The sequence below is a fragment of the Adiantum capillus-veneris genome, chromosome 29 (assembly GCF_014529385.1).
Source record: "Adiantum capillus-veneris isolate H3 chromosome 29, ASM1452938v2, whole genome shotgun sequence".
NCBI lineage: Eukaryota > Viridiplantae > Streptophyta > Polypodiopsida > Polypodiales > Pteridaceae > Adiantum > Adiantum capillus-veneris.
Window position 1 is genome coordinate 5607925 of NC_140959.1, and position 144179 is coordinate 5752103.

General features: G+C 41.1%; 1 protein-coding gene across 1 annotated transcript; it reads left to right on the forward strand.

The window, feature by feature from the left end:
* The first annotated feature begins 34629 nt into the window (after nucleotides 1–34629).
* Nucleotides 34630–82595, forward strand: LOC147418680 (protein ROLLING AND ERECT LEAF 2-like). The gene is made up of 4 exons (XM_086505396.1): nucleotides 34630–35579; nucleotides 63036–63208; nucleotides 63289–63512; nucleotides 81569–82595. The coding sequence occupies exons 1-4, from the start codon at nucleotides 34742–34744 to the stop codon at nucleotides 82338–82340; spliced, it is 2007 nt and encodes a 668-aa protein (XP_086361522.1). The 5' UTR covers nucleotides 34630–34741; the 3' UTR covers nucleotides 82341–82595.
* The last annotated feature ends 61584 nt before the right edge of the window (nucleotides 82596–144179 follow it).

Genomic DNA, 144179 nt, shown 5'->3' on the forward strand with positions numbered 1-144179 from the left:
TCTAACCATCTTAAGGACCTCCTCCAAACTCGAGCTTGTGAATGGAGAGGTGGTTGCAACATGTATAATTTGTGTGGGCAAAGCCACTTATGTCTGTTCACTTTCTATGTTGGATTCCTCCTCTTCCTCTCATAATAGAACTCACAATTGTCTCCCAAATCGATGCATCACGTATGCAAGCTTCTAATGTCCCATGTTTCATATTGTACAAGCTAGCATGCAAGTTCTTGTTGAGCAAACGCTCCAAAAACAATGATATTGGTCTTTTGTGTCCTAGTAGCTCTCTTTAAGGACATCTTCTAATGTCCCATGTTTCATATTGTACAAGCTAGCAAGGAAGTTCTTTAGCTAGCAAGGAAGTTCTTGTTTAGTAGACCCTCCAAAAATAATGACACTCCAAAAATAATGACAATAGTCTTTCCTGTCCTAGTAGCTCTCTCATAGGACACCATGCCACATATTATTCAAATCAATTGATACAATCTCATGCTGTTTCCCTTGGTTTTTGTTTGAAATAGTAAATCTGAGCCACAAAGTTATGCTTAATTCCCATTATTGAAAAATGTTGCTATAAACCTACTAGCTAAAGTTGGTAGATCAATGATTGTTCCATTTTCTAGATTTTGAAACAAAGTCAAGGCCTTATCCTCAACCGTCAATACAAAATCCTTATACTACATGTGGAAATCATAGACTTTCTTAGCCTTGAGAAATTAATTGAAGGTTGCCAAGTGATCATGGGGATCTCCATTCCCACCGTATTTTCTCATCCATTTTGGAAATCTGTTGATCCCACTTGACAATGTGGTGTTGGTCTTGTTGTCCTTGTTATTCTTATTATTGGTCCCAGATCATCGAGAACAAAGTTTTTGGATGGTGTGACTCAATGAACCCACGTTTAGTCTTGGTGTCACCGTTATGTTCATGTCAAGAGTTGTATTGGTTCCTCTATTGACCCAAGTTAGTGGTATCAAGTCATCAAATTTCTTGGGTTTTGTTTGGCTTATTGTGAAACCTCTCTCATTTTACATGTTGTCTATTTAAGCGTGTGGAACATCCACTTTTCCCTATTTAGGATATAACGTTTCACAAAGTAACCCTGATACAAAGTTGTCATTATGTCCTTCTAGGTCATGGATGTAAACCCATTGTTGTGACCTAAAGACATGCACAACTCCTTTGTCCTTCCTAAAGATGTATACTATTTGGCTATCTTGAAGGGTTACAGGTCTTGCATTTTTTACCCGTAGAATTTCATTTGAATCTTTATTTTCTCAATAGTAGACTCTCAAACTCTCCTTGTCTATTTTCAAGTGTCTCATGACCTCAGGCCTGAGTTGATTAACTTATAATCTAATAGTCTTATGGAAGTTGGCCCTTCAATGATGTCGTCTTTTGGAACTGATTTTTAGCCTTGTTTCCCCACTTGTCGACAATGTTTGGGTTTTCTATTATGGCGTACATATTCCCCTTAGAGTCCATGTAGGATCCTCCTTGTTTATTGCTTCAAACTTTATTTTATGGTCATCAATTTGCACATAAGGGTGATCTTTTGGATCTAGGTAGATATATGCACCATGGTTATTTTATTTCAAAAAGATCAAGATGTACTAATATCTTAGAGGTGTAGTAGAACCACCAATCTTTGAAGCTATCCTCATTGACATCAAAGAAATTTAAGGTGTTAAATGAGTATATATTTGGTAGTTCTTCTCATTTAAACGAATTTTGCAAGAAACCATACCTATCTTAGGTATAAAGTTGAGTAGAAAAATACTATTTTAATTAACCACAATCTAGATACAATGTGTTAATTAGGACGGTTAAATCCAAGCAGGGGTCGAGAAAAATTGGTTGGGTAGGGGTGTGCCACCACCTGCTAGAGGAGGTGCTAGAAGTTTGGATTTGATGAATGCTATTTTATGGTGGGTTGGGTGCCATGCGATCTATGGCATGCAGTGGAAGGGATTTAGAGGCTTATGGTAAAATTTTGAGTGTAGGATTCCTTGAGCTTCATTGCTAGAAATGGAGGGGCTATTTTTGATGTGGTCAAGTAAGGGCTCATCATAGGTGTTGAGAGTGAGTGCTAAGGACTCAAATGGGCTTATCCATACTCCAAAGGCATCATCAATGAAACTTTTGAAATATGCCAAGTTGGAGTCTTTGAGGAGTGGGGATTGGGATTATGAGTGGAAAAATTAGATCGCATAGTTGTACCCTTGAATTACTTGAATATTGTTTCCTTGAATTTAATGTAGTGTTGTGTAAAGATGAGAGTAGTAAGAGAGATATGAATTTTGTTTTTGGGGTGTCCAAGTGGTCCAAATGGTTGGCTTAAGAGCGTGGAATCCTTGGTTCATGGGGATACTATAGTAGAGGGAGTTTATGTCAAAGGTAAAAAGGAGGGGACTAGGTGGAAAATGAGTATTATGAAGGTCCTTGATGAGAGAGAGAGAGAGAGAGAGAGAGAGAGAGAGAGAGAGAGAGAGAGAGAGAGATTCTTTGAGATGTTGATTATGAGCTGTAAGAAGAGGGTATAGCTCCATGTTTGGTCGTCAATGTTAAGTCTTCTCATGATTCCAGAATTGGTCAATACATAATCCTCAAGCTCTAAGTATGATGTTTTCTTAAGTAGTTTGTTCAAAAGAGTTTCGCGTACCAAACTATGATGGTTTCTTAAGTAGTTCATTGAAAAGAGTTTCCTTTACCCCCACAACTATCATGGTTTTGTAAGCGGCTCGTTCTAAAGTGTTTTGTTTAACACAACTTATCCTCACTCCTCATAACATCATGATTCTCCATCTTAAAGTATTTAGTCCCTTGCGATCCATGTTAAAGTCATCTTGTCAATTTGAATGGACTTTGTCATCAAATAGTATGTCATAGCCATTAATTTTAACACAATATTCTTCCAATGAGTTCATGTCAATTTAAGCGCCATGCACATATTGCATATAGTGGGTGAGTCCACACTTAAACCCATACTAGTGCTTCCACCATGCTAAGATTGAGAACATCTTGAAGGCATTTTTGAACTAGGGTTAGAGTAAGTACATGGACATCTTTTGGAATAATGGAGTTTCTAACTACTTGGTTGACATTCTCTTTTGTGGATGCCCCTCGACTCTTTATATCCTTACTTGAAGCTCAATGACCCAATTGTTTACCAGATTTAAAGTTCGTTACTATACATACAAAAACATAATTGATAAAGACTTAAAATGGCCCTCTCTTGGTGGAGGAAGTATTTTTGATTGGACAAAATGTGTTTTGTAATGGTTTATGTTTCTTCTAAACAAATTTCAAGTATGTTTTCAAATTGGTTCTTTGGATACCCTCGTTAACACAAGTTATTTGTGAGTCTCAAAGCTCAACAAGGACAAGTCTTCTGGGTATTTTGATTGTGTCCTCTCATGAATTTTGTGTACCAAAACATCAAAACCAAACAAAAGGAGAGATGCATGACTTTGTGTTTCTTTGAAGGGTGTGTGTGTGTGTGTGTGTGTTTTTTAGAAAAAAAATCAGAGTACAATGTTGTTAAAAACTTTGGTGTTATCATCATTAATACTAACACATCTATACTTTTTTCTTAGACTAATGTAGTGCACCATATGAATGATGTTTTTGGGTGACCTATTTTTGGGTTCGTAGGAGAGGGGAGAATATTTAGTGTGTTAAAAGGAAAAAAAAAATGTTAAGTTGTTGAAGAGTGTGAAGCAAGGAGGTTGATAGAGAGAGGGGATACAAAGATATACTTCGTTTAAACAAATTTTGCAAGGAATCATACTTGAATGAGGTATTAAGTTGAGTTAAAAAGAACCTATTTTAGATAGACACAATCTAGATACGACGTATTAATCTCGGGGGGTTCACCGTTTAGTACCCCCCTATATAACGTGTGTTCGTCGGGTATTAAAAAAACCCCTCTTTTAACATGTCTGAGTGAATAAAATGACCCCTTATTTTAGGAAAATTTTCCAAGATTGAGTGTAAAAACCGCTTATTTGAATGTATCTCTGTTAAATTGCCTAAAGTTTTTGCATTCCAGTATCCCTCCTTTCGAACTCACGTTATACATTAACATGATTACATAGTGCACCCCCCGATGTATTAATTAGGAAACCAAGTAGGGAAAGATGTCGAGCAAAACTAGCTGGGTGGTAGAAGATCGAGTTAAAAACTGCTTGGCCATTGAAAAGTGGCTGGTCCACCAAAAAATGGGGTAGAAAATGGGCAAAAATGTGGGAGTCGAGTATCCTAGGTTGTAGAGGGTGAGGTAGGTGGTGAAATCATAGAAGTCCAAAATCATCTTGTTAAATGAGCAAAGGAAAACACGTAAATTCATTCTAGTGGTCCATAAAGTGATAGGTTTTTCCATGTAGGAGAGGGTAGGTAACTTGTTACAAGCTTGATGTATAGGTTTGCCAACTTGTAAGCAGTGATTGAGGATATCTTGAAGATGATTAGGGGAGTTGGGTGCAAAAATCGTATGCATGAATGAGAGAAGCTAACAATTGAAAATGCTTTTGAATGACACAAATAACACACACTTTTCCCCAACACCCCTTTACCCTAACTAAAGTGCTTTTTTGAGACTTAGCTACACTAGAGATAGAACCATTGCACGAGCGGCTTGCAAATATGAAGAAACACTTTAAAGTCTAAACTTTGATTTATTTAAACATCAGATTGTAAAAAGAGCTCGTCAATGGTGTTGTCATGTGGAAATGGTAAAAACGTTTCAAAAGGGAGGAGAAAGGTTTCTAAATAGGGGAGGTTGATTGAGAGTTCTTGGAGGGAAGATTTTTCAAAATTGATTGAAACCAAGTTTTAAAGTTGAAATTTAAATGATGGCAAGTTATAGACTTTTAATGTGTGAAAGGGAAGGGGTGACTCATTTATGGGTTTGTAGGAGAGAGGATAATATTTAGTGTGTTAAAAGGAAATAGTTTGTGTTAGGTCGTTGGAAAATGTGAAGCAAGGAGAGACATAGATATACTTCATCTAAACAAATTTTGCAAGAACCCATACATAAATTAGGTATTAAATTGACTTTAAAAAATTGGTGTTGATAAGATACAATCTATATTTAAGGTGTAAATTATGACCATTAAATCCAAGCCAGGGAAGATGTTGAGAAAACTCGTTGGGTGGGGTGTGTGCCACCACCCACCAGAGGAGGGGCTAGAAGATCAAGCGAAAAGTGCTTGGCCATCAAAAGTGGGTGGTCCACCAAAAAGTGTACAAAGTGGGCAAAAATGTGGGAGTCGAGTACCCGAGCTGATAGAGGGCAAGGTAGGTCATAAAATCTGATAGAACCTCAAAATCATCCTATCAAATGACAAAAGAAAACATTTACTAAAAAAATAAAAAAAAGTCTTGTCCGTCAGAGTGTGTCCTCGCCACCCTCTAGTTCTCTAGGATTTTCGGGTTTGCTCTCATCGGTTGCGAGCTTAACCTTGACCAAATTGTATGGCCGTAGATATCAGGTTCTCTCTCGTTGTGGAGCGTCCTCCTTGGTCATGTCTCGTGACCTACAAACACCTCCACGTCGCTTGCACCGTGCGGGCCCGTAGAGGTCACCAATCTTGATGACGCTCCTCTAAGAGATGAGCCATACTTTATAGAGATTGACGTCGCCGAGGGGGATGATGAGGACCTCTTTGATGAAGATGATGAGGACTGTGACCTAGTAGACCCTGCTGACATCTTCACATAGATGAGACTCTCTAGCGTGATGTTAAAATATGTTAACGCAAAATTGACCACCGTAGAGAAAGTACTTGTTGATGTAGTCACTATGTTATAGAGCATCTTCACATACCTATATGTTATAGAGCATCTTCACATATCTCTTTGTCATAGTAAGACTCCCACGATGCGAGTGATCATAGACTCACCTGTAGTCATGGGACTCTAGGTCAATGTGCCTACAGGGCCGTCCATAGAGACAGCCTCGTCCCTACTCAAGGATTATAAATTGCCTAGATTTGGAGGCGAGGAAAGAGAGAAGAACAAAGATTCATCAATGAATATGTTTATAGCAAAGTGGTCCGATATTCATGCACTATGAAAGCAACGTAGCAATTTGTATCCCTTAGAGTCTAGCTTCTTGTTGATCAACAAGGCATACAAGTTGTTAGCAGCGGCTAACACAAGCTACACCGAATATGCATAAAACGGGAGATATGCTATGGTTGTGCATAATATTTCCAACTCACTTTGTATAAGTCTTGGGCTCACTTGGAGTTCCAAAGTTGTATATGGTAGCTAGAGGGCTCAAGCTTAAACCCATAGTAGAAGGGATTGTGGTGAAAGCCTTTAAAAGGAAGCCTTTATGCAAGGAGGCTTCATTCTTGAGTATCCACTCTTGAGAATCCACTTTTGAGAGCTCTCTCTCTCTAGAGTGTTCATTCTATGGATGGACTAGTCTTGAGCTTAATACCGATGCTTAAGAGGTTAGGACTAATCCATTGTAATTAGAGAAGCTTGATTACCTAATTCCTATTTTACTCATTAGTCTTATCTTCTCTACATTTCATCATGTCATGGAGTAGTATTACATTCTCATTATTCTAGATTTGAGAGGGGTATGTACTTCTTGCTATTAACCACTCTTATCCTTCTATGAGCATTCGATTTACGATATTTAGCATCACTAATTAGGTCGATTAAGTTGGGTATTAATCTTGTAATTAGTGTGTGTGCCCTATTGTTTGCTTGTGTATGGATCGGTTTTATGAAACTCTAGCACCATTCACCTCGTGTGTGTAGCTATTGATGAAGTTCCGTGATTGGCATGTGGTGAATGGAGAGGCCAACACCAATGCAATTAGTGCGTGCTTATCATTAGTGTGCTTGGGGTTTCTAGTCTATGGTAAGTCGGACTTCGGTGGACTTGATGTGTGTAGAGTTGATTGATTAGTGATTAGAGTATGTTTAGAGTTAGTCTTGCCATGGCTAATCTCTACTTGCATTGGTGAGGTATTCTCTTGAATCCTCTATTTCTATTCATCCGATGCTCGTGCTTCCATGTCCTAGCCGGGTTGACGATCCACGGATTGATAATTTTGTGTGGTTTGCGATTAGGTCGTGCTACAACACCTCCCAACATTTGGCACCGTTGTCGAGGATCGATAACTTAAGTTATTGAGTATAGGATGTTTAGAATAGAGTAATTTCACTACTAATTTCTTGGTTTTTGAGTGTGTGTAACTCAATTTTGGTTTGATTTGATGATGTTGTGCAAGAAATTGAAGCTAATTTTTGAGTTATGAGTATCCCAAACCCCAGATTCCACTAATTTCATACTAACGCTTACTAATTTTGCTTCATTTCCATGCTAATTGTACTAATTCCATGCTAAATTTTTCTAATTTTGACTAACATTGCTAACCTAACCACTAACATTTGAGTGTAATGTATGTTCAATCCCCTTGCAAGAGGTAGAATCAACACTTTTATCAAGTTAATTGTGCTAATCCATGCCTAATTTGATGATTTGAGTGTTTGATTTGTGGCCTACAATGATCAATTTTTTGGCCGATTTGATGGTGCACACACTTGTGTGTGCAATGATGCGTCTTTGCGTGGAGCAAAGGAATAGCTTGGAGTGTGATTACGATGTAAAGTACACTCACTTGCTCATGTCAATTCTTGATTGATTAATGTGGTTCAATGTGTGTTAATTATTTGCTAAAATTAGGTGTGTAACTCAATTGACCTACACTTTGCACCTAATTTGATTCATTTGGAATGAAATTGATAGTCAGATTTTAAGTAATGGACCGAAGAGGAAAAAAACCACCAAAAAATCAAGATATCAAGATAATGCTTAATTCTCATCAAGAAATCATGTGTGTGCATAAAAATCATTGTGTGTATAATGCACCAAAGAGAGAAAAAACTGCTAAAAAATTCAAGCGTGTGTGCACCTAATCTTGAGTGTGTGCATGCATATAAAGTGATGGAATTGATGGTATATGAGTATGCCATTATGTAATTGACGTGTACGCTAAGCTAATTCAATCAATGGATAAGCCTAATTGCCAAAAAAATTGGGCACAAATTGAGTGTGTGTGCCTATCCAAGACCACTTGATTTTCAATGATTAATGGTCAATTGGGGCATCCAAATGGTTTTTTATTATGGAATTTTCATAAAAAGTGTGTGCAATCATTAGGTATAAGCTTATATGCATTGACAATTGAGCCAAATTTGAACTTTTGTGCTTAATTTTTTAGTGTGTGCATTGCATGATTGTGACAGAATAGTGATAATTTTTCAGAAATTTAGCATGCATGCATTCAATTATGCTTGATCGAGCTTGCAATTTGAGCATTGCAATATGAAATTGATGGATTATGTGCATAAATTTTTGGCCTAAATTTGGGTGTGTGTGCCAATTAATGGTATGTGCAATCCGATGGATGAATGAATAATTCATATTTTTTACCAATTATGATGATTAATTGGCCAAATAATTGATGTGTGTGTCACAATTGGCTTTGAAAATTGAGATGGATTACTCAAGTGGTACTCACTTGTGTAGATTTTTAGTGCATTGCCATGCTAATGATGAATCAATTTGATGAACGTGGAAAAAATGCATTAATGTGTGTGCCTAGCCAATGGCATGATCTATCCAATGAGAAAATGAATGATTGGTGCCACCACTAATCATGATTATTGAAAGACCTAAAAGGTTGATGTGTATGATTTACTTGGGATGATTCAACTGATACTCAATTGAAAATGATTGTATAAGAATGACCATTGTCGTGTATGTCTATTTGATTGGATATGGTAAAAATTTCATTGATCTTTGACTTTGTGAATGCCATAATCAATCGTGTGTATCCTTGCAAACCAAAATGATAAACCTAAAAGGATTTGGACGATTAGAGAAATGGAATATGAGCAATTCAATATTGCAATGATTGATGATTGACTATGGAATGCAATTGCAGTTGGGATGAATTTATGCTCTACATTTTTTGTATGTCATGCTTGATCGATAGTTATCTTAAATTTTGTGAGCTTGCAATATGATTCAATTGGGGAAAGTGTGTCCCAATTGCTTTTGTTCATGCACTATGAATCGGACTAGAGTTGAGTGGATCATTAGTGTCCGCCATTGTGTGTTCAACCAAGCATACTAGTAAGCAAGAGGAATGACAAGTCAAGCACTTTTTTGCATGATTGCTTGTCCATTTTTTTCTTGAGTGCCTAATTAGATAATGCAAGCATTAAAAAATGTCACAATGGCTTGATTGATGATGTTGCACTTGAGAACAAATCGTTGTGTTTGAGTGTTGAGCATTAAAATTATAGAGCTAGTTTGCATCATGCCTAATCCATAGAGAGGATCGAGATGGAAATTTTAGTAAAATTTCAAGGTAACACGTTTTGTCAATTGATTTGTTACAAAATCGTGGGCTCAATTGGCTCATTAGTGCTTCATGGAAGGAGTTATGCGCATGCAAACAAACTCGCTCACACACTCCCAATACCCATGGAAAACTCCCCTTATAAGAGGATACATTAAAAACAAAAAAACATAAAACAAAACACACAGCATCACTTTTCGCTATCCTCCTTGACCCCACAACACTTGGCTCATTTTGGGCTTCTACTCGTTGGTGGATGACCTCATTTGTGCTAGTGAACACAAGGTTAAAAGTTTCATGCAGTGAACATTTGATTGGCCCACAAAAAACATCATGCCAAATCCGACGTGAGAACCTGATGCGGGCACACAAGCTGCCAAGGAACTTGACCAACCCCACTAGCTTCTTCCGCTTTCAGCTGGCTCGCCATAACACATTCACACCAAGAATCGCGAGTCAAAAGGTAAAACTGTCCTTGCATGTTGCCGATTTTGACGCCCTAGTCCCACACAGTTGCAGCCATTCCTCCCGTGATTTCGTAAATGCTCAATGAACCCAACCACACGATGTCGTGCACACACAAACAAATACCCATTTGTGTTATCTGCAGCTCGCATGGCCGTTTTTTGCGCTGGTTCACAACACACAGACACACACTAGCCACAGCCCTGTGGCTTGCCCTCTTTACTTGCAATCCACAAATCCCGGAGGCCATTCGATACAGGCCATTTGATGTTTCAATTTCCAAGGTTCTTGCGGCGAGTCTCTGACCACACACGCTCGCCTGCAGGTGTTGCAACCCTTGGTGACCTCATTCCACCTGCACCATCTGATCTTTATGTGTAATCTCCTTGCCGTGCTACCCGCGAGCTCACACACCTCCTATACTTTGGAAACTAGAGTATTGTGGCACCCTTTGACCCGGATCTCTGCCGCCTTCAAAGTTGGACACTCTCTCTCTCTCTCTCTCTCTCTCTCTCTCTCTCTCTCTCTCTCTCTCTCTCTCTCTCTCTCTCTCTCTCTCTCTCTCTCTAGCTCGCTTAATCTCACTGCCCTTGGTCCCGCCATGGCAAGCAAAGGCCCACACACGTCTCAATTTCCCTGAATCCCGGCTGCTTTCCTTCCCCAGGCCCTGCAATTTTTGCAGCCCCCAAGTCGGGCCGAGTGTCAAGTGCTCTCTAAATAAAAATTAAAAAAAATCATAAGATGGCGTTCCCAGCCTTATCCTCTTTCAAAAGTGGAAAAAAAGAAAGGGAGGCTCCCACCTTCAAACAAAGATGGAACTCTTTTGAAGATCTCATAAGCGAGAGTCTCGTCAAGCAAGAAATATAACGTTGAGCTTGATAAATTTTTGGGGATGCTCATTGTTTATGAGGAAGAGTAAAAATGAAAAAATGTTGCATTTTGGTTCAAAGATGACTATTTTTAACGACTAACCATCATGAGAGAACATCGCACACATGATAGCACTTGGAAAGCAATAAAATGTTGAGATTTGTGATTGAGAATGAATTTTTAATGTATATCTTGATTGAATTTTTGCACTAAAAGGAAAAATTCGTTTTTGGCATGCATGTGGGATTCATCCTAAGCTACCTTGACAATCAATTGATGCTTAGTGAAGAATGTGCATTCAAATTTGGATTTGACATTGCTTGTACATTTTAGTGCTTGAATTGAATGAAAAATCATTCAAAAGCACTAAGACTAAGCCTATTTAATAGCCAAAAGAGAGCATTAAACTTTCGGGGTTATAGTTGATCATTTGTGCTTGTTTCAATATGCTAAAGATTACTAATGATTGACTTTGTTTTTGAAAGGATGGCAAGGTTGGGATTTCATTGATCCAAAGTAGAAGACGACCCTACAATTTAATGCAATATGTGGCTATTTAGAGCCATTTGATTTCATTTGACCCAAGTTGTATAAATTCTAGCTCTAAGTTTGGTCTAAAGTGAAAATGTTTTCATTTTAGCTAGTGTTTACACAACTTTGTTGAGAGCTTTCAAGTACAAAATTTGGCTATTGAGAACCATTCATTTTCATTTTATCAAGTTGCAGTCATCTCTAGCTCATAGATTGCTCTTAAATTGAAATTTCATGTGAGCTAGTTGTTAGCCAACTTTTTGGAAAGCTTTAAATTGTAAAATTTGGCTTTTGAGAGCCACTTCGTTTTATCAAAGTTGCATTAGCTCATGGCTTGTTTTTAATTCCATATTTCATTGAGCAGAAACTAATCAACTTTGAATCATGCATGAGAGGTTGTAAAAATTGATAATTTGCTTATGTAGAAGCATTTTCTTTTCTCTCATTGTTGATGTGCATGCATAAATTTGCTACAAAGAGCATCATGTGCATAACCAAAGGCGCTTTTTCCCTTTGGCAAATTCGGGTATGCTACACCCTAGCTTTAGGTTTTTATTAATGTTTTTTTTGTGTGTTTTTGGCTTTCAATAAAAGGCCTTTGGAGCTTGTGTTTACACTTAGCTTCAAATCAGCTTCTTTTGCAGATAAAAAGATCAAGAGACTTCTCTACAAAGGGGATGCTTGCTCAAGGATGCACAAAGAGAATGAATAGGTGTAATCTTTCCATGATTTTGCTCTTTTGTTTATCTCTCTATTCTCTATGCTTGGCTAGAGTAACTTTTTGCTTCTAAGCTATGGTTCTTTCATGTTCAAAAGCTAAGCATAGTAAAGTTTCAATACTTTGCTTTGTGAATATTAACTCATTAAAAAAATAGGTTTTGTGTGTGCTAATCATAGGTAATTGGCCTTGACCTAAGGTTAATGTAGGTTCATTTCTCATTAGTCCTATACTCTTAGTGATAGTCTTAATACTCCATTCATTTTTAACATGACCTAGGGCTATGATTAGGCTTTAGTCTCTTTTGTCCAATTGCCATAAACATCTCATGTTGGAAGCAACAAAAAAGTGCTAAAAAATGAATCAATGAAACAAAAAAGTGTCCAAAAAAGTAGCAAAAATGCTATTAGACACATGAAAAGAAAATTTCTATGCTATGTTGTGTCTATGTGAGGCCTAGCGCCTTGTTGGCACTTGGCACGCAACGGGAATCACCTTGGCTCGCTTGGTTAAGGCCCTAAACCAATGCCCTGGGCTGATAGGGGTTAGCCATCACCTTGGTAGGCTAGTAGGCTTTTTGAACACCTTCTTGAGGGTTCAAGGAGCCGAGATTCGTACTTAGACTTGCCTTGGGGTGGTAGTCTTGTGATGTGTTTTACTTTTTCCTGTGAATGACAAAAACAAAACTTCCATCAGCTTCAAAAAAGTTGTGACAATGTACTAATAGATTAGGAGTTTTTTATAGCCCATAGACATGATAGACTTGAATGATTTATTAAGATTAGTCACATGGTTTTTAGGTTAGTAGGTTTATGAACTGCATTAGCCTAGGGTCTTAATTGATTGCTTGTGTTTCATGCATAAAATTGAAATTTCAAGTGGTTTAATCTTCATGATAGTTTAGGTGTCTTTTATGCTTTATGTTGTTTAGTTTTTGACTATGATTCATCCATCTTTTAGAAGTAAAAGGTTCACTTTGCATGGTTATTCATTGTACTTCATGTTTTTTTATTCTTCTTGGCCCTTGATGCTCATTACTTGTTCTTATGATGCTACAGAGTGTAGAGACCAAACAAATTCTCTATCTCTCGGAGGTACTAATCTCGTAAAGAGATAGCCCACTGTAGGTCTGGATCTACGACCGGTGGAGGAACCTAAGAAGGGTAGCTTTAGGATGGCCATGCTTGCAAATAACAAAATTAAACCTATGACACCTATGGTTTAGGGTTATCTAGCGAGAAACATTCTTTATTTCTTTGCTTGTTCTCACCGACTCAAGACTCGGGTCCACTGGAGGGGATGTACACCCCGAGTGGGAGCCCACCTGGGATATGAACCAACCAAAAGAAGAGCCAGCTGGCTGCTCCCCACCAAGTGGTCTCTTGTCTGATATCTACATTACAAAGAGCAATGTAAGATTAAGCTTTCCCCCCTACTCACTCATCTATAAATACGCAGCTCAACATTCTTCCATGGACTTGCTTTCTACCATGTCACCGTGTTTTGCTTCATCGGCAGACGAGGACGTGTGTCAAATTAGGAAGGGGGGAATGTTAGCAATAGCTAACACAGGCTACACCGAATATGCATCAAGCGGGAGATATGCTATGGTTGTGCATAATATTTCCAACTCACTTTGTATAAGTTTTGGGTTCACTTGGAGTTCCAAAGTTGTATATGGTAGCTAGAGGGCTCAAGCTTAAACCCATAGTAGAAGGGATTGTGGCGAAAGCCTTTATGCAAGGAGGCTTCATTCTTGAGTATCCACTCTTGAGGATCCACTTTTGAGAGCTCTCTCTTTCTCTAGAGTGATTATTCTATGAATGGACTAGCCTTCAGCTTAATGCCCATGCTTAAGAGGCTAGGACTAATCCGTTGTAATTATAGAAGCTTGATTAATCTAATTCCTATTTTACTCATTAGTCTTATTTTCTCTACATTTCATTATGTCATGGAGTAGTATTACACTCTCAATATTCTAGATTTAAGAGAGATATATACTTCTTGCTATTAACCACTCTTATCCTTCTATGAGTATTTGATTTGCGATATTTAGCATCACTAATGTGCCCTATTGTTTGCTTGTGTGTGGATAGGTTTTATGAAAATCTAGCACCATTCACATCGTGTGTGTAGCTATTGATGAAGTGCCATGATTGGCATGTGGCAACTGGAGAGGCCAACACCAATGCAATTAGTGCGTGCTTATCATTAGTGTGCTTGGGGTTTCTAGTCTATGGTAAGTCGAACTTTGGTGGACTTGATGTGTGTAGGAGTTGATTGATTAGTGATTAGAGTATGTTTAGAGTTATTCTTGCCATGGCTAATTTCTACTTGGATTGGTGAGGTATACTCTTGAATCCTCTATTTCTATTCATTCGATGCTCGTGCTTCCATGCCCTACCCGGGTCGCCGATCCACGGATTTGATAATTTTGTGTGGGTTGCGCTTAGGTCGTGCTACAACGCCTCCCAACACAAGTGGTGGATGAGTTTGACTACTCATTGTACCTCTTGGGCATAGTTCACAATAATGTTTCAAAAATAATTCTTGCCAGGCAATAAAGAAGAGAGAAATTGGGTGTTATGGGACAAGTTCTTGATGGAGAACAAGTCCCTGACTCGGTACATTTTGTACTATAGAGAAATAGTACTCAAGTTAAATGGGATGGATGCATTCTAGACACCGCAAGGGCTTTAAGAGAGGCCTCACAAATGATTACCTTGAGTACGTTGAGCCTCTTCAATCGAAAGACTTATCCGAGGCAATCAAATATGCACAAACTTATGATGACATCAAGCACCATGGTGCACGAGATGGGGCAAGTAGGGTTGGGGATAAAGAGAAAAAGGGGCCGGGGTTTAAAAGAAAAGGTTTTCATAGTGAGAGGCAAGGGAAAAGGATGGATCAGGGAGGCCTGGATGGTCGCTGGATTAAAAAGATGAGACCATTTAAAAAGAAAAGAGAATCTGAAATCCAAAAAAAAAAAGAGAACTATGTTAAAATGCAGAAGGAAAATTGTTGCTTTAACTGCAATGAGGTAGGGCTTCCAGAAAAAGGAGAACTATGTTAAAGTGCAAAAGGAAAACCGTTAATCTAGCTGCAATGAGGTAGGGCACACCAAGGCTAAGTGTATAAAGCTTAAAGCTAGTACTAGTGGCAATGAGCTTGATAGAGCTAATAAATCCTCTAGGCAATTGCATACATCATAGAGAATTCCTTTTAGTTGAGAGTTCAGAGAGGTGACCGTGTGCCAATGTGATGAGCATCATGCTTATTCGATGACACCAACTATGTGGTAGCATAGCGTAGGTCGTCCTCATGACATGGTGTGCATGCATGGAACCATAGGTGGCCATAGAGTCATTGTTTCATAGACGATGGAGCCAACCATAACTTCTTTAACTACTCCTTAGTTAAGAAGTTGAGGTTGATCGAGATCGCAAGCGATCATGAGTATACTATTGGGTTGGCCAACAGTTATGAAGATATGATTTAAAGTCTAAACTTTAAATGTATTTAAACTTTACCCTCTCCCACTTGGAAGTGTAAGGATTGATTAAGGCGGAAAAAGATTAGTTGCATTCATGGTAGTGAGAGTTTCATAATAATTAGGAGCAAACAAATTAGAGAAAGAGCGCTCAATGAAAATAGACTCGCTTGATTGATTATGATGAAAAGATCCAAATACAAGCTAAGCAATATGGGCTTATGTAGGTTTAGAGTGAAAAGGTGGCATTTAATGCTAGAAAGTGATTTCCATCACAAGTTGGAGAAGGGTCAAATATCATGTGGCTATAGCGAATAGCATGTGACTATAAAGAAGCATATAATTAGAGAATTCTATGTAGTGGGATGCATACATGCACATAATGGTGCATGGTTGATATGTTTGGCTTTAGGGGTTGGTCACGCGTCGAGTGTAAGCTAAACAACTTAGCCCAACAGACGCCCCCATAAGCTGAAGTTTACACGAAGTGCATGGATTCTAACCAAGGCTAATATGGGTTACTTAGGGTAACTGCATATGGCTCATAAGGTGGAATCTGATGCAAGAGAGGGTAGGTCTTACTTCCAAACTTTGGGTTTGAGGCAGTGTCTAAAACCCATTACAACGCATCCCCATAATAGATATTGTTGACTTCCCCTTTTCTTATTCTTCTTCTTCTTCTTCCACAATGTGTAATTTACCTTCGAAATCTCTAGGATTCTTTTGGTTCCTAGCATTCAAGGTTCATGTCAAGGCTTCCCCCGAACCAGATGGCAGTTTTACGATACTCCAAAGATTTTTCTTCATGAGCACTCCATTGATCTTTGTTTGCAAGGTGTGAAATCCGATGCCGTTAAACTTATCCATGTTTCTAGTGGACATCGCACGGGCCTCTTTTAGGCCATGTGCCTCAAAAGAGGAGGGTCCCATGCGGCCTCCTTGACTTCAACACCCATTTCAAAAGGGTACACACACACACACACACACACACACACACACACACACTCATGCCTTCAAATAGCACACACACTTCAAATGCCATGCACACTTGATTAATCGGCAAAAATCATGCAAGATTAATCAAGGCGCCATTGGTTGGTGCTTGCCTTAAACGAAGCATGAGTACATTCATCCAAAACCTCTTGATGAGGGCTTCACATGCACGTGTGTGTGTGTGTGTGTGTGTGTGTGTGTGTGTGTGTGTGTGTATAAGCACCAATTGTTATCAAGAAAGTCAAACAACAAGTAAAGAAAGAGATAAACGCACAACTAGCACTTAATTCAATTATTGGTAATCATCAATGAGGGTAGTGGCCGTGTAGACATACCCAAAACCAATGATGGAGATGACTACAATTGAGTTATAGTAATCTAATCCTAAAAGAAGTGTGAATCAGTTTAGTGCTTAGGGGGAGAGAGCACTAAATCTAGCTTAGGGATCTAATTAACGTGATTAGGAGATACTAATTTACTTACAATCTCTAATACCACTCGTAAAGATTGATTACGACAAAAAAAGATTAGTTGCATTCATGGTAGTGAGAGTTTCATGATAATTAGGAGCAAACAAATTAAAGAGAGAGCACTCAGTGAAAATAGACTCGCTTGATTGATTATGATGAAAAGAGCCAAATACAAGCTAAGCAATATGACCTTATATAGGCTTATAGTGAAAAGATGGCATTTACATGGCAAAGTGCCATCTGCTGGGGTTTATTGGGTGAGGACGCTCATGCCGGAGTGCACGGGCGACCGAGAAGTGCGAAGGCTGGCCAATGATTATCAAGAGAATACAGTATGGACTGTCGTAGTCTTGAGAGTTCCATTAGCCATGCATGAGTACTAAGCTTTGCTTGACTTTTGGGTCATACACTTGGCTAGAGCATGTCAATTCGACGATGCGGAAGTGTGGAGACCAAGGGGGGGGAGAGAGAGAGAGAGAGAGAGAGAGGGTCTCCTAAACCAATCAACCTTGGCAATGAATAACTGAATGTGTAATACAATGGAGGTAAGGGGTTGCATATATACCAACCTTAGTAAATTGCCCTAGCTAGACTTTGACAAATAAGTAAAATAAATACCTAAAATACAAAATAAATAATGGGCTCACATTGGGCAAGTAAACTTGAGATGCTAAATCTCTAACACCCTCTCTGCAGCTCATAATGGACATAAATAGTGAAACCAAGTCGATGAAGAAGCTACCATGGACACCCCATAAGTAGCCATCAACTGGGTACACCTTGGTTTTGCTACCCTCAACTTTATACTTGACCATCTTAAGCATCGGTTGCCTTTTTAGAAAATTTGAAAGTAGATCACCACTACGTCCAAGAATTCTTATTCTTGAATTGTGAACACATCACATCCAAAATACTTCTAAAATAATGAACTGTGGAACACATTGTGTCCATGATTTGACAATGGATTGGTGCACTCATCCATAATGTTTTAGATATGTCTGATTGGTTCCCTGCCAAATGCATGTGCATTGAACTTCGACCCACAAGTTCAAACACCGGTAGCTTGATTTCCAACACAAGGGTCCAAATTAATTATATGGAGCACTGTTTGCCCCTCTCTGCCACTCACAAGCCTCTCTTTGGTTGAAGCTGGTGGCGGCACCAATGTCCAGGTGACTAGAAGACGGGAGTCTGTGCCAATGTAGACTCCACTACACTAGCAACCTCTTTGTTGTCCTTCGCTGAGTCACTATCATGACTTTCCTCATGATGTTTGCTTTTACCTTTGCCCTTTGTAGAATCTATGTCTTTGCCTTTGGATCTGCAATCCTTAGCCAAACGACCACGCGTTCCACAATTGTAGGAGCGGTTCTTGGTCTTCTTTCTGGAATTCGAAGCAGCAAGTGCTTCCACATTGATCTAAAAAAATTGAATTTTGCCTTGAGTTATCAACACAGCTTCCTCCTCAATGAGAATAGAGCTGAGATCATCAAATTCAAGCTTTTCCTTTGTGATTTGGGAGTCAAAGTGTCCTAGACACCATTTCATAGGCCTCAAGCAACTTCGTGAGAACCAAAGCAACTAACTGAGTACTAATCAATGCACTTTTCATAGCCGTTAGTTGATCATGAATAACTTTAGCCTTCATAAGAAATGATTGCATGAACTTCCTTGTGGAAATTGGATGGCAGATAAGTGTCCAAGAAGGGTGACTGCTCGCATCTTAAAATCCCGATCAAACATTCCAACGAGCTTGAACCACATATCATTGGCAGTCTTCAAAGTCCAAATAGCTGGAGAACTGTCCTTTGTAAGAGACTTTGCAATGGCCAACATTGCCTTTGCTTTAGCCGCATCCCAATCGACACACGATTTGAGATATTTGTCATCTTGAATGTGGGTGTACTTGTTGTTGGGATTCCTCATGGGACGACGCTTTGAGCTATTGACAATATCCCATAACCCTTTTCGTGAGAACCAAAGTCGCAAAATCAAATTCCAATGAGTGTAGTTATTGCTATTCAATTTGTCGCTGGCGCTCAAGCAAGGGGGGGGCATGTCAAAGTTGTAAAATCTAGAATTTTGGGAATCCTTCTCGTACTCCAAGATGTGATCGCACTAACCAAGCCGTAAAATCTCCAAACCATACCAAAAGATGGCCGCACAATACTCCACTAAATTGCTTCGCACTAAGCCAACGCACTAAGCCGATCCTCTTTCACGCCTGTCCTTCAAGATAGTACAATACGTCGCCTTTGGAAGGCCGATCCAAGGTTTATACCCTTCACAAGCCTCTACCATGCCTCCCAAAGCCGTTGAAAAAAAAGTCCCTCCAATGTCCTCTCTCAACTACACCTTAAAAGCAATCAATGGTGCCTTATGTAAGCAAGCGAGTGTAAGTGGGGGGTAGCTGTCGGTAATGCAGGGGGGGGGGGGGGGGAACTACATGTAGCAGCATTTTAAAATGCTCCTGGTGCATTACAGGAGAAGGGGCCATCGCCACAATGGGAAGTAGAAGGGCGCTTGGCGAAACATTGTCGATCGGTGTCATCGTCAAGTAGGGGAAGAACACAATATTTCGGAATGTTGTCTGCCCAAGTAGTCGGGTGTCATCTCTAATGGGCTATCATAGCCACTAGCATTTTGAAATGCAAGCCTAACCGGCATCATTCTCCACAAGCGACGAAGGTAGTGCAATGTTTTAAAACGTCGGAAAGGGGGGAGACAATGGTGCCGCCCAAGGGGCTACCGGGGGTAGCGTTCCAAAACACTAGAGGCTGAGGATGGGGAAGTTGTGCCGGCAAAAAGGGGGGGGGGGGGGGGGGGGGTCTCCGACGCTTCTGGTCAACAATGTTTTGAAAGGCCGAAAGGGGAGTTTCTCAATGACAAAGTGAGTCTTCTTCTTCTCTTCTATGCAGCTCCTCCTCTACCAAGTCTCTTCAATGACATGGCTCTGATACCATGTCAAAGTCAATGATGCAAAATTGTAGAGGCCAAGGGGGGGGGACGAGAGAGAGAGAGAGAGAGAGAGAGAGAGAGAGAGAGAGAGAGAGAGAGAGAGAGAGAGAGAGAGAGAGAGAGAGAGAGATAGAGAGAGAGAGTCTCTTGAACCATTCAACCTTGGTAATGAATAACTGAATGTGTAATACAATGGAGACAAGGGGTTGCATATATACCAACCTCGGTAAATCGCCCTACGCAGACTTTGGCAAATAAGTAAAATAAATACCTAAAATCCAAAATAAATAATGGTTCACATTAGGCAATTCACTTGAGATGCCAAAACTCTAACAGAGAAAACATATACTTAGGTAGGGAGTGGTTGTATAGCCTGGGCCCTAGTCTCATTCATAGTTATTTCCATAACATGCTACAAGTTGAGCATGATGGTAGGGTCATTACCCTACATGGTGACCATCTACCGATCTCATTTCTTCCATGGAGCTACACAAAGTAGTCCATAGAGTTTGTTACCCTGTTTTAAGTTCTGTTGTTGTAAAGAAAAGTAATAATCATATTATCACAGTTGAAATTGTAAGTAATATTTGTGTAAATAAGCACAATAAAAAAGACGACCTTGGACGAGACCCGCTACTTGAGAACCCTATTTGGCATACATGCAATTCTAAAACAAAAAATTCAAAGGCAAAAGAGACCCTTAAGAAAGAGTACATGGATATTTTAATGAATTTATTAGAGGAGTTAAATAGAGTGTGAATACCGCCTATTTGGTAGCTTTCAAGCGCACATTCTTAAAAAAAGTCACAATAATCCAAGTGCGGGTCATCTTGGGATTTCGAAGACCTATAAACTAGTCAGGTCAATAAACATGAGCGTCTCAAGGTTTGGGGACTACTTCATCCTTTAGAAATTCCTCAAGAGAAATGGGAAAGCATTTCCATTTTTGGTTTACCCAAGACTAGTCAAGGTTATGATTGAGTGTGGGTAGTTTAACTAAAATGGCAGAGTTTATTGCTACAAAGAAAACAGTTAAAATGCCAAAGCTGACAAAACTCTTTATGGACATCTCTATAAGCCTGCCCATAGATATAGTATCAGATAGAGACATAAAATTCAATAGTCATTTATGGAGGGAAGTCTTTAAAAAGTTGAATACTACTCTGAGTATGAGTACAAAGGATCATCTACAGTCTGATGGTCAAACCAAAATAGTTAACCAAATCCTAGACGACATGTTGCGTTCTTATGTGAGGAAGAAGCAATCTAATTGGGAAGAGTAATTACCCATTTTGGAATTTGTTTACAACAGTTCCAAACATTGAGCAGCTGGATTTACACCATTCATGTTGATGTATGGTTTGCAGTTGAGATCTCCTATCGTTGTAGGCTTAGAGAAGGAGAAGATTCACTCTATTAAGGATTTCTTTGAAGATATAAATGATTGTTGAAATTAGGGTTGCAGGAAAACACACACAGCTTGGAGAAGATGAAGGAAGCTCAAGGCACACAATAGAGAGTGTATTACTTAGTGTGCAATGGAATGATAAATAGCCTTAGAGTGATGGGCATATATACAATGCACGGGGGAAAAAACCTCCTAAAGAGGGAAAAAATGCCCCAACGGTCCTAGTGTGTTCACACACATCGTTACCACATGTATATGGTAACAAATCCCCCCGGGAGTGATGCAGTGAATGAGGGCTGGCACGAAGAGTAAAGGGAAGTGCCATGCCTTGAGAACAGGATCAATCCACAAAGGGGAGCAAGCCCAAAGCTTTGCGAAAAGCTTCAAACTTCTCATGAGACAATGCCTTTGTGAAAAGATCTGCAAGGTTGTCATGCGTTGGCACATAAGCCAAGCTGATCTCTCCAGCTTAGAGCCTCTCCCTGACATAATGGTAATGCACCTCAATGTGCTTTTTGCGAGCATGAAAAACTGGGTTCCTTGCAACTGCCAATGCACTCTGATTGTCAGTGTAGATGATGTTGGCAATGTCTTGTCCAACACCCAAATCAGTCATAAGGTGTCTGAGCCATACACGCTCAACCAGAGCTGTGAAGACAGCCCTGTACTCAGCCTCACAACTGGAAGTGGCCACAGTAGGTTGCTTCTTGCTCAACCATGAAATACATAAACTAAAAGCATGAAACAAAAACTACACCCACGTCATAATTACTAGTCCAATTAGAGTCCAAAAATGCATGTAAATCTGGAAGCAATGATCCCTTCCTTGGGATAAAACAAGCCAAGATGCAAAGTGCCACTCAAGTAGCGAAAAATCTTCTTGAGACTGCCTGCGGATGCTTAGACCTTGCTGACCTGTGAGACTACAAACTGAATATTCGGCCTCGTGTTGCATAAATAAATGAGGCAGCCAATAGCAGTTTGGTAAAGAGTGACATCAGCAGGATCACCATCATCATGTAGACTCAACTTCAAACCTGTTCCCATGGGAGTGGGAATACATTTGCAATCCTCAAGTCTAAACTTACATAGCAATGTCTCTATGTAACTTTTTTGACAAAAGGCAATACCACCATCACACTGCTTAAACTATATGTCCAAGTAATGATGCAATAGCCCCAAATCTTTCATCTTGAAAGTAGCATTCAAATCAGCCTTAAATTCAGCAGTATGTCTCTCATTCGGTCCAGTGATGAGCGAATCATCTACATAAAGAACCATGATGAGAAGTACATCGCCCTCACTCTTGACATACAATGTGCTTTTTGTTGGACTGTCACGAAAGCCTCGTTTGACCAAATGAGCGTCGGCTTTCTCATACCAAGCATGAGGAAATTGCTTCAACCCATACAAAGCCTTCTTACATCTGCACACCTTATCCTCTTGTCCTTTCTTGACAAAACTGCGAGGCTGCGTTATATAAACTTCCTCAAATATGTCACCAATTAAGAAAGCAGTAACAATGTCTGATTGATGTACATACCAACCAAAATGAGTTGCCAATGCACATAGAAAATGAACGGTATTCATATGACAAGTGGGAGCAAAATTTTCTTCATAATCTATGCCTTTTTGTTGTGCATAGCCTTTTGCAACAAGTCGAGCCTTATGGCGATCAACCTCACCATTTGTCTTGTGTTTCAACTTGTAAACCCACTTTGAACCAATGGGCTTTTTACCAGGAGGCAAATCACATAAAGTCCATGTGTTGTTTTCTATAAATGCATCATATTCTGATTGCATGGCAACCATCCAATTTTTTGAATTATGTGCTTCATCAAAAGATAGAGGTTCCTCTATATCACATAAGGTTGACACAGCCAAAGAATAACAATTTGTTGCATAAGAGGCATGGTGAGAATTTGAACGAGTACGACTAGACAAAGGTGCATCCAATTTACTATCGTGCAAAGTGTGAACCATCCATTTTGGCATACCTCTAGCCTGCTCATTTTCAGCCCTTTCCTCATCAAGTACATCATGTACATCTACATCAGTAATAGGCTGATCTGTAACATTTTTAGAACCCCCATAGGCTATACATTTGCCTCATTTGAATTTACATTTGAACTTCCACCACTGAAACATTTGAACTTCCACCACTAAAAAGAGGTGATAAACTGTCATAAATGTCATGTGAGCTTACATTACTATCTTTAGTACATGATAGCAAAGGCTAAATAGAATCTTCCACAAACACAACATCACGTGAGACCAAAATACGCTTTGTTGTGGATGGTACAACATGTAACCTTTGCTTTCAGCACTATAACCAACAAAAATACATTTACAGCCTTATCATCCAATTTTTTGCGCTGCGCTTGTGGCACTAAACCATAAGCCAAACAACCACAAACACGCATATGCTCAATAGATGGCTTTCTATCATGCCAAGCTTCATATGGAGTCATAGACTGCAACGCTTTTGTAGGACACTTGTTGAGTACATAAGTGGCACACATGACAGCCTCGAGCCAAAACGAATGTGGTAAAGCTTGACTCTTAACCATACATCGTGCCATTTTCATAAGAGACCTTTTTTTCTTCTCAGGAACTCCATTTTGTTGAGGCGTATACGTCACTGTACAATGGCGTTTTAGCCGACGAGTAGCCAGAAATGCATTAAATTCATGAGACGTATACTCCCCCCCTCGATCAAAACGGATATAGTACATTTCAAGACATTTTCAGCCATCGCAAGAAATTGCTTGAAGCACATAAACACTTCGAACTTAGCTTTCAACGGATATACCCATGCATGCCTAGAGTAGTCATCAATGAAAGTCACAAAATACAAGTAATTTCCCAAGGACGGAGTTTGCATAGGCCCACAAACATCACTATGCACAAGTTGCAATCTGCATGTAGCATGAACTGACCCATCCTTTGGAAACTTAGTACGCTGCATTTTACCCAAAATATAGCCTTCATAAACATGTTTGACAGGTGCTTCAAGAGGCGTCAAAGAAGCAACCATATCAGATTTCTGCAAACGCAGCAAAATGGAAAATTCAGATGCCCAAAATGTGCATGCCACAATTTTGCATCTGAAACAATCCTTGAATCTGCAACTACACTTGTCATACAAAGTGAGCTTATACAACCCATGACACAAAAGGCCAGATGCAACAATTTCATCACCAAAACTGAGATCATAAACTGTACATCTCTCATCCACAAATTTGACTACGAGACAAAGTCTAGCAAGTGCAGACACAGACAAAAGGTTCTTCTTGATCCCAGGTACATACAATGCATCAAAAAGTGTGAAAGAACTGCCATTTGCAGCAATAAGCACAATATTTCCAACTCCTTGAACAGGATAAGAGGCATTGTTGGCACAAATCACCGTATTCCCATGAGCGATAGACTCAATAGAGGTAAACAAATCACGATGTGAGGTAATGTGTTCTGTATGTAGCACCACTGTCAAAATACCATACATGTGAATTTGGAACAACTGACATACATGTATCATGGACAATAGAATCATAAGTGCATTTTACACTCAACATCAACCTCATCATCACAATCTCCTTTGATAGAAGACTCTACAATCTCTGAACTTGTATTGGTCCCTATAGTGGATCCAACCCCTTTTTTCTTAGCTTCTTTTGCCTTCAATTTTGGACACTGCTTGATCAAGTGATTATTAATTTTACAATAATGGAAATACATCTTCTTTTTGCCCTTATCACCAGAATTGCCAGACAAAATGCTGCGAACATAAGTTTTGCCATTTGTAGCAAAACCATAAGAAGTGGTTACATTGTTGTTCCCACCTTTTCTTTGAGCTGCAATAAAAGCTTGTTCAACTGCACGCTGCCTAGTCCTAGTTTTTATGGAAAGTGACTCTTGCAACAGCAATGTACACAATGCATTAAACTTGACAACTTCAGGATTTCCTTGGGTCATAAGTCTCCACATACTAGCAAAAGTTTGGTAAGAATCTGGCAAAGCATCAAGAACAGTTTGCACAAGTGAATTGTCAGAAATGACTTCTCTTGCAAAAATTAGTAGCTCACTAACATCCTTGACACCAGAAGGAAAGTGTCCATTTCATCTTCCTCGTGCATAATCTTCAATTCAGCTCTTTACACATCAAAGCAACATTGCGGCTTGCATAGAGACTTGCTAAAATATCCCAAGCCTGTTTTGTAGATTTTGCTGAATGGATGTGAGGAGTGATAGTGCGCTTCATAGACAATGCAATTAATGCCTGCACATACGCATCTCTTACATCCCAACGAGCCTGCGCAGCCGTAGGCAAAACAACTCTGACAGCAGCATTCCTGGTAGCAAAACCTGGAGCATCCTCAACATCCCCTGCATCCACAGTACCAGGACGTACATCAATGCCCTGCACAATGTTCCAAACTCCCTTTGATACAAGCACATCCTGCATCATGTAAGCCCACACAGGGTAATTGTCCCCACCCAATTTGTCCTCGTCGGACATCAAAAATCTTGAACACATATGTGTTGTTGTTAGCCATGGTAAATGTTGCACCTCGTGTGAAAACTGCCCAAAAAGAGGAGAAACGAAGCGGGAACAACACGTGCTATATAGCACAAACTGTAGAAGACTGTAAGGGACCTATTCTACAGAAAACAACACTGAAAAAAATTCTGCACAAAATGACAAAATAGCATGTGCAATTTTGCTTGTAGTGGAAACAGAGGCCGAAATGAGCCCAAATCAGAAATCTGAGCAGACTAAGCTCTACGAGATCTCTCGAAAAATTTGTTGACCTACGAACACTTGCCCAAAGCTCATTGAAATCGGGGAAAGTGAGTATGCGTGTGATGGAGCTGCTGGCGACTAAGCGCGAGAGGATGCAACTCGCTCTGATACGAATTGTTGGAATTAGGGTTGCAAGAAAACATACACATCTTGGAGAAGACGAAGGAAGCTCAAGGCACACAACAAAGAGTGTATTACTTAGTGTGCTAGATAGCCCCAGAGTGATGGGCGTATATACAATGCAACCTCCTAAAGAGAGGAAAAATGCCCCAACACTCTTAGTGTGTTCACACACATCACTACCACATGTATATGGTAACAATGATATGTTGAAGGCAACAAAAGAAAGCATTTGTAGTGCATAGGATTGAGCTAAGATGTATGCTCATAAAGATGAAGAAAAGTTACCTTTGTAGAAGGTGACTTTATATTCCTAAAGGTTCTCCGAAGTTAGAAACCATGAAAACGAGAAAGTATGACAAAATTTTTCCTAGGTACTGTGGTGTTATTGGAGAGTTCTCAAGCTCACCATGTAACGGAATTGGAGAACATTGAGAGGAGAGGAATTAAGATGATTGTAGTGAGCATTTCTTTAAGAGAATTCATCATGAGCATAAGAAGAGTACTTGATGGTAAATAGAAAAATAACTATTATACCTAGTTAGCTTGGATGAACAATACTTGTAAAAGAGAGAGAATTAGAGAAATTGACAACAATTGAGGACTAGATTTACTTGGAGCCGGTCCCCCCTCCAAAAGGCTTTTGTATTATAGATTCTCCCTTGAAGAGAGACTTGGTACAATACATGCTTTGTGTTCCTTGAGACTTTGTTGGTGCAGCGAAGATGGTAAGCTTCATGCACCAAGATTATGCCCATAACTACCTTGCAAAAACAGTAGCTTGTCCTTGGACTCAATCCCAAGACCTCAAACACCTTCAAAGGTGGAGAGAGCTAGCAGGGAGTGAGGGAAGGGAAGAGGAAGAAGTAGCAGCACACGAGAAAGAAGTAGTTTCCTCTCATATCATTACTCATATAGCAAAGCATAGCATAGTAATGAAGATGACAAAGATGGCAAGCATTGATTTGAAGCATGACTCTTGGTTGGATTTGCATTCCATAGCCAAGAGGTGTTGGTGTAGGCTCTCTACTTCTCAAGCTTGGAGAAGGAGATCAAGTTCTTGCTCATCACACAATGAGAGAATGTGTGTGAGTGGTAGAATGAGTCAAAATGAGAGCCCTAGCCTTGCCTTGGTCGACCCCTCTCTCTTTCTTGACTCTAGCTTGATCCCTATTGGCCCTTGCCAAGCTTGGCCAATCACATATCATGGTCATTTCAAGCAATAGGGGTAGCATTTGGACAAGTGTCCTTCTTTCCACCTTTGAGAGAGAGAGCTTAATTAATTAGTTACATGCATCTAAATTCTCATTGGACATCCCTAAATCCATCCAATAGGATTCAGACACACCATGAGGGCAACATGAGTAGGTGCTTGACATGTCATTATTGCCTCTTGAGTCTTGGGCTTGCCTTGTGTGTGTGTGTGTGTGTGTGTGTGTGTGTTCTCTCTCATGCTCCTAGCTTGAGGGCTCGCCCCCTCCTTTGTAGAACACAAGTTTGACTTGAACACCTCAAAAGCACCTTGGGCATCAAGCATGACAAGCACCTCAAGCACCTTGGTCATCAAGCATGACAAGCACCTCAAGCACCTTAGTCAGCTCAAGCACGAGAAGCACCTTAGTCAACTTAATAAGCACAACAAGCACATGCCTAGCTTGCCTAAGGTCTAAAGTACCTAAAGGTCCTAGGTCTAAGAACTTTTAACACCAACCTTTGGAGGTCTTTAATGAAGCTAACCCTAAGGTCCTTTAAGCTCCAATATATGCTCATTGCTATTTGATAGACCATCTCCCTTTTGGACCCTTAATAAGAGGTATCATTCTTTCCCTTTGGTGCCGTGCTGAGATAGGTCTAAAAGCACATATCTATATTCTAACTCTTGTTCCCTTTCATTTTTCCACATTAAATGATTAGTTCAATATGAGATTTTTTTTTGGGATAGGTAGATATTAGATTTTATGACACACCATGTCTTTCATGTAGTAGACTAAAGAAGTTAGTTCACGGGTCGGAGAATGTAGTTTTTCTAGAGATTTTGATTCACTTGATAGAGCCACCAAAGTACCGCATGAACCAAAAAGGATTTAGGGTATTGAGATAGGAAAAGCTGTCCATAAATTGTATTAGGGGAGGTACTAGTTGAGCGGACAGACTTAAATGAAGAAGCAGCAACTTTGGAACACCGTAATGTGATTGCGAAGAGATATCCCCATGTAGTTTTTGAGGACAAAAATTCTTTATAAGAGGAGGGGGAGGGTAATGTCATGTAGATGACCAGGCATGAGTGACGTGGCATGCACAACACACACTATAAGACCAGGAATGGGGAAGGCTTTCCCATTCTCCTCTACGTTTGGGTAGTGAGCCAGGGTTGTTGCCTTCCTCGTACACACTCAGAGTAGTGCGCAGTTATGGGCATGTAACATAATTGGTTGCAAAAGTTTTGTTTGAGAGGGAATCCTTTCCAAGTAAGAAATTGAGTTGAACACTCTGCGCTCTAGTATGTCCTCTTTTTCTAACTGTCTAGGTAATTCTCAAAGGAGCTTCCTCTCACAATGTATTCCTTAAGTTCCGATATGATGAATGCTATTTTTTGGTGGGTTTGGTGCCGTGAGATCCATGGCATACAACAGTGAAAGGAATTTAGAGCTTTCTCGTAATATTTTGAGTCTAGGATACCTTGAGCTATAAATTTGAGTCCCTCGTAGAAGTATATCTTTAGGACAGTAGCTGCATTGCTAGAAATGGAGGGGTGTTGAGAGCGAGTGCTAAGGACTCAAGTGGGGCTCATGGATATAAATCAAGTATTGTAGCCCATTTGCAATGCACCAACGAAGGTCATTTTTATCGCTTGTTTTTGGTTTTCAAAGTGTGCACATCAGGGTTCTCGCACTACCACCAACCGATTGGGCTTGATGTCACATTATTGACAAATAACTATCTTGGAGCATCGTTGACAACTATTGGAATAGATGCAATGGGTCCTCTTTTTCCAATTGCATTTGATCTTGTTGATGCAAAAAATGAAGACAGTAGGGTGTGGTTTATGCAAAATCTCCACAATTGTATTTATCTTTTGGATGGTCTTACTTTTGTGTCAGACAAGCAGAAAGGTCTTCCCCCTGCTAACGGAACTTGTTTTGCCATGGTGTGGGCATGCATATTGCATGCGGCATTTGGATGCAAATATGAAGAAGAAGTGCAACAATGGAGAGTTCATTGAATTGTTTTGGGAAACAACTTATGCTACCACTATTGTAGATTATGAGGAAGCCATCAGAGGGATGAGAGCCATAAATGAAGAGGCAACTAGCTACTTGTTGATCACTTCACCCCCATCGCATTGGGCAGAAAATCACTTCAAAGGAAATCGTTATGGTCATCTCACATCAAACATTGCAGAATCTTTGAATGCATGGTAGGGATAAACCTATCATTGCTATGCTTGATATTATGCATCGCCAATTGACATATTGGTTCTATGCACGCGTGATGGAGCATGGGAGACAGCATAGAACACGTGATGGAGCATGGGAGATAGAGCCCAATTTTCATTGGTTGCAAATGTAGAGAAGAATCTTCGAGAAGTTGGGAATCATGCACGACAATAAAATATAATACTAACTTTACCAAATGATTTTCTCATATTAAACTGATCAACTGTTTTGTGTCCGCAGACTCTGATTTCAAGAATCTAGCTTAAGTCTCACTTTTGTGATCCAGATTTCACCAAAATTGATTTGTGTGGTCTACTTGATATACTTGACCTTGTGGTATACTCAAATATGCAAAATTCTCAAGTTTTGAAGCAGATGTAAATAATCCGATTATTTACTCCAGCTATATTTTTGCAAGTTTTTGTCCCAACCTTGACACAGATTTGTTAAGCACCTCAAGACAAGGTCCCTAGCCAAGTTTCATAAAGTTTGGACAAGTTTTGGTCAAATGGTCATCAATTTTTTGTCCGCATACTAACTTTGCAAATTTGGTCACAATTTTCAATCCAATGATCCAAATATTACCAAATTTAGTTTGTGGGCTTATTACAACATGGTAAAGCAAGTGATATGCTTACTTGGTCAAAAAAGTTAAAAATTGGGGCAAACGTAAATAATCGTGATTATTTACTACTAGCAACTTTTTGCATCTTTTTGGTCAAGTGATCATGTACTCATGTTTATCACATCAATATAAGCCTATGAATCAAATTTCATCAAGTTTGGACAAATTTTTCCCCAATTTACACTCAAGTTCCAAAAAGTCAATACAAACTTTAGTCTTTACCCAGTTTTTTGCCAGTTTGGTGATCCAAATCTTATCTGCCTTTACAAAAGTTGTTTGTACACACATGCAATGAGTCACTGGTATCAACCTTGGTCAAATTTGAGCTGAAAGTAAATAATCACAATTATTTACTTTATGCCCAAAATGAACACTTTTTTGCAATTTTTGAATGGATAGTCTTTTCAGGAGCTATTTTAAGCTTATGAATCAAGTCAAAACTTAATTTGGCCTAAAATGTCAAGAAAAAGTAAATAATCTGAGTTTTTGCAAACTCTTGAAATTTTTACCTCAATGTGTCCTTGAACTTACCCACTGGTTCCGACAACTTTTAAGTATACTCTCCAGTCGGATTGAGTGGTTTGGAGTCTTTTCGTGCTATTTCTAGCCATAGACCTAAAATTCTGCAACTTCCAATAACAACTCACACTTGATTCTTTCAGAAAGAGCAATGTTCTAAAATCCATCTCGGTTCCTACTTACCCTACTCCTAGATTCTTATGCAATGGGGTTGTGAAAAGTGTCCACAAACACTCGTTTTCTTGTTTTTTATGGTTTTCTGCGTATTGATCTTAAGACTTGTCTCATCTATCAATCATCCTTAAAATCCTAATCTAGTTCTACAGTCCTACAATCCTAAAGGCACTTAGCAAGTACGATTACCTCCAAGCTACCTCTACATAGCAAAAGACGACAATCTTAAACTATGCGATTTCTAGAGAAAAGTTTTGACTCTAGGCGATCATAGAGGAAGTTAAAGAATAACTTCACAAGATGCTTGTGTTTTTCCCTAGTTTAGGTTTCTTTGATCCCTGGCGGCGGCGCCAAATGTGGGATGGGTGTCTAACCTCACTCCTATCATATTGCAGATTTAGCGAGAACCACAATTAAATTGTCATCCATGGGACGGAGCTGACTCGACTAGTGCATAGAGGCTACAAGAAGTTGTCAATCTCTCGGAAAACAACTAACAACTCGCATCTAACTCAAGCTACACTCAAGTGACTGAAATCACCAAAAGCCAATCGCTCATCGGCAAACAAATCACATCCGTTACAGCATCAAATGACATCCAAACGTAACGAAACTTCTAGGACATGTTTATAAGACCTAATCACACATGCTTATGGTCTCAAATCTCACTTTAGGTAAAGTGTCAAAATTGCGATTATTAACAACAGTGGATTCTTGACCTAGTCGTTTTCGACCCAGAATGCACCTAAATGCTTAGCAATGATGCCCCAATATCCGCCTATGCTTAGTTTTTGATTTTGAAGTGTAAATTCCTACTTATGATGAAATTAGGCCGCGAGTCGGCGACGCCAAAAGCTACGAAATACCGTGAAGTGTTTACGTCAATGTATAGAGCTCTTACCTGCGATTGCAACAATGCAACAAACGCGACTGCAATGTGACAATCGAAGAGGGAGTAGGAAACGGGAGAAGGAGAGAAGTGAGCGCCGTTAGCTCACGCTGAGTGTTTCATTATCCAAAACTTAATAATAACTTACAAAAATTGGCTTTTATACCTTAGCCAAGGTTTTTGGTGGTCAAAACTAATAATTTGGGAGCTCTAACTAAAGATGGGTAATGACAAGTTGATACAAAGTTTATCCAAAAAATAAGAGTTACAATATTTCCGATTTATCAAAATAATAAGTGTTTTTACAATGAGAACTCTAAAAAATGGTATCCAGGTTAGCCTGCTGCTACACCCATAGTATGCCTCAGATGAGCATTGAGAAACTTCAGCAAGACCCAATCAATTTCCTTAAAAGCTAAGGCTCTTCTGTGCTTATTAGCAGCAGCCCTTTTTGCCTTTGCTTTGAGATGGATATAACCTCTTTAATCTTTGGAAAAGATTCTTGTGAGTCTCGGCTATATTTAGCAGTAGTAGCGAAGATCTTCCCATGTACTTTAAGTAGTAAGGGAATTTTGGATCTTCCCTCTTTAACTTCGAAAGGTGCTTTTCCCATAGAAGTATGTACAATGTCATTGTATGCATACTCTATAAGAGGTAGGTTTTTCTCTCAGGACACGTCCAAATGATATAATTAAATAATACGAGAGAGAGAGAGAGAGAGAGAGAGAGAGAGAGAGAGAGAGAGACCAAACTTGAGGGGGGGGTATACTCCCCCCCCCCCCAACACACACACACACACACTCTCTCTCTCTCTCATTGTGTGGAGTGCAAAGTGTAAGAGCTCCATCTCCTTCTCCAAGCTTGTTGAGAAGTGGAGAGCCTACACCAACACTCTTGGCTATGGAATGCAAATCCAACCAAGAGCCATGCTTCAATTCTTAAGCTTGCCATCTTCTTCATCTTCATTACTATGTTATTATGCTATGCTAAGCAAGAAGAGTGATGATAAATGAGGAACTATTTCTTTCTCCTATGGATGATTCTTCTTCCTCTTCCGTGCCCTCATTCCCCGCTAGCTCTCTCCACCTTTGAAGGTGTTTGAGGCCTTGAGACTGAGGCTTGGGATAGTTAATTCTTTTTGCAAAGTTCATGTCATGCGTGTGATGCATGAAGCTTTCCATCTTCATAGCATCACCAAGGTCACAAGGAACACACAGATTGTATCGCACCAAGTCTCTCTTGATGGAAGAATTTATTATACAAACGCCTTTTGGAGGGGGGACCGGCTCCAAGTAAATCCGGTCCTCAACTATTGTCATGTTCTCTAATACTCTCTCTCTTGCAAAAGTATTGTTCATGCCAAGTTAATTAAGTACTATGTTTATGTTGCTACCATCAATTAAGTTCACCCTCTATGTTCTCAAAGTGATCTCACAAAAAATGCTCACTTTAATTTTGTTCATTCCACTATTCTCAAAATTCATAGGCCATTTCCATTACAGATTTTGCCTTTTAGTAGTGATATGGTCGTTAACATTTTGACAGCTAATACTAGTCAAGTGGTTGATGTAGGTTCAAGGTGATGCTTATGTAAGAAATGGCAGGCAATTGGAATTGCCCGTGCTCATGCTGTTACAGCTATCCTTTTCTGAAGAGAGTGTGTCCAATTGTATGCACGCAAGGCATATAGTCTACATGCATATCGTGATACTTATGGCGGTGTCATAAATCCCATCTGGATGCATGTGAAGAGGCACCTAATGGAGGGATGCCACCCGCAACATGCCGTCCTCCTAGATGTCCAACATTTTTATGTATTAGAGCTAAGGATCGTTTCAAGGAAAAGCATATCTTTACATGCTCTTGTTGTGCTTGTCTTGGCCACAATTTTCATACTTTCAAAGCTCCAATTGTTGATTAAATGTGGACTAGAAATTTGGGACTCTGTGTTGAGCTATGTCTCTCTTATTGATTAAATATGCACAAAAAATGTGTACTTGCAAATCTCATCTATTTGTATGTGAGTCTCTCTTTTGCCATCTCTCATTCATATGTACGTGTGTCTCTCTCTTTTGCGGGATAAGGGTAACAAAATAGACGCCATGCGGATCATATGCATTAACAATCTTTCTATGTTGAAGAGGGTATGATATCTTTGCAAAGAGAAGTCCTTCTGCTTCCTTGTAATTTTGCTCACTGTCATGAACCATGCTTCGGCTCCAATAAGCGAGCTGGATGCGACAAAAATATCTTGCTTCTGACCAAAACTTTGAAGACCCTCATCAAAGTGAAGAGCAACAGATAATAGCCTCGTTTTGGAGTACGCTAGCTAAACAATTGGGAGAAAGCTGCACTAACAACTCCCTTTTCCTTGAAAGCCTGAATCCATCCTCTTTGATTGAAGATTTTGTAGCTGTGGGAGGGCATTTTACCATCAAACGATTTGGAGGGATTGGTTTTCCGCATGATGATGATTTGTCGCTATTGAGATGTAACAAATACAAGCGAGAGTGCAGCTTTGAAAAAGTATTCCGCATTGCAATGTTTGAAGAGGGCTACAGTGCGAGTACATACAGGAGGGGTAGGTTGGGAATTTTGAAAATAGGAGAGTATATTGGGAATTTTGTCAAATTATAGGGGTTTTTGGTAATTATCCCTTAAATTTAAACAGGGAATTCCTTTTAAAAGAACAATAAAAAAGACTTGGGGCCTTTGACTTTTATGGTGCAGCATACACGTGTACTTCGTAAATGTGAATGGAAGCATTCCAGAGACGGCGCCGATCGCCATATACTTACGTAACAACCCCTCCCGCTCCTCCTCCTTACTGTCGACCTTGCGTTGTCGATCGGCTCATGCTTCCCTGGAGAGAGCGCACGTCATGGGATGCGCTAGCTCCAAAATTGAGACAGAGGTAGCAGTGAAGCGCTGCAAGGCTCGCAAACATTACATGAAGCAGACAGTGACACATAGACACGCATTTGCAGCAGCCAATGCCTTGTATGCCAAATCTTTAAAGAGCACGGGAGCAGCCATCAGACAGTTTGCGGACGTGGAGGTCCCCAAGGAAGTTGCATCCACAGGGACCAGCTCTGCTTCTCACCACCAAGTACTGCACACTGTTCCCAACCTGTTTCCTCCACCTCAGCCTCCAGAGGACCCTTTTTCAGGGCGTCGAGCACCTTTGCCACGTGCTGCCAGTATGCCCCCTATTCCCATCATGACTGCTTCTTCTAAAGGTTCTCTTGCCACTCACCCTCAGGCTCTCAGTGAAGACGAGGAGGAAGACTCTGATGAAGACCCAGGGTACTCACAGCATAAGCCCACACATTCTGAACCCTATTTTGTTCTTTTTGATAACATCTCAATTCCTGGAGCAAGCACATTTGATACTGAAGATTTTGAACCGAAGAGCTCTGGTATGGAGACAAGAAGTGATCTGGATTATGATGTTGAACAAGAGCAGTCCAAGACGCAAATGCCTGCATCACAAGTCAAGGCAGGTCTTGAGGATACGTCAGGAATTGACAGAGAGGTAAGAAAGCAGACTAAAATGCCTGTATATCGGAGGTCAGGAAAATCTGACAAGGATTTTGGAACAATATTGCGCCTCCTAGATGATTTTTTCTTGGAAAGCTATGAAGCAGGGAGGGAGGTCTGTCAGATGTTAGAGGCTCAAAGGGATTATCATCATATACCTTTTGTTGATGAAAGATCTGGTAAGCACAGACGATCCCAGCTGCACCCAGAGGATAATTGTACTACTAGTTTCTACTCTGCTCGTGATAATTGAAATTATCCTGCTTCATGCCGAAACTACACATAACTAAATGTATAGGCATGTTAAAAAATAGGCATCTCATGCTAAATTATTTTGTAGGGCTTACCTACGGGCATTTTGTACAAATCTCACATTTTGTACAAATCTCTCAGTTTCGTTCTTTCGTCTAACTTGATGGTCCCACTACTTTCAAGCAGACAACGAATGTTTTGTTTGGATATCATCTTGGATCTTTTCTGGTATTTATTTTTTTGATGCCTTTCGCATCAATTCCTTATTCTTTTGAGCATACTCAACAACTACTTGCAATAAAGCTCAACTTATTTCTTTTTTGGCAGATGGTGTGCTCAATTAGCCCTTTTAGCCATTTTATGTGATAACGCTGAGGTACAATAGGTAGCTCTGCATGGGAAAAATTACCCTTGGGATGTTTTGTATACAACCTCTTTTTCCCTTACATGAGACAGGGGTGTTGTATCATTTTCTAAAAAGACGCGGGAGTGTCTGTTAACTCAAAAGTCAGGAAGTAATGTCCATCTTTGATATGAAATGTGTCTTTGGGACATCCTTGGACCAATTTGCCTATTGATGATATTTGGACCTAAGATTGATTTGTGGGGTAAGCCCACCTTGTAACAAGGCTTGTATAAATTGGCTAGACCGGAGGACCAAGGTCTCTAATACCTTAAGGTTTTGCGGTGTGGATGGCTAAGCTAGTTTTAGCATTAACCGTTGGGTGCATTTGTGCAACTGCTCAAATCCGCCATGATCTTCCATCATCATTCCTGGCGTCATCTTCCAGTTGGCTACACTTTCGGCCTCCCTCATTGTACTACAATGGGCAGATTAACATCACTAACAACAACCCCCCCCCCCACCCCCCCCCCACCCCCTCCCTCCTTTCCCTTCCCGTGTTAGTCCCCAACTGGGTTCCATCTTGGGTAGAGCTGCCAAGGGCCTTGAGTCCAAGTGTGGTGATCACACAAGTGTCTCACAATTGAGACCCAAGTCCTATTTATAGGACTCACTTAAAAGATGGCCATGTTCACTCTTGGCCGGACATAGCTCAGGCGCCCATCTTGATGTTTGGGGATGACACTTCGCCCTTTATTTTTAATTGCTGTCCTCAGCAATAGCCTCGGTAATGAAACTGGGGAAACGACTCTTCAATGATCTTACCGACTCCCATGTAGTACTCGTCTCAAGTCAATGCTTTGACTTGATCGAATTTCGGGGTAAGAAGTCTTTCGAGACCGCTTGAACCTTTGATCAAGAACCAATTCGGGTTCAAGTGGAATATAACGAGTGGTATTCTCCAAACTCGGGATTTCCTCCAGAGGAATCATTTGTTCATTCTGTCCCAAGCGCAAGCGGCTAATGTGGAACACAAGATGGATCATAAAGATCCAGTTTGTAGGATATACCTCTAATCCTCTTGATAAACTGGAATGGTCCACGGTATCGCGAAGATAACTTAGAACATGGTCCGATACATATTATTTTAGAGTCCTTCGGTACCTTTAGGTACACCCACATCCCCTCCTAGAGCTCTCGAGGTTGCTGATGCTGGTTAGCATAAAAGGTAGCTCGATCTTGAGCTGTGCTTATGCTCTCCCGAGCGATCAGTAGCATTTCTTGCATGTCGTGCAAGAAATTGGCTACGGGATGCATCTTAACACTCTTGATTCTAGTAGCGATCGGTGGTTTCGGCTCATAACCGTACATAAGCATAAAGGGATTATAGCCCCTTGCCGAATGCTCAGTACTGTTATAAGCAAATTCAGTATGTGGGAGATAGCATTGCCAATCAGATTGACGATGGAAGACATATGCTCGTAGCATATCCTCCGTTGTTTGATTCGTGCGCTCAATCTTTCCATCAGACTCAGGATGATGTGAGGAGGATATGCACCAGTGGGATTCCAATTCTTGGAAAACCGTTTGCTAGCAATTAGTAGTGAACTTAGAATCACGATGATTGACAATTTCTTTGGGCCAACCATAGAATAGAAGTGTTCCACAAAGAGTTGAGCTAACCCATGACTCCTTATGTCACGTGACACATCCCAACCCTATGTGTCCGTGGACAAGCTACACCACAGCAGGGTTCAATCAGTCCAGTCAAGTCTAGATTAGCAGTGATCTGGCACTTTTGTGAGTCTATTCGTAGACCGTGCATGCCCAGTCACTTAGCATAGATGAATATCCTCCGGTTGCACACAGCATGATCATCGGAATTCCCATCAGAATCCATTAGTATCAGTTAGGGGAATTTTCCAGTGCATTTAGCCTATTTTCCTATTTATTGGTTATTTTCACTTATTATTTTTAAGTGACTTTCCAAGAGAAGTAGATAGGGCAATTTTGCTAAGTTTTTATATAAGCAAACCCAAGTTAGCACTTTCTGGCAGAAGAGGAAGCAGGAGCTTCCCGCTCAACAGGCAATTTCTTATTAGTTCCCCCCCCCCCCCCCCCCCCCCCCCCAGCAGTAGACCCTCGCCATACCTCTCACCATCCCCTTGGCGTTTCCTTCGCTAGGAGCAGATCCATTGCCTTGAAGCTTCCACCTTCTGGCGCTTGTCCCCCCTTGCAGACATCGCCATCTTCCTTCCCTTGCTGGCGTTTTTGTCACAGCCTTGCAGCGTTTTACTAACGCTAGGACTCCTCAGCAGACCAGCGTTTTTGAGTGCTTGCTGCCCAGCGTTTTTCAGCAGTTATACCTCAGCCTATACAGCGTTTTCAGCAGGTGCAAACCTCTCTAAAAACGCAGCCAAAGAAGCCTTTCAGTTCAGCATTTTCACCTTCAGCAGGAACCCCGATCAAAACAGTCATTTTCAGCCTCGAAACAGCCACCGAATTCAGCCCATAGAAGATCACAGTTTCAGCCATGAAGTGGCCGTCGTCATCACCGTTGTCGTCATCGGCATAGTCCCATTGCATCAGTCCATTGCATATGCATTGTACACCTTTGTGCAATCAAAGTAGACCACTCTCGCCGACGAGAGTGGGGCCTTCGGAGGAGGGTTTTACAACCTCTTGGTGTCGTATCTCTTCTCTCTCCTTCTCTCAGTCTCATTCACTTGCACGCACAATACCCACTCACTTTGTTTGTGATCATAGCACTCCACAAGACGGAAAGCTCTCTCTTTCCCTAAAGAACTAAAAGGAACCTTGAGCAATAAAGATCACTAATCTTGAGAAAATACAACATTCATTCCACTGCACCTAACACCTTTCGGTGGTGCGAATAGGAATAAAATGTGCCATTTTCGTGAGTCGATCAATGACGACCCAAATGGCATCATGGACATGATTGGTCCGGGGCAGCCCAACTACAAATTCCATAGATGTTAGGTGCAGCGGAATGAATGTTGTATTTTCTCAAGATTAGTGATCTTTATTGCTCAAGGTTCCTTTAGTTCTTAGGGAAAGAGAGAGCTTTCCGTCTTGTAGAGTGCTGTGGTCACGAACAAAGTGAGTGGATATTGTGCGTGCAAGTGAATGAGACTGAGAGAAGGAGAGAGAAGAGATACGACATCGAGAGGTTTGTAAAACACTCCTCCGAAGGCCCCACTCTCGTCGGCGAGAGTGGTCTACTTTGATTGCACAAAAGCGTACAATGCGAATGCAATGGGACTATGCCGATGACGACGACGATGATGACGATGGCGACTTGATGGCTGAATCTGGGATCTTCTAACTGCTGAATTTCGGGACTGTTTTGGCTGTGTTTTCGAGGCTGAAAATGGCTATCTTCTGCAAATGATCTATCTGCTGAATTCTGACTCTATGTCGATGACGACGTGCTGAAAACGCAGGTGCTGAAATCTGCGTTTTCCGGGCTGAAACTGTAAACCTTGCGGAAACTGACCGTGCGGCGAGGAACTGCTGCGGGAAGGTGAGATCTGCGAGGTTCGGGACTTGATCTGTGGGTACTAAGGGCTGAAAACTGAAAACGCTGATGTTCTTTGACCTTTCGTTGTGGATAATCTGCAAAACGCTAGGGTTTGTAGCAGATGCAAAAACGCTAGGGCTGAAAATCTGTAAATTTGATGCCGATTGTTTGCAAAGGCAAAGCGCTAGGCTGATCTGTTGTTTGTTGTAGTCTCCGGGCTGATCTGCTGTGCAAAACGCCAGGGCTGGTTCTTCGTGCAAAAAACGCTAGGTTGATGGATCTGCTCCAAAAACGCTAGGCCTCTTGGGGGGGTTCTGCTGAGAAGTTGCCTGTTGAGCATGTGCTCTTACTGCCTCTTCTGCCAGAAAGTGCTAACTTGGGTTTGCTTATATTAACTTAGCAAAATTGCCCTACCTACTTTTGTTGGAAAGTCACTTAAAAATAATAAGTGAAAATCCCAATAAATAGGAAAATAGGCTAAAGGTACTGGAAAATTCCCCTAACTGATGCTAATGGATTCTGATGGGAATTCCGATGATCATGCTGTGTGCAACCGGAGGATATGCATCTATGCTAAGTGACTGGGCATGCACGGTCTACGAATAGACTCACAAAAGTGCCAGATCACTGCTAATCTAGACTCGACTGAACTGACTGAACCCTGCTGTGGTGTAGCTTGTCCACGGACACATAGGGTTGGGATGTGTCACGTGACATCCCCTCCTTTTCAAAGTGAGGTATTGGTACCGAACTGTATGGCGTCGAGGGAGATCGCCAATAGCATCCGGAATCCTGGAAGGGACTCTTCGCCGGCCCACTCTGATGTGTGGGTCGTGCGGTACTTGAACTTCATAAAGGTCTGCAACGCTTGCTTCTTTGGGCCGCGCCGAAAGCGACACAAAGTCTTCTGTGGCTCCTTTGATGCTTCAACTTCGTCTAGAGTCCTGCTTCTTTCGTCTTCAAGAATCTCCATGGCTGAAAATTCTTGAAACCATCTCCAACACAAACCATGAACATACCCATTCCATGTAGAGTGAAGGAAAAAAATCGTGTCTTCTCTAAAGACTGTGTATGCAATGTAGATGAACATAGAGACGGAGTGACAACCCGTTCATCAAACACATGCAAACAATGCGGTCGAATCTTTTCTGTTTGATCAAAATCAATCAACTTTGGCAAATCACAATGGAAATGCCCATGCTTGGTGCTCATACTATCATGTGATCTGTTAGAAACTGTGTCATGCCAAGGAAAAGGGATCACATAACGATGCTGACTAAAATACAGGAAACCTTCGCGAGTGAAACACTCGAACAATGCGTGCGTATCAATCATGCTAACACATAATACTTCCTGTGATGGTTCTTTGGACCAAGGCTCGAGAGCCAAGATCGCTTCTTCGGGATCTATCGAATCTTCTTGTGGGGGATCTGTGGACCTCGACTCGAAAGCCAAGATCGATTCTTGGTGATTGATCGATTCTACAACGAGGTTAGCTTCGCTAGAAAAAGCATCAACTAACACATCATCAATCACATCATCTTCGTGCAAGTCATCATGCTTGTCTTTGTCATCGAAATCATCATGCAAATCCTTATCATTCAAATCATCATGCTTCGCATAATCATGCAAATCCTTTGTGTCATGTTGTGGAGAAAAAGAGACTGAGAGAGTCTCCTTATCTCGAATTCTTTCAATCTTGTCCTGCATATTAGCAATGAGAGATGGAGAAGGAGAAGTATCCATTCCATGAAAGACAGTAGGAGAATCACTTTTGGCATTGAGAGTTAAAGTGCTAGCCTCCCAATCAACGAGAGGGTTGATTTCACGAAACCATTTCATGCCTAAAATCATATCACATCCTGAGAGAGGAGAAACAACAAATCTTCTAGTGAAGGCAGTCTGTTGAATTGTAAACAACACATCAAGGCACTCCTTCGTGATGAGAGCGTCCATACCAGGAGGAAAGCCAGAGACCTTGATAGGAGATCTCGGACTAACTTCGAGGCGGCGGACTCTCTCAACAAGAGAGGGGCTGATCACATCATGCATACTACCTGGGTCAAACAATATGACAAAACGGTGCCCCGACGGACGACCATAACATTTAATGAGAGAATCATCAATGGGAGGGTCCTGAGAAACTTTGGGCACAATCGTGTTATCATTCATTGCATTGACAGATGTAGTGGGTGCTGTGGGTTCTTTAGATTCATTCGGTTCAAGCTTAGGACATGTTCTTTTCTTGTTACCCTTAATGTGACAATGAAAACAACGACCTTCTTTAGAATACGTGCTTTGTTCTTCCGAAGTGATGTAACCTCCTACAATTCCTTGTGCTACCTTTTCATTTGGAGTAAGCTTAGGTTTAGCAATTGTGTTAGCCTTACCCTTAGATTCATTGGAAGAATTCTTTGTTGAGATACTGTTGGAAGATTGGTTAGAAGAGTTATCATTCTTACCATTCTTACCGTTCTTACCGTTCTGAGGAGTCTGCGAGGTACTTGTGGAAGTCTTGTTCTCCTTAGGCTTTTCCTTGTTGTGCTTCATCTCCTGTGCGAGAGTAATCGCTACCGCCTTGTTGAGATTGATTGGATCGAATACCTCGACATCGTACTTGATATACTCGTCCAATCCAAAGAGAAAAGCCTCTTTGCGTTCATCATCCGACGTGCGTAATTGGGTACCTAGCTGCAAAACACGATTAGAAAAAGACATAACTGGCATACCATTTTGCTTGAGAGCGTGCCAATCGTCTTTCAATCGTGCGAGGTACTGAGGTGGCATAAACCGTGCCTTGAGCTTGTCTTGGAAATCAGCCCAACTAAAAGAAAGGGACGTGAAATCGTCGGCTGCCTCTAGGTGCGCGGCTAGCTGTGCCTCTTGCCATGCGTGGTACCAATTGATGGCATCACCGGCAAGATACATAGCTGCCGTCAATACTTTGCTATTCCCTGTCTTCTTAGTTGTCGCAAAATAAGCATTAAATTGATGCAACCAAGAATGAATCACTGTAGCATCCATCTTACCGTCATACTTACTGAAAGTAAACTTTTCTGTAACTGGATGGTTGGAATCCGCGTCGTGGCTTGCGCCACTGAACGAACTTCCACGATCTTCGGGTGGTTCGGTCTTCGAGGCTAGGATGTGGGAAATAAACTCTTGATGACGAATCTCCCTTTGAGCCTCGCGTTCATCGCGCTCGCGTTCGAAAGCAAGTCGATTTTCTTCTTGTTTTGCGGCAAGAGCAATGCGCTCACGCTCTTGAGCAAAGCGCTTGTCGTCCTGTCGATCCATCATGGCCATCATTTGCTTCATCATTGCCTCCATAAGGTCTGGCGTAGATGGCGAAGGGGGAGGGTTGGAAAAACCTCCTGGTGGGGAGAATCCTTCGTCGCCTCTCTCATGCTCATCACCTGAAGGCAAAGTATCCATGCCGCTTCGGGTGACGACCATGCACTATGATCTTGGGGTCTTAAGCTCGCGAGGAATTGGGGGTCTTGGGTTCTTGAGGTCCTTGATTCGTGAGAATCTAGGTTTCTTGAGGTTCTTGAGCTCTTGGGGTCCTTGATTCGTGAGAATCTAGGGTTCTTGAGGTTCTTGAGTTCTTGGTTCTTGAGGGTCTTGGGTTCTTGGGGTTCTTGAGGTTTTCTTTCGCTTGCAAATCGCGTTGGAGAAGGATCTTCTCTTCACCCGAGTTCTACCCTTTTTTGCGGGCGCACCCCTTGGCGGCCTTGCGCTCACACCAAGGTTGCTGTTCCCCACCTCACGTCGATTGGCCGGCCGCTAAGTGCACGGTCCGCTCTCAATGAGTGAAAAGAGACACAAGGGGAGGCTGGACAAGCCCTTCTTTCTTGGGATTCCTGTCACTCTTCAACAAAACACGATTAGGAATCGCCACGCCCAAGTAAACTTGGGTTCGTGCGATTGCAACAAGCAAAAAAAAATTCTTGTGGTTCTTCCCTTGAGTAATGCAGAACACTTCTAAAGCTCTGATACCAATGTTAGGTGCAGCGGAATGAATGTTGTATTTTCTCAAGATTAGTGATCTTTATTGCTCAAGGTTCTTTTTAGTTCTTAGGGAAAGAGAGAGCTTTCCGTCTTGTAGAGTGGTGTGGTCACGAACAAAGTGAGTGGATATTGTGCATGCAAGTGAATGAGACTGAGAGAAGGAGAGAGAAGAGATACGACACCGAGAGGTTTGTAAAACCCTCCTCCGAAGGCCCCACTCTCGTTGGCGAGAGTGGTCTACTTTGATTGCACAAAAGCGTACAATGCGAATGCAATGGACTGATGCAATGGGACTATGCCGATGACGACGACGATGATGACGACGGCGACTTGATGGCTGAATCGGGGATCTTCTAACTGCTGAATTTCGAGACTATTTCGGTGGCTGAAAATGACTGTTTTGGCTGCGTTTTCGAGGCTGAAAATGGCTATCTTCTGCAAATGATCTATCTGCTGAATTCTGACTCTATGTTTATGACGACGATGCGACGATGACGCGCTGAAAACGCAGGTGCTGAAATCTGCGTTTTCCGGGCTGAAACTGTAAACCTTGCGGAAACTGACCGTGCGGCGAGGAACTGCCGCGGGAAGGTGAGATCTGCGAGGTTAGGGACTTGATCTGCGGGTACTAAGGTCTGAAAACTGAAAACGCTGATGTTCTTTGACCTTCCGTCGCGGATAATCTGCAAAACGCTAGGGTTTGTAGCAGATGCAAAAACGCTAGGGCTGAAAATCTGTAAATTTGACACCGATTGTTTGCAAAGGCAAAACGCTAGGCTGATCTGCTGTTTGCTGTAGTCGCCGGGCTGATCTGCTGTACAAAACGCCAGGGCTGGTTCTTCATGCAAAAAACGCTAGGTTGATGGATTTGCTCCAAAAACGCTAGGCAGAACCCCCCCAAGCAGAACCATCAACCTAGCAACTTCTCAGCAGAACCCCCCCAAGAGCATGTGAGCATGTGCTCCTGCTGAGCATGTGCTCCTGCTGCCTCTTCTGCCAGAAAGTGCTGACTTGGGTTTGCTTATATATTAACTTAGCAAAATTGCCCTATCTACTTTTGTTGGAAAGTCACTTAAAAATAATAAGTGAAATCCCAATAAATAGGAAAATAGGCTAAATGCATTGGAAAATTCCCCTAACTGATGCTAATGGATTCTGATGGGAATTCCGATGATCATGCTGTGTGCAACCGGAGGATATGCATCTATGCTAAGTGACTGGGCATGCACGGTCTACGAATAGACTCACAAAAGTGCCAGATCACTGCTAATCTAGACTCGACTGATCTGACTGAACCCTACTGTGGTGTAGCTTGTCCACGGACACATAGGGTTGGGATGTGTCACGTGACAATAGAAATGCTAGACCATTTCTTATCGGGAATTTGCAGTGGATGTAAAAGCCCAGCAAGCCTTTGACGTTCAGCTTTATTAAGTTGATATTGCACGAATTGCCGCACATACCTCACGACGAAGGTTTTCATGTGCGGCCAATAAATTACCGGCTGACCAAGGGTGTCCGACAATAATATTTTCTTGTGGATATCCTTGTCAATGGGCACACACACTTTGCCTTGCCTGAAAAGTATCCACCTTAGATGGAATACTTCTCCACTACCTTTCTCTTTGTAGCCAGCCTACGGGCGTCCGGATCGCCATTGCCTTCCGGGCTATACAATTCCTCTTGGACTTGTTGCCAAATCTCATGAAAGTGAGCATCTGTCTGGAAACGCCCTTTGAGAGAAAGAAATGATTTGAAATGTCAATAAGCGAACGAGCATTCACCTTTGAGATCCTAGTAAGGGCATCCTCCATAGTATTGGTGGCACCCTTACGGTAGTGTATCTCCAAATCGAACTCCTGCATGGGTTCAACTCTCTTGGCCTTTTGTCCTCGAAGGTCAGGTTGATCGCTTAGATATTTCAGTGAATGATGGTCAATGCATACAACGAAATGGGCATCATGAAGATAATGACACCAAATTTTCAAAGCATAAATGACCACCAACAATTCCTTCACCTGTGTGGAGTAGCGTGTCTAAACATCCGTAACCTTGGGACTCTCAAGCAGTAGGTTGGCTATCATGATAGAGGACAACACCTATGGCGTAATCACTGGCATCCGTCACCACCATAAAGGGCTTATTCGGATCCACGGTTTGCAACATTGGCGTAGATGTAACGAGTCGCTTCAATGTTTGGAAACATCGATCGAGCTCATTGGTCCACCTAATAGATGAACTCACGCTATGATGCATATGTTGCTCGAGTGTCCGATTATAAATAAGGATATCGTCAAGGAATACGTCACTGCACTTTCCCAGATATGGACGAAATAAATCATTCATCATGTGCTGGAAAGTTGCTAGAGCGTTGGTCAATCCAAAAGGTAAGAGACCAAAAATTGATAATGTCCATATTGTGTACGAAATGCGGTTTTCGGGGCATCACATGGATGTATCTGTATCTGCTGGTATCCGGGTCGTAGATCGATCTTGGTGAAATATCGTGCAACCGAGAGTTGATCCATGAGGTCATCCATCCTCGGTGACGGATACTTGTTCTTGACAGTGACTTAATTGAGATCCTTGTAATCCACGCAGAAGCTCATTTCTCGTCCTTTTTGGCGGGAACAGGAGCACCCCACGGACAGTTACTAGGCTCAATAAACCTAGGGCTGCAATTGCCTAGCTATCTTGTCCTCCTCTTTCGGGCTAAACCAATAAGGTTACCGGGGGACGAAATGGCTACTAGGCAAAAGCTCTATCTTGTGATCAAGACCTGGCCCACGAGACGGTGGAAGCCCATCATGTAAATCTTACGGAAACACATCAACAAATTCCATCAAAACAGAATCCAAATAAGGTTTATATCAAAATCGGTGGTTTTGGAGGATAAAAAACCCTCGATTACATGATACACACCATCAAGGACATCATGATACAAAAGTCGGAAGACTTCACGATAGTGCTGAATGCGGAGGTCAATCTGCGGTATGACCTCATGTGCTGATCTAAGCTTTGACTTTCCGCGTGTCGGACCAAACATGGATGGTTTGCGGAAATGGTTTGGAGCTTAAGATCTTATACCACACAAGAAGAAATAAACTTTTGAGTAGAGCCATTGTCGAACAAAATCGTAACGTTTCGGCCATTGATCTCCCTTGTGACATAGAGAAGACCGTGCGGGCCAAAAAATGGCCTTATGTACGCAACAACTGCGGCATCTACGAGCACCTACATGAGAAAAAAATCTCTGGACGAAAACAAGACAAAAGTACACGGTTCGTCGATAGCGTCTACCGAAGTCTTTGTTGTTGCGGAGGTAGTTGGCTTCTTCTTTCGCTTCGGGCAATCCTTGTCTCCACGGAATTGGCTGGTCTGATGACAATCGTGGCAGCGAATCTTCTTCTCATCCTCGATCCTAGACAACTTGTTCTGGCCGTTGTCTTTAAATTTCTTCCGTGCCTTTAGTACATTGATTGACGGTTGCATTCATGGCGAAGCGTTCGAACTTTGATGAGGAGGCACCACGATAAGAGGTCTCTCCCGTCACCGGGCCACTCCAGATATGGCCTAAGTTTGTCGTAGTTTCTGCGCGTACTTGATGATGTCCTCTAGTGATGTGATTGGATGCCGCAATACCTCATTCCGGTAAGCCGGTGGCAATCCGAAGAGATAGAGCATCTGTAAGATGAGCTGCTGGTCTTCCAAGGCTTTCGTCTTGTGGACGAAATCCTTGAATTCCTGTGAGTAAGCATCAACGTCCAGGGTCTTCTTGCCTATCTCCAACTTGAACAACTTCTTGAAACACTCGATCTTATCCATTCGCACGAAGCGAGTGTGAAAGACTGTCTGGAAGTCTGCCCAAGTTATTGAATCAGGTAAAAAACAAGCCCACCACGCGTAAGCCTTGCCCTAAGGCATGATTTTTATCTGATTGATGCATTGGGCATCAATGAAGTGATATAGATCAAAGTAGGCTGTCTATTTGGTCGGCCATGAATCAACAATGGTCTCTTCACATTCTTCTTTCTCCCCTTTGAAGAGGTCGGGATGGAACTGAAGAGACAAAGTGCTCATGGCCACGGGCGAAACTTCTTTTGAATCGCCCCTAAGCACAATCTCTTTCGGATTAACTAAAGCATCATGTATTGTCTCTTGAAGACCCGTTATTGTGGAATACTCGTGCACGACTCCGCAAAATCTTGCACGTGTTATGCTTGTCCCTTCAATCTCTTGTGACAAAGCTCTACGCATGGCAATTCCTACAATACTGGCTAACAGAACTTGCGTGGTACGCAACTCAACGTGTTGTCATTGCGTCTCTTGGAGTTGGTGTTGTAGCACCGCTATCATGGATGCTTCCATAACGGGGGATGAAGGAGTACCCTCGGGACGAAGCCCGTGTGTGTGGTGAACCGGCCCGTAGGGCGATAGACTTTGGCTTTCACCCGTTTACTTTAGACTCTAGGACACAGAGAAACTTTGCAAATAAACATGTGATTGGAATTCAACACTTCAAGACATTTCACAACTTGGTAGCTAGAGCGTTACCAAGCAGACAGCGACACCCTGTAGGCCCCAAAGGCTGGTGCCCCTTATGGTATTTCTTTATTCTTATTAAACTTGATAAAAACTTGTAAACTTCTACAAGCTGTCCCACTTTTATCGGGCTGAAATTCCTCTACTGTAATCCGATTTCGGCAACATAAACACATTAGGAGTCTCCATGGACAAAATCCCAAGCACACAGTGACACTTTAGAGCATTTACAAAACCTGGCGAGAAATTATAGCACGCTGAATTCTCTGTTTTGCGCTCCGATTCGCGTGCCGATCACTTCTGTGGATAGCCCTGGAGCTCTCGCACCTGTAGGGTCACTTGCCCCTTGAATTAGACGAGATTCCTCGCGGGAAATCTCTCTAAATTATCTTGTACAAGCACCCAATGCTTTCCCGAGGCTCCCCTGGCAAATAAACAATCCAAACGCTTCCACCTAATCCTCACCAAGCTGTCCAAAACTGTCCATGGCTGTAATTGCAGGTTTTTGACCCAATTTCGCCAGCATAACGGGGCAAAAATCCCTGTGGGTCAAAAGTACACGTCAAGGACACTTTTCCTTGCGGTATGGAGGCTTTCTTGTGAGCTGTAGATCAATTTCAGCATGCTGTAATTCCGTGTGTTGTCACTGTCAGGTGCCCAAAGCCCTATTTAAGCATCCCACGGCTTTCCCGAGGCTCCCCTGGCAATGTCTTGCAGTTTAGGTGCAAAACCCTAAACCTGCAGAAAAACATAGCAGGCTGTAATTTTGTCACGTGCTCATCCAACCCATCCAACCCTATGTGCATGTGGACCCATCATGAGCATTTTACAGTGCACAGAACCCATTTTCCCTATTTTATCCATTTTTCACTTGTTATTAATAAGTGACTTTGTTGGGAAATTGGGTAGGGCAACTTTGCTAAGTTAATATATAAGAAAACTAGCGCTAGCACTTTCTGGCAGAAGAGGCAACAGAAGTTCCTACAACTTGCAGTGCACCTTCTCAACAAGACCGGCAGATTACCCTAGCTTTTTCAGCAGACCCTCTGGCATTTTTCATCAGCTGTACCAGAACAGCCCTAGCATTTTGCAGATCCCAGATCAGCTCTCGCGTTTTGCAGATCCCAGATCAGGCCTAGCGTTTTTGATTGCAGATAGCATCAACGTTTTGCAGATTCCCGGCAATAGATCAGCTGTAGCGTCAGCATTTTCAGTTTTCAGCACTTGACACCGCAAGATCAGCCCCTAGCCTCACAGATCTCACCTACCCGGAGCAGATCCTCGCCGCACCGTCAGACCAGCCAGCGTTTTCAGAATCAGCCCGCTGTACGCAGATTTTAGCATCTGTGTTTTCAGTGCACATCGTCGCGTCGTCGCCATTGCTGTCCTCGCCGACACAGTGTGGATGCTAATGTTATTCATTCTTGGTTGCATCAATTTAATGCTTATTTTGCGACAATTAAGAAGACAAGAAATAGCAAAGTTTTGACGGCAACCATGTATCTTGCCAGTGATGCCATTAATTGGTATCAAGCGTGGCAAGAGGCACAGTTGGCCACGCACCTAGAGGAAGCCGATGAAGGCGTGCCCCTTTCTTTCAATTTGGCAGACTTCCAAGACAAGCTCAAGGCGCGCTTGCCACCTCAGTACCTAGCGCGGTAAAATGAAGATTGGCGCAATCTCAAGGAAAATGGTACCCCAGTCATGTCTTTTTATAACCGGGTTTTGCAACTTGGTATCCAATTACGCAAATCGGATGCAAAGCGCAAAGAGGCTTTTATTTTCAGGTTGGACGACTATATTAGGGTTGATGTCAAAGTCTTCGACCCCGTCGATTTCAACAAGACGGTAGCGATTGCTCTCGCACAGGAGATGAAGCACAACAAGGGAAAGCCTAAGGAGAACAAGTCTTCTCACAGTACCTCGCAGACTCCTCAGAATCCACATAACGGTAAGAATGGTAACTCTTCTAGCCAATCTTCCTCTAATCCTTAGGAAAAAATCCTCAAAATGAATCTAAGGATAAAGCTCAAGCACCTGCTAAACTTAAGCTAACTCCGGTTGAAAAAGCTGCACAAGGAATTTTAGGAGGATACATAACGGCAGAAGAACAAGTCATTTATTCTAAGGAAGGTCGTTGTTATCAATGTCACGTCAAGGGTCATATAAAGAGCAGATATCCTAAGAACCCATCCAACGAACCTAAAGAACCCACAGAACCCACATCCTCTGTTAATGCCATAAATGAGAACACTAGTGTGTCCCAAGTTTCTCACGGTCATCCAATTGATGAGTCTCTCATGAAGTGTTATGGTCATGTGAATGGTTAACACATGGTGGTCTTGTTTGATTCAGGTAGTATGCATGATGTGATTGGTGCCTCTTGTAGAAGGAGCCCACTTAGAGGTTCGCAAGACATCTCCTCTTGAGGTATCGGGCTTCGCTCCCGGTATGGACCCTCTCATTACACGAGAGTGCCTTGATGTGTTATTCACTGTTCAACAAGCGTCCTTCCCCAGAAAATTTGTAGTGTTTACTCTCTCAGGATACGATTTGATTTTTGGCATTAAGTGGTTTAAAAGTTATAATCCACAAGTTTGTTGGAAAGAAAACACTCTTAGTCTCGCAGTTGAAGAGCACCTCTCGTGTTCCTCAATGTGACACTAAGATTCCAGCTATATCACTAATCTCTCACTCATGTTTTGGACGAGGATAAAACACGTATTCTCATTCTAGAGAAGCATGATTTATTGCGCGACAAAGAACAAGAAAAGACACATGAAACAGGACTCGAAAAAGAACAAGAGAAGGAGATTCTCTCAGTGCTTTCTTCTCCAAAGCACGACAGACATTTTTGGCATAATAAAGATGTGATTGTTCGTCAGGATGATAGTTTAGATGATGAAGCTAACCTCATTGCAGATACGATCAATCACGCAGAACCGATCTTGGCTCTCGAGTCGAGGTCTAAGGAACCCACTCAGGAAGTATTGTGTGTTCGCATGATTAGTCAGCACGCATTGTTTAAGTGTTTCATTTGTGACGGTTTCTTGTATTTTCATCACCGTCTTTACGTGTTCTCTTTTAGGCATGCCGTATTGTACAATGCACATGACTCACTCACGGATGAGCACAGATGTATGCGGATCTCTCTCAAAAAGAAGAAAAGTTTGCATTCAAGGAATTCACATTGGCATGACACAATCTCAGAAAGAGCACGAGAAAGATTGTCCATTAAGCATCGGCATTTTCATTGTGATTTGCCACAATTGATAGGTTTAGGTCGAAAAGTCAAGATTCAATCTCACTTTTTGCGTGTGTTTGGTGAACGGTTTGGCACTCCGTCACTTGGTTAATCTCAATTGCATGCATAGTCATTTAGGAAGCATAGCATTTTTCCAGTCACTCTACATGCAATGAATATGTTCATTATTTTGTGTTGGAAGTGGTTTCAGGAATTTTCCTCCTCGGAGATTCTTGAAGAAGGTGGACCTATGTCCATAGCCGAAGTTGGAGCATTGAAGCAGCCACAGATCACTTTGTGTCGCTTTTGGCGCGGCCCAAAGAAGCAAGCATTGTAGATCTTCATGAAGTTCAAGTTTCGCACGACCCACGCATCAGAGTGGGCCAGCGAAGAGTCCTTCCCAGGATTCCAGCCGTTGTTGGTGCTCTCCCTCGACGCCATACAGCTCGATACCAGTACCTCACTTTAAAAAGGAGGGGATGTCACGTGCACATCTAACCCTATGTGCATGTGGACCCATCATGACCATTTTATAGTGCACAGAACCCATTTTCCCTATTTTATCCATTTTTCACTTATTATTAATAAGTGACTTTGTTGAGAAACTGGGTAGGGCAACTTTGCTAAGTTAATATATAAGAAAACTAGCGCTAGCACTTTTTGGCAAAAGAGGCAACAAAAGTTGCTACAACTTATAGTGCACCTTCTCAGCAAGACCGGTAGATTACCCTAGCGTTTTCAGCCAACAGACCCTCTGGTATTTTTCATCAGTAGTACCAGAACAGCCCTGGCGTTTTGCACATCCCAGATCAGCTTTGGCATTTTGCAGATCCCAGATCAGGCTTAGCGTTTTTGCAGATTGCAGATAGTGTCAGCGTTTTGTAGATTCCCGGCAATAGATCAGCCCTAGCATCAGCGTTTTCAGTTTTCAACACTCAGACACCGCAAGATCAGTCCCTAGCCTCGCATATCTCACCTATCCGCAACAGATTCTTGTCGCACTGTCAGATCAGCCAGTGTTTTCAGAATCAGCCCGCTGTCCGCAGATTTCAGCATCTGCGTTTTCAGCGCATCGTCGTCGCCATTGCTGTCCTCGCCGACACAGTGTCAGAATTCAGCAGTTAGCAGATTTGCAGGCTTCAGCCCTAGCGTTTTCATATTCCAGCCCTTCCTCGTTGTCGTCATCATTGTCGTCGACATCGTCAGCAAGTCCATTGCATCTAGACTATTGTACCAGATTTGTGCAATCAATAGCATAGACCTCTCTCGCCATAGAGAGGGGGGTCCTTGGAGGAGGTTTTGACAATCGTCTGGTGTCGTATTCTTCTCTCTCTCTCTCTCTCTCTCTCTCTCTCTCTCTCTGTGTGTGTGTCTCAGCACCTTCATTCACAGTGTCATTCATTTTGTTTGTGATCATTTGCACTCTCTCACTAAAGGAACAGAAGGCTCTAACTAAGTAAGTAAAAGGAACCCTTGAGCACAGTTCGGAGCACTCATCTTAAGCAAAGTTCAACATTCACTTCCGTTGCACCTTACAAATTTTTTGTTTTGGATCGTTTTGGGCGGAGCGAACACGTCTACACGTGTGTCAGACGCTCTTGCAGGCATTGGGATAGTTCCTAGTACCCACCAACTTATAAGTGTAGCGAGGGGCCTAAATGACTTTGAATTGAGTCTAGACACCCTCTTACTGCTCGGATTCCAGTGCCGACTGGCCCGACTATCTTGTGGCGACCTGCCCTTTCCGACTGCGTGAAAGCTCTCGGCTGTCGGCCCTTTCACACTGGCCACACAATGTCCGGCCATTTATGACCTCAAAAAGAGGGTCCCAAAAATTTAAATTAAATCATCGAAAAGAAACCAACAACTAAGGTTAGCAGTTGCCACGTCCTTGTGACATGTGGAGTTGGGAGGAGAAAGAGGTATCTCCTCCATAGGTTGAAGCGTGCTAGCGGCGCCATTCTCTTGCGGAGAAGCATCGTGTGATTTCATGGCGCGTAGATGTATAAAGGAGAACATGTGTGCGATGACGACGAGCTTGGAAAATACATCCAAGGCATGTATACGATGAGAGAGAGAGAGCGTAGGAGAGAGGGAGCTGTGCGCACGAGTGAGTGCTTACAGTGACAAGAATCACTCGCTTGTCGACATCGTTAAATAAGGGTAACGTGGATGGTGAAGTGCTCGTGAGGGCTAACTACAGCAAGCGAGGGAATTTTCGGGGTAATCCCTCTTTCAATTAAAGATGATAAAATGGTACCGCACATCAATGTGATTGGTACGCACATGAAACGTGGCATTTTTAGCCAAACAAACTGCACTCTGGCTATCACATCCAAGCATAGGCGTGTCATCCAAGCAATCCAAGCTCACTGACCAGGCGGGCTAACTATATGGCTTCTTTGGAAGCCTCAGTGATTGAAATATATTCAGCCTTAGTAGTAGAGAGTGCAACTATCCTCTGAAGTCTAGAGCACCATGAAATAGCGCCACGTGCAAGGGTGTAAACGTAGCCACTAGTTGACTTGAGGGTATCAACATCACCTGCCATGTCGGAATCACAATATTCGTGCAGTAGTAGAGAGTGCAACTATCCTCTGGAGTCTAGAGCACCATTAAATAGCACCACCTGCAAGGGTGTAAATGTACCCACTAGTTGACTTGAGGGTATTAACATCACCTGCCATGTCGGAATCACAATATTCCTGCAGTTTTGATGGACCCTTTCCATAACACAGGCATTTGCTTTTGGTCCCTTTCAAGTACCTCATTATGGACTTTACAACATCCCAATGTGCTCTGCCAAGATTAGACATAAACCTGCTCACTACTCCCACTGAATAAGCAATGTCAGGTCTATTGGCAACCATAGCATACATGAGAGAGCCGCAAGCTGAAGCATAAGGTACTCTCCTCATAGCATTGTTTGCATCATTTGTTTTCGGGCAATCACTTGCACTTAACTTGTGACAAGCTGATGATGTGGCAAACCGTACGGAACCCCCGTGATTTGCGCTGATTTGTTGGCGTGACATACCGCCCAATAATCCCGCCCTTTGCGTTGCTTCCGATGTGGCACATTGTATAGATTTTCTGCTTTTTCTGCTGGGTGCTTTTGGAGATTTGAGCGCTAGCTCTAGGAGCACATGCTTTTGAGTTTAGATGCTTTTGGATATGATTTTTTTGGGGCTCTGCTTTTAGCATCCCTTGTACTCTTTATAAGTGCCCTACGGGCCACTAAAGAAATATCGAAAAAGGCGTCAATCTTTGGGGCCACTAGTCTTGGCTTGGAATTCCGCCGGGTCGTGTCTTCTCTCTCTCAGTTTTTGAAGTGTTAAAAGTATTGTAAAGTGTGAAATTTGCAGTTTTCTCTGTGTTTCCATTCGATCACTCGTCAAAAGTGATTAGAGTGGTATCAGAGCTTGAGGCGTGTGCCTTTCTGAAAACATTCTGGTCCTACCAAAGAGCAGACAGAGCAAGACCACTTCTACGGATTTTTTTTATGTGAGAATCTTTGTCCCCCTCCCCCGGACTTAGTAGCCACTCCCACCCTTAGTCCATCGCGCATCGGGCGCGCCCCTGTCTTCATCGCTTTGTCTTAAAGGGCAGAAGCCATAAAGAATCCAAGATCTTTTCGACATGGACAGAGAACAGGTTGACCACAGTGCTCAGCAAGAGAATCCTCCCGGCCCTTTACAGAGGCAACGAGACGAGACCCATGCACAATATGTGGTTAGACAATCGGTGTACTTGGCAGGACAACAAAAGAAGAACCTGACAAATGATCGAATTGATTTAGAAGCCCTGCACAATTACTTGGGCTTTTTAAATCCTCCAGTGGCCTCAATTGTCCCTCAACAGGCTTCTCAAATGTATTCTTTTGTACCACAAAATCCTCTGAGGGCCTTGTCTCAACAGAATTCTGGGGATGTCTCTCAATTTTTAGGAGGCATTTTTAAGCATATGGCTCTAGGAGAACCTTCTTGTGCTGTTAGGGAGATTTTACCTCCTATGCCCCTTGGACCTCCACCTTATACTACTACTTCCCCCCCCACCACCTGTGGCCCGTGTCCTACCTACATATGCGATAGATGGACAACATCACCACTATTACTACTATTTGGCACCTCTGACAACGGATGCCGGTCCAAATACTTTTAAAGATGGGGGTGCTACAGTAAAGTTTTTCGCATTCTCCGGCGTCTAGGATGCTCACAACGCTCTCAAATTTCTACAGCAATTTGATGTCCTGTTGAGTAATGGAAACTTTACCGAAGAATCAAAGTTGCTTAGAGTTACATCTTTTCTCAAGGATAGTGCATTGACATGGTGGGCTACTTTGGCAAAGAAACCGGACCGGCTCAAAACTTGGATTGATTTCAAGTTGGCATTCTACCCAAGCATTCTTGATGAGACATTCGAAGTAGATATAATTGCAACATGGTTGGGTCTGAGGATGTACCCTTCGAACACTCTTCCAATTCACAACCAAAGATTTTGGGACGCTTATCTGGCAATTTCCACCTTTCGAGACATTACTTTTGCAAAACAGATTGAGAAGTACATTGTAGGCCTACCTTTTCCATTGCGAGACTACTGTATAGGATAAGTAGTCTCAAATATGCGATAGCTTATGTCACATGCAAGAGTGGGTTATCACATTATGAAGAAAGAATTGGTATTCTTCGACCCTTTCCTGAAAAGAAATCCAAATCCTCCCTCCTCTAACCAAGATACGCCACAACCAAGAGCAAGTACAATTTCCAACATTCCTACTCGAAGGGTCACTTTTGAAGAGATGGCACAATACCGATCAAAAGGTAGGTGTTATAAATATGGCCTTCACGGTCACACTGCTTGGGATTGCCCAGGAAACCCCAATAACAAAGGACCCTCTATATATAAAAGCATAGGAAACAAGAAGTTATGACCTTTAGTTGGATTGATTGTGACCTTTAGTTGGTTTGATTTCCAACTTGATAGGTGCTCCCACCGTCGATGCATCCAATGAACCATGCAGAGCTATGGGAAAAGTCAAAGTTCAAGATGCCCTTATCCTCTTCGGGCTCTATGCAAAATTTCATCTCCCTAGAGTTAGCTGCAAGATTAGGTACTGAAGGATATGCCAAAGGGACACAAATTGAAGCACAAATGGCTAATGGAACCTACACATCATCGACACTGCTGATTGCATATCACTTCGACTACAAGGTAAGGCAAAAAAGGAAGTTAGAAAATGTTGTCATAATCGTAGTTGCAAGAAACAAGAAGGTTGTTGCTGGCTTCTTCCTCCTCTTCTTCTTCGTCTTCTTCTTCATCTTTCGAGCTTTGAATTGCTACTGGTACAGCCTTTGTCCTTAAAGCACTTGGAAGGAGGGTGGCCCTTCTTTCCACAAATGCCACAAGCTTTGGACACAAAGCAATCTTTGGCTATATGTCCCTCTTTGCCACACTTGAAGCAAGTCTTATCGCTAGAATTTATTGAAATTTGTCACAAGTTGGTGACATGGCTAGTCGGTAATGGGCGTTAGGACATTACAAAAATCCTAAATTTGGTCAAGAATCTGAAAACCCTAAAACCTGCAAAATTAATAATGTGGCAAAAAATGCTGATTTTGCACTGACATGACACGTGGCACCCCGCCCGCGTTTTGCGTTGACAGCTGCTGATTGACAAATTTGTCACAAGTTGGTGACATGGCTAGTCAGTAACGAGCGTTAGGACATTACAAAAATCCTAAATTTGGCCAAGAATTTGAAAACCCTAAAACCTGCAAAACTAATAATGTGGCAAAAAATGCGGATTTTGCATTGACATGACATGTGGCACCCTGCCCGAGTTTTGCGATGACAGCTGCTGCTGATTGACAAATTTCCATGCAGCAGCTTTTGGGCAGGCTTTGTGGAAGTATTTTTCAGTGACAGCTTTTAGAAGCATATCTTTTCGGGGCGCCTTGTTTATAGGGCCCATGTACTCTAAAAACAGGTCCAAGCCCTCCAACTCTAGCATAGCGATTGGGGAAGCTTGCAGAGGGGAGAGGCCGTGGCTATTGTACCTTGTGAAGCATCAAATAAAGAAAGAAATACCAAAAGAGGTGGTGTCTTTGGGGCCAGTGCATTTGGAATCGGATCTGTGCCGCTTCGTTTCGATTCTCCTATTCTGTGTGTGTGTGTGTATGTGTTCAATTTGTTACAGTTCCCGTTCGTGTCTTGCTATTGATACTGCTATTAGAGCGTAATCCAGGGTGAGTACTCTTCTCTGAAGAAGGGGGAAATGCACAAGTTGGTGGCGTGGCTTGTTGGTAACGAGGGTGAGGACATCACAAACCATAAACTATGCAAAACTTATGATGCGGTAAAAAATCTGGACTTTGTGTTGATATAACACGTGGCACCCAACCCACGTTTTGCGTTGACAACTGTTGACGTGGCAGATTTCCATACGGTAGCTTTTGGGCAAGCTTTGCGCAAGGATTTTTGAGTGACAGGTTTTAGAAGCATAGCTTTTCAGGGGCGCCTTGTTTTTAGGGCCGATGTACTTTTTAAATATGGCCAGCAATCGGGGAAGCTTGCAGAGGGGAGAGGCAGCGGTTACTGTACCTTGTGAAGCATCAATAAAGAAAGAAATACCGAAAGGGTTGCCAGTCTTCGGGGCCAGTGCATGTAGAAGTAGAACTCTGCCGCTTCTCTCTCTCTCTCTCCCCCCCCCACTCAAGTTGAATTTGTTGCAATTTGTGTCTATGTGTTGCTATTGATTTCTCGCTTGGGTGTCCAAGCCTATTACAAAATGCTCTTCCCTTAAAGCTGAGTTCCTCCGTTGCTTCTTTCTTCTCTTCAGACTGCAGAGGATTGACATAGGTGAGTTGTGTGATCATACTCTTGAGGCGGTTGACAAGACTCGCTATATTTTCATCAGGCTCCATCTTTAACTTGTAGAGGTCCTTTTTACGGCTTACCCTACTCTTCTTCCTCCTAGATTCAAGTTCTTTTCTAAAACCTCCCATGCAAATGATGAAGTCTCACAGTCATTGATGTGATTGTAATTCCTAGAGCTTGCTCATCCATTGCTTGATTCTGTGCATTGATGGCCCATGTTTGTACTTGTGCACCATCACTTGAAGAGGGATCGCTAATGGTTGACTTGCGCCTCTTCATTAGGTAACCTTTAAGCTTAGTTTTCCATGTGTGAAACCCGTCTCCATTAAATTTCTCAATGCCTTGCTCTCCATTGTGTTATAGAGGGTTCTTAATCAAGGAGACTTTCCTTTGATTAGTGTCTGTCCTCTTAACAAGAGCATGACCAAGATCAAATCATCCCCATATATGCATATGATGACATACATTGTGCTTAGTTGCAAAATATGAACATAATTGTAGGATGAGAGAGAGAGAGAGAGAGAGAGAGAGAGAGAGAGAGATGTTATATTAACGTCTTTGAAAAGCCAAAATGACCTATGAGACCAAAAAGTTACAATTGGTGAATCTGATACCCTGTCTGAGTACGGAAAATACAAAGAACTAACTAACTAACATTAAAACACTAAGGGGATGAATCTGAAGCTGATTTGGATTTGAAACGGGACGGGGGGAGGTTTGGTGGGTTCAAATGAAATCTCTCATCGGTTGTTGTCGAATCTCATCAACATCCTTCATGGTCAGTATTGTGGTTGGGCGTCTTGCATGTCGGGCTAGAGTGATCTGTATCTTCTGTTGCATCCTTCGTCGATGGTGGGAGACCTCTCGAGGTCGTGGGCGTCTGGATCTGCCTAGCTCAATGGCTCGGTCAGTCAACGTACCTCTAGTGTAGGTGGGCTTTGAGATCTGCTGTGATGACTGCTCCTTTGGCTCTCCTCTGGCTGGTGTAAAGAAATCTGTGATTCGTCTTTGAGACTCTCTCTCCCCTGATGTCCTCAGCAGGCTTCCCTAAGTCTGGCAGCTCTACCAGGAACAATCCGAGACATCTCTGATCCTCGTATCTCATGACTCTAGAAAATGGTCCGAAACCCTCGCGTATCTCAGAGTACGCTGGGCAATGACGTGTAGTGCATCTCTGTCTCTGGCTCTAAGTGACATAGGTGACATATCTTGGCCCCTGCTGGTACCCCTCGAAATCGGCCAGTCTCGATCTGGAGCTGATGTGAGGATGTGCATATCTGCCCAATAGAGCATCGTTTCCCATGGGATAAGTGCGTATCCGTGTATGCAGGCCTAGTCACAAAATTGTCCTCCGTGAGTTGGAGAAGATGCTCTCTGTAGAAGGCCATCTTCGTGCCCAACTCCTGTGTCGGCTGTATCCATGTGCTCCTGGTATCTAGCTGAGTCAGATCCTGGCGTATGAGTCTAGTGATCTCTGTCCGTGTGAGAGACAAGGAGGGTGCATCCAGGAAGTATTGAAACGGAGGCAATCTATCCATGCTGAAACCATGGTATCATCTGTTCATAGCAACATGCAGTATCGCCTTGTAGCGCTAGTTGTCGAGATGACTCCAAGGCAAGTTGAGCATATGTCCCTGGGGAGGTCCCATAAACTGTGTATAAAGGATACTGATCTAGTCAGTGCCTCAACCACGAGGGGGTGGGGGATAAAACCGGCCCGCGGGGCGGTAGGCTTTGGCTTTCACCCGAAATTCTTTACTTTAGACACACACACAGAGCACTTTGCAAAGAGAACCTATGACGGGAAGTAACACTTAATCACACACACGGCTCGGAAGCTAGAATGCTCCGAGCAGACGCCGACAACCTGTAGGCCCCAAAATTGGCGCCCCTTTCGGTATTTCTTTATACTTTGAGAGGGTAAATTACAAAGAAGAGTCCCGGGAATCCTTTATCTGTATCCAACTAGATACCACTTGATTTGGCCAAATTTCGGCAGCATAACAGCCCCAAAACTTGCACGAAACCAATTTCCTTGCTGGAACTCACTTCCACTAGCATAAACCCTCTGATTCCTGCCCAAAAACAGTAAATTCAACACGCTGTATTTACTGGTTTTTGCCCTGTTTTCAGCCCCAAACAGTCCCCTAATTGTCCTCTGCCAGTGGGGCACTATTCCCAATGGTTCTGGCGTCCGTATGGCTGAAAAACAGTCATTTACAGCACATACACAACGCTGAAAACGCACTTGTATGGTGAGGTTATGACCCTCACCGATGCTTGCTTTGGAGTAGCAGTTAGCTACCCCTGTTCCTGCTCAAGGAGGCTCTTGCCTCAGCACAAAAGCATGAAACCACACAGCTGTACATCAGTCAATGAAGAGCCTCTTGTGGGGCATCACATAACTGCACGTAGGGGAGAGAGAGAGCAGTGTGTAGCGTGCAGGGCATCACTCCTGGCACCACACTATACATGAGAGGGAAAGAAAGCACTCCATAGCTCTTAACCTGTGAGACAGGTTCTCAATGAAGCATCCCCCCAGCATAAATTGAGCGCCCCCTCTGTTGCCCTTGACCTGTAATGCATCTGTGAACAAATAGATGCTAAAAGGGGAAGATTTCCATGGCTGCCAAAACCTGCGTATCGCTGAAAACGCAGCAAAACAGCCCTGTAAACACGCATTTGATGCCTTCCAATGCTGAAAATGAGCTTCTTGGACCTAGTCAAAGTCATGGGAAGCTCAAAAATGGAGAGAAATGGCTGAAAATCAGAGTTAACAGCCTCCAAAACTGCTCCAAGAAGTTAGTTACGAGTTCTCTTCTCGCAGACTTGGTAAATTGACCAAAAAGTGTCACTTGGCACTCATACATGCAATTTCCCCGCATTGGGCTTCTTGCTTAAAAATCTCTCAACTGGTGCATCAGTTGACTTGCAGCAGAGTAATAAAATGTTCCCTTGGTCATACCGAAGGTAATGACGCGAACACATTTCACGGCCCAAAATAGCAATTCCCTAATTTTTAGGAGATGCTTCTGTTGGGCTCCCACTGGTCATCTGACCATCTATCCTCATTGGGACCGCATCCAAAAGTGCAATGTGGCCCAAGTGTCGGATACTTTCTGTTGGTGATCCCACTTTGACTTTATGCCTTTATTGAGTTCACTTCCTAGTATCCACCAACTTGCTAAGTGCGAAAAGGGGACCTACACTCTTACTACGAATTCCAATGCCTACCACTTCCCATCTGCGGGTGAAACTACCGTTCACACTGGCCATACAATGTCCGACCGTTTGCTACTTCAAAAAGAGGGTCTCAAAAATAAAACAGAACTCATTGGAAAGAAACCAACAACTAAGGTTAGCAGTTGCCACGTCCTCCTGACATAGTTAACAGCTGCCACGTCCTCGTGACAGGGGAAGGGGGGGGGGGGGGGGGGGGGGGGGGGGGGGGGGGGGGGGGGGGGGGGGGGGGGGGGGCCGCTCGGCTAGGATAATCTCAAGCGGCATTGAGGCCTTAGCCTGAATCATCCGAGCGATCATAGAGACCAAAGGCCTCTCCATATATCTCCATCCATCTGTGTTGCTAGATCTCCCATGATGATCTACTGAAGGTCCCCATACTTGAACACTTTAGAGCATAGCTGAAGTCACTAGAGTGTCAAAAAGCCACAATTTTGTTCGCGGTTCCCGGAACTGAACCTGCGAACACATCCTTTTCAGTCCTCCCAAGGCTGCATATGCTCTCGTCAGTCTAGTTGCTGACGCTCTCCTCATTGAAAACACCGGTCCACCAAAAACTACCCCAAGATAAGTATATGCATGTGTATACTCCACATTCTCTTGGAAATGTCATACTAATGTCTCTTAAAGGCCAATTGACCTATGAGACCAGAGAGTTACATCATGATGAATCTGATACAAGGTCTGGATAAAAAGAAAGAAAGAAACTAACTAAACAGAAACACCACTAGAGCCATAACAGGTGGGTAGAGAGAGAGAGAGAGAGAGAGAGAGAGAGAGAGAGAGAGAGAGAGAGAGAGAGAGAGTTGCAACTAGAGAGCCCTTGTCGAACCCTAACCCTAAGTGTGCACCCCCCCTTGCCGTACCCCCGCCACCTCTGGTGCCCAAGTTGCATTATTTACGTTTTTTTCGCATCGTACAGCTGCCCGCCATCCACTTCCGCCTCGACCTGCCCCCGCCTTGCCCAGTTGCCCCCGCCCCACCCAACAGCCCGCTGCCTCTGCCCACGCCGTGCCTTCCAGCCTTCGCCCCGTTCGCGTTTACCCTCCCGCCCCTCCTACCCGCGCTCTGCCCGCTTACTCGCGCTCTGGCAGCTTGCCCGAGCGTGCCCTTCCCTCCCCTATCTTGCCTAGCCATCCAAAGGGTAGTCACACCCATGCCCTCCCCTTCACCTGCTCTCTTCACGTCCTTTCCACTATTCATCTATCACGGCCATCCTCTCTTTGGGATCGAAAAGGGGTTTCACTTTCATTGGCAGCTCTCTCTCAAGTACTATGGCACCTTCCATGGTTATTCCAGTAGATCTACAGCGCAAGATTGGTGATCGTATTGAAGTTCTCTCTCAAAGAGGGGCTGTTGGTTGCTTAGTCGTGTGTTCCTAGGCTCGTGTCAACATCCGGGAGTGGCTCTCGTGCACTCTACTTGTTCGGATGAAGGCAAAGTAGAGGATATCATCGCCTGGCAGAAGTACTTTCATTGCTATATATATATATATATATTGAGAGAGAGAGAGAGAGAGAGAGAGAGAGAGAGAGAGAGAGAGAGAGAGAGAGAGAGAGAGAGAGAGAGAGTTTGGGTGATTGTAGGAATCAAGGAGCACAATAAAAAAGTTTCTCATATCCTTACATGGACAAGATCGTCTTCTGGGTCCCTTTTGGCAAGTGAGGAGATTGATGTGCTTTCTTCAGATAGCATTAATCTTGCTTCTACTCTTGATAGATTACATGCTTGGGAGAAGAAGCTGTATGATGAGGTCAAGGTAAAAAAACTAAGAAAATTGTACATGATGTAGAAACTGCATGTAATGATATATCTGTGGCTTTCTCTTTTTTGATTCAGGCTGCTGAGGCCACAAGGCTTGAGTTAGATAGAAGATCAGCCCAGTTGAAAAGTCAGAAAGAAAGGGGAGAAGGTGCAACATCCATTGAAAGGACAAAGGCTCGTGTGAAGAGTTTACAAACTAGATACCTTGTAGAGTTTGAGGCAGTGGATGCAGCAATTTCAGAAGTGAAAAAGCTTAGAGATGATTGTCTATATCGGCAACTAATGGATCTACTAGAAGCGTAAGCAATAAAAGTATTGGCGGCATGTCTTACAAGCTTCTCTTTGGTATCTCATTTTAAGAGTGTCTATTGGTGGTAGATGTATCGAAATTAATATGCTACACTAGTTTCACCTCATTTGATACTTTTGTAGCGTTCTTCATAGGGGTTGGTACTGGTGGTGCCATGTAAATGTCCATTGTTCATACCCCTTTCTTTTTGGAAGTCAGTCTAGGCTTTGCCTTCCTAGTTTGGAGAACATCAAGTGCTCTGTGTTTGATATTAGGTCCCTATAGATAGATTTTCGTAGTGCACAGCTATTCTGACCTCTCTCCTGCGATAGCCAGTGGTCTTCGCTATGTCAGGATCATATTAGCAGGCCGCCAATCTTGGCAGAGGAGTCTGATTGGCAGCATTGGATATTGTCACCTTGGGATAGAGATGAGCGGGGCTGCCAGAGTGATAGACTAAGACTTCTCTTGGAGAGCATGAGGATAGACATGTTTCTGGACATCAGCTATGGGTTTGGGGAGTGGTTATGCCATTTCCCCAAGCTTCCAGCCCCACGGTCTCCTTTGAGTACAACTCAGATTGGCAGACAGCTCTTGCTCAGATAATAGTGCAGACAGCTCTTGCTCAGATAATAGTGCAGACAGCCCGGACACAAATCCCCCAGCTCATTTATAGTAAGACCAAGAAAGAGCATTTGAAGCACTTATGGTGAATATTTCAATTGTTAAGAGAGTCTGTCACGTGCACATCGCGTATACATGGCTTTGAGCACCTGAGAGTGACAAAACAGAGAATTACAGCACGCTGAAATTGACCTGCAGCTCACTGGAACGCTTCCAAATCGCAAGGGAAAGCGTCCTTGACGTGTACTATTGACCTACAGGGGTTTCGCGCCGTTATGTTTGAGAAATTGGGTCAAAAACCTGCAATTACAGCCATGGACAGGTTTGGGCAGCTTGGTGAGAGCTAGGTGAAAGTGTTCGGATCGGTTTTTGCAATACGAATAAAGAAATACCAAAAGGGGCACCAGTTTTTGGGGCCAATAGGTTGTTGGTGTCTGCTTGGTAGCACTCTAGCTTCCATGCCAGGTTCATTTGAAGTGTTAATTCCCGTTATAGGTTTTATTTGCTAGTTTCTCTGTGTCCTAAAGTCTAAATTAAAGTTTCGGGTAAAAGCCAAAGTTTACCGCCCTATGGGCCGGTTTCATGGTTCCGTTGCCGGGACAGAATCACGTTTTCCTCAAGAAGTGAGCCTTGGTTGGTTTTTGGTGAAGACACAAAGTACAGGAACGCGGGATTATACTATGGCCGACAAAGGGAAAAGCATTATGGAAGAGGGTTCCTCTTCACAGGACCGGCAGTCAATTCCTACAGTGTTTGAAGTTGGCGAGAGTTCACAGCCACGTCTGTCTGTACCTCTTGTTGATGTGAATGCTCCACCAGTGCACGGCTTTATGACTGGGCAACTTGAAGATGATGCGTTCAAGACTCAGTTGGTTGCCTCTGTGAATGTGTTTTCTCGACTGGTGTAGAAGCCAAGGTTTATTGAGTTTTTGAAAGCGCCACCAGTGCCACAATAGACAAGGCTACTCACACAGTCAGTAGAGCCCGATGAGGCTCAAGCCCAAGTACTTCATGCGTCAGGGGCTCCGAGACAGGTTCCTTCCGTCCATGAACAGGTGGTTAGGAGCCAATTCCACAGGTTTTTCCAGTTCAGCCTACCACCTTTCAGAGTCCACATGTTGCATTAAAATGGACAGGGAACCAGTTTCCAGGCAATGCATCAAGTATTTTCACCATCCACGGTAGATCCTGGGTATTTTGGGGGTGGATCTGTGTTCCAAAGTTTGGCTGGTTATGCGCCTGAAAACCAACAGTATATGCCAGGAATAGTGTTTGGGGGTATGCAAGGCATGATGCCAAACCCCATGGATGGTAATATCCGCATGCAGCAAGGCTTTCAGAGCAATCAAGGCCAATTTGAGGTGCCACAAGGCAATTTTGGCATGGCTGGTTTTTCTGGACAACAGCTAGATATGGCACTTACGACGCAAAATGTCAATGGCCAAGGAATGACGATGACCCCTACTAGAGTGTCCATGTTGCAAACAATTTTCTATGACAATTTGGGGCATTGGAAAAGCCAAAAGCTTACAAAGAAGGTGGTGCAGCTGTAAAGTTTAGCACTTTCAGCGGCTTTGAGGATAAGGCAAAGGCTCTTACTTACCTCCAATAGTTTGATACAGCTTATGCAGGAGGGAATTTTACAGAGGCCTCTAAGGTTAGGAAAGCTGCTACTTTCTTGAAAGACAATGCGCTTACATGGTGGACGACATTGTTGATGCAAGGACATGCACCCACCACATGGGTATACTTCAAGAAAATGTTTGCATCTGCGTGGCTGTCAAATGAATTTGAAGCCGATGTCATGACGGATTCGCACCAACTCACTGCAGCTACTTGCAAGAGCCTACAGGAGTACAATCGGAGGTTTTGTAAAGCGTCGCTCTCAGTAACCTCCTACAGGTCTTTGTGCCACTGACAGAGCAGATTGAGAAGTATTGTTGTGGGCTGCCTAAAGGGCTTCAAGATTACTGTACAAAGAACAGAGTGGCTACTCTCACTCAACTTATGGGTCTTGCCTTGTTGAAGGGAGAGGACAGTGGGTTTCCGGGCAATGTGAAAGGGGGGCAACAAAAGAAAAATTCAGCAAAAGAAGAATTCAGCAAAGAAGCCCTTTGTGAAAATGGCTCCTGAAGCATCACAAGGGTTAGAAAAGGTTAACAAGGATAAGGACTCAGCCGGGACTTTTGGAGTGCAGGCAAAGAAACAGAAAAAGAAGCCTTTTGTGAGTAAGTCACTCGAGGAAAAGAAGGTCTTGATGACTGAGACTAAATGCTTTATATGCGAGCAGCCTGGTCACTTTGCTGCAGATTGTCCACAAAGGAAAAGACCAGTTGACTCTGATGATAGAGAGGACAAGAAAGGAAAGAAGCCCAAAGTCCACGGCAGGTTTACTGCTAGACATGGTGGGTGACAGGCCAAGCACGGATGCCAGCAAGTTATGCAGAGCATGGGGTAAAGTCAGAGACCACACGACACTCATCTTTTTTGATCCAGGTGCCAAAGCGAACTTTATCTCACCAGAGCTAGCTATGAAGTTGAGCATCAGAGCTGAAGAGATGGGGTACATGGTAGAGGCAGGGTTGGCATGTCCTGGCTACTCAGAGTGTGTTACTCCGATCATTGGAAAGCTGCGTTTGCATATTCAGTCGTATGTGGACACATAAGAGTTTTATATTATGCCATTGGAAGGGTGTGATGCGCTACTAGGAATCCTCTGAATGTTCAGGATACATGGCGTGGTGGATGTCTTTGGCAAAAAGATCACCCTTAAGCATAGGGGCAAAACTCATGTTTTGGATGTAAAGCTCAAAGGGGAGTCTATCCCTATTGTATCTGCTTCGGCTATCACTTCTGTAATTAAACATCATCTTTCTGCGTACTTGGTTTTTGCATGTGATGTTTCAGATAGTTGTAAGTCAAATTTGTCTGTGTTAGATAAAGAAAGGTCAACGTTTTTGTGAGAGTTTAATGATTGTTTTTCTGATTCATTACCGTCACAATTGCCGACGAAGAGGCTTGAGGCATAGTTAGAGGGAATGGCCATTTTCAGGTTCCCGTTCCCCGTTCCCATTCCAACTTTCTGTTCCGAATCCCCGTTCCATGTTTGAAACGTGAGTGTCAGTAACAGTGAATGGCATTTCATGCCCGTTGCCGTTCCCCGTTCCCCGTTCTGAAATCCTGTTCCGAGTAACTATGGCCTGAGGACCATGCGATAGATTTGGTGCCAGGGTGTAGCCCACCAAACAGACCTCCCTATAGGGTTAGTGCGGCTCCACAGAAAGAGATTATGGGCGAGCTTGAGGAGCTTTTAGAGAAGGGGCTGATTCAGCCTAGTTCTTTACCTTTTTGCTTCCCAGTGTTCCTAGTGTAGAAGAAGGATGGCTCTTTGCGCATGTGTATGGACTATTGTGCGTTGAATAAGAATACCATCAAGAACAGGTTTTCTATCCCAAGGATTTAAGAGAGAGAGCACTGGCCGTCATTCGTTTGCTCTCTAGCTGGAAGCACTACCTGTTAGGTGCTGATTTTGTTGTCCAGACAGATCATTAGACCTTGCGATACTTCTTGACACAGTCAAAGTTATACGAAAAGCATATGCGATGGGCAAACATTCTTTCTATGTTCCACTTCCAGATTATGCATGTGGAAGGCAAGAAGAATGTTGTGGCTGATGCGTTATCAAAGAAGCCACAAATTTCAGCTATGTCAATTCCTTATCATTATGAGCTTGATGACATGAAGGAACATTATGCTACTGATGAAGATTTTGCAAGGATCTTTGAATAGTTGCAAGATGGGCAACGTCATGAGCACTACCTCCTCAAAGATGGTTTTATGATGATGCATGGCAGACTATGTGTCACTAGGCTATTGCGACATAAGGTCATGGTAGACTATGTGTCACTAGGCCATTGCGACATAAGGTCATGGTAGAAAGTCATGTCCCACCGTATGCAGGGCATCGTGGAATTGATAAGACAATTAAAGCGGTAGAGACATTCTTTTATTGGCCTACTTTGAGGAGAGATGTGGATGTCTTTGTGCCTGCATACGTGATTTGCCGAAAGGTCAAACTTGACAGGCAAAAGGCACTGGGGTTATTACAGCCATTGCCGATTCCGGATAAGCCATAGAAAAGCATTGCTATGGATTTTATCTTTGATCTTCCAAGAACGCCGACAGGGAATGATGGTATATGGACCATGATTTGCATGTTCAACAAGCAGACCCATTTTATTCCTGTCAAGAAGAAGATAAAATCTGACTTGATGGCACGGTTGTTCATGTACCATGGTATGCCACAATCGATTGTCGCCATAAATTTCAGCTGTGTCAATTCCTTATCATCATGAGCTTGATGACATGAAGGAAGAGTATGCTATTAATCAAGATTTTGCATGAATAGTTATAAGATTCATATTTAAAGATTACAAGGGGATGCTAAAAGCAGAGCCCAAAAGCTGAAAATCAAAAGCCCTGTAAAAATAAAGCAAGAGCTTTCTATCTCTCACAAGCTCTCTCTCTCTCTCTCTCTCTCTCTCTCATAAGAGGAAAATAAAACAAAGAGTTCTCTCTCTCTCTCTCTCTCTCTCTCTCTCTTTCCAATTTGCGTGGAGCAAATAAAGCAAAAGAGAGAGAGAGAGAACTCTTTGCTTTATTTTCCTCTTATGAGAGAGAGAGAGAGCTTGTGAGAGACAGAAAGCTCTTGCTTTATTTTTATAGGGCTTTTGATTTTCAGCTTTTGGGCTATGCTTTTAGCATCCCCTTGTAATCTTTAAATATGTAGGCAGACGCTCACACTCAAACTCTGCGTGAAACCGGCCTGTTTAAACCTTATTTGCTTTCACCCATTTAATTTGTCGCCCACTTTACCTGTACTTTCAAGACACAACAAAGGGGAAAGGGATACATGTTGCTAGATTGAACCTGTATGAGAAGAATGACACCAGATTGGCCCCTAAGTAGGCGCCCCTTTCGGTATTTCTTTATTCTTTAAAAGAGGGAATAAACGCTGTGGTTCCCTACAAGCTGCCTTGCACAATCTTGGCTGAATTTCAACTGTTCTAACTTGATTTCGGCAGCATAACTGTACTAGGACCCTTCACAGTCAGTATTCCCACGCATTGGATGACTTTCCCGACGCATACGGACACTTCGCAAAAGCTGGCGAGAATCTGCAGCACGCTGAATTCTCTGTTTTCTGCCCCGAAAATGCGCCAGATCACCTGTACAGCGGTCCCCTCGTGTCCCCGAACTTCCTGGGGGTATTAGGGTCCGTTTAGGGCCAAAACCCTAATCCTGCAAAAATACACAGCAGGCTGTAATTCACTGTTTCGGGCTCCGTTTTGCGTGCCGGTCGCATCCGTAGCAAGTCCTCGAGCTCCCGCACGTGTAGGGCTACTTGCCCTTTGAATCGGACGAGATTTCGCATGTGAAACCTCTCCGAATCACCTGTACCTGCGGGGGATTAGCCGCTAGCTAATCCAGTACCTGTGCAAGAGGCTCTTGCCTCGGCAATCGCGCATGAACCCACACAACTGTACATTGGTCAACTGAACAGCCCACTAGAGGGGCATAACATACTGCCATAGGGGAGAGAGAGGCCAATGAGTAGCGTGCAGGGCATCACTCCTGGCATCGCACTGTACATAAGGGGGAAAGGAAGCACTCCATAGCTCTCAACCTGTGACAGATGCAAAAGAGGCCCTCTCCCAGCTTAAAAATCAGCGCCCATTTTTCCTTGAGGAGGCAAGTGCACTGAAATGTGCCACTTGGCTCATTTACAAGCATTTTCTCGTTTCGGGTTCGTCGCTTAAAAATATCCCGACCGGTTGCCTAGTTGACTTCGCGGCAGAGTTGTAAAATGTTCCCCTTGTCATTCCGGAGGTAATGACACGAACACATTTTCAGGTCCCAAAATAGCAGTTCCCTAAATTTTAGGAGATGCCGCAATTGTATCTTTCTAGGTCATCTGACCCTCTTTGTACACTGCAGCCACACCAAGAACTGAAATGTAGCCTCTGTAGCAAAGGATTCCACTTGGCTAGTCAATGACCCCACTTTGGCTAACCATAGTCCTTGTCCAACCCTAGTGCTCTCTTGCCCTCATGCCTGGACTCCCTCTGAACAGTTCCACACTAGCTATGCAATGCAAGGCAGTTAGATTTCCCGAGGGGTGTTTCCAAAAAGTGAAATGAATAAATAACAAGAAAGAAATCAACAAAAAGGATAGATAGTAGTCACACGCTTGTGACACTGCGACGTCATGAGCACCACCTCCTCAGGGATGGTTTTATGATGATGCATGGCAGACTTTGTGTCACTAGGCCATTGCGACATAAGGTCATGGTAGAAAGTCATGTCCCGCCGTATGCAGGGCATCATGGAATTGATGCGACAATGAAAGCGGTAGAGACGTTTTGTTATTGACCTACTTTGAGGAGAGATGTGGATGCCTTTGTGCGAGCATGCGTGATTTGCCGAAAGGTCAAGTTTGATAGGCAAAAGGCACTAGGGTTATTACGGCCATTGCCGATCCCGGATAAGCCATGGGAAAGCATGCCTATGGATTTTACCTTTGATCTTCCAAGAACGCCGACAGGGAATGATGGTATATGGACCATTATTTGCAGGTTCAGCAAGCAGGGCCATTTCACTCCTGTCAGGAAGAAGATAAAATTTGATCAGATGGCACGATTGTTCATGTACAATGTGCTTAAGTACCGTGGTATGCCACAGTTGATTGTCAGTGATCGAGATCCTCGTATGACAAGCCTGTTTTGGAGAGGCTTGTTTGAAAACATGGGCATTACGCTCAAGTTTTCATCCTCATTTCATCCACAAACTGACGGACAATCAGAAGAGGCTAATTCTATTGATTTGAATCTGTTGAAATGTTGTGTGTCAGATAATAAGGGCAAGTGGGAACAATATTTGCCTATGCTTGAGTATGCGTACAACAATACGGTGCATTCGTCCACAGGCAATGCACCTTCGAGATTGTTGAAGGTGGCAAAAAGGTTCCTCCCATTTTGCATACAAAGGACAAGATTTCTGAGGCAGATTGATATGTTGAGAACATGGATGAAATGTATAAGAAGATTAAGCTTGCCTTGGAGAAGACTCAGACAAAGCAGAAAAGGGTTGCTGATCGTCACTGTTGTGAATTACTGTTTTCACCTGGTGATTGGGTACTTTTACGGTTTGAAAAGGCAAGGTTAAAGAAGATAAAGGGCAAGGAAAGGTTGTTTTGAAGCTCAATGTGCGTTACTATGGGCCTTTTCAAGTGCTTGATAAGATCAATGTTGTTGCTTATAAGCTGAAATTTCCTGACACTTGGAAGATTCATAATGCGTTTCACGTGAGTCTTCTAAGACTCTTTGTGGGTGATGTGCCAGAAGATACTACACGAAGATCAGCCAAAAGTCAATGAACTTGATGAGATCTTGGTACCTGAGCAGATTTTGGCACATAAAGAAAGAAAAGTAAAGAGACAAGCTGCAAGACGCTATTTGGTGAAGTTCAAAAACTATTCACCTATGGATACAAAGTTCAAGAACTATCCACCTATGGATGCAAAGTATGAAGGTTATGACCTTCATAACCTTCTTGCGGGTACATGCGATGATTAAAGCGTGCTAACAACGCAAGATCATCAATGGCACGTATATATGGCACGCAATCGAGGGCGTTTGCGATTTCAAGAGGGGGGTAAGTCACGAGGACGTGGCAACTGCCAATTACTGTCATGAGGACGTGGCAACTGCTAACCTTAGTTGTTGGTTTCTTTTCGATGATTTTTATTTAATTTTTGGGACCCTCTTTTTGAAGTCACAAATGGCCGGACATTGCGTGGCCAGTGTGAAACGACCGACGGCCGAGAGTTTCACCCGCAATTGGGAAAGGCAGGTCGCCACGAGATGATCGGGCCAATCCGCACTAGAATCCGAGCAATAAAAGGGTGTCTAGGCTCAATTCAAAGTCATTTAGCCCCCCTCGCTACACTTATAAGTCGGTGGGTACTAGGAGTTCACTCTAAAGAGGCAAACTGGACACATGGCGGCTCCAAAGCGATTTTCTTGAAGCATCAGCTGGAGGGGACGCCCATTTTTGAGAGGGGCTGATTTTGCACTTCATGGTGCTACAATGTGTGTGTGAGTAGTTGGTGCAGGTGATGAAGCTTTAATGGAAAGCTTGCCTTCTCCCTTGCTCTATGTAGCACGATGATTTGCTCTCGTGCATCTCTCTCCCCACTTTGCACATATGGTAATGCCCCACTAGTTGGGCTCCTTAGATGACCATGTACAGTTTTCTGGGGGTTTTATGCGCGTTTGCCAAGGCAAGAGCCTTCTGAACAATAACCGCATTAGCTAATAGCTAGTCCCCCACAAGTACGCACAGTTCCATCGTGAAGGATTGCGAAAACGGAGAGTTCTCGCGCATGAAAACTCGTCCGTTTCAAAGGGGAACTGTTCCATTGCCTGCGGGAGCGCATGAGACACGCGTGGGCGTGCTCGCTCCGTCCAAAATGATCCAAACCAGAGAATTACAGCCTGCTGTGTTTTTCTGCAGGTTTAGGGTTTCGCACCAAAACTACAGGACAATCCTAGGGGAGCCTCGGGTAAGCCATGGGATGTGTGAACAGGGCTTTGGGCACCTGACAGTGACAAGACAGGGAATTACAGCACTCTGAAATTGACCTGCAGCTCACTGGAAAGCTTCCAAACCGCAATGGAAAGCGTCCTTGACGTGTACTTTTGACCTACAGGGGTTTTGCGTCGTTATATTGGCGAAATTCGGTAAAAAACCTGCAATTACAATGGGCAGGTTTGGGTAGCTTGTGAGAGTTAGGTGAAAGCGTTCGGATCGGTTTTTGCAATAAGAATAAAGAAATACCGAAAGGGGCGCCACTTTTAGGGGCCAATAGGTTGTCGACGTCTGCTTGGTAGTGCTCTAGCTTCTATGCCGGGTTCATTTGAAGTGTTAATTCCCGTTACAGGTTTTATTTGCAAAGTTTCTCTGTGTCCTAAAGTCTAAAGTAAAGTTTCCGGTGAAAGCCAAAGTCTACCACCCTATGGGCCTGTTTCACTATCTTTGTTTACAAACGAGTAGTGAGACAAAGGTTCGAGGCAGAGCAGCTCCCCAGACAGACTTTCTGAATTAGCAGATCAGGATTGATAGGAGGTCTCGGACAGAGGGATAGAGCATGAGGACCAACAGTTGGTGGCAGCTTAGGAGTAGCTAGAGTTTCCGCAAGATAGGCCAGTTCAGCAGGCTTTGGATCCCTTGGAGATTCAATTACAGGTGCCTCTTACAGTAGGCACTATTGAGGGAGAGCAAGAGAGCGAGTCTCCTCAATTAGTAGAGGAGTTTGACTATTCAGATTGTAGGTTTTACATGAGGGTTCCTTTTGGACAAGGGAGGTTGTTTATGATACCATACGGGTGCAGATAGGCCAGTTCAGCAGGCTTTGGATCCCTTGGAGATTCAATTATAGGTGCCTCTTACAGTAGGCACTATTGAGGGAGAGCAAGAGAGCGAGTCTCCTCAATTAGTAGAGGAGTTTGACTATTCAGATTGTAGGTTTTACATGAGGGTTCCTTTTGGACAAGGGAGGCTGTTTATGATACCATACGGGTTAAGGCCAACTACTTCATGGATATTAGACAATTTGCAGATTTGTTTGAGAGTTAGTTTAGTAGGGCCTTGGGGAAGTTGGTTTGGTCAAAGAGGCATCTTGGTACCTTTCCTTGGCTTTTGTGGTGGACGATGATTAGGTCTGCCTGCCTCTCTTACAGTATGGTTGTGCTATAGATCTGCATTCTTTTTTGGGTTGCACCATTAGGAAATGCTAAGAGTGGATGCGGATGATTTTGGAGGCATAGTCTAGGGGTTTCATAGTCCTTGGCTTTTGTGAGCTGCTACAGGAGGCTTTTATAACAGATGCTTTATATCAATCAGATACACAACATTGGACATTTGGTGTTCGGTACATTGCCTGAGGTGGACAGAGCTTTGGGCATATTCGTGTAGGCTTATCTAGGGATAAAGATACTCTAATCACTACCTGATTAGAGTATCTTTATCTCTAGATGTATCTTGTGGTTTGTTTTGGGATTTTCCCCATGATGTCATTGTATATCCTTCAAGGTTTTCCCTATATCTCTTGAATATAGACCTGTGTCGATTTGTTTGAATGCAAAGGGTTAAAAACCCCACTTTTAGAGAGAGAGAGAGAGAGAGAGAGAGAGAGAGAGAGAGAGAGAGAGCACCACTTTACGGAAAGATGGGTAGACCAACATGCCTTTGAGCAGATCAATGTGGGTGAGAACAACCCAAGTTAACAAGCATAAGAATTCATTCACTCGGATTGAGAATGGAATAGTCCTTTTTTCTATTTATCAACCCCACTTTTAACACGGTGCCCCATTAGCATTCTTTCTAAAACAGTTTTTATGAGCTCAATAATGGGTATAAGCATGAAAGTTAATGTCTTCCCATGTTAGGATTTGAAAGCTCGGGCTTTTGTACTATTGTTTAGTCTTTTGGTTTGGAGTCCGTGATTCACCTTTCTCCAATACAATCATTCAACTTTTAATACTAGTGAAGAGGTTCGATATTTGCTTGCTGCTGTGCCTGCTTCACCATTGCTCCCCTCCCCCCCCCCCCCCCCCCCCCCCCCCCGCACTTGCCCCTTCCCGCCTATACAACGTCTTGCCCTTTCCTCCCTTCATAGCTCTGGCCTTATCCCCAAAGGTTTCATGTTTATGGAGGTTGCTTCATGGCTTGATTTTCTCTCGGACCCTCGACACCATCTACTGCCTTCGCCCTCGACTTCCCTTCTCTCCTAGACACATTAGACATAGATGGAGGCTCGTGCTCCGCCCTAAAGGGATTCTGATGAAGCCCCCTCGCGTGACCCGCAGAGTCTACCATCCGACTTTCTCTATAGCCGATAGAGCAAGCAAGCCTTGCAGCAGAGGTGTAGCGCCTCCGGGCCACATGTCATCTATAAGATTATTAGCACCCGGCCTAGCAGAAGAGAGGTGCGGGACCTCCTCCCGGCCTTCTATTGGAGGTGGGAAAGATCATCGACGTTTAGCTTCTCGGGCGCGGCTACTACCAGATCGAGTTTGGAACTTCCTAGATGGCGTCCAAGGTCCTTGCGATGAACCCCCTGGCCATCTGAGTAGTCAAAGCTTATTTTCGAAAGTGGTGCCATGGCTTCGACCTAGCTACCGATGTTCTTGTTGAGGAGGCAGATTTGCCCATTTTGGTCTGCTTTCTTGGCCGGAGGAGAGAGTACCTTCCGTTCCGAGATTGGGACTGTGTTGGAGACACAACGCACGGTAGCTTCTATTGCTGCCAAGGCAGCAGGCATACCTACGGTATGTGTTCTATCTCGAGACACTAACACCCTTCGAAGATAGTTCTACTACCTCGGGTGAGTGTTGGTTGGCTCTGTGAGAGCGTGGAGTATTCGGGGCTCCCAAATCAGTGCTTCATTTGCAGAGAGATGGGTCATCTTGCAAAGGCTTGTCCATAGAGGAGTCCTTGACCCTCGACACAGACCCAACCTACTGAGGCTGGCCAGGCTCAGCAGGCAGAGACGCCTGCAGGGAGCACAGGCGAGTATCTCTTCCGAGATAGGTGCCCAGGCCTCTAGAGGAGGGTTGGCAGGAGGTTCGTGGCGGTCGTCGCCAGGGATAGACACCCCAATTTGGTGCCCTTGGTGGTGAGCAGCACTAGGTTTCCACAGGGAACTGTTTCGACCCTCTACAGCAGGATGAGCCGACGGATACCCCCTCCTCAGCTTCGCCATTGACTCCCCCTCCCCCTCCCCCTCCCCCTCCGCCTAACGTCCACGTTTCTCTGCCCCACCATCACTTCCTCTACCCACCCCCTGTGCCTCTCCCTCCCGCTAGTCCCCCTGCCCCATCGCATGTCCCCTCTCATACCGTGCCACTGGCTCAGGGCACTGGTCACTCTTCGGCAGCCCGAAGGTCTCATGACAGTGCATTTTCCACGAGCCGCTTGGCACGAGAGGAGTAGCCCTACCTGCGGACACGCGTCGTCTTTTGCGGCAATCCCTCGTGGGCTGACCAGTTTTGACATCCGTTGCCGCTAGGACTTCTTCGACTACGACTTTACACATTTTCTCGGTGACTCTTCTTCTGACCTTGAGGTGGCTTGCTTTAGAGTCCGTGTTTTGTTTCTAGCAGCGAGAGGGGCAGAGGCCCTCGACACCGGTTGGTTTCTTCTTCCCATTGTGTGGCAAGGATTGTATTGAGTGGACTATGCATACAATGGTAGACTAGCTCCATGTTCAGGCTCTCGAGTTCTATCACCACATGGGAGACTTGGAGGTGACAGACCTGATACGGACTCTGTGGCCGTTGGCCAAGTTCTCTGTGACACCACCAGATACAGTAGGATGTAGACACATTGTGGTACACTATTTTGCAGATACTCCCTGCTATGTATATGTTCATGAAGACTCTTGGACATAGGATGTAGCTGTATGGACTACAGGCCTTGCTTGGGTATGGGTCCGGGTCCGATAGACACTCCAGACACGGTTCTCTTGAGGTCGCTTAGATGCCGATTACTCCCCATCCAAGCCTACCTCGAAGATTGCGAGATCAGCGTTGATGGCAGCATCAGCTTCCTCTCACTGACCCCATGAGGAGAGTCGCATGGAATGTGCAGGGGCTAGGTGGACCCCAGTTTCTATGTCAAAGAGGTTGACTAAGACGGGAGCTCTCCAGAGATGCCTTGTGAATGGAGCGATTGATATGCTTATGCTCCAGAAGCATTGAGATCCGTATCAAGTGTTGGGGAAAGATCTTGCGTGGTTGCTATGAGACCTTTTGGTCAGTTGTGTTTGGGCCTCGTGGCATTCAGGGAGGTGTATGTATGACTATTGCAGGACTCATGGCAGCAGGCCATTGTGGGAAGAGGCATCAATGTGTCAGGCAAAGCCTAGTGGGTCACTATGCAGGTCAATGGCTGCCTGGTGGCTTTTTTGAACATTTATGCACCCAACCATGTGAGTGCAAGGGCTGAGTTTTGGTCACATTTGGTGGAGTCCCTACCTCGTGCAGAGCAGTGGTGCATTGGGGGGATTTCAACATGCTTGAGGACCCCTTGAACAGGAGTAGGGGCAATGGTGCTACTGTACATGGGGCTGAGGTGGCTGCTTGGGAATGGCTATGTATGGCTTTGAGGATCTTGTATGTATGGCAGCATGCTGGCTTTGCATGGCCCTCAGACAACCTCTCTTTTTCCGGATTTGATCGCAGAGTATGCGGAGTGAATCTATCCAAGATAGATCGCTTCTATGCTAGTGATTACTTATGTGACTTGGGTGGTTCAATATACATTTTGGCAAGGACTACTTTCTATGATCACGCGCCAATGATCCTTACATTGGTTGGCAGGCAAAGGAGTGGCATTGTTATGTTGCTTACCCAGAGAGGGTTTTGCTAGATACAGAGCTCAGATAGAAGGTTGTTACGCTTTGGACCGAGAGTCTAGATACATAGGGGGAAGTTGCTGCTAGAGTGACCAATGGCCTCAGGGAGCTTAGTCGCTTCTTTCTCCGGTAGTTGACAGTACGACTTGCTGTTGCCCGCCCGACAGGAGGAGAAGCGGCCATGTCGGGGCATTGCCTCCTTACAGAGGATGCAAAAGCGGCACCCAGGTAGTCCTTGGATGGAGAACCAGATGCAGCAGGCTCGACAGGAGCTGATCACCATTGAGGAGCGGCGTCACGAGTTTTCCTACCACCAACAGGCATCTCAGTGGACCCAGGTGGGTGACAGAGTTATTGGAGAGTTTTTTGAGATGGTGGGTCCGCGCCATGCGCATACCAGTGTTTACCAGCTGAGGAGACAGGATGGGACGGTTACCATAGAGTGTGAAGACACACAAGCAATAGCTACTGACTTTTACCGTGAGTTGCTCTCAGCTGAGCCACAGTCAGAGCGCATGGATGCATGCAGAGAGTAGTGGGCACAGATGCCTTGCCTCATCATTCAGGAGATGCAACAGAGGCTCGAGAGCCCTCTCTTGCTAGAGGAGCTTCAGGAGGCTCTCAGGGCACTCCCTTGTGGTAGTTTCCCAGGAGAGGATGGTTTGACTCCTAGCTTTTTCTTGGAATACTGGGAGGTGCCTGGACAAGACCTATGCAGTGCATACCGGCACATTTTGCGCACTGGGGAGATACCTGATAGCATGAGCGAGGGTTTGATCTACCTCATCCCGAAGGAGGGGGATTTCCATATGAGATTCGCCAATGGCGACCCATCACCATTCTCAACTCAGCCTACAAAATTCTTGCAAAGGCTTGAGTTTGAGAACTCAGCCCACTACTTGAGAGCAATCATACATGAGACTCAGACGGGCTTTGTCAAGGAGAGTAGTATCCTTGACAACATCTTCACCTTTTGGAAGGCGACTGATTTGGCTCGCCTGTGAAGAGAGGATCTTGTGGTGCTCCTTCTCGACTTTGAGAAGGCCTATGACAGAGTTGATTGGGACCTCTTGGAGGGCACTATGCGCAAGATGGGTTTTTTAGATGCATGGATCAAAGGACTGTGTTCAGTGTCAGGTTTTGCTAGCAGGAGGGGGAACGCTTCATGCTTACACGCTCAGTACAGCCAGGTTGCCCTCTTGTCCCCTTCCTGTTTCTTTTCTACGCAGAGGCGATGAGAAGATTTTTGGTCTCACAGGAGGTTGGTTCGTGTGGCCTACAGTTACCCATTCGGGGAGAGGAGCTTTTGGATGCTGAGTTTGTTGATGATTCGGGCATGTTTTTGGAGGGCTATGAGGCCAATTTACACAGATGTGAGCAGGCCCTGGAGATGTTTTGTTGTGCGTCGGAAGCATTGATCAATTGGCGAAAGACAATTTCTTTTTGGGTTGGTGACGCTCACGCCGGACTGGATGCCTGGAGAGGGCTTTTGTTGGATCCTCCAGGGATGCCCGTTCGCTACTTGGGCTGCAAGGTTGGCTTGGACTTGTCACTAGAGCAACAAATTGCTCCCCTCCTCCTAACCATCAGGAAGAAATTGTTGCATTGGAGTACGGCTATCTCTTGCTGGCAGGGCTGTTGTGTCCAACCCATGTGGTACATCACATCTTGCTGGATTTTCTCAGTTCTTGCGTCGGCCAGCTTGAGAGGCTTATCAGGAACTTTGTGTGGATAGGGAGAGACACACAGTCGGCTCGGGCCAAAGTCTCCTGGCAGATCAATCACCCTACCTTGCTCTCATGTCAGAGGTCTTCTTCCAGGGGAGGAGCTCTGGAAATTAGCTTTTGCTACACTGGATTAGAGGCCGATTTCCTTAGACAGGTGGCCTTTGGAGCCCCTCCATTCTTTCACAGAGATGCATAGAGTGGGCGTGAGCAGGAGATGGGAGGACCGTTTCGAGCTGAGCTTACTTCAGTCGTGGGTGCAGCAGAGTGGGGGACTTGAGCAGCATTAGCTTACATGCATTGAGGAGCTCTTGAGGCAGCCTCTTACACGGAACCCGTTGGTCAGTACACAGCAAGGCCACATGGTTGGCAGTAGACCCCATGTCTCATGGGGTCCCATGGCAGAGGGTCCAGCCCGTAGCTCGGGAGACTGGTTGCAGTTTACAGCACTTCCTGAGGAGAGTCGGAGCATTCAGCTGTGAGGCATGAAGGGGGTACACATGTGTCAGGACATCGTCGAGGCTATACCAGCAAAGTGGCACACGCCTCTCGAGCCGGCGGCTCCCAACTGGATGGGGGCCTTCACTCGCCTTGAGGTCCTCATCGCAGTTCGGGCCTCTGCTTAGACTCGGGCTTTGTACGTTCTTTGAGGTTCAGCGAGAGGGTCGCCTCCGTAGAGTTACTACTGAATTACCAGAGGTAGCAGAGTGTTGTTTTCAGCGGATTCGAGTTGTAGGCATAAGAGGGAGGATTTGTGTGCTTGATCCTGACCCAACAGATCTTGAGACTTGGCATTGGAGGCTTTGGGCTAGGGAGATTCGCCCTTTGGCGCGAGTGTAGTGGGACTCTGGGGAGTGGTTTTGGTGGGACCCTTTTGCTTCAGCTGATCACCCTGGAGAGAGGCCCGCCCTGCTGCAGCAAGCCACTGGCAGGAGGAGGGTCTCACAGCTAAGTTCTTGACAGACTTTTGGGAGTGCCTATGGGACAGCAGACAGCCGAGGAGGGTCACCATGTTCCAGTGGCTTGTCACCCATCGAGCTACTGCAGTTGGGAGTTGGTTGGTCTACAGTGGCAACCCAGCGGGCTGTGCCGCTTGTGACCACCCACTTGAGTCACAGAGGCATTGTCTATGGGACTGCCCCATGGCACAACAGGTTTGGCTTTGGATTCTACGGCTGATGCCAGCCTTGTCGTCAGCTAGGCAGTCCTCTTGGGGTGCTGCTGCTTGGTCCACCCTCACGGGCCAGCACTTCGTTTTGAGCTGTCCTCCGCTAGCAGGATGGTTGTGATTCGAGAGGGCCGGCCTGCACTCTAGCCTGCCACACAAAGCTTATGCCTCAAGACCGGAGCAGTGATAGAGAGCTTTATTGGGAACTTCTCTGCAACCTGACTCTCTGGTTTATATGGAGAGCCCATTGCTTACGCATCTTCGAGGCCCGTCCTATCCCACCGGTGGAGACTATATGAGATATATGGCTGGAGCTGATCCATACACTTCGAGGTCAGTTCGAGAGGCTGCAGGGCATCGCCGACCGTATGCGAGAGTGCCACGAGGCATTTCTATGGCTTTGGCGTCCAAGACCTTTCTATACCTTGGTCCATGGGGCTCCTAGATGGCACTGTGTGGTTTTTCCTCCTCCCGTATCCTGATTTAGTCATCATTGTACATATCTCACTTTTTCATTGGGTCTCCCCTCAGCTGTAGCCCCCTCTTGTTGGGGCAGTTTGTAGCCCACTGGGCAATTTTATTAACTAATAGAAGGATCTTCTTCTTGGGGGGGGTGGGTGGTCTTTTAATACTAGTGAAGTTTGCCTTCAAGGTTTAGCCTTGTTTCAGTGTTAAGGTCTTGTAAGTTTGTTCGACCCGTTTCAGTTGAATAGTTTGAAGTTGCATGGAACTTCTCAAGTTCGTGATATAAAAGTCTTTGTCAAATATCACGGTAGAAGGGCCAGATGCAAAATAAAATAATTGATTGACACAGGCCTTTTCCCTTGCTAATGTTGTTTTCTAGATTAAATTAAATTCTGTTTTTCTGCAGGCAGTTATCTTTAAATCTCTATAATTGTAATAAAAAATGAGAAAAGTTGATTTAGATTACAATCATCTTCTAATGAGTGTTAGTGATTTGTGTTATCCTTCTTCTTTATCTCTTCTCTAAGGTGGGAAATTAGGCTTAGTCTGATAAAAAAATAATAATCAAAACCAACAGTTTTGAGGTCTTACAAATCTAAGTCCTACAGATTGAAGAAAATGTGGGCAATCATGTTCAGTTGCCACCAAAAGCAAGTTCCTCTGGTCGAAGAGCTAAGAGATGTGGAGGCTACTCCCACTATCAAAGAGACGAGTGATTTCTGCAAGAAGATAACTGATGACTTGGAAAGAGAGGTTATTTCATGGCATGATAGTCTAGAACAAGTGGTCATGTTTCAAAATGATTGCATAATGGCTTTGCTGGACTGGCTGCATCTAAATGTTCAGCAGATTGAAAGTGATGCTGTCGATAATGCTGCAGCTTCACAGAAGGTAGATATCCCCCTCTATGATCTGTGTCAGGCATGGGCCGATGTGCTAAAGCATCTCTCAGCTGACAATGTGCTTCAAAGCCTTAGGCGATTTTCGGGCATATTACATGAAATGGTGACAAAGCAAGCTGATGAAATCAAGCAGAAGAGAAGAAAAGAAGAACTTCACAAAGAACTAGAGAAGAAGAAGAAAGCCTTTGAGGCCTTTGAAAGCAAGTACAAAGACAAGGCCAGCATAAAAGAGGTGACCCAAGGACTCCAAGAGTCATCCCGGCATCCAATTCAAGAGAGGAGAGCTCTGATAGATTTGCTGGAGAAAAATGTTGCTGAAGAAGAGCAGAGGCATGCCAAACTGTGTGAAGAGAACAGCACAATGATTTTTCAAAGTTTGAAAGATGGTCTACCTGATGTGATTCTGAACATAATGGCTTTCTCACAAACATGTGCCAAGGAGTATGGATCCCTTTACGATCTTGCAAATCCTGCATAGACCTGTTGCTGGCTTTAGCAGATTCATGCTCAATTTTAACCTCACATACATACTTTTATTCTTGGCGATTAGTCCACAGAAAATAAAGTTGCATATGATCATATGCTGTAATGTATAATGTGTACCATACTCATTTATAAGTCTTGAACCAATGGAGAAGGAGAACTTACCAATATAAAGTGGCTTGTATATAGCTGCAAGAATGATTAATCAGGGAGCTACTTGTTATATATGCATGCTCTGATTCGGACCTTAGTGCTCTCTCTCTCTCTCTCTCTCTCTCTCTCTCTCTCTCATAATAGGTCTTGAGTTCAACTCTCGTTGGATAGATTTTTGAGGTCTCTTGGGATAGCTTCCCACGACAGTAAAATTCTCTTCTTCTTCTCTCTCTCTCTCTCTCTCTCTCTCTCTCTCTCTCACACACACACACACACACACACACACACACACACACACACACACACACACACACACACACAACTATTGAGCTAGAGGTTAGTTTTATTGGCCATTTGTGCAACAAATGAGCCTTAGGTAGTAATAACGTTCTAGCGTTTGTTTGTTAAATGCTTCCATCATCATCGTGTATTTCATTCCTACATGCATTTTAGCACTTGGCAGTGGAGGTTGTTGTCCTAAGACAGGCTGTGGCCTTGAAACTCCTATTGGACTTGACGCATTTCCCATAGCGTATCTAGGTGGCATAGGTGTTACTGGAACAGGTTGTACATACCTCATATTTGCAATGGCTAGCTTCTAGTGTGAGAGAGTTGCTTGCACAAAAGTTTTAACTACCTTTGCCACCAAGATGACTTATGTAGTTCTTAAGAGGAGTAGGAGTACTTTTAGGAGGAGAATTTTGAGGAGCAGATTCTTACAATTGGTAGAGGGCATGGGTAAAGCTACCTCTAAAGAAGTGCACTATGTTACTCTGAGTTGTGCTAAATAAACTGCCATTTCTATGAAACCATATTTTTTGAAGTGAGTGTGCTCTAGCTGTGTGCCAGAGAACAACACCTAGCATGATCTCTCACCTTGTGAAGGGTTAAGGATAGAATTGAAAAAACCAACCAAAGAGGCTGCTTGTTAGCAGGACAATGAAAGAAATGATGGACAATATCCTCGTCTTGCATTCACATTTGTAGCATACCATTCCAATTTCAACTTTCTTGCCCTCGTAGTCCAAATAGCCTTATGTACCACTAGCCATAACGATATTGCATGTTTGTTGGTAGGAGGAAGGACCCATATACTCTTGAATCTATACTTGTATTGAGAATTGTTCAAATCGATGCCTCTTCTCAAGTTGAGTTTTTGTTGAAAAGAAAGCTTAACTTGAATGGACAGGTATGCATCTGTTCCTGTTGTTAAAAGTTTTATAGATTATTGTACAATTTGTAGTAGGTAGACCTCTTCTCGGAAGATAATGTGGTACCTCTTGTGTAAAATTTTTTATTCTTTGGGGTAAAAATTGAGAAGCTCTTAACAAAAATCCCATGTGAAATAATGAGGTCTTCTAGAGAGATCAATAAGCCATTAATCTACAAATCATTCCAGCATTGGAAACCAAGTTTAAACAATCTACGATCCAGAATGAAATGTTGAGAGTGAACATTAGCAGTGAACATCCCAAATCATATTGAATATTCCATCATAAAGTCTTTGCCACAACTTCAGAGTTAGGAAGTCTCACATTTGTGTGACAGTTATCTAGGATGTCCATAGCCTACCAACGATAATCAAAGTTCCATTATATGTTTGAAAAAACTTCTTTCTAGCTCTTCCATGCCGTGCAACCTGCAACGGAAAAACATGATAAGTCGTTTTTTAACAACAATGCTCAATAGTCCTCTGCGCTTGTTGCTCTAAGTATCCACTTGGCTGCCATTAATTGACAATATACTTTATGTCAAGAATTCCCAAGCTTCCTTGTTTTTTTGGAAAAACAAGAAGGGTATATGCAACTTTGGGGTTTTACCGATTTCATATGTACCTCCCCACAAAAATATGCTAGAAGTTGGAATAATTTGGTTTATCTGATTCCTTGTTGGACACCAACAAGATAGGTAGAAGATGAGCACTAGGAGTAGGTAGTGGTTAAGTACAAATACCCTTAAGGGGAGTGTTGGCTGCATTCCTTGCCACCAAGTATCTTTGCTACTAAAGCTGGCTTGACCCATTTTTGCTTATTGGAAACTTGAAAACCCATCGGCATGCCCCATATCCAACTAGGAACCTACTTGAGTGACCACTTTGGAAACGATTAGTGAGATGGTTCTGAAACAAGTTTTCAATAGTTGATGATAGAGCCACTCGCCAAGAAGAAAGATTCGAAACAATCCCAAAGGTTTACTGAGTTGGTGTCATTTGCAAACGGTTGTAAACATAGTTCTTTAGTATCACCTGAGGTTAATCAGCTTTTAGAGTCCTTTCTCCATGCTAACCGAACAAGACACCCAAGAGCATCAAATGCAATGGCAAAGGTTAGAGGTGCTAGGGCGCAGCCCTATCTTATTGACCTTTTTAAAGATAGATTTTTGGTACGAGTACCATTTATTTTTGCTTTAGCCTTAGCATTGCCAAACAAAAATTTCCGCCAAAATAGTCCCAATCAATTTTCTCATAAGCCTTATCCAAATCTATCTTCAAACAGATGCAATATAGCCTCTCGCACATGCATGTTCCATTTGTTCCCACAAAGTAAGAATAACATCCAATAAACCTTCCCTGAATAAATCCTTTTTGCTCCGTAAGGATAATAGAGTCCATTAAAGGGGAAAGTCTATTGGCTAGGGACAAGGCAAATAGCTTATACATTGAATTCAGACTAGAGTTAGGTATCCAATTATTTAGATCCTCCATACAGCTTCCTAACCCTGTTGTTTATTTTTGAAATATGAACTCCTTTGCCCGAGGCTTCTTGCCAGACCAAGTGATTCCTAGTTTTTAGGTGCTTAATGGTGTCTCTAATCTCCCCATCAAAGTAAGTAAAATCTAGAACTGGGCTATGTTTTGAGCCACAATTTTCTTCCTAATTTGGGCTGTATGAGCTCTAGCTACTGCGATAGCCTCTCCTCTGATGGGGGTATTAGAGAAGATCCTAGAGAAATGACCATGTATATTATCAATATTCTCTAAAGCACTTGTGATCTAGCATCCATTATCTTGTTTCATTAGAGGAATATATTTTTTCCCTTTTATGCAAATTGAGCATATGTCTGTTGGGATTGTCTATCTTTCCAACCCAAGAAGCTTTAGTTAAAAAAAGGGCACCTTGGGCATGAAGTAGTTTTGTTAATTTTTCCTTAAGCTCATACAACTTAGGAGAGGGAGCATCTAAACAAGATGCAAATTTCTCAAGTTAAGAGATTTTCTCTCATGCTCATCCATCTACAAGATTTAATTTCCTTGGCCCTATTCTTAAGGCTCCAGTGTGATTCATTAGCCACATCCCAGGATTTAAAGGGCAACATCCATAGATTCAAAGGTATCTTAAATATGCCTTGGATTTTCTTCTTAACAGACTTGAACTTTGAAAGTGAATGATAGATGTGTAGCTGACCCTATGGCATACATTTTCATGGAAAAGTTAAAAAAAGATAAGACAGCGATCATAGAGTAGGATGGACTTATCTATCTAGTAGTTGCATCCTTGAAAGCTTTGTAGGTAGTCTATAGAGACGTAGACTCTCTCAACTCTTTCTGCTCCAAAGCATTCATCAAGCTCTTTGTTAGTCCAAGCATAGCTTGTGTCCTCTAGAATGGTCAACACTTATACCCTTCAATCTCACTGGTTATCCTCTTCTACCTATCCTCAATGTTGGCTAATGTATTGAAGTCACATGAAATTAAAAAAGCGTGAGCTAACATGTTTAAAGCCTGCCAACACAAAGCCATGGTAGAAACAAAGGTGGAAGCATAAAAGGAAACCAATGTGCATGCTTAGGGACATCCAAGGAGGGTTCCTTTGAACACCTAAGAAGAAGAAAGACAAACTTATGAGGGTGTCTATGATAATACCAACTCTATGATCTATGAAGTACCAATTGAAGTTTGCATTCAATCTACTAGGATTAAACATTACATCCCCCCCTGCTTTAGTTCTTGAAGACAAACAACTTGGATATCTAGTTGTATGACTGACAACTTCGCGTGACTATCTAGTTGTATGACTGACAACTTCGCGTGACTATCAACTTGGATATCTAGTTGTATGACTGACAACCAACTTCGCGTGACTATCAGTCTAATGGGGTTAGTCATGCCTTTGCAATTATATGTGTTAAACCCTTGAATTTTTTTAGGCTCAATCATTTCTTACGCTTGGAGAGGGTTTAGCTAGGGAGACATAACCCAAAAGAGGGGTCTGAAGATTAGAAAGACATCAACAAGTTCAAGAGCTTCTAGCGAAACAAAGAAACCTCTTCTACTCAAACAAGGGGTCCAAATCCAAGTGAGAGCTAAAAGGTAAGCATCAAATCTAATCCATCATAGATTTTATTTATGCTTGTTTAGTCAACTTTTGGTTGGCATTTTATATTTTTTAAAGAAAAACTACAACAATCAAGATTAGGACGACTGTCTAGTCCATCTGTATTTTGCGAATCCTTGTATTCCCATGACAAGAGCTAGCTGACCATGCAAGATCAAAAGGTTTAAGGCCAGATTCCCCTATTATCCAAAAGTAGCAAAAAGAAACCCAATGCCTAAAAAATCCAAATGGGACCTTGGGAGCACTCTAGTAGATCAGCTTAGTAGTAGAAATACAGATTGATTCCTTGAGAATTTTACTCCGTGAATCATCAATATAAAAGAAGTACAAAGAGTTGTTAGACTTTGATGCCAGTGCATATGACAGTGGGACTCTACCACCTCATGCCATGACTACTATTTATTTTCTAGTCTAAGTGTTAAAAGTCTCCAGCTATGTTCATGTGTCATTGTGAGATTATTGCCTTGTTAGTGCCAAGCTGGTTATAGTGGTATCAAAGCTTCAATCGATTCTTCTTCTACAAAGGATCCAATCCAACTTTTTGCAGCACATGGCATGGCATGTCTACAGTTTTGAGGTATCCCACTGGCTGAAAAGAGTATGTAGCAACTCAATTCAAATAGTTGTCGAATTGGTGAATGTGGTGATGTCTCAAACTAAACTCTATAGCATTCTTTGCCTAGTGAGGACTGCCACAAGTGATGAGATGGCAATGTGTCGATAATAGACAGACTTGTGGGAAGAATTGATGAATGTTGATGTGGCTTGGCTGTACAGAGTGCTTACATAATTTATGCAAAAAAAATCTAGACAAGTGACATGGTATTCATACACAGTTTGAGATTTTTGGGCACCAATTTATCATTAGCAACTGCTTTTGGTATGTGCTAGCTTTTCGTATCAATTGCTTTATACCTAAACAATTGCATGAGCTATATTCATTTATTAATCTTTATAGCCATTATAAGAAGTTTATTTGTAATATTTCTTACAAGTCTCATTATGTGACTCTCATGTTGAAGAAAAACGCTCCTTATGAATGGATTGATTTGCAAAAGTTTGTTTAATGCACCAAAAAATGTTTTAATTAGTGTAGTATCTATAAATTACCTGATTTTTAAAGACCATTCTTCATTGTCGCTACTACCGCTAGTGGATAAGATATTGGTAGAGTTATTTTGCAAAATAACTATCCATTAGCATTTGAAAGTCTTAAATTTAAACCTTGTGAATCAAAAGTTAGTACATATGACAAAAGATTAGCCGTTGTTCTTTGTGCTTTAAAATTTTGGAAATATTATTTAGTGGGTGTTGATTGATAATAAAAAAATGATCAACAAAGCATTGACTATTTATTGTCTCAAACCTTAATTGATGATAGTCATATCACATAAATTGCCTTCATTCAAAACTGTTAGCTTAATATTTAATATCAACCCGGTAAAGATAATGTTGTAGCTAATGCTTTGATTAAAAGATCCTCTCTTAATAATTTATCAACCATGACGGGTACTTCATTTGAATTTATGCTTGGTACTTATGCACAAGATGATGAGTTTAAGAGCACATAATTGCATATGCTTGAAATTCTTCCCACGTTTTTGGAATACACTTCAAACATAAATTGGGTGTCACACAACCTTTTTGTCATTTGGTCATTGAAGAGTTGCACAAACCAACTGATGTTGGACATAGAGATTTTGCAGCTACATTTCAAAATTTATGTTGTGATTTTTATTGGCCAACCATGAAAAATGATGCTAAGCAATATGTTTTATCTAGTTTGATTCACCAAAAGATTAATCTATCACATGTAAGAAATTGGGTCTCTTGCATCCTCTCCCCATTTTTGAAAAAACCTTTGGAGCACATTTCAATGGATTTTGTGATTGGTTTTTCACTCACGCTTCACAAGCATGATATTATTTGGACTATCATTGATTGTTTTTCTAAAATGTACATTTCATACCCTGCAAGAAAACTCACATAGTGCACTAAAATACACTTTCTCAAAACTGTCTTTTTGCATCATGGTTTACCAATGGTGATTCTAAACTTTGTAGTGCTTTTTAGACTACAGTCTTTGCGAATCAAATACTACACATGATTTTAATTTTGTTTTTCATCTTAAGTTGAATGGTTAAACAAATGTAAAAAACCACATGATATTTGATTTACTTAAAGCTTATGTTCATTCTCAACCAAAGAAATGATATTATTACTTGTATATTTTATAGTTTGCTTATAGGAATACCTTTCACTCTAACTACAAGTCAATCTCCATTTGAGATTGTATATGGTCATTCTCTTTCTACTATGCTTCACACCTTTCCAATGTCGTACCTGATAATGTCACTATCAATTTTCATGAAATTTGTGCAAGTGTTCATTTTTCCATCAAGCATTTACAAGAACTCTACACTAAGCATGCCAATAAGCATCGGAAGGCACATGCGTTCAAAAAAGGCGATTATTATTTTTGAATTGAAAAATGAAGATTAAATAGTGTTAATGTTTTCGGAAAGCTTGCTCCACGTTTTTGTGGTCCTTTCAAAATATCTAGTATCATTGATGATGTTTCATTTTGTTTAAAATTACCATCACACTGGCATATTCACAAGGCATTCCACATAAGCCTTTTAAGATCTTTTTGAGAATCCCTACCTTCTTCACATCCTATTAAGATCTTTTCGAGAATCCTTATCTTCGTATCCTATTTATGACTATCAACCTTTACTTATAGATCAAGAAGAGTAACTTATTTTTGCATAAATAGTTGATCATAAGACCACCACTACATGCATTAGTACAATTTACAATAGATATCTCTTAGACTTTTAAGGGCCATTGTGCAAAAGATGCCAAATGGATGGCTGTTTTTTTGGTGATTTTTTAGATCTTGTTCATACTTTCCATCACTTGCAGTCCAATTGATTCTCTATTAACTGAGAACAGTTGCTATCCCCGGTGGGATGGATGTTAATTGTTCGCCCTTCTACTGTATACAGTTAGCATTATAATTAGAATAGTTAGGCTTGTAATGATTAATTATAATTGTCGTCTTTGTTTTTACTTAATGGTTATTTGATCTTGTGTAGATTGGAATACTTAACATTGAGGAGAAGATTTCAGTGGAGTCCAGAAATATATTCAATAAATTTATTTTGGCCATTTACTTTTAGCACAAGTGTCTCTTGGATATTTTATTCCTACTCAATAAGCCTAAATGGCTCACTTTCTACATTGTCAACAATAAGTGGTGAGAACTAGCCCTTATGGTCCAATGAAACTTTAGTTTAAAAGAAGGGCCTCTATAGTTTTGGCACTATCTATTGTAATCAAATATCAAATACCCAAATCCTCAAGTGTCTCGTTGATTTTTGGGGGCCATGATTTTAAGCCTATTTTGTGCAAAATCCTCCTTCTCTCTCACTCTATGCTATGTTGTGTGTGCGATCTTATCCATCTATCTCCTTATAAGCTTTCACTATCTCCTACTATGTTCATATACATGTATGTTTGTGTGTTTAAGTTTGAGTTAATCATTGTCTACTTGTGTGTGCACTTTGGATAAGGGAGAGATAAGGAAAGGTGAAAAAGATATGGGTGTGTTGAGAGCTTGAGAATTTGGCTACCATTCTCTCCGTCTTCTATTAGAACCATCACATGTGGTTATGAGAGAGTATCCTTTATGGGCCCAATTCTTTAGCTTGGTACCCAAAATTTTGAAGAGATGACTCTATACAATTTATGACTACAGTATAGAATGCCTTGAAAAGGATTCTTTTAGATTTGTTTTTAGATCTCCATGAAATTTTAGTCAAATCTTTTAAAAAAAAGGACATTCTTGTTTTTTTTTTCTTTTCTTAAGGTGCCTAACTAGCCACAATCTAAGAAAGTGAGAATGTAGGAGAGATACATAGGTAGTTAGGTTGGTAATATATAGTTCAATTGAAAAATTGTGGACTTGAAAGAGAAGAAAGCCAAATTATATGAACATGAAAGTGGATACGTAAGTACTAAATGGGAATTCAAAAGATTTTGATAAGTGTGGTTTGTAGTGAACTATATTTAGATTCATGCATGTAGAGCTCTATCTTCTTAGCCTTTCTCCATTTTGTGTTGAGGTCTCTCTCTCTCTCTCTCTCTCTCTCTCTCTCACACACACACACACACACACACACACACAGATTCAATGTACAATATAGTTGCAACTTTTGCAAAAGCAAATACTTGGAAGGGCTTAACCGTTTTCTAACAACTTCACTTGAACACTCTCTCTCTCTCTCTCTCTCTCTCTCTCTCTCTCTCTCTCTCTCTCTCTCTCTCTCTCTCTCTCTCTCTCTCTCTCTCTCTCTCTCTCTCTCCATAAAATTTTTGCTTGTGTCAATCACATAGACTATTATAATGATTTGGAAAATGGTGGAAGGGAGATAGCAAGGGGGAGGGTTAGGAGATGGTTGCATGAGGTTGTTATGTGGAGAGGTGGTGGGACGAGGTTGTTACATGCGCCATGGTTTGGCCTCAAATTCTACCTCTACTCTTCATTTAGACTTCCAAGATCCTCTTTTCCCCACATCATGAGCATTGAAGAGTTTCCTCACAAAATACTAGAGGTGATTTTTCATATTGCCAAACTTTTACTGTAAGCTCACCACAACAAGCGCCATGAACGTCTTTACGTTTGTGTTTGCAGTATGGACTCTCTCTCTCTCTCTCTCTCTCTCTCTCTCCCCCCCCCCCCCCCCCCCCCCCCCCCCCCCCCCCCCCATTTAGCCTAGGCTCTAGGACTTCATTATGGGAGTAATTTTTGTGTGGCAAGATGTCTTGAGATTTTGCATATGGTAGCTCTCTTGTCAAAAGACTTGCTTTTTGTTGGCATCCATGGTCATCCTTCCCATTGTTGTCCCTAAGGAAGGATGCCACCCACCATCTACACCTTCTCCTGTACTACACAATTATGTGTTTGTGTATGTCGTCACTCCTTTTCTTCATGTCTTCTCTCTCTCTCTCTCTCTCTCTCTCTCTCTCTCTCTCTCTCTCTCTCTCTCTCACACACACACACACACACACACACACACACACACACACACACACACACACACACGTACACGTGAGACATGCTCACATGCAAAGGCAACCCTTAATATGGAAGCCATTATAAAACCACACTTTTAGCTCTACAAGTCGAGAGAGAGAAAGAGAGAGATATTTTGTGCGCTCTGGCTATGGTTTCACGACAGATAGGGGAAAGAGCTTCTGAATATGCAGTTGCAACCTTGGATTATGATGGCCCTTGTGAGTGTGAAGAGCCTTGAAGTTTTGCTTTGATGATTTGGTGAGGGCTGGGGCGGGGCCGTGATGGCCTGTGAAGAACACAGGGAGGCAACAGGAGGGTCGACAGGAGCGGCTTCATCATTAGTGCTAGTGTTGCATGTGGAATGCAGGTTAAATGAAGTTCGCTTGTCCTCGACAGCAGAAGGCATGCCTTTCATCTAGCTGCCAGGCGGAGCTGCAACATCGCAGCTCATTGTGGTAAGGAGAGTAGGGGGGGCAGAATTGTGTTTGTGCAGTGAGAAGACGAAGTTTTTTTGAACTGCTATTTTCAAGATTACGTTAGAGATAAGAGGGATATGGTTGAGCACTCAACCGTCGTGACCCGGGTATTGTGTATGTTTTAAGAAACGATTTTTTTTAAAAGATTGATGCACATGTTTTCTGTGTGTGTGTGTGTGTGTGTGTGTGTGTGTGTGTGTGTGTGTGTGTGTGTGTGTGTGTGTGTGTGTGTGTGTGTGTGTGTGTGTGTGCGCGCACAATGGAAGCACCTATTGATAAAAATCTTGAGCCAGACATCGTAAGGAGCTAGCTTGGTTGGTTGAGGACTCCACCATCGTGACCCGGGTCATGGGTTCGAGTGGGCACTCACGGACATCATATTCGATTTGCACGGGATTTGTGTGATTGGAACAAAAGAAAAATCTTGAGCCACACACCTCAAGATAAAAATGTAAAAAAATACATCAGAGAAATGAATTAAGAAATCATTTACAATTACTAAAACAAGGCTACACCTTGTATTTCAAGCCTATTAGACCTCCTACCTAACACACAAAAAACGAGGTGAAAAGCGCTTTTCATGCTATGTCATACATAGAGAAAGGAATAGTGTCATTACTAGACCTACTGTTTTTTTTAAAGAGGGGATTTGGGGGGGGGGGACATAACATGTCACCATGCTCCATCAAGGAACAGGGCATTGATCCCTCCTTCCGATGCTTGTGTGAGATAGTGAGGGGGGAGAACATGTAACATGCCATTGATCCCCTCATGCCCATGCCCGTGTGAGATAGTGAGAGGGGTTTGTCTAGATACTATGTCCCTTTAGTGACCCTTCAATCATAACCCCTCAATAACTAAGAATAATAACATCAGGACCACTAATAAGGCCTAGAAATGGACCTACTAATTCAACCGGGATAATACCTTGCAAGCTTGTTGCGCTCACAGAGACCTCCACGAAAACAAATCCAGATGCCCGCAAATGTGTAAAAACACCTAAAAACCGCCCTATACAAATATGTGTGCGGTAGAGGGTATGCAACCTAACTAAAGGAATCCTTTGGGAATGCAAGTACTAAGAACAGGCTCACAAGGTTGCCTAAAGATTCCCCTAGGCTTAGACTAACCATAACTAAGCCATGGGATAGTTCAGTGTGTCCATGTGGCACATAGGGCAACTATGCACATGACACCTAGAACCGATATGGGTTGCAATGGAGGACCTCGAGGTGCACATCCACATGATTGGGATGCTCTGATACCATGTCAAAGAGTGCAATGGAAGGAGAGAGAGGAAAGTGACAAAGGCACATGAGGGAGACAAGAGACAAGAGTGGGGACACATGGTGAAAGGTTGGCAAACCCAATAATTCCAAATGGTATAGCTCTACAAATGATGATACAAGACAAGACAAGTGACAAAGGGCACCCCGCCCTCACCCACACATGGGTGTGTAGGGGGTAGGTTGGGCAAAAATCTCTAAAATACACCGGAAAGACCCAAAAATAAAGTCCTCACCGATAAAAATGGAAAATTACCCAAAACAAGCCTGAAATGGGCAAAGTGTTGGGACAAAACCCTCAGTGTGTTTGAGATCCATCTTTAGCAGGTGTACAGGTGGTCAGCCTGCAACCAAGGGCTAGGGCATGTGTGATGAGAATTCTACCTATAAGCATGGTGAGAGGCATCTGGAAGGTGTACAACAACCAAGGGCCACGTGCACCGTATGTCACAACTCGGGACAACTCGGGCCAAGTCAATTGCTAGTTTTGTGGGAAGGTAGGCCATGAATCTAAGGACTGCTAGCATCTCAAGATTTTTCACAAATTTCACATGGGCATTGTAGTAGCATTTTCTCAATGGATGCCTGCAATGCCTTCATGACCTTGGGTAGTTCTACTACACAAAGCACCACAACAAAAAACCTGCCTATCAAAACCAAATATCTACTTCCCAAGCACCTCAAACCCATCCATCCCAACACTAGACCACTAAATAGGCCTGTGATGTGCTATAAGTATGGAGAGGACAGGCACTTCTAGTGCAGTTGCACCCTACCTAAAGGTGCCCCACCATGTCTTAATTGTCAAGAGGCTAAAGATCATTATACCAAGAGACCCCCTTCCTCTCTCAATATAATTGATGTATCCTCAGAAGCAGATACTCCACCAACCAAAACCACCCCTCCACCCGGCCACCAATGTGTTGACCCTGGAGACTGACACCTCCTCCGACAGACCGTTAGCTCAAAGTCGCACCTCCACAAGGTGGTGCTTTAAATAGAATGCTCACTCGTGCGCCAGAGGCACTGTCATAGCATATTTTATCCTAGACAATCAACCACCGATGTGAGACCCACCACCCCCACCAGCAAAAATCAACAAGTTACCCTGGCACAACAAGCCATCCTCACAACCGACACCAAAGGAGCTGCCATACCCATATGTAGATGCAACACCCTCGAGGCTTGAGAAAGCCTTCATGGAGACAATGCAAGATATGCAAGCAACTTTTGTAGTTAGGCAACCCACAAGCTCAACATTTTGAGGGGAGCTTCTGAAAGTAATACATTTCTATCTACCCTACTACATCAACTAGTGGTGGGCACCCATGCTAGCAATGGAAACAGAGACGAACATGGTCTCCTATCTTCCTGCACCACTCACCCTACAAAAGCCCTAGACTACTAGTTAGCATCTACATCATAAATTTTGATGGGGTGGCTTAGGCATCAACCTCATGCTAGAAGTTCACTATGTAAGCTAGTTGAACTTCTAGGCTGCAATATCCTTCATCGTCGCTTGGGAGATCTGCCCCAGGTCGGTGATAAGGCCTCGTTGACTGAGAAAATCCTCTCTGATAATGGCAAAGGAAATCAGGTTGATCAAGCCTGTACTACGTAAAGCTTTAAGTTCGAACTGAAGACCCTGAAAGTTGGTGTACCTCAGGGCACAATTTTTACAAATGTTAGGCAATCTGCACCTCAGCTCTAAGACTAGGCATATCTTTCACAAGCATAGTGAAAGGTCCTTACTCTGAGGACTCAACCAAGGTTGTATGACAACAATATTCCCTTCCACTCACAAAATTTTATTATTTGTTAGCCTTTGTGATCATACATTTCAAAAAAACTCGTGTTTAGTTACTAACCATTGGCACATGGAGGCTATTCTCTCATAGAGATAAAATACATTGTACATGCCCATAGTTTTAAGGTTAGTGTCACTTTTAATTCTAAGAAAAATTTGTATGCACATATAGATATACCGTGTTCATGAAAAATTAGCACACTAAGATCCATGGAAAAGTTGCTACTTATGCCTCTCGCCATCCATTTGTCATGCGACATAGATTCATCACTTGAGGCAGTGTACTATACTTATGCAAAATCACCATATGGGGGAACACATTCAATTATCAAAGCACAAATGCATTGCACAAGGTAGGAGTTTAAACTTATAGATTTGTCGCATGAGGTAGCAATAATAATATGTGTGCACATTTGGATGTTTTGGGTATTTAAAGCATATCTATATATTTTAAAGCGTATCTAGGTACATATATCTAAATACGAAAAAGATGTCATTTTCACACTATTCCTTTAGGGTGCACCTCAATGTTTGTCCCCATTCAAGTGACTTGGCAAAAAATAAACGTTTCTCCACTTTTGAATGACTTCATTCCCCCCCCCCCCCTCTCTCTCTCTCATGTCATTTTGTTAGGATCTCTTCACCCTCACGAGCTTGTCCTCTGGCATCGTACCTATCAAGAGCTTCACCATTTTTGCTTTGCTAGTACTAATAGCTCTACTGTTAGCTCAATTAAACCTTGTTTTGTACACTCTTCACTGTAATGACTGATACATCTTCCACATGTAATCGCAAGTTTGACGCAGATGTTAAGTTCAACAGGAGTATGTCTATCAAAGACTTTTTATAGATGGGAATGAAGCTCAAGAACTTTGCAATGAAGGGAAGAAGATCATTGACCTATAGATGGATGGTAGCTTGTATTGAACAGATCCCAAATTTAGAAGGTATCCACCTTTTCATACACCTCATGATCTAATGAGATTTGTTGGAGATGAGGGTTGATGATCTACTAGGATATAGTTCTAGGATATCTTAGACACACAATAACCATGCACAATACATTCATTATCTCCAAAATACCTTGTCTTTGAATGAAACACAAATTACAGAACTTGAAAACAAAATATGGTATTTGCCGCAGGTGAACAAACATGTACACGGTCTAAAAGAATACTCAAGAGCATGAGTCAAATGAATGAGAGAGGTAGTTAACTTAGAGAAATCTAGAAAAATTTAAAAAAGGTTGAAAATTGTATGTAACCAAAGTTTCCTACGCTTTGACATGTTTGATGCTCCGAAAGGGAAAGATTCTCAAACGAGCTAATGAATCGGTTAGATATTTTGAAATGTCTGAAACTCCTTGGAAATCAAACCCAGAAGAAATTGGTCTTTCAAGATCTATTGAAAGTTATGAGCTTGCTAGTGCAACCTTCCCAAAGGTTTGCGATACAATGGGATAAGGAGTAGAAGGGGGTGTAGATCCATCGCTTAACTTCTAGTTCTTGGTCCTCACCTTCTTTGTTAACTTTCTAGCTACAAAAATTCTTCTTCATCCGTGTAGATTCACAAACCCAAAACCTAGGCAACTCACCTTGCATCTAGAAACTTGGTTGTTACATATTCAACCTTTTGCACACATACAAACCCATGGGTATAGAAGTTACACCAACAAGTATAGAGACCTCCCAGGCCTTGCAAATGTTATATTCTTTTCTTCAGTCATGCATTTGAGGACATACGATAGAACTACGATGGAGTTCCAGCCTTGATTAGAAACTTTCTCAGTGACATTGACCAAATATGGGAAACATATTGTGTTGCTAATAGTGAATTCCCCTCTAATGACAATTTGCACAAATATGGGGGCTTTTTATTACCAAGATTTTGAATGGAGGGCACATGTGTAGGTTATAGAAGGCCTTGTATAGTCTTAAGCACGTGCCCAGAACTGGGAATGAGAAGGTTGATCAGTTCTTGAAGGACTTAACGTTTGATTCCCTTGCACATGAGGAGGGGGCTCATATTTAATAAGAAAGGTAAATATGTGAAAACGAGAGCCAAGGTTCCACTAGATGTGATCACAAGGACTTAAGCAAGAAAAGAAGTAGCGAACAACAAAGATTTAAATGCAGAATCTTCTAGGAAAGGTCTGAAACATCATAGACGCTCATGGAAAACTAGACAAACTAAGAGAAGGGCCTAAAAACAATGAGAATCAAAAAGGGCTGCTAAAACGAAGAACTAGACTATGTCCAAGTCAAACAATGAAGCAAACCAGCTAAATATTGCTCGAACTAAGAGAAAACATCCAAGTTCCTCCCATACCACCTTATGTCTAATCAAGGGGCTTCAAGCATACTAGTAGACAAGGTTTTTGAAGGATAGGAAGCTAGAATAAAGCCCCATCAAACTTGAGCAAAAAAAATAAAAGGGTACCTAGATTTAGCTATTGAATCTGGAAGACTCATGATTTACAAAAGCATTTTTGAAGGTATCAAAGGTTTGAAAGATTTGATTGCTAGACTAGAGACAACATTGAATGGATTAAAGGGACAATACCCACTCCTAGTAAGGATAACATACCTAGGATTTTGACAGGGACACCCATTGAAAGAACTCATGGTGTTGCTATGTAGAAAGATGGACCTCAAGTTGAGACACTGCTAGCACCATTGCTAGATAGGCCACATGAGCTAAGGACTTTGCATGAGAAAACTCTATGAATGGGGTCGATCACCAATGTAAAAGAAGCAAAGCAAAACAAAATGATGAAGAGGAAAATGTTGCTCCAAAAGTGATAATATCAAATGATCTACGCCAAGAATAACCTACGAGCCATTGATAGTGCCAAAAGTCTAAGAAAAAGCCCATTATTTCTTGCTCATACCATATGCATAAGTGCATGTGTCCTAGAAATTTTTTAGATAGTGTAGAGAGTAGAGAGGAGAGAGGAGAGAGGAGAGAGAGGTGGAGGGTTTCCACTAGTACACAAGAAGTTCTAGGAAAATTCTCATTATATCTCCGACATTTCAGACTACAATAATGCCATGAGCTATTGCATGGAAGGGAGTGCATGCCCCTATCATCCCCTAGACCAGAGCCAATTTTTGTACATATTTGGGGACAATATGGGGCATTTGCATATCATGTTAGGTCATTTTAGGCACAAGATGCATGATGCATAGATATGCTATTTATTTGGTAGAATTTGGACTTTTTTTATTTATGTTATTTGGATCTAAGAGAGTGAGCTAAAGTAAGAGCTGAGAGGAAATTGGAAACTTTTTCAAAATGAGGATTGTACCTAGTTGAACATAGTCTTATTTGTAAAGAGGTTTTGTGTGAGAGTGAAGTGGATAAGCCGTGAGTGTACCATAACATCATCGCTTGTTATGCATGCACCGGTTCTTCAAATGCAAAACTATTTAATTCATAGTATTCCTTGAATTATTCTCTTCAAATTGAGTGTTAATTGTACTTTTTTAAAAATAATTTGTTAATTATTATGATTAGAGACCTGAAATTAGTAGATTTAGAGTGATAAAAGAATCCCTTGATTCCCATATTTGGTAGAGGTAGTAGAGGGAAATCTCTATGCACATAATGCTTAGTTGTCCTATTTTGTTTCGTCATTCCTTACCTAGGAAGCATCCCGTTCATACGTGACACCATGTGTGGTTGTGTTCCAGGTGATTAGTTGGTTCTAAATTGACCTTGTACATATTTCCTTTGCAAGATAGGTAGTTTGGTAGCTTTTTCTTATGTCAATTTCTCTACTGGCTTTCACATAACTTGTAGACAGTGGACACATGGATGGCCATATAACCACACACTATAGTCCGTATAGACGTCATATGTCCTCATGACACTTGCATCGTGGCCTCCACGCACTAATTGGCGGATCATTAGGTTCTTCATAGACATTTTATTTTGTTGAGGAGTTTGTTTTAATATATTTTTATGCCGACGACTGGAGATCACTGGTGTCGTTGCCAGGGATAAATGCCTAGACTATAGCTTGCGGCTGACACTCACACGCATCTACTAGAGTGTTTGAGAATTCCCTAGGTTCATGACTAGAGTTAGATTCTTTGCTTAATTGGATTGGTTGTAGGTGTTGGGCACTTGTTTTGTGCTTGTCAAATTACATGCTGCTATACATAAAGCTCAAAAAGTCAAAGGGGAAGAACAACACCATAAAGGGTCGCAAAAATTGCTTATCACTGGTGAACACCTCTTTAAAGACCCTCTCTTTAAAATCTTGACTAGAAAAGCTTTCAAAATGCTAAATAGAGATATCATTGAGGCAAATCCTAAAGCCTAGGATAGCTTTGCTAGGGGTATTCAAAAAGTAGTGAAAAGTGCAGGCTCTAGACTGAAAACACATGGGACAACTTTGCTAGGGGTATTTAAAAAGTAGTGAAAAAGTTATGAGAGGAGTGGGACAGCTTTGCGGGGTATTCAAGCCCTAGAGTGAAAAAGGTTTGCAAGGAGTGGGACAGCTTTGCTAGGGGTATTCAGGCCCTAGAGTGAAAAAGGTCTGCAAGGAGTGCCTAAAGCATCTAGAAGATGAAGTAGATAAGCTAAACAGTAAGAAAAGGGAAGGGTCAGCCTTTGAAGTGGAGCACAAGACATGGCTAGAAGTTAAAGTAGGTTTGGTTGATCAGAGACTGGATGAGGTTAGAAAGGCACGTCTTTTAACTAGAGAGACCTATCTTCGGTCAGAGACTACTAAAAGCACAATTTTTAGGGCCCTAAAAGGGAAAAAGAGTTGGGGTTTTATCCAATCACTCCTAGATGGGGAAGGAAATGTAGTGCATGACTAAGAAAAAATGGCTAAGCCGATGCTAGATTACTTAGGTCAAATTATAGGCCAACCCGAGGTCCGCTCCCAAGAAGTGGACAAAGCCAGAGAAAATCTTCTTGGGAGCATAAAAAAGACAATATCTCAAACGAATGCCAATCGGCTAGAGAAGGCTTTTGTTGAAGATGAATGTTCTCTTGTGCTTCAAGCTTTAGGCAAGGAAAAGTCCCTTGGTTGAAACAGGATGACTGCAGAGTTATTCAAAGAATTTTGTGAGGATCTCAAGGCCCGATCACACGCATGGCTAGCAAGCCCTGCTCAAAGAAGATCTGGAAGAAAGCATAAAAAGGGATCTCATTAAACATATTTCTAAGCAAATATGATGCTCTCAAGTGAAGCATTGGTGACCCATAACTATGATGTCAGTGGCATATAAGATTATTGCCAAATCTATTGCCCTCAAACTATCTCCCCTCCTGCACAAAGCCATTTCCCCCCATCAACATGGATTTATTAAAGGAAGGTCAATCCATAACATTCTTGGAGCAATGGTCGGCATCGACTACATAGCCTTCACCAAGCAAGAGTGTATCCTCCTCCAGCTGGACTTGGCCAAAGCCTATGATCAAATCAGATGGTCCTTCATAGAAGATGTCATGAATTCATTGGGCTTTGGCTCGCAGATATGTCAGTTGGTACTCATCCTTGGCGTTGGAAGCCATCATGAGCTTCTTTTTAACAATAAAATTCTAGATGTTTTTGCAGTTAAAAGGTCTGGGGATGCCCTCTAGCCCTGCTATTGTTGGCCATCGGCTCTCATCCTCTAGTTACAATGCTTGAAGCCAGTGCTGCGAGTGTAACATTTAATGCACTAGTAACTTGTGTGTAGCGGAAAATGATAACATAGTGAGCATTTCATTAAAAACAAGATTCTAATGAGCATAGAGAGAGTACTTGGTTGGAGAAAGTAACATAACAATTACACCTAGCTAGTTTGGCATAGACAATACTTGAAAAGAGAGAGAAATAGAACAATTGACAACAATTGAGGACCAGATTTACATGGAGCCGATCCCCCCTCCACAAAGGCTTTTGTATTTAGCTTCTCCCATCTCAAGGGAGACTTTTGTACAATACAATCTTTGTGCTACTCACAAAACTCATTGTTGCAATGAAGATGGAAGCTTCATGCACCAAATTATGCTTGCAAAGCACACATAGTGGACCTAGCCTTAGTCCCAAGACCTCACATGCCGTCAAAGATGGTGAGAGCTAGCAGGGAATGAGGAAAGATGAAGAGGAAGAAGATGTATCTTACAAGAAAGAAGTAATATCCTCACATAATCACTCTTATAGCATAGCTTAGCTTAGTGATTAGCATGGTAGATGAGATGAGCATGCCATTGAAGCTTGGCTCTTGGTTGGATTTGCATTCCATAGCCAAGAGTTGTTGGTGTAGGCCTCTACTTCTCAATGCTTGTAGAAGGAGATGGAGTTCTTGCTCAGCACATGAGTTGTGTGTGTGTGTGTGTGTGTGTGTGTGTGTGTGTGTGTGTGTGTGTGTAGCAAATGAGTTAGACTAAAAATGCCAACTCTCTCTCTTCTTGGTTGACCCCTCTTCCCATTTGCTCTTGATGGCTTCCCATTGGCTCCTTCAAAGCTTAGCCAATAGCAATTAAGAGGCATAGTTGATAGTCTTGTAACGAGTCTCCCCCTTTCCCCTTTTGTGAGAGATTTATATCATTAAAATAATTTATTTAAACTCTCATGGGACATTTCAGTCTTTTGGAAAATAGGAATCAATCAAGCCATTGGGCTGCTTAATGCTCATTGGACCCCTTAGTAGACTTTGGAAGCTTAATTTCTATTTTTCTTTTATCAAGCACTTTTAAATTGATTAGACTAATTTTATTCTAGTCTAATTCTCATTGGTCCACCTCTATGGCCATCCAATAGGATTTGAGGGGAGATTGGGGGCAACTGAGCTAGGAGCCTGCCATGTGTCCATTATTTCCTTTGTGTAAAGGGAGAGCTTGGGAGTGTGTGTGTGTGTGTGTGTGTGTGTGTGTGTGTTTCTCTCTCCTCCCGTACCTTTAGGGCTTGCCCCCTCCTACCTAGGGATATGGGAAGACTTTTTAGTCTTCTTAGTAACCATCCAATTTTCCTCGCTTTTGGCCATTGGACTCTTTAATTAAATTTGGAAACCTTAGCCTATGGAAGTCTTAATGGAGCTGAACCTTAGGTCTTTTAAGCTTCATTGATGCACATTGCTCTTTTGCAGACTGTTCCCCTTTGGAGCCCTATTTTCCCTCCTTTGGATCCCCTACTGAGACTGGTCCGAGAGCCTTACAATATTCTATCCTTTACTCCCCTCGTACCTCCCCATATTAAATGATCAGTTTAACATGATAAAATCATTTGGGAGGATTAGATATTAGTTTTTATGAGATTACTTCTCTCTTGAAATCATAGTCGTCCTCGACTATGAGATAGAGAAGATAAAGCCAAGTCATTAGTCCGTTTGGAGGATCCCTATTTTAGCGTATGACACCATTCCAGAGTGGATGACTAGTCCATTTGGTGCTTGAGAGCCTTAGCTGCCGCAAGCATGTGTGCACATTAGTCCGTATCAATCTTCCATAGTAGAGTGACAAGCTCTACTTGGTGTTCGAGAGACGTCGTCTCCAGAAACATGATCCTAAGCATGCATAATTAACATTTGTGCACAATAAAGAAAAAGAGAGTCTTATAAGACAAAAACTTTGTTTATTTATAAATATTTATATTTGCTTACTCTAGGAAATCATTGTAAGCATTGACAAGGTTTAGGTTATCCTTTAATTGTATGCCTTGCATCCATCTAGCATCTTCAAAAGGATAATTTTGAAACTTGATAAAATATTTGGATAGTCTTACCGCCTCTCAATACCTTGTCTTCATGTCAAAGAATGGACTCGGGTTGCAACACTTCTTCTTGGTCCTCGATCTCCGGTGGGTCTTCAATGGTTGCTCCTTGAGGTGGCTCTCCTTTGTAAGGCTTTAGTAGGCTCACATGGAAAGCATTGTGTATGAGCCAATGGTTGGGCAACTTGAGCTGATAGGCCATCTCATTGATTGGCCTAAGAATCTAAAAGGGACCATAGTACCTTTCTACTAACTTAGAATAGTACTTTTGGTGTCTCGTGTCCGTCGTGTGCCTTAATCGAGCCTTGGGAAACTTAAACAAGACCCAATCATTTGTTTTAAAGGTTAGAGCTCTTCTGTGCTTATCAGCAACAACCTTAGTATCCTTAATCTTTTGGAAAGATTCTTGCAGGTCTCGGCTATATTCATCTGCCAGCGAAGATCTTCCCATGTACTTTGAGTAGCAAGGGACTTTTTGATCTTTCCTCAATCACCTCAAAAAGTGCTTTTTCCGTGGAAGTATATACAATATTATTGTAAGCATACTCCACTAAAGGTAAGTACTTCTCCCATTGGGACTTTTGATCTACTTCTCTGACATAAGCTTTTAGTAGATCAAGAATTGTTAGGTTAGTTATTTCACTTTTCCATCCACTTGCGGGTGATAGGCCAAAGAGAAGTTTAGCCTTGTAGTGAGTTAGTAACACACAGCCTATTGCCATAGAGAAGATAATCGTCTTGTAAGGTAAATGGTTCTTCCTTCTTCCCTAGTGCAAGGGCTGAAATCACATCTTTAAAATCAGAGAGTGCATTGGCTACTTGACTATACTTGCCAGCAATGTGAGCAATATGAAAATGGAATTGTGAAAGGAAATTTTCCCACCTCATTTGTTTGTCGGAGAGCTTGGTCTGCGTCATGAAGTACTTAAGGCTTTGGTGATCTGTTCACGGAATGAAAGGAGTCCCCAATAATAGTGCTTCCACGAGTCTAGAGCATGTAGAACTGCTAAGAGTTCCTTCTCATATATACCTAGAGCTTGCTCAACAGAGTCGAGCCTTCGACTTTCATAGGCTATGGCGTGCCCTTCTTGGAGCGAAACAGCTCCAAGAAAATCACCACAGACGTCGCATTTGACCTCAAATGACTTTGAAAGATCCGACAATGTAAGCACATGTTGAGAGATAAGCTTCTCTTTAAGCTTTTCAAAAGCATTGTTCCCCTTTTGGTGGACCATATATACCCAACGTTTTTCTTTGTAAGGTCAGTTAATGGTCCCGTACTTTGTGAGAACTTTTCTATAAAGCATCTACAGTATGCACACTTACCTATAAAGCTTCTTAGTTCATGTAGATTCCTTAGATTAGGCCATCCTTTTATTACCTCTAACTTTGATGGATCCATTTGGATGCCATCTTGAGAGATAATGTGACCTAAATACTGAATCTCTTGTAAGAAAAATTCACTTTTTTTTCGATTTATATAAAGCTTATTCTCTTGTAAACTTGAAATATTACCTGGAGGTGTTGCTTGTGTTCGTCCAATGAATTAGAGGAGATGATTATATCATCAAAGAACACTCTAGTAAAGCTTTGGTAAAGCTTATTCTCTCATAAAACTTGAAATATTACCTGAAGGTATTGCTTGTATTCGTCCAATGAATTCGAGGAGATGATTATATAATCAAAGAACACTCCAGTAAAGCTTTGGTGAGGCATAATAGTTTCTTCATCAGACAGTTGAATGTGGCTGGTGCATTAGTCAAGCCAAAAGGCATGACAATGTACTTGTAAAGACCAAACGGAGTGTGAAATGTGGTCTTTACAATGTCTTGATCAACTATCCTTATTTGATGATAGCCACTTTTTAGGTCAATCCTATTGAAGTAGGTCAACCCCTGTAGCTTATCAAATAGGTCTTCTACCCGTGGAACGAGAAACCTATTCTTGATCGTGATCCTATTTAGTGCTCTATAGTCAACACACATATGATATGTGCCATCTTTCTTTTGCACTAATAAAACTGGTGAACAAAATGGAGATGAGCTAAGTCTAACCATGTCTTCCTCAACCAACTCATGCACTTGGCGCATGATCTCCTCTTGTTGAGCTTGAGAAGCTCAATGGCATGGTCATTATCCCCTCGTTTGGGAGGTAGCTCACAAGGGATGTTATCAATAAAAACATCTTGGGATCCATTTAGGAAATTAGATAACTCTAATTCTTTTTTATTCCCTATATCTTCTTTTGCTAAAACATTAGATTCATTTTGAGAATCTTTAATAAAAATCGTGTACACGAAAATAAAGCTCTTTATTGACTTATCAAAAGCTTGCTTATGTACAATGGGTATGGTGCTACCCGACTCTTAGCATCTATGTACATATCTTTTTTCCTGTACCTAAAGTAGATTTGTTTTTCATGGAATTTAACATTGGCAGCCATGCAATCAAACCATGGTGACCATAGGATTACATCCTCATGCTTGAGAGGAGAGATGAAGAAATCCTCCTTGTCCACATAGCTTTGGATATGGAGCCTCAATTTCCCAATTAAGGGATTGATTGAGACTTTTTCTCCCTTGAAAGCACCATCGGTAGGTAGGACATCTCCCATCTCATAGGCTTGGATGCCTAGCTTGGTGGCCAACTCCATGGATATGAAGTTGTGAGTAGAACCATGGTCAAAGAGAATGAAAGCATCATGTTCTCTTACCTTTCTCCAAGCATAACATAGAGGAGATCCTTTGTGATGAGCATCCTCTTCTTGAACTTCAACTATGGAAGCTCTAGGAGGCTCATTACGTGTATTCTTGTAGGGGCAAGCACAATAGGCATGCCCTTGCTCTCCACACTTGTAACAACGGTTATCTTTTCGATAACGCTCTAGCTCTTTAGGAGAGAGTTTATTTTTGCCTTTATAAACTCTCTTCTCCTTGGCTTTGTTGTTGTTGAAGTTGCCTTTGGGAGACTTTTGGGCGTTGTCCTTCTCCCTAGGCTTACTACGGTCCTTACTTTCCATGGGCTTAAGATTTCTCTTAGCCCCTTGTTGAAAATTGATTCTTGAAGCCACTATGGTATGGTGTATGACCACAAATATGGTGCAAGGCCTTTGGGAGTTAACATACTCCACCATATCCTCAGATAAACCCGCACAAAATTTTTGTTTTTGCTCTCTAATGTCCATATTTTTGTAGACAATGGCTTTGAGATGTAAATCCCAGAACTTGTCTACATATTTGTGAATAGATTCGTAGGGAGAGAGCTTCAAGCTTTGCCATTCGGTGAGTAGTTTGTCTTTGGCATCGCTAGCTAAAAACTACTTCATAATGGAAGCTCTTAAAGCTTTCCATGTTCATGGAGCTTCACCGTTTTCTCATAGGCTAGACCACCATTGCCTGACGTGGACTTTTAAAAGTGCATAGCTACATGGTATAGCTTAGAGGACTCTGTGAAGCCCTCACCTCCAAACACCGCATTGAATTGTTGGATAAAGGCCAAGACTTTGTCCGTAGCACCAAAGGTGCCATCGTAGTAAGGAAAGAGATACTCTTTCCTCCCTCTTTGAACTTTTTGAGCTTGGATGACCTTTTCCCAGGCGGCATAGGATTTCCTATGGCCTCTTCTCTTGGGCGATTCGAGAGTTGCACCATCACTTTCTTCAGAAGGGGAAGAGGATGAAGAAGGTGGAGAAGAGGGTGACCTCTTTCTCGCCTTTTTCTTCCCTTGTTCCTCCTCTTCTGCACCATTACTTTCTTCAGAAGAGGAAGAGGATGAGGAAGATGGAGAAGAGAGTGACCTCTTGCTCGTCTTTTTCTTCCCTTGTTTCCTCTCTTCGCTCTTTGAATTATGGTTAGGATGAGTATGCGATGGTCTTCTCCGTTTAGGGGGTGTTGGAGAGTGTTTTGCCCACCGTCTTCGTGGAGCTATCTCTGCCGAGGTGACAGGAGACTCGCTTCTTTCTCGTTCTTTCGATGGGGGCTCTACTGTTGAAACTTGGAGTTTCCTTTGAGAGGGAGATTCCCCATCGAGTAGTAAGTTTTTGAGTTCTTTGTACGGATCTCCTCTTCTTCCCTTATTGGAGAGAGTCCTCTTTTGGAAGTCTCACCAGGAGATTTCCTGGGTACTCTCATTTCTTGGTGGGGAGTTTGGAGAATACCATGGGTGTGCAATTGTTGTAGCACTCCACCTTGGAGGGATGGATTGCCCAGGGCTTGTTGAAGCCTAGAAACAAGATAGTTTACAAGCATAGGGGCATCATTAGTTGCTCTATCATTAGCAAAATCAAAGCTATCAACATTCATTTCAATCTCTTTACTCTTGTCAGCCATACTAGAAAATTTTAGATGTAAATTTTTACTTGTACTTTGGCACTTCAAGCCCTAGTTGCTACTCCTCTTTACCTTCAAATATAAGCACTCAAGCATCTATACCCATGGCTCAAATATTATTAATTGCAAGAAATAGAAGAGAGGGTTTCACAGAGCCGAGACAGCACCAGTTCCTGTCAAGCTTCAAATAGCTCAATAATGGTTAAGCTATAGGCAAGCCCCATAGGAGTCCATTATTAAGACCGTAGCTCTTCACGGTATCCCCGTTAATTGCATAAAGCAGGCATGCTTCAAGGATGATAAATCCCTATTCTACTTACTCTTTTGCAATTAATAACACCAACCATTTGTAGCAAGCTTGAGTGCCTTTCTTCTTGAGCAAGAAAAGAGAAATCAAAAGCTCTGAAACCAATGTAACATTTAATGCCCTAGTAACTTGTGTATAGCGGAAAATGATAACATAGTGAGCATTTCATAAAAAACAAGTTCCTAATGAGCATAGAGATAGTACTTGGTTGGAGAAAGCAACATAACAATTACACCTAACTAGTTTGGCATAGACAATACTTGAAAAGAGAGAGAAATGAAACAATTGACAACAATTGAGGACCAGATGTACATGGAGCCAATCCCCCCTCCAAAAAGGCTTTTGTATTATAGCTTCTCCCATCAAGGAGACTTTTGTACAATACAATCTTTGTGCTACTTCACAAAACTCGTTGGTGCAATGAAGATGGAAGCTTCATGCACCAAATTATGCTTGAAAAACACACATAGTGGACCTAGCCTTAGTCCCAAGACCTCACACGCCTTCAAAGATGGTGAGAGCTAGCAGGGAATGAGGAAAAATAAAGAGGAAGAAGATATATCGTATGAGAAAGAAGTATTCTCCTCACATAATCACTCTTATAGCATAGCTTAGCTTAGTGATTAGCATGGTAGAGAAGATGAGCATGCCATTGAAGCTTGGCTCTTGGTTGGATTTGCATTCCATAGCCAAGAGTTGTTGGTGTAGGCCTCTACTTCTCAATGCTTGGAGAAGGAGATAGAGTTCTTGCTCAACACATAAGTTGTGTGTGTGTGTGTGTGTGTGTGTGTGGCAAATGAGTTAGACCAAAAAAGCCAACTCTCTCTCTCCTTGGTCGACCCCTCTTCCCATTTGCTCTTGATGGCTTCCCATTTGCTCCTACAGAGCTTAGCTAATAGCAATTAAGAGGCATAGTTGATAGTCTTGTGACAAGTGTCCCCGTTTCCCCTTTTGTGAGAGCTTTAGATAATTAAAATAATTTATTTAAACTCTCATTGGACCTTTCAATAATCTGGCCAATAGGAATCAAGCAAGCCATTGGGCTGCTTGATGCTCATTGGACCCCTTGGTAGACTTCTAGGGAGCTTAATTTGTATTGGTTATTTTATCAAGCATTTTCAAATTGATTAGACTAATTTTACTCTAGCCTAATTCTCATTGGTTCACCTCTATGGCCATCCAATAGGATTTGAGGGGAGATTGGGGGCGGGGGGCGACTGGGCTAGGAGCCTGCCATGTGTCCATTATTCCCTTTGTGTAAAGGGAGAGCTTGGAAGTGTGTGTGTGTGTGTGTGTGTGTGTGTGTGTGTGTGTGTTTCTCTCTCTTCTCCTACGTTTAGGGCTTGCCCCCTCCTTCCTAGGGATGTGGGAAGACTTTTTAGTTTTCCCATAACCATCCAATTTTCCCCACTTTTGGCCATTTGACTTTTTAATTAAATTTTGGAACCTTAGCCTATGGAAGTCTTAATGGAGCTGTTGAACCTTATGTCTTTTAAGCTCCATTGATGCACATTGCTCTTTTGCAGATTGTCCCCCTTTGGATCCCTATTTTCCCATAAGCTAATATGGTTTCATTGTATATATCTATTGAGAACTCACCCTATAATAGGGACGTGCAACAAGTGATAGCCACCACTCATGAACTAAAGTGTAAAGAGGGACCTCAAATACTTGGCATCTAAAATAGTTTTCAAATACTCAACTCAAGAAAAGGTGTCGTGGAGTTTGGGGGCTATACTTTTAGGCCATTCATGTGCAAGATTCTCTTCTCTCAACTCTTATGTTAAGTTCTATGTGCAAAAATTATGTCTACATCTCCTTCTCTTACATGTTCTCACTATCTAGTTGTGTGTGTGTGTGTGATATCCTTGTCTAATTGTGTATACTTGGGTTTTGAGCGAGATGGTGAGAGGTTGATGGCTATGTGTGTGAGGAAAAATTGAATAGTTGAAGCATCCATTCTCTTGGGCTCTCAACATAAGATGGTTGAAGAATATGCGCAACAAGCTTATTATACTAGAGTAATTTGAAGAAGCACCAAAAGTCACAACATGAATGTTCATACAACACCAATGTGATGAGGTGTACTAGGGTGTGCCGATCACAAGACGATAGCTGATGAAGATGGTCATAATGGACAAGTCCCTAAAGAAGAAATGAAAACACCAAGGATGAGTGTAAAATATCCCACCACTAGTGAGGGCGTAGAAGAGGTTAGTATATAGGGTACCCGCCTGAAGAGTGGAGTTTTTCAAAGGATCAAGGTAGCCAAGCCTCATCACTATCTCACTCGGGGTCAACCAGGAGGGATCTAGGGTCCAAATTTGGGGGCATGGAGCGGCTTTGATCTTAGCCGTTCCGATCGTGCGATGAACTAGGGGTGAACTCGGGGCAAAAATGGAACCTCGAATTCACCCCTAGTTCACGTGCATCGCGGGATGTGGGTTGAACCCAACCCAAGATCTCTTGGTTGCCACACGAATTCCCTACCATCATGCTAGCACGTGTCACTACCCATGTTGGCATGGCATATGATCACACCTTAGTTTACCCGCCCCTAGTTCACCCTTATTTTCCACCCCATTTCACCAACCCTTAGTTCACCCTAGCACTATATGATCTGATGGCTCAGATAAAGCCGCCTTGGCCCCCAAATTTGGGCCCTAGATCCCCTCTGATCCATATGGCTATGCCATACAGTGATGAAGCTGGCCAATGCTCAAATCTAGTGCCACAAGCACATAGGAGGTAGAAGGAAAAATACTAGAGGCTAGAGAAGACCACCCTCCCTAAATGGCCCAGAGAGAGCAGAGGAAATTGTCGAAGTAGAGGGTGTGCCATATCTAGCAACATCACCATCCACATCCACATCCTTGGATTAACATGTTATTTGTTGAGAGGATGCTCTGCAAAAGTCCCTAATTTTCCACAAAAATTACATCACCTTGGTGATTCTAGGATCTCTCTCTCTCTCTCTCTCTCTCTCTCTCTCTCTCTCTCTCTCTCTCTCTCTCTCTCTCTCTCTCTCTCTCTCTCTCTCTCTCTCTCTATCTATCTATCTATCTATCTATATATATATATATGTGTGTGTGTGTGTGTGTGTGTGTGTGTATATATATATGTATATGTATATATGGATAACTATGGAGGTGCATAATGCCAATGACTTGCCCTTGTTTATCGAGAAAAGTGTGTCTAATCTAGACTATCCTCGATTAAACCAAGTATGCATCCGTTCATTGCTCTAGGGGATCGAGCTACCAAATCTTGCTATCCACATATCTAGATATCTATTTATTTATGAACCAAGCAGGTATTCCAATCCCTCCCTTGCCACATGTTCTGATATGTGTGCTTTTGGAAGCATTTGACTGGGTGCACTAACATAGCCTTCGCATGTCTAGGATACTCTACCCTTTGCTTGCTTCCGATGCTGCCCCCATCCACATCTCCTTGGCACTGATGCTATCCATACCTCTGATGTGGACCCCTGTCCTCGAAGGCACCCATCTAGCCCTTACAATGGCCAACACCCCAAGTGCGGATCATTGTTGTTTTTTGGATTGTCATGTGTGTCGCTGTTGTTTTTTGGATTGTGATGTGTGTCGCTGTTGTGTTTATTGAAGATCTTGATGTAGGCCTTTGAATCTAGACCAATCAAATAGGAACCAAAAACTCCCATGATCGCACAATGTTACACAATGCATAAACTCTTTCATAGGTGCGCCTGCCAACACACACACATACACACACACACACCACTAAAAGCCAAGCCATAACAAGCCACAACACATGTCTGGATGACAGTATTCTCATGTTTTGTTAAGGACATATGGGCAACACACTTGCACTCACCACTAAAAGTCAGGCCATAATAGGCCACAACACATGTCTGAATGACAATATTCTCCTGTCGTGTTAAGGGTATATGGGCAATGCCTAGCTTCGACAAAATCTGGGTGAAATTAAGATTTTATAAACAAGAACCCCAACCAGCCACCACACCAAAGGAAATGCATGCGCACTCTCCTATGTGTGTGTGTGTTTGTGTGTGTGTGTGTGTGTGTGTGTGAGAGAGAGAGAGAGAGAGAGAGAGAGAGGTGTGAAACTTTTGAAGTGTTAATACTCAAGTTTTGCCACAAAGTGATCGAAGATAACTTTTTTGGCCACAAAGCAGCCAAAAAAGAGCGGGATAGACCTGCTAGTAGGCCGATCTCTAATAACTAAAACATTGTGCAAATATAAATAGCCAAGAGATATTATTTGGTGCCTTCTCCTTGGTTCCCTGAGTTCCAATCCACACAGTATGAATCTCACTATTTGTAAAAATCAAAGACAACACCGTCAGTAACCATTATATGCCATCCATCCCAATTATAATGCTAACCACATACAATAGAAGAGTGCGCAATCTTGTAACATCCCTCTTATCACGGATAGAAACTATCCTCAATTGCTCAATATAGAATCAACTAGCCCGTAAGTGAGGAAAAGTGTAGAGAAGATATCTAAAGTTTTTTAAAAAATCAGGCATCCATTTAGCATCTTCTCTAGGATGGCCTTTGAAAATCAAAAGATAACAATTATAAACCATGCCAATGCGTGTGGTGGTGGTCTCACGATCAACTATTTGGTCAAAAGATGAGTTACTTTTCTTGATCTACAAGTGAAGGTATCCTTATAAATGTGATGTATAAGTAGGGGTCCTCAAAAAGGTCAAAACCATTAATGTGAAAAGCATTGTGAATGTGTCAGAGTGGAGGTAATTCTTAGCGAAACAAAACATCATTTTTTATAGCAAAAATCTTGAATGGACCATAAAAAGGAGGAGCAATGTCAAAGAATCTAGTTCTTACTTTTAAAGTCAGTGAAATTTAGCTATGAAAGGAGACATTTTTCCTTAAGAGAAAGATAGAGAGGAGACTATAGGTTGTGACGGGCTGATTTCTTTACACAATTACACATTGAAAATACTAAAATGATGCACATAATTTGAAAGAGTATTAATACCTAATTAAGATTGAGAACTTGATGAGGACCAGATTTTCTTGGAGCTGGTCTCACCTCCAAAAGGACTGGTATTATAAATCTCTCAAAAGAGAGCTTTGTTACAATACATAATTGTGCTTTTGTGGAGCCTTTCTTGAATCAAGAAGATGGTGTTCTTCAAGATTCCATGGTATAACCGTCCTTCCCAACCTCTAAACACCCCAATAGGGAGAAAAAAACCACGAGAAAAGAGGAAGATGAGGGTGACAATGTGTTTTTTCAAGAAAGAGAATTGATACTCTATATACGCTTGCTCATGAGAAACTCTTAGCATAGCTTAGTATAATAGAATAGTAAAGATGGAGTAGAAGAAACTTTGATTGGCTTGGATTTGCATCCATAGATAAGAGCTTGAGCATAGAGTCTGTCTCTAGAGCTCCCATGACAGACACATACACACACACACACACACACACACACACACACATATCTTGATTTTCCAATATTGGGTACTTGAGAGAGTGTGCGGAAGGAGCGAGAGATCCAAAAATCCCCACGAGCCTCTCCTTATGTGCTTATGCAATTGTGCAACTAGTTTTCAATTGGAATACTTAGCACTTGGCCAATGAGGTGTGAACACTCCATAATGCAACTCAAGCATGCCCATACATTTTTCCTAGCTTGTTGTGCATGAAGAACTCACCCCCCCCCCCCCCCCCCCCCCCCCCCCCCCGCCTCTTTGGACTCTTCTTATCAAGTGTAGACACCACACATACTCATACACACTTGTTAAGTTCACAGTCTACCTACTAATTTAGGACTTGCTAAATTAGGATAAACTTTGGTAGAAATAAAACTCATCATTGGGCTTTAAATCTTCACCTTTTGTGTGAAACCTTAGCATAGTGCTTCACAGTGCTTTGAAGGTGCCGACAAGCTGCTTCCAAAACCTGCTTAGTTTAAACTTGCTAAATTTAGACAATTTGTGGCAAGTTATAATTTCACTCTAAGGCTTCTTGGAGTTCATGCTTGGAGTCTAAAGAGTTATTCTTATGACTTAAACTAATTAGCACATATAATTTCTATTTTTAGACTCCTATAATTATTCTCAGTCATGTATCTTTGACTGAGATAACTAGATAGCAACTACCCTTGCTCTTTTATGGACTTTTTTCCTTTTCGTCCCAAGCCTCGGCCGAGTTGGTCCATCAACATTTAATCAATTTCGCTTGTTCTCTTTTTTTCCCCCTAGATTTAAGTGGCTAAATGAAGATGGAAAATACTTTTAGAAGGCTAAAAACTAATATTCATGACCTAACCTCTCCCTTGAATTAATAGTCCTCCTCAAGTATGGGGTAGGGAAAATAAAGTCAGAGGTAGTCCTATTGTTTTGGATAGAGGATTCTTTTTAACCCATCAACATTCTTCCATAGTGGTGACTTACTCTACTTGTTGCTTGGAAGGCTTAGCTATTGCAAGAATATCTTTACTTAGCCCTAATCATTTTTCATAGTAGGTTGGCAAGATCTACTAGATGCTTGAGAGACTCAACTGCCGCAACCATGATTCATGGTATGCATACACTTAAAACTTATGAACATTTAAAAGAAATCTTAGTCGGAACAAAACAAAATTCTTTATAAAATATACTTGTTCATGTCTAATTCTTACCTTTGGCAAGATTCATTCTAAGTAATTACAAGGTTTACATTATTCTTTAGCTAGATGTCTTACATCCACCTTGCATCTTTAAAAGGATAATTCCTAAATTGACAAGACATTGTCGGATAGCCTTACCACTTCTTAAAACCTTGTCTTCCCATCCTAGGATGCTCTTTGACTACAAATTCTCTTCTTGAACGTCAAACTCAGGTGATTCTTCAATTACCGGTTCTTTGGGTGGCTCACCCTTTTAAGGTTTCAATAGGCGCACATGAAAAGAATTATGAATGAGCCAGGTACTTGGCAACCTTAACTTATAAGTTTCTTTATTGATAGGCTTACGAATATATTTTTTCTAACTTAGCATAATATTTATGGTGACCTAGTCAGCGTCCTTGTGTTCCCCTGCCCGTAGTGTGACTTAGGCGTGCTTTTGGAAACTTGACTAGTATCCAATCATTTTCTTTGAAGATTAAGTCTCGTTTATGCTTATCAAATAGCATCCTTTTGCTTCAATTGCGTGATGGATATAGTTTCTTTGATTATTTGGAAAGATTTTTTAAGATCTCTACTATACTCATCAACAACAAATATCTTCTAATGTGTCTTGACTATCAATGGGAGCTTGGGTCTTTCTTCAATTACCTCGAAGGGTTCATTTCTTGTAGAAGTATGAAGAGTGTTATTGTACACATACTCTACTAGGGGTAAGTACTTTTCCCATTGATATCTTTGATCTACATCCATCATAGAGACTTTAAGTAGATCAATGATAGTTGAATTTTCTATCTCATTTTGGCCATCTGTTTGTGGATGGTAGGCCAAAAAGAAATTTAACTTTGTACCAAGATTCTCAAAGAGACCCTTCCAAAACAAATTGGTCATTTGTGGATCTCTATCAAATACTATAGATATTGGTGAGCCATGATACTTAAAGACGTGTGAGATAAAGAGAGTTGCCATATGGTGTGGTTTAATAATCTTTTTGACCGATATGAAATGTACTTGCTTGCGAAACAGTTTCATTGGTATTGAATATTGCACTGGAACTTTGAATAAAAGAAACCCATTTAATATGAAATTTTGTTGATCAATTTAATTTCAAATCAACAAATGTGTTTTATATGTGTTTTTCTTCTGCTTTTTTTTTTTTTACTATCCCAATTTAAGGTCAATTTTGCTAAAAATGTGTGCCCCTTTCAGTTTGTCTAACATGTCATTTACTAAGAGTAAGAAATTTACTTTTAATGCATCTTTCAGTTTATCTAACAAGTCATTTACTATGAGAATGAGAAATTTACTTTTAATGGTGATCTTATTTAAAGCCTTGTAGTCAATACACATACGAAAGGTTCTATTTTTGTTCTTAACAATAAGTATTGGAGTTTTTTATAGTAAACTACTAGGTCTAATAAAGCCTCAATGAAGTAAATATATGATGTAATTTTGTATCTCCGCAGTTGGGTTTACACGATAGGGTGCTCTACAAGGAGGTTCACTACTCGATATAATACCAATTTTATGATCTTTGTATGAACAATTCCTAAAGACAAACATGTTAGCATGCACCCTTATGCGCATGCTAGTATCCATGCACCCCTAAATGCATGGATACAAACTCCTACATAGGAATCCATAATACATGGTTCTCATTCCATGCACACATGCTATAATTTATAGCCACAAGCTTCACGTTGTAGCCCACATGCTACTTTCCCCTTTTAATTTGTGGTGCATATCTCTCCTGCCTTAATTTCCACCTTCTATCTTTAATCCTATATAAGGCCAGTATGATTAACTTGTAATTTTCTCTCTCATTCTAATCGGTCAAGTAAGTTTGTTCCATTGTTGACTACATTCTCTCTAATTTACATACTCCTAATTTGTTATAAAGCTCTCAATATAATGAATGCCTCATTGGTCTAGCGTTTGGACAATGAGTACCATGCAAAGAAATTTCCATTTAGAGATTGCCTTGAATGTGGTGTAATCAAGCTGACTTTTTTCTCAGATAAGATTTTTATGGATGGTAGGAAATTGGTTGTGAAGGTCTTTAAGTTGGGACTGGATAGGTTGATACCACTAATAGTGAGAAGAAGAGAAAGAACTTGATTGTGAAGGGAATGAAAAGTGCTGAGTTTCTTCAACTCTTTTTAGATCATATAAGAAGTTTCATTAAGCATAACTTCCTCTTTAGGTGGCAAGCCCAACAATTCAAAGATTGCTTGCTTAACTTTCCTAGAGATGCTGTGTTTGTGTTGTTGATTTTGCAGAGACTTATTCATTTTAAATATAGAATGAGACTGGTGGTCAACCCAAGTAGCCATATTGGTGCACATCACTTATGTGAGAAACTCAACATATGATGTTAAAAAGACATTGCATTTTTACATTTCATATGGAAAGCTCCATGACATGTTTGTTCAACATTACTTTTTTGCTTCAAGATAAGCGACTAAAACAATAGGGGTATAACTCGCGATATGATTTAGATATTAGAGATGACAAGATCCATGACAAATTGTTTGTTTAGAATTTTTTTTAACTTCATTATAAGTGGCTAAAATAATAGGGGCATAACTTGCAATATCATTGGGTGTGGACAAATGGTGTTGCCTCACAGTTTAAGATGCATGGTACTATTAGTTCACAGGATTGCACGTGATGTATAACTTCTTCTCTTCATGACATGGAAAAGGAGAGCACATGATGCTGCAGGTGATATCATAAAGAGAATCCTCATGACAAGCTAAAACCAAATGGTTGGCCTATGAAATATGCAGCTGATGTTGTTAATTTTCTTTATGCAACATTTCAATCCACAAGGAAAGAACATAGATGTAATACTTAGAGAGTAATCTAGCTGGTTTCAAAGGATAATGTGCAACACAATTTGCTATGAGAGTGTCCGTCCATTACATGTTCTCACTCATTCCATTGTTGTGTGAGATATTGTTCTAGTGGGAAACAACTTTGCAGTCAAGTATAGGACAAGTGGCATAACAAAATTGTCCGTGGTGGAATAGTAGTTGAAGGCTTGTACTATAGATATATTGAAGAGAAGGCTAATAAATATATCCTATTAGATCAAACACCTCCAATGATGATCTACTCCCATCTTGTAAGATCCATACGCTTTCCCATGAGTCTTTCCTTGGATTCCATAACTAATGTAGATTTTCCATTGAGATATATGACAACATATACAATAGTATACATTTGATGATGAAAGTGACCAAGATGTTGGCATCTTAACCTTCAACCGACCTTCAAAATTGTAAGTGGGACAATCTGTACTTCTACCAAATAAAGAATTACTTTTGCTAATTTACTTTTTTTAAATTATTTCACTAACTTGTGATTAAAACAAAAATCTTGAACAAAGGAGAATCAAGTCAACACCTTATGATCAGGTACAATTATTGATTCTCAAACAATACCAAAAGTAGTAAAACAAAATACTAGATGTACCAAAGATGCAAAACAGAGAATGCATGGATCATGTACATCATTAAGGGGATTTTCATTAGCTAGTATATATAGCAAAAGGGCATCCAATTACAATTTTCAACTGGGTCAAACCTATATTTAGGAGTACCCCTCTAGCTCTATGAAATGGTTAACAACTATAGGTGAGATGTCATCGTCTACATCAAACAAGGGGTTCTTGTAACAGAAAGTGATTGGGTATTTGGAGCGTATCTAGCTAAGGAACCACACTGTCATAGAATACATCAAGTATAAGGGGGCTTCTTTGTTTTTTTTTAAAAATGGCCAAATACATAAATTGGCATCAATTGTCATTTTTCAAGGACTTGTATCTGGTATCATTAAACTATGGGTGTTTATATTATATTTCCTCAACCTCTTTAAGAATAAATTCTTGTTACCTAACCCTTTTGGCACAAGCATTCAGCTCAAACCTTGCATTCAACCTTGCAGAATGTGTCTACAGATGGAGTAAGAGATTAGTTTCAAGTACATGCTTGTAAAGAGAATACACAACATCAAAGAAAGTTCATCGCACCTAAAAATAGTCCTTGTATCTACATCAATTGAGAAAAGCAGGTGTGCATTGTATTCAAAATATTATGCATTTTGTAACATGACAAGAGCATAATATAGGTTTCTTCCTTAGCAGAAGGATACACTCCCTAGCATCAGGTCTCACAACATAATAGGACTATCTATTGACTTGTACACCCCGGGGTACAACTTTATCTAGGAAAGGAAATTTCCAAAGATCATTTGGCACCTCAAAGTAACTATTCAATGACACACCATTGGCATCCGAAATTACCAGCCAATGACTTTCCATTGGTAGATCTTTGGGGAGCTTAGTGTCTGCCACCACTGTTTAACCACCATGGATGTTGCTTTCCTACAGTACCCAAACTTCAAAGGAGTGAAACAAGGAACATTATTTGTATCAAAAGCTTGAATACAATTGTAGCTTATAGTACTAGTATAGGAAATGTAATAACAAATAAAATAATACCAAGATTTGGTACTTGATTGGCACTATATATTATAAAACTGACACAACACAATCAAATTTTGGACTAGGCATTATAAAAATAATGTAACACATTACCTTCTTGGAGCCACTCAAGGGAGCCAAAAGTTTCAATGTGGTAACTAAAAAGTTGATGGTAGAAACAATCCACTGGACAATATTAAATTGGTACTACTAGACTGACCTTTTGGTAGTAATAAGTTTCCAATTTAGTAGTATTAAGTACAAAATTTGTTGTTGTGCATTATTTGGCTCTACAAGAACCTTATAAGAAAGACATTAAGGTATAAATACTTTATAAGAAAGACATGAAGGTATAAATACTTTATAAGAAAGACAACATGAAAGATTTCTACTTAACGATACCAAAATTAATATTATTAAATAGAACATTTGGAAGTATAAAGTACCAAATTTGGTAGTATGAAGTGTCAAACTTGGTTCTGAGTAGTATAAAAACTAACATTTGCTTTTACACTTATAAGCAGTACAACATAAAATATTTTAAAAACTTTATAAGAAAGATGAATTGGTTGGTTTCTTTCTAGTAGACAGTACCAAATTTGGTATTATTAGACATACCATTTGCTAGTATACGGTATCCAATTTGGTAGTATGAAGTATCAATTTTTGGTTTTGAATAGTACCAAAACTAACATTTGGTTTTACACAATATTATCTGACTCCTTCACAAGAACCTTATACGAATGACATGAAAGACTTCATAACTTGGACCAATGATAGATGAAAATGACAAAAGAAGAGAATAATGGCTTTGATTCATGTAAATCCGATACAATTCACACCCTCAAAGGGATAATCCTTGCAGGAACACGGCTTCAAACCATGATCCATAGGGTGCTTTGGTCCATTCAAAATAAAAAGCTCCAATAGAGTGGTTGAGTTAGATTTTGCACATGCATATTCATGGCCCACAAAAGCTGTATCCTTTGTAGCCTTATCTCCCTCTGTAGTTTTAATCTCATCAGTGTTCGTCACCCCCTTTGCATCAATTCCCCATCCTTGGTAGCCTATTGTGTCGTGCCCTCTTCGACATCATCTTTTCCCTTGCCGCCCCCCCCCCCCCCCGCCCTCTTAGCAGTACGTCTCACTTTTTTGTTCACCTTTGTTGTAGACTGTTGCTTTGCGTCATCCTCCCCTCCTTTCTCCTTCTTGCCATCTCTCCCCCTTCTTGAAATTATGTCCCACCTTCTTTCTTGCCTTTGTTGTACAATCTGTGTTGCATCATCCTCCCTCTCTTTTTCCTTCTTGACATCTCCTGTCCTTCCTCGCCCTTCCTGGCATTACTTCCTTCCTTATTGTCTGCCTTTGCTTTATGAAAGTGCTTTGAATCATACTCCCCCCTCCATCACATCCAGTGTGCTCTCCAAACTTTCCACTTTTCAAACCCTCAATAGTGTTCTCTTTAGCTATACAATCAAAAAACATTCATAGAAAGTTTTGATCAAGCAGCACACTAGCACAAAAGATTACTTTCATGCAAAAAATTGCTCCCGTACTCTTGTAATTAGAGTGCTTAAATCATACTAAATACTTTCAAAACCACAAACAGTACCAAATGTACCAAACAATTGCATAACTACAAAATTAACTAAACTTTAAAAAGTACCCAAACTTAACTAAAAGTATCCCAACTAGAGTTTTTCATCATCAAAACTTAGATCTACAAAAGCTACCATAGGTTCAAAAGTTTCGAAAGAATCAAAACTATGAGTACATTAGAACTAGATAAACTAACAAACTCATTAGACAACTACCAATACTTTCCAAACTATTAGCAGTAGCCAGACTATCAAAACTATACAATGTACCTAAAATGGGAATTTTTTCAAAACTACCAAAACTAGAAAAAAAAAATTATGTTTTAGAATTGCCAAAACTACAAAATGCAGCAAAATCAGTAGTACTAAAGGTTCCTTAATCACCCTAACTTTTAAAACAAAATAAGAATCCTAAAAGTAAATTTCCAAGGCTGTCAAAAGAAGTGAGACCTGTTAGTTTGAGTACCTATTCCTTATGAACCTCTTTGTCAAGCCTCTCGATGTTGGCATTGATAGTAAGCCACAAGAGTATGCCTCAACTAGCTACCAAATTGGTCTTCACCTCCCTTATCTCATCATCACACACACGCAGGGCTTTGTTGATATAGCTAAGAAAATCTCATTTTGTATCCCATAATATCATCCTTAATTCTCTTTGCCATTGCATCTGAGCCTTCATACCTCAACAAAGTCTCCCTTCTTCTACTTAGCACTGAGTGTGTTGTTAGCGTTCTCATGGCTATTGAATTTTTCCAAGGCATCCTATCAAGTATCACAAAAAAATCGATGATGTAATCAACTATTGGCCCAAGATATGGATGCTCTTTCTCTCTATAGATGTTTCTACCACTTTGTGTCACGTGAGGCATCTTATCATGATGGAGAAAACCTCCATGGGAGGCACCATTAGCCCTCCTCTAGGTTTCAACCTTTCTCTCCAAATCTCCCACCTTGATATGACACATACTGAGCACATTCTCATCAAAGCATGCCCATGCCACTTTATGGGCTATAGGGTTCTTCGTGGCTGCATGGCACTTTTCAAATGTGTAGCACGCCCATACTTTCTTGTAATCTCCCGCATGATGGAGGTAGCACATGATTCAAGTAGATCTTTGATTTCTATTGGTAATTCTACTTGAAAATTGGTAACCATAGATTGACAGGTAGATCATCATCATAGCATTCATTTGTGAAGAGGGTTATTTGATATATTTCCCATCATGGTTCATCTTCATGTCATGGTCTTCATTATGTGTCGTTGCTGTTGACTTCAATTTATAGCATGTTGATCTTGATACTCTTTTTTTGTTCATCCGTTTTGTCGAGGGTACAAGTTTTATAGCCAATGGGCGAAAGCACACATATATTCCATGTGTTGTGTCTTGTGTGTGCATATGTGAATGTGCCATCTTACCAATCTTTTGTCTGTAGTTTCTAAATCCATGTTGTATGTACAAGTGCCTTCAAGCACATGTACTATATACATATCATGTGCTAGCTGGAAACATAACACAATTTGGACATACATTGCTAGTGACGATGGCATCAGAGAGTACTTTGGACACTCATAAATTTCACAAAGTGCTAATGAATTGAGTGAGAGCTATGATGCAACAAAGTAGGCTAAAATGAGCACAATAAAAATGAAAAATTCCACACACAAACACAATTATTCAATGCCACAAATCAAGAAATATAGTGGATCATTGGTATGTCCAAAAGCATGCCCAAGCTTAATTGTAACTCTAGTGATTAGGGCAAGAGAGAGATGACTAATGGAGAGCATAATCTTGGCTCTGATACCAATTGAAAGGAACTTGGATCATAATATCCAAGCTTTTATGGTGAGCTGGCAAGCTATGTAGGGTGTAGCCTCAAGCTCACCATGGTGTTAGGATTAGAATAATGAAGATTAAAGTTAAGGTTGCACTTAGAGAAAGAGCATAAAGTTAGTGTAGACACAATGATATCAAATAAGCCTCTTAAATAGGCTTAGTGCCTTACAACAATTGGTTAATGCTATTGCATCCTCTTGCTATTGGACCACGTCATCATCTCATCCTTCCTAAGTGGCTAGGTGGCTTTCTCATAAGAGCCACAAGTTGCACTTATCCCAACACAATAGACAACAGCTTATAGGTGTATGCAAGATATGAGGATTGAGGCCAAAGGGATGTTGTTGAAATTATAGATTTCTAGTAGGGTCTTGGACCACAAAGTAGCTGTTTTGCTTGAAAAAAATGCATCTAGCAGTAGAGACAAGCTCACCAAAATTACTATCAAAGAGCAAGAACAAGACCTAAAGAGTGAATTTTGTTTGGTCAGAGTCCTTAGAGAGATTATGCAATAGAAGAATTAGATTGTGTTGAACTATATTGAGGTTGTGCTACCTTGTTTCGATGTATGCCTACGTATGAAGCAGGATGACCTACCCACATTCTATCTGTCTCTATACCCAGTCTATAGTGATCCAGCATATAAAATGAGATATATTAAGATTGTAGGTCAAATTGAGAATTACTTTACACATGGCATGGAAGTCAACTAAATGTTTTCATTAAATAACACTAAAATTTAACATTAACTTGGTAACCTTAAAATTATAGTTGAATAACTATATTTTTTCTAGTAAATTTGTTGGCTTGCAAGATAGACCCAATTGGACTCTATTGGGCTTGACGGCACGCAGTTGGGCTTGCAGTCTTCAAGACCCAATGTAACTACTAATCTCTCAAAATACTTTGGCTAACACAAATCAATACTACCATTGCATTACATGCCATGTATCTCAGTGAAGAGGGTGCTAACAAGAGGCTAACGATGTTGCCTAGGATGTTGAAGGCTTCTATGATACCAAGTACTAGAAATACCAATCGTGCTTAGGATGTACTAGAAATGCAAATTGTGCTAACAAGAGGCTAACGTTGTTGCCTAGGATGTTGAAGGCTACTATGATATCAAGTACTAGAAATACCAATTGTGCTTCTTTATTTCAACTTATGGTAAATAAAAATCACCTATGTGAACTTAATGCCAAAAAAAATTTTGGTGAAATTTGCTACAAAAAAAGACCTATGTGAACTTAATGCCAAATTCTTGACTTTACTATAATTTATTTACATTAAACTTCTTCATCGATAAGATGACTCTTTTTGGGTCTACAAATTTATGCTTCTAATCATACAAGATAACATTCTTGGCCCTTCATAAGAGAAGGACACCTTGGGGGCAAGATGTTATACCTTATTGTGTTATGGATGTCTCATAAGTTTTCTTAACCTTCATTACATCTCATATAGATAAGAAATATCTCATCAACTAGTCTTTTTCATGGCAAAAGCATCGTGCTCAAAAAATTTGACCCGCAAAAGGTTGATCGGAAAAGTGTTGTGTCTATCCCATTTGGGAATAAGAAACTTGCTAACAGATATTGGCACAAACATTTTGCTTTGGAGGATCCCCTACATATTTAAAGACTACGCTGCAAGGTCTTGTCACCAAAATCTGCAAATGTGTGTATAGGACATTTGTGGAGGCTTATTGGAGGCCTTCAAAAAACTCGACAACCTTTAAGAAGTTTTAGTGTAATTATCAACAAGTTTAGTGTAATTATTGACAAATGCTTAAAAGTTAAACATAAACACCATAAGAGTTTTAGGTGTGCCCAATGTTCGCCAAAAACCAAGGTTTGATGTGTTTTTAATCGATTAAAATTACAAAATGCTGGTTATTTTCCAAGATTTCCTTGAAGAAAATTGACAAAATTTAAGATTTGAGTGTACTTAGTGGCACGTGCTTCAAACTTTGACCGAAAAACTGAAAGATTTTAAGGTGTACCCTTATTTTCTATGGTTAGAAAGAATATTTTTGGCTGGCCTTGGGTGTGTACTTATTTTCTATGGCTAGGAAAAATATATTTGACAAGCTTGCCCCGAGCAACCCTCCCTCAGATCGCTCTCTAGGACAATGTCGCCAATAATCAAATCAAGCCAATGAACATATAGCAACTCATTCTTGCCACACAGTAGGCTACATGTTGTGTCTCTTGCACCTCTCTCTAAGCTGCTCTCGTGCACCGTCTACAAGCGTTGGTGGTCGCAAGCCCAAGAAGTGTAGGTCGATTGGCCTTTACCTTGCTCAACACTACATTTGATGTGGTGGTCTAATGATCAACTATTTGTGCATGAATCCGTTGTTGTTCTCGATCGACAAGTGAAGATGGATCTTCAAAAATGTGATGTGGAGATAGGGGTCCTTGAAAAGGTCTTAGAAGACCAAAGTAAAGAGCATTGCGAATGTACCATTGTGATGGAAGTCTAAATAATCATTAATAATAGTAGAAATTTTGAAAGGAACATAAAAATGTGGACTAACCTTTACAAACACATGAGTATCAATACTTTTAATCCTTCGCTTTTCAATTGAAACATAGTAGAATCACCTTCTTTGAACTCGCGTGCCTTGCAATGTTTATTGGCATGTTTTTTGTAGAGTTATTGTGAATGTTTGATAGCAGAATGAACACTTGTATACATGTCATGAAAATTTGCATTAAAACTATTAGCAACATGCACAATATTCAAAAGATGTGAAAGAAGTAGTAAGAGAAAGACCATACACAATCTCAAATAAAAGTTTACTTGTAGCAGAGTGACTGGCATTGTTAAAAACAAAGTGTAAAATATATAGATAACATTTCTTTGGTTGAGAAGGAACAGAAGCTTTTACTAAATCAATGATTGTACAATTAGTTACTTTTGTTTGACCATCAGACTCAAGATGGAATGCAAAAGTAAAATTGAGTTTGATACAAGTATTTTAAAAAATTATTGTCAAAAAATTACTACAAAGTTTAGAATCTTGATCAAATATTATTAGCTTTGATAAACTATGATATAAAAAACAACTTTAATAAATAGAAGTGTAGCTTGATGTGGAGCTAGAGTTTTTTTTTCAAGGAATAAAGTATGCTTGTTTAAAAAAAACAAGCATACTTTAATAAATAGAAGTGTAGCTTGATGTGGAGCTAGAGTTTTTTTTTCAAGGAATAAAGTATGCTTGTTTAAAAAAACAATCAATGATAGTTCGTATGATATCATGATTTTGAAAAATGAGTAGAAAACCAATAACAAAATTCATAGAAATGTGTTTTCCAAGGTCTTTCAAGAATGAGAATAGAGTCTAAAAGACCCAACTTTCTACTTGTTGACAATTTTAATCTTTTGGCAAATCAAACAAAATAAAACATGAAGCTTAATGTCACTTTCCATAGTAAGTTTTGAAATATAGAAGCAAACTCTTCAAGTTTGGCATATGATAGTTTGTGCAACTCTTTCAAAAAGTAAAGGATGAAATTTTTTTGTGATACACAATTATTGTTTAAAATAAAAATATATTCGCGTATAATGTACCCCAAAAATATATGCACAAAAGTGTCAAGCATATGCAACCATGTTGTTTTGAAGTCATCAACTTGTGCATAAGTATTATCCATAGAGTCAAATTAAGTACCCGTCATGATTGATAGGTTAGTAAGAGAGGGTCTTCAACTCAGAGCATCAACTACGATAATTTTTTTACCAAGTTGATATTGAACATTGGAATAAAAAATATGAATGAAGGTTATCCTTCTTAATATGTCTATCATTTATCAAAGATTGAGATAATAAATAGTTGATACTTATTTGATCAATTTTGACCATCGATCCAGCACCCATTAAATAATGCTTTGAAATCTTTCAAAACATGCACTACAATAGTTAATTATGTGATATGTATTGAATTTCTATTCAAAGATTTTATATTTACTGCTCTCAAATATGAGGGGATGTTATCTTGCATAAGAATTGTACCAATACCTTTTCCACAAGCATCAATGAACATAACAAAGAAGGATCTATCAAAATCAGGGATTGTAAAATAGGTGCATTACTTAAAGCATTCTCAAGTGCAATTTAATGAACTTTCTTGTAAATCACAGTCCATGTAAAAGGAGTGTTTTTCTTCAGTGGGAGAGCTGAATAATAAAATTTATAAGCAAAATTATGCAAAAGCCTCTTTCAATAATTGCAAAGATCAATGAAAGAAGATAGCTCATGTAGATTTTTAGGTCTAGGCCATGGTTGGATAGCTTCCCTTTCTCAAAACCATTAGGAAGAGAATGGGTCCAAGAGGTCCTCTTTAATTGGCAATTTAAGGGAGTCAATCCTTAAGTATTGAAAAAAGTCAAAGGACAACTTTAATATTTAAACAGACAAAACGACTAGTTCATTTAAAGTCACAAAAAATCCCAAAATAAAATTTGAAATATGGCAAGTAAAACCATATCATGTAGCATATCTACGAAAAGAGTGCGGCATATAGATTGCATATTTATAATCTCTGCTTAAATCCAAGATTATATGTCCTTTTTTTGGGGGAAAGTGCATCTTTTCACCACTCTTGCACCTCTCTTACACACCCACCTTTTTTACACACATGGCGTGAAACTATTTGAACAATGCCGCTTGCTCCAACTGGTGCTTCTTGATTGTTGTCATTTCAACTTCAAAGGCTGTCAGGGCATGCCAAGTCTTAGTTCTCGAGCTTTGTACAATGAAGTACTAGTCTTATTATTCCTTGGTCAAGTAAATTGGTGATTTGGTTTTTTATTTCCTTGTGTGCAGTTGGGTTGACACAATAAGGTGCTCTACAAGGAGGTTCATTACATAGGATAATGTCAATTTTATGGTCTTCAAGGTGTAAAGGTGGAATTCAAGGAGGCAAATCATGCATGAAATAGTTCTAAAATTGTGAGAGAAAAACATAGTGTGAAGAATGATGTGGAGGTTTAAATTGAGTGAAGAGCTCATGTACTAGTGCTAGGTAGGTTTTCCCTTGATTTTTAATGGCTCTTTTGGCTTGTGTGTAAGAAAGAAGTGGAAACTTTATATATTCAAGTGTTTCTTGCATGGAGAAAGTTTTATTGGCATGTGCAAGAATCATTGTGCGTGTTTTGTAGTTAATCAATGGATTAAACTTGTGATGACGGAAATGCATTCCCACAATCATATCAATACTATGCAAATGTTACTACCAAAAACGTACATGTCTGAAAGAATTCACCAATGTAAACCTCAACGATTACTTGATTTTTAAGATTGAAACATTGATTATTAAAAAAATTATTGGCTTTTGGGGTGAAGAAAATCTATAAAGAGAGAAAGATGTTGTGCCAATTATGCATAAATGAAAGCATGGCTACTATCATCATCTAAGAGAATTGTGATCTCTTTATCCTTGATTGTGCACTTCACTTTAAAAAAATTATGTGGAGATATACGATTACCTGAAGAAGGGTTGTCACTGGTATCATATTCAAGATCATAGCCTTCATTATAGTTGGCTTCAACTTCATTGTCATTGGGAAAAATAATCTTCAACGAGGTTGACTTGCACCATTTGGATGGTTGTTGTTGAAGGGTCTCTGGTTTGGGTTATATGTTACTCCATTTGGTTGGCCATTGGAATGGCCATTGTTCTTAGTAGTATTGTTTGGACAATTGTCTCCATATTGTCTAAATTAAAAACATATAAAGCAGTTCATCTTTTTATCACCATTAGAAAGTTCATGAGGTTGCATATTGTTGTTGTTGTTACCATAGGGCTTGAGAGTGGGTAGCAAGATTGTCAAACCTATGTCCCTTGAAGAAAGTTCAGCTTTGATTCCTATTCCTTTCAAAGCTAGGAGAGAAGGAAACTTTCTAGTTATGGTTAATGTTAGTCGATTAATAGTGTGGGATTGTTGTCCATCTTTCTTCTTCTTTGCAGTAAGAGCAAAGTTAATAGCATTAGACATATGAATGTAGCTAAAACATATCGATTTCAATGTCGAGATAAGCCTTTATCTTACACTCAATACATGAACAATCCCTAAATCCAAGCATACTAGCATGCACCTATATGTACGAATACAACCTCCTACATAGGAATCCTTAACACTTGCTTCTGATTCCATGCACACTGGCTATACTTTATAGCTACAAGCTATATGTTGTAGCACACATACTACTTGTCCCTTTTTATTTGTAATGCATATCTCTCATCTTAATTTCCACCTTCTACCTTTGAGAACCTTGTAATTTTCTCCTTCATTCTATAAGCTCTCGCTATGATAAATGCCTTGTCGAGTGCATTCTCTCTAATTTACTTACTACTAGCGTATTATGAAGCTCTCAATGTAATGAATGCCTTGTCGATATATCCACCATAGGCATTAAATGTGGTATCAAAGCTTGCATGTAATTAGTATCTTCTAATTACATTTAGTTACATCTTTATGCTAGATTTAGTCCTCTCTCTCTCTCTCTCTCTCTCTCTCTCTCTCTCTCTCTCTCTCTCTCTCTCTCTCTGAGAACTACATTGATTCATAACTCGTTAGGGTTATGCTAATTAATCCCAAGCCTAATTATACCTCTTTGGATTTGGTTATGCCTAAATGGCTAGTTCCCTAACCAAGTGATTAGAGCTAATTGGGATCAAGCATTGAATTGTGTGTTAATTTTTTGTAGCTTCGATAATTATGATTTTATACACTATCAGTTGCATTTTTGTTGATTATATATTCTTTGTTTCTCGATTCTCATGTTTTCTTCAAGCGAAGTGACCTCTCTCAAGGACATAAATTGGATATTGGCATACACCAATTCAGATATCATGCTAAATGCCTCAGTATGTATAGAGGAGGCTGAGAGCATGATAGGGTAGAAATTTGCATAGGTGAGTCAGGATGCCAGAGTGTTGGTAATGTGGCTAAGGGAGAGATGGAGGGAGGGAGAGAGGTTTGCAAGAGCGTGAAGGGTCCTTGTAAGGACAAGATGAATTGACGAGGCATTAAAATGCCATGTTCAGCTAACAGGTTTAAGGTTTCTTACTATGCTTCTTGGGGGGGTAGGTATTTTAACCCTTTATATATAAAAGTGGTCAGGAGGGAGAGTATGAAAAGAATGAAATGCTCCAAAATTAAATGTGTGGGTGAGTAAGTATTAGTAGGCTCTTGTTGCAAGGGAAGCTTAAGCTTATAACAGATAGGTTTTTTCTCGGGGGGGAAGGGGGAAAAAGCATGGCATAATTTAACTATCAAAGCCAGTAGTCATTTTCCATTTAAAGTGGCCATTTTCAGACAGTCATTAACTAGGCCTTGCAAATTCTTTTATATGCAAGGGTTTCATTCCAACGCTTCCAAAACTACCTTGCCTCAACCCTAAGTGGTCAAGCGTGGGTTTCCATGGCATCACCTCCACACCTTAGCCATTTATTTTGGCTTAATTGACAAATTTTTGGAGTTTTACGATTTCATGCAAGCACATGCTCTCATGGTCATGATCCCACTTTGCTTCATACCATTCTTATTTGACGCTAAGGCCCTGGCTCTATAACATAAAGTAGAAATAAGATTTTAAAGCACGTCAAGGCATTCCAGCAAGAATATCAATCAAGGCTACAAGCTTTCAAGGCATTTAAAGGAAGTCAAGACATCAAAGTTTCACACCTTCAAAAGTTCATGGCTCCAATTTGAATCATTATGGTTGGATATAATTGTAGTGCATGTAATAACTTGAGTCATCAAACTCGTTGACACCATTTATGCTATGTATGTCATGTGTAAATTTTGAGATTGTGAGGGGTTATAGACACTTTCAATACTTTGATAAGACCACCCCATAACCAAATTACAAATATCATCATACATACATCCGAAATGTGCCTCTATGATGGCACTAAACATGGATCAAAGGATATGCTTTACCATCAAAATCTTTAGATTTCAAAAGCAAGAAATTTAAAGTATCAAAGATGAGGCCCTAGTGAAGTTCCATAAAGAAAATGATGATAGCATATATAACTCTTTAGACACTACCCCAAACCAAATATTTTGGAGGTAAGACCTACACTTTTTTTCTTGCATCAGATTTTGATCTTCATGAGCCCTATGTAGTTACCCAAAGCAACCCATATAAGACTCCATAATCAAAATCCATGCTCTATCATGTAAGCTTCAGCTTATAGGCATTTATTGAGATAGGTATGTAGCTTACACTCACGGTGAGAAAAAACCCTTATGCCAAGAATGCACCATTTATATGTGTAGTCAAACTTTTCTTGTGAAACCAATAAAAGCTCACACACATACTACTTTTTCTTTAAGCACATGCTACACACTTGATAGATACCTACTAAAAGAGCTTTATGCATGATGTTGGTGAATAGCCAAGGGGATCCATCAAGGTCTATAAGCAATTCACAGATGGGAAGATTCACAAGGTTGCATCGACAAAAAAATTCAACAGCTAATTTACAATCAAAACAGGTTGAAACAGGAGCATTTCCATTGTAATTATGTCGACATCAACAACTTAAAACTCATTGCATCACACTGGAGATAAGAGACATTGTTTTTACTTTTTGGTAAACAAAGACGTGCGTGTCCCCAAACAAAAAGGATATGTGCCAAAAAATTGTGGGACAAGGATATGTACATTTGCTTGACGAGACTCAAAGATGCTCTGAAAGTACTTGAATTATTTTATTTTCTTGCATGCTCTAATATAGGTACCATGCGTATAGGTAGTATTACATCAAGTATAATGTTTTTTTATATACCTAGAGTTTGTATTTTGGAAGTACATATTGGTCTCATGCTAGCTTCTACCTGATCTCAAGGTGCTTTTGAAGCTTCCAATTACCCCCAGAGAATGAGTTGGAGCAGCAAACTGTATAATTGCTTGCTTATCCTTGCTCTTTGCCTTAGATCCGACATTTAACACTACCTGTTTGCAAGTAAAAATCTTCATAATCCTATAGTACATACACTTCTCCCACATACACACACCACTAATTTTAGGTAAGTATGTAAAGCAGTACCATATAGAACCAATTCATAATGCCTATACTATCCCTTTATCCTAGCCGGTTCCAATATCACTAGTACCATACTAGGAAAGCACCAGTCTATAAGTAGCACCAATACCAGTACACTAGTATTATCAGTCCAGTATATTATAGTTACACAATAGTACTAGTATCAATTTAGTGCAAGTACACAAAAGTACCAGTATCAGTTTCACAAGTAGTACCAGTACTAGTCAAGTATAACATCGTACACAAACAACACCAGTTACAATATCAATATATCACCTAAGTAGCATCAATACCAGTATCATTATAGTATAGTATCAATACACATATAACATCAGCACCATTATATATGTAGCACCAGTATTTATCTAGTATAATATTGTACCAGTATTAGTATAGTATAATATAGCACCATTATTAATATCAATCCACTAGTAGTACCAGTATCAGATCTAGCTCCAGTAACAATAGCACAAGTTTTAGTATAGAGAAAAATTAACACCTTATCCTCAGTAATGTGTGTGTGTGTGTGTGTGCGTGCGCGTATCAATATCAATACTATACCAATAAGTACCAGTATATACAATGCCAATATAACATCAACACTACCAGTCTACTATAGTAGTATAGCAATATCAGTACCAATACCAGTACTTTGTGTGTGTGTGTGTGTGTGTGTGTGTGTGTGTGTGTGTGTGTGTGTGTGTGTGTGGGCTTGTTCCATATTTTGCCTTCTAGTTCTATCAAATGCCATGACGCTGAGGAGAGTGTGTCACACTTATTGTGGGTTGTCGCTACTCTAGATCCTTCATTCGTCAAGTGTTGGCTGATCTTGGCTGCATTTTCCATCCGGTACTTTTTACATATGGTTTTGGCTTTTGGAATGCTTCAGTCTCCACAGTCTCAGTTTACAATCTTTTTTGGTTGTGTCAGATTTTGGGTTTTTGGGCCATTTTGTACCATCTCAATCTTTTAATGTTTAAACCATCTGATGTTCACCCGCTTGCATATTTAAAATTGTCTTTTGGTCAAGTGATGTATTTTGTTTATGATGCTGGTGACATTACTCTTGAAGCCTGTAGGATTTACTTTGATTGTTCCTAGCCCTCGAAGCCTCACAGTGCTCCGATTTTTCTATCCCTTCTTTTATTGGGTTTTCCTCAGTTTGAGGTTTCCCACTTGTAAATTAAATCAACAAGATTTACAAAAAGTGTGTGTGTGTGTGTGTGTGTGAGAGAGAGAGAGAGAGAGAGAGAGAGAGAGAGAGAGAGAGAGAGAGAGAGATTTTGTGCACACCTTCAGTAGCATTGTCTAAAAAAGAGATAGAGATACGGATTGGGGGAGAGATTTTGTGTGTATGCACCTTCAGTAGCATTTTCTAAGAGGGGTGCTTATAGCTACAAAAGGGGGGTGGAAGGCTTTGTTGAGAAGTACATCAAGATACAACACTATTTCATGAAAGCTTGAAGTTAGAATGCTGCTCCAAATCTCTTGCATGTAGAATATCATGTTTACAAGATAGGTATGACATTTGACATGGGTGCACAAACATTAGGATGGCTAAATTCATAGCTTCTAGGTTGGTTCTATACAAAACTATTACATGCTCAGATCTTATTGGTAATCAAGTACTAGGTCACTCATAGGCAAAATTCAATCCATGGAGCTTGAAAAGATTAAGACAATTGTTGAAATCTTTAGGATCAAAACAAATTTTCAAATCTCTAGTAGCTTTGTAAGGTGCAATGTGCCTCTCCATGAGTCATCTTCTTGAGTATAAACTCTTGGCTTTGCTTGTGTGAAAGATGTACAATCAAACTCCATCAATTTAACTTAAATTGACTTTGTGGACTCACCCAAGGTTAGCTGCAATTGGCAAGATCCCAAGGTTTGTCTGAAATTGTCAAGAAATAAGACCTGAAAAACCAAGTAAATCTCATGGGCCATAAAAAAGATCTACCATGTACAAAGATTTTTCGTTTCTATAAAGGTTCTAAAATCGAGCCCCTACTTTATTCTAAGATAACCGCACCACTAAAGGTGGGTATAGAACTCTTTGTCTCCTAACATTTTAGACTGAGGTTATGAAGGCCTTTAAATTTGCAAACTTTTCACAATCACATTTATTTTTAACAACTTAAAACTTAAATTCTTATGTAATTTGTGCAGCAAATGTAGAAACCAACTCACAAGATTTTGAGAAATTTAATTTTTACAATTTTAAAATACAAGTAACATGATTTCTTAGCTCTCAAAGCTTGTTAATAGAACCACAAGTATGAAAATATCATGATTCTAAAATTATTTTATATGACCATTTGGATTCTTAGCTTTTAGGAAGCATGTCAAGAAACCCAATCCCCTAATGACATATTATATACAAGAGCATCCTATAGATATTTCTTTCCAGGACCTAATATTTTTGTATTTAAGTCCATAAATAAATTCTTGATATCATGATTTTCTATCTTCATCCATGGGAGCTTGAGAGATTAGGATGGCCATCTAATTCTCTAGTTTTTATGATACGTGTATGGCCGTTTTTGTGAATGTTAGCTTCAAAGTTGTCACAAAAAGGGCCATACATGAACATTCAAGTTTTCTTGTGTGATTAGTATAATCCAAAAATTTCTATCAGATTTGAATGAAGTATACAAGGTACATCATTACTTCCAGGCATCAAAATACAAAAGAGGGCTATTGAGACATTTTGGGTTCATTCTTGACACCATATGTATGGAAATTCAATTCTTTTAAGATCAATCAAACCCTAGTTCTTACATGATATCCAAATAAGGATGACAGTTAAGGTGAAAGGACGATGCAACGCCCTCTTTGACAACATTAGATTCCTAGCTTCTAGTTTGTATACAACCCCATCCAAAAATCTAATCTAAGACTTCATATTTTGAATTGCTTGTGTCTAACTCATGCTCCTAGAACCAAGACTCCTCATGTCCAAAAGCTTATGTTTTTGAGTTTTTTCTACAGCCGAATCCCCTACATGATATGAAGGTGAGAACTCAATCTAAGATCAATGCACCAATATGAATCTACAATACAAATCTATCGATATGATCTTAAGATTAGGACGACCATCCAAATTCTTAGCTTTTAGGTTGTATTCAAAAACCAATATGATCTTAAGATTAGGACGACCATCCAAATTCTTAGCTTTTAGGTTGTATTCAAAAATCTATCCATATTACAATACAAATCTATCCATATGATCTTAAGATTAGGACGACCATCCAAATTCTTAGCTTTTAGGTTGTATTCAAAGACCAATATGGGTCTATTTGAGATTGCGTGACGTAAGCTCGACCTCAACATATATTACTTCACCATAGGATATGAATATATAGGAATGGTGCTTGATAGCTGAGTTGTCTTGAAAGAATTGGTTTATTTTGTGCTTAGCTTTGGTGTATACTGTCCATGTTATAGCATTTTATAGTTCATGTTATTTGAGATCTATACAAAAATACTATTAAATCCCTGCCAAATTTTGGTTATATCTTTGCCATAGTCTCGCTACGTGGTGCTTTATGTGTTTGTTTTATAGGTGTTAGTTGAAATATTGTCTATTTAGTGCCATAGATTTAACAATGGTCTATGAGTTTGATTTAGTAATTCATCTAGTTTACATATTCTCCTCTCCAATTTAATGAAATTTCTTGTAATTTTTTGTCATGTCGTGCTTGATTATGATAGCTTATATATTAGACATAGAGCTTTACAATATTCATAAGTTCATTGGTAACAACTTCTCTTTTTGAAAAGAGAAAATTTAAAATACACTTGTCCAAATAAATCAGCAAAATTCATTGTTTGGCTTTGAACATAAGCGTAGCTACATTCATGTGTGATGAAAAATGATGTAAATGCATTGGCTAGGTCTATGATTTCACCACCTAAAACATTTGTTTACTTTACTATGATCAATGAGAAGACCACTTCCTCGTTATGGACAAAGTTATGCTTCTGATAAAGTTTGTCTTATGAATTAACTCTTTGATTTCAAGATAAAAGAAGGCACTTGTGTTGTTTGTGTTTGCTTAAGACACATGAAACAATTTTCAGTAATTCTACTCCGGCTATAAGTTCCCTAAAGCTTAATAATATAGTTGACAGCTTGCTTTCTAAAGAGATAAAACGAAAGCCTATGATCAAGCCAAGCAAAGTCCTGCCATCAATGTTGATAGAAAGAGAAAGTAGTTTGGGGGGGAGGGGGGGTCCCAAGAACGTAATAAATTTGGTGCACATCATAGTAAGTCTCAATAGAAGGAGGACTTGGAATGCTATCATTTTGAATGCTATCAATCATGATGACAAACATATTTTATTCATTTCCTACTTACCTACATGTTATCTGATGAGTTAAGATACATTTAGCAAAGATCAAATTTTATATTTTAGTGCATCCTTTTCTATTTTTCCTCATGGAGAATAATTTTCCACTTATGATTTTGTTAGACATAAATGTGTATATTTGGGTAATAACTTTTCTTGTGATATTGTTGGTAAGGGCGATATATATTTTAGGATTGCTAATGACATGTAGTTGGAGAAAGATCTCCACTACAAAAATAAACACTCTTGATCCATTTACTACATTATGCTCCTAATAATTGTGTGTGTGCAATCCAATCCATCCTCAAGAATTTGAGATTAATATTAGGATAGCCATCCACTTCCTCTAAGGATGCACAAATGGCCTTGAGCTTACGAAAACCTTACAAAACTCAAGCTTATTAGAACCAAATTCAATTGTGAAATTAGAGAGCTTAAACTCTAAAGTTTGGTTTATTGAACAAAGGACCATAGACAATAAATATTGCAAAATCCAATTGATGTTATGCTATCTTGTATTTTCAAGGATAACGATATTGTTTTCTAGAGTGGTGAGAGATACCCCTCCTTGGGAGTCAATGTGAGAATTCTACAAAATTTACACTTTTATACAATTTCAATATACGTCAGAGTTGCATAATCATTTGCATGGGGGAAGATTTCTCAGTGTTCGACCTAGCATAGAGTATAAGTTATGAGTGCAACTACATCCAAAGGTACTTAGTGACTAGTGCTACCCTTGAACGTGTATGAATGAAATTGTACTAAAAAAATGACTCAGTGGAGGGCAAGTATATGTATACTACACCACTATCTCTCTCAATCTTTGATAGTTGAGAATCCAGACAGTCTGTCTCTCTCTCTCTCTCTCTCTCTCTCTCTCTCTCTCTCTCTCTCTTAAATTTCTTTCCTCTGCAAGCACACATATACAAGGACTGAAACATACTTGAATCATACATAGAAACTCTTTCAAATATTATATTTTATGTTAATATTTTTGTTTATCCACCAATACAATTCAATAAAAGATTGCTATGCCTTGAGCAATCAAGGTCTCTCTCTCTCTCTCTCTCTCTCTCTCTCTCTCTCTCTCACACACACACACACACACAAGGACAAGTATATACCCAAATCATTTAACACCAAGATTATTGTTTAAAATAAGAGAAATTTAAGGATATTTTAAACAAAAATAATACAAGATCCAATACCAAAATAATCCAAACCAACTTTGCGAGAGTCAATACATCACAGGAAAATGAGTCACAAAAATATCCAATAATTAGGCTTTACTCTAAGTTTAGATATATCCGCTTCCTATTGAGAGCATTGTAGACATCTACCTTGCCTAGCATAAGCTGATGTATAAACATGTTTTCATTTTGGCTCAATCTAAGCACTCTCAAAAAATAAAGTACAAGTACTTGCAAGCCAAATAATATTTTTTCTTGGTCTCCTTGTTGATGAAATTGGAGCATGTGCGGTATGCATAGCACATCCTTGATGTGCACCTCATACACCCCTGGTGGCTCCCTTGTAGATGGTAGCAACCTGGCATGAAAGCATCACACATGGGTGAGAGTGTGAGAGTAATGAGAAGAAAAGAGAAAAGCATGAGAGTCCATCTAAATTAGAGAGAAGAGAGAACTAATGAAAGGGAATACTGTTGCACACGTGCTAAATTCACCTCATGCTAATCACACATTTCTCTTCGTTGCATTCCCTACTAATGCTTGTCATCACATCTTAATCACGAGCTCACCCAAGCTCATGGGGTTACGATTAGGGCAATGCATGCACAAATCCTAATCTACACACTAATCTTATCATGCTCACAACACCACAATCTAACACACAATAGACAATCAAGCAATTAGAGGACGATTAGTTCTTAACACACACAAATAAAGACACTAATACACAACTTGAATGAAAATCAAAGAGGGAAGCAATAGGACTCAACTTCATTGCATCCTTAACTCGTTTGTGAAAAGAGTGAATGCGGCTCCAAGCCTCTACATTCTTCTTCCTCCTCTCTACTTTAGGTTTTCTCTTAAAATGATATCTCCCCTTTCACTTATATGCCTGGGTCTTTAAAACAAATGGCCGGCTGCCCAAGACACATAAGTGAAATAATAGATACAATCTGAAACTCGTTGAGAGCCGGTTAACCTATACATGGTAAATGGAAAAATATGCTTATGAGGAAGAGGTAAGTAGTAACTGTTGGTGTTGGATGCTGCCAACATTTTCCCCCTTCCTAAGCTTTCTCATCCCTCACAAAGCCATGTCAAGGTAGATGCTCGAGGAAGGATGTGCCTGCAAAAGAAAGATGTGAATGAGGTAGCAAGCTGAATCGTATGGAAATAAAGCATATGGTAAATACAAATGATTATGAAATACTATACTGCCATTAAGAATAAATAAATTACACTTTACTAGATATAATTAATCAAGAGTTCTCTTATGGAGACGAGTCTTCGGATTAGTTAGCTATGACTAAGGGTTAAAACACACACTCTAGCACTAGCTAAGTTAGGAAGATTATCTCAATGCAAGATTTTCTAATTGTGTCTTTTGGCTTTGTTAGCTAACTAAACTTTCACAACTCCAAACAAAAGCTTGATTTTTTTTACTTGAAGCTCAATGGAAATATTTTTTATGTCATTTTCTTTCGTTTCTTTTTTTCTTCATTCTTTTTTTCACATTGATTCTGAATCATTTGACATGTGTGCCTATTTTGTATGTCTGGGGCTGTTCAAAGAAAAGCGTTCACTCTAGGAACCTGTAGGGCTCTAGTACCATCGGCAATACATGTGAGTGAAGTACCAAGTCAAGCCGGGATTACTCTTTCAGCTTAAGATTTTACATTTATGGCACTATTATTTTTTGTTTCCATCTCTTTTGTATTCTCACTTTTGTTCTTTGTTGTTTAAGTGAGCAAGTCTCTATGCCTAAAATGATCTTAAGGTCTCAAACATTCAAATAATTTTACTAACTAGGACTAGAAAAATCAAAGTAAATGAGTTGCCATAAAGTCACGGCCTCCTAACCTCAAGGCTCATCAATAAAACTAAACTCCAAGTCAATTAACAAAAGCAAAGACAAGTTTATACATCTTTAATGGTAGATAACATGACATAACTAAATGTACTCAATCAAGCCATGGAAAGCCACAGTCAACAAATAAAATGTCTATAAACATGAATCATAGAAATTAGTATATTTGGAGGTATGGGATGTGTCTCCTCGAGAACTGTGTAAGCAAACATTGAATGTTGAAGCTCGAGTCCATCTATGCAGCAAAATATTATAAATAAAACACCACTTAGAAAGGTGTGTCAACATAGAAATGAAAGTTTTATTACCTAATTGCAAATAAACCAAATACTATACTAAGGTCTCATACTTGGATTCCTAGAGAGAAAAAACCCAAAGGAAAAAAAGTGCCTCTAGCGTGCATGTCAATCTGCACAAGTCAAGGGTCTAGTGCAACGAGGAGGGATAAGAGAACTATCTTCAAACAATAAAACTTATAATCGCCTAGCTCTCTGTCTAATGGTTATCGTCGGGCTAGCACTTAGCTCTATGGAGGGTAGAATTTATAACACAACTTATGAGTCTAGGGATGACATCAGCTTATGACTGTGTGGGCAATGAACTATGTGACTCAAGATCCCTCGATGGATGACTCTTGCCTAGCTCTAAGTCAACAACACAGTCAATGAAAATGTCAGTGAGGTATGGCTTATGTCAACCTGTGGTGTGATAGGTGGTTGGGTCTTTGGTAGCCAAATCTTCAATGTTTGCAATATCTCACTGAATGTAGGTTACGCTCACCTCACTTGTGGTTGTGAATGTCTAGCTCGTGTCCACACTCAAGGTCTCTCTAAAGGTCATGAACATGGTCCAGATCTCTGAAGCTATAGGAGATCTATGAGATCGTGCTATGGTTGTTGACTAGAAACCCAAACTTTTTTATGTTCTCTATAAAATCCATGTGCCTCTAGTGACTATCTAGATGTGAGCCAACCCTGGGATAAACCATCATGTGCATTGTTAACATCTCTTAATCCAAACGAGTGTATTATCACTAGCTAATGGTATAGTTTACATCATCATGCAAGGAATGCAAACATGTCTAGTGGCCCTACAATAAGCTCTTTGTGGTGAGCTAGCTATATGATGGATATATCCTAGGTCGCATATATGTAGTCCTACTCTCGTGAACATCCTCTTCTAAGGTAGGCTCTACCGGATCTTGGTGTCTCAATTGTTGTGGTACGAGTCACTCTAGAAAAACTAGTCTCTAAATCCTTGCATATGACCTCCACTCTAGGGGAGTCGTGACAAGCATGGTCTATAAGTACCTCATGTGTCTCTGTCTTGCATGGAAAATCTAAATGCTCAATCATCACTGAATCTGGTCATGGATGTTCATGAGCATCCATCTCAATGTCTCTATCATATCTATCTATAGGTATCTCGGTCTTTAATGGCTCATTCGTAATATCAACACTCTTGTGGTCATGTGCATCAGCAATATCCTCAACTGTAGGCTTTGGTGGGATATCTACATCTATGATAGGTGCATTGGAATTAGTCATAAGTGTAGAATCTAGCACTCTATCTATCTTTATTGGCTCAAGTCTTGTCTCTAGCATATGAGCAATCTCCTAGGTTGTATCTCCTTTGTGAAACAGGTAACAACGTCTAGAATAGTCACTCTAGGTGGCTCTATGGTAGTGCTCTCTAGTGTACTCATCTTGTCTTCAATTTGGGCATTTGTCTCCTTCATCTCAATCACTCTAGACCTCAACTAATCAATTGTGCTCTGAGAAAAAATGTCTATGTAATGGAGATTTGGGAGGTGACCTAGTAGGGGAAGTATGTCTAGCAGGTGTCTGTGAACTCTGTGGACTATAGGATCTTGGTCATGCCCAAGAGAATAGGACAATCTCATCATCAAGAAATATATGGTACCATTTGTGTCCCTATAAATCCTATCGCAAGGATCTCCAACAAGATATACCATAAGACTCATGGCTAGCTCAAAACTTCTTGTGGTCTACTCTCACCGATATTTACATCCACAATCATCAATATAAGTCACTGTGTGCTCCAACCTATATAATTACACTATCCTAGGATGTACATGGGTGTCCAAACAATCATTGGGATGTGCCCTATCCTACGATGTACGTGGGTGTCCAAACAAGCATTGGGATGTGCCATATCTAAAACAGTATTATAAGGGCTAAATGGTAGGGATATGTGCATGGCCTTGGTATCATCAGTGAAGAACTTAGTCAAACAAAGGTGACATCTCAAAACTATAACTACCTGCCATATTGAAGGGTCAATGTCATCCAAGAAGGTGCCTTTGGTGTAGGAATGTCCATCAAGGTCAACAAACCAAGGTATGACTCCTCTATGGCCTAAGAAATGTAGCACAATCTCATTATGGTGCTCTCTGCCCATCGTGGCAACTATATCCTCATGTTGTACGTGCGTGGTGTCTTTGGGTGGTGATCTATGTCTCACCATCATATGTGATGCATGTGATCTAGCAGCCTCTGTGTCTAGTGTGCTCATAGTGTGTGATGTAGTCTCTACAACCTAGAGAGTATGTGTACTAGTCGTAGTAGCTTGTGATGTGGTTGTATCTACGTATGATAACTCTAACGGTGTACTGGTAAGGCTCTGACTCTTGTGCTCCATATTTTTTCTCGTCTCTGCTATGATCTCAACAAAGCTTTGTCTGTTTCGTAGATTTTTTGGATGATGTGAATCTTGGAGGTGATCTACGTCATGTTGGCTGTGTAGAGGATATGGTCATTGGGTCTACTATAGGCTCAACAATACTACTATAAGAAGGGGAATAGTGTAGTCCACACAACAACATATAGGTAGCCTCATCATAAATGCTCCTATAGGTACTCCGCAAGGAACTAAGTGGGGTAGCACCACCACTACAGGCTCAATAACACTACTTCGAGAGGGGGTATAGTACAGTGCACACAACAACGTATAGATAGCCTCATCATAAATGCTCCTATAGGTACTCCACAAGGAACTCAGTGGGGTAGCACCGCCACTACAGGCTCAATAACACTACTTCAAGAGGGAGAATAGTGTAGTCCACACAACAACGTATAGATAGCCTCGACATAAACGCTCCTATCAGTAGGAAAAGTTTGGGGTCTCTTTTTATCTTTTAGCATTTAGAAAGAGAGTGCCTTAGGCCAATGAGAGGAGGGCTTCTGTTATGGAACCTTTATTAAAATTGCTTTTGAATTTCTATAATAAATTTGTTTGGAAAGAAAAATCTAAGGTAACTTTCCATCACATGGTCCTTTTACCTCAAAAAGGTCTCCTTTACTGACCAAAAAGTTTCTTTGAATCTTCTTGCGCCCTTCTTTTCCCTCCTATTTCCACCTCTCTTTTGAATCTTTTCACGGGCTTTTTTTCTCTCCTATTCCCACCTCTCTCCTCATTCCACCATCTTCTTCTTCCTTGTCTTCCTACTATTCTCTCTTCACTCATGTTGTAACATCTATCTCAAGTAATGGAGTCCGTTGAAACCATTATCACCTATGCCACATTAAAGGAACACAAATAGTGGATCCCAACATCCATAGCTAAGGTTAGTTGGATTATAATGTAGCAAAGCAGGAGAAGAAAAGACTCCTCAAAAAACCAATTTTGGTCATGTTGAAAAGAAAGAGCAAAACATTTTAGGCTTTTTGGAGCCAAGAACATCTTTACATGCACAAGGAGATTCATCTCCATCTTAGGAGCTCTAATCTTCCTCTACAGAGAGATAATTGTAAGTGATTGGTACGGTGACTTTTTTTTAGTTTGCTTTATGTTGTTTGTGGTACTTTTCTCTTATAATTTTTATATTTTTTGTTTGTTTTGTGTTACTATGCTTCTTACACATCTCTATCTTTAAATGGTTGAGAAATTCAATTGGTGGAGTGTGTCATGGATATTTTGGATGTCTAGACTTGGCTCCAATGGAGAGGAGATTTACAAAGGGAGAACTCATGGGTCTCTAGCAGAGAAGAGGATATTCTTCCATGTTCTAGGACATTGATATGTGGATGAATAGTGAACACATGTCCACCTTGAAGATAAGATCCATGTGCACATTGCACTAAATGAGGCAAGATCTACACAATCCACATACATGTTTTTTTATAGTTTTTGCTTAGAGATAGATGGAAAGGTGTGTAGATAATGATGTCCTTTCTATCATTCTTTGCTTCTATGAAGCATATTCTTACTTTCCCTTTTATATAATATGGCTTGCATGTCTTGATAAGAATTGAAAAAAAAATCTATGCCAAGAAGTTTTAGAAGGGATTATCCATCTACTACCAAGCTAAACTACTCCTTAGATAGAGTCCTACACTATTGCTAGTGTTGTTGGCAGTTTGTATCAATCGTTCCCCACAATTGGTATTTTGTACAAAATATTTGATATCAATGACAATTAAATATAACAATTACTTGTTCGGTGTAAATGCCTCATCTTGTTGGTTTTCATTTTGTAAGTTTTTTTTATCGTTAGCTGGAAAAAGGTGTGTCAATGTCATGCCCTTAATATTGTATGGTGTTTATATGTTACAAGAAGAAAGTACCATCATACCACAGTCTTGTTATGCCCTTGCTTTATAACACTGTAAGTAGCTCAAGCCAATTTTAAAAAATTACCCATATACATTTACAGATAGAAATATGGGTAAGAATACATGGTCCTCTTCCTCATTTCCTATAAGAAAGAACAAGGAGAAGAAGAAAAAGAGAAAAGAGGATGAGTAGAGGACCATAGAGGAGGTGAAGGTGGAGGAGGAAGTAGAAGAGAAGGTAGAGGCATACTTTGAACTAATTTCATCATCTCAACTCTTAAGCTCTCCAGGTGTAGATCTAGAAGATGTCATGGATTATACTTTTGGCGTCGACATGCTAATTTCAACAAAATTAGATAGGAGTAAAGATGCAAAGACATATCCAAGGATAACAACCATTGCAACAAAAATTGAAAGGCTATATTGGAAGTTACACTTGACTTGGAGACAATGAAATCATAACAATGGAAGCCTTTGGTTAAATTTACTTGTATTTACTTAATTTATGATCAAAATGTTGATTTACAAAAAGAAGAATTGTAAATTCTTTAAAATGTTATGTGCTCTTTGTAAAATGTTCCACCACATATCTATTTGAGTTGTTTTGTAACATGTTTACAAAGTTTCTAAAAAGAAAGCCTATGAATTTCCAAATTGAGTGCCTTTTGTTCATAGAGAGCTCATAGCATATTACTCTTTGAAAAAATATTCTTCTTGAGCTCTTCTTGCTATGAGCTC

Coding starts and splice junctions, on each gene's coding strand:
- LOC147418680 (XM_086505396.1), top strand. CDS start 34,742: ATGGGATGCGCTAGCTCCAAAATTGAGACAGAGGTAGCAGTGAAGCGC. Junction 63,209..63,288: donor AGCTGTATGATGAGGTCAAG/GTAAAAAAACTA, acceptor TTTTTGATTCAG/GCTGCTGAGGCCACAAGGCT. Junction 63,513..81,568: donor CTAATGGATCTACTAGAAGC/GTAAGCAATAAA, acceptor TAAGTCCTACAG/ATTGAAGAAAATGTGGGCAA.